The sequence below is a fragment of the Carassius auratus genome, chromosome 45, assembly GCF_003368295.1.
Source record: "Carassius auratus strain Wakin chromosome 45, ASM336829v1, whole genome shotgun sequence".
NCBI lineage: Eukaryota > Metazoa > Chordata > Actinopteri > Cypriniformes > Cyprinidae > Carassius > Carassius auratus.
Window position 1 is genome coordinate 15,756,430 of NC_039287.1, and position 118,209 is coordinate 15,874,638.

The 118,209-nt window shown below is 37.4% G+C and overlaps 5 protein-coding genes and 1 non-coding gene across 12 annotated transcripts; 4 read left to right on the forward strand and 2 right to left on the reverse strand.

Annotated features, from left to right (window-relative positions):
- Positions 1 to 10,568: 10,568 nt before the first annotated feature.
- Positions 10,569 to 17,692, forward strand: LOC113063412 (SNW domain-containing protein 1). 3 transcript variants are annotated; one of them, XM_026233776.1, is made up of 14 exons: positions 10,569 to 10,658; positions 11,003 to 11,156; positions 11,952 to 12,113; positions 12,218 to 12,313; positions 12,814 to 12,920; positions 13,482 to 13,586; positions 13,674 to 13,743; positions 13,875 to 13,940; positions 14,048 to 14,164; positions 15,563 to 15,704; positions 16,026 to 16,128; positions 16,466 to 16,583; positions 16,904 to 17,067; positions 17,280 to 17,692. In XM_026233776.1, exons 1-14 carry the CDS (start codon positions 10,645 to 10,647, stop codon positions 17,470 to 17,472), a joined length of 1,611 nt encoding a protein of 536 aa, XP_026089561.1. In that variant the 5' UTR covers positions 10,569 to 10,644; the 3' UTR covers positions 17,473 to 17,692. The 3 variants fall into 3 exon arrangements, with proteins under 3 accessions (XP_026089561.1, XP_026089562.1, XP_026089563.1); XM_026233777.1 differs by lacking the exon at positions 10,569 to 10,658 and adding an exon at positions 11,313 to 11,459 and having other exon boundaries at positions 11,016 to 11,156; XM_026233778.1 differs by lacking the exons at positions 10,569 to 10,658; positions 11,003 to 11,156 and adding an exon at positions 11,176 to 11,459.
- A 5,845-nt stretch (positions 17,693 to 23,537) lies between these two features.
- LOC113063413 (serine palmitoyltransferase 2-like) lies at positions 23,538 to 44,636 on the forward strand. Its single transcript, XM_026233779.1, has 12 exons — positions 23,538 to 23,798; positions 27,995 to 28,177; positions 28,526 to 28,680; positions 29,454 to 29,602; positions 30,012 to 30,136; positions 31,385 to 31,478; positions 31,801 to 31,906; positions 32,276 to 32,495; positions 32,805 to 32,931; positions 38,803 to 38,938; positions 39,101 to 39,230; positions 42,291 to 44,636. The coding sequence occupies exons 1-12, from the start codon at positions 23,652 to 23,654 to the stop codon at positions 42,405 to 42,407; spliced, it is 1,689 nt and encodes a 562-aa protein (XP_026089564.1). The 5' UTR covers positions 23,538 to 23,651; the 3' UTR covers positions 42,408 to 44,636.
- Positions 44,637 to 46,005: 1,369 nt separating this feature from the next.
- Positions 46,006 to 57,104, forward strand: LOC113063414 (isthmin-2-like). 2 transcript variants are annotated; one of them, XM_026233781.1, is made up of 6 exons: positions 46,006 to 46,550; positions 51,563 to 51,748; positions 52,219 to 52,519; positions 55,032 to 55,169; positions 55,254 to 55,322; positions 55,990 to 57,104. In XM_026233781.1, the coding sequence occupies exons 1-6, from the start codon at positions 46,428 to 46,430 to the stop codon at positions 56,505 to 56,507; spliced, it is 1,335 nt and encodes a 444-aa protein (XP_026089566.1). In that variant the 5' UTR covers positions 46,006 to 46,427; the 3' UTR covers positions 56,508 to 57,104. The 2 variants fall into 2 exon arrangements, with proteins under 2 accessions (XP_026089566.1, XP_026089567.1); XM_026233782.1 differs by having other exon boundaries at positions 46,007 to 46,550; positions 51,566 to 51,748.
- Positions 57,105 to 68,967: 11,863 nt separating this feature from the next.
- trnat-ugu (transfer RNA threonine (anticodon UGU)) lies at positions 68,968 to 69,040 on the reverse strand. The gene has a single exon. It is a non-coding gene; the product is annotated as a tRNA-Thr (tRNA).
- Positions 69,041 to 70,529: 1,489 nt separating this feature from the next.
- LOC113063415 (coiled-coil domain-containing protein 85C-B-like) lies at positions 70,530 to 107,653 on the forward strand. 3 transcript variants are annotated; one of them, XM_026233783.1, is made up of 7 exons: positions 70,530 to 71,783; positions 91,064 to 91,143; positions 95,631 to 95,669; positions 98,822 to 98,923; positions 101,858 to 101,950; positions 103,595 to 103,693; positions 104,904 to 107,653. In XM_026233783.1, exons 1-7 carry the CDS (start codon positions 71,084 to 71,086, stop codon positions 105,024 to 105,026), a joined length of 1,236 nt encoding a protein of 411 aa, XP_026089568.1. In that variant the 5' UTR covers positions 70,530 to 71,083; the 3' UTR covers positions 105,027 to 107,653. The 3 variants fall into 3 exon arrangements, with proteins under 3 accessions (XP_026089568.1, XP_026089569.1, XP_026089570.1); XM_026233784.1 differs by having other exon boundaries at positions 104,921 to 107,653; XM_026233785.1 differs by lacking the exon at positions 95,631 to 95,669.
- A 949-nt stretch (positions 107,654 to 108,602) lies between these two features.
- On the reverse strand, positions 108,603 to 115,045 carry LOC113063416 (cyclin-K). Of its 2 annotated transcripts, none has more exons than XM_026233787.1 (11): positions 114,895 to 115,045; positions 113,262 to 113,550; positions 113,072 to 113,153; positions 112,493 to 112,624; positions 112,300 to 112,405; positions 112,135 to 112,192; positions 111,198 to 111,367; positions 110,895 to 111,097; positions 110,403 to 110,436; positions 110,227 to 110,295; positions 108,603 to 110,081 (listed from the first exon to the last, which is right to left on the reverse strand). In XM_026233787.1, exons 2-11 carry the CDS (start codon positions 113,462 to 113,464, stop codon positions 109,510 to 109,512), a joined length of 1,629 nt encoding a protein of 542 aa, XP_026089572.1. In that variant the 5' UTR covers positions 113,465 to 113,550; positions 114,895 to 115,045; the 3' UTR covers positions 108,603 to 109,509. The 2 variants fall into 2 exon arrangements, with proteins under 2 accessions (XP_026089572.1, XP_026089571.1); XM_026233786.1 differs by having other exon boundaries at positions 108,603 to 110,096.
- Between the last annotated feature and the right edge of the window lie 3,164 nt (positions 115,046 to 118,209).

A 118,209-nucleotide genomic window follows, 5' to 3' on the forward strand; every position in this document is an offset into this window, starting at 1 on the left:
AATTCACAAAGTAACATAACAGGAAGCGTGAATCTTCAGGAGGGGTTCATAGCCAAAATAACAAACAAAAGAGGAACTAACTAAGACCTGATTAAACATTAACTTACCTAACAAAACCAAAACCCAAAACAAAATACATCAGTCTCTCCTTTACTCCCTAGCTGTCCAAAAACAGGAGAAAACAAGGGATCATAAAACAAATGGCAACCTCCTCCCTACGGCTTCCAAAACAAACAAAGAAATTACATTAAAGCAAACATAAGAACAAAGAACTCTCACTCGAACAGCAACCGCTTAGCAGCTACCATCAGGGCAACCAGTGCGATGAATGTCTGGGGCAGGAGACGGCGGGCAGAATGGCAGTGGCCAATACCGTGGAGCTCTACAACGCGCATACACAGCGAGCTCACAACGCCGAACCAACCACGTCATCCGACAACCCACATGTCGCATGACCGACGCCCCGTCCTCAGTGCCATCCTCCTCAGCTTTTAAGCATGCTCCATCCTCCACATAATCACCTGCAGCTGCATCCAATTAACACTGCGTAGAGGGAAGAGATAAAGAGAGAGAGGAGGGAAACTACACAACAAATATCACCACAACAAAGACAGATAATAACAATTAAGTCCATAGGACGTAACACCCCCACCCTTAACTACAAAACCCGATTTGTAGTAAAGACAAAGGTAGCAAGCCATGCAGTTTTCAATAGGCCATCTAACTATCGTCGGTATAAACCCGGGACAATGCATCGGCTACAATATTCTCTGTACCTTTCTTATAACGGATGTCTAAATTAAACTCTTGCAAAAAGAGTGCCCATCTCATAAGGCGTTGGTTAGTGTTAGACATACGAGCTAAAAATATCAGAGGGTTGTGGTCTGTGTACACCACTATGTGATCACCGGAGCTTAGATACACTTCAAAATGCTGAATAGCCAACAATAGAGCTAGAGCCTCTTTCTCTATGGTGCTATAATTCCTTTGACACCTGTTGAACTTCTTCGAGAAATAGCTCACTGGATGTTCGATCCCAGCATCATCAGCTTGTATCAGCACCGCGCCAGCACCATTAGCACTCGCATCCACCTGCAGACTAAAAGAAACAGCAAAATTCGGAGCCTGGAGAACTGGAGCATTGCATAACAGATCCTTAGCAGAGCAAAAAGCGGTTTCACAGGTTTCATTCCACACAAATTTACGTTCCGTGCTCAGCAAGTCAGTAAGAGGTGCAACTACCGAGGCAAAATTCCGACAGAAACCTCGGTAGTACCCAGTCATTCCCAAGAAACGCCGCAAATCGCGTTTATTAATAGGTGAAGGGAATTTCACAATGGCTTCAATCTTAGCCTGAACCGGTTTAACCTGACCTTGTCCGACCAATTTACCAAGGTAAGTCACTACTGCCTTAGCAAATTCACATTTACTGAGGTTAAGTGTCAAAGATGCTTTAGCCAATCGCTCCATAACTGAACCAAGGGTGCTTAAATGGTCTTCCCATGTCAGACTATATATTACCACGTCATCTAAATAGACTTCGCAGTTTTGCACATCTGACAACACAAGATGCATCAACCTTTGGAATGTGGCAGGTGCATTACGCATCCCGAAAGCCATGACCGTGTACTGCATGAATGCGTCAGGTGTAACAAACGCAGAAATTTCAGAAGCGCGTGCTGTTAATGGCACCTGCCAATATCCTTTTAAAAGGTCGAGTTTAGTGACATAGCGTGATGAACCCACACGATCAACACAGTCCTCCATCCTAGGGAGAGGAAAAGAATCAGCCTTAGTAACCTCATTTATTCTGCGAAAATCCGTGCAGAATCGAAACGAGCCATCAGACTTTGGCACAAGTAGACAGGGAGAGCTCCACGGACTCTGACTGGGTACAGCAAAACCGTTACTCACTAGATACTTGACTTCATCTTTCATTGCTTGACGTTTATGTGGATTAACTCGATATGGGTGCTGTTTGATCGGCGTACTCTGACCCACTTCAATATCATGCATTAACACATTTGTCTGCGAAGGAACATCACCAAACAATGTAGAATACTTGTGAATCAGTTCAATAACATCACGCTGATTCTTAGACAAATACGAAAGGTGGGATGGCAAGGTGGCTAAGATAGAAGAATTCGAAAACCTCCCACAAGATGCTTGAGCATCCTTGCCAGTCACCTCACCTGTCTCTAGTGCACCAATGAGAGATGGTTCAACAACATTCGTAGTATTCACAATTCCAGCAGAAGGGTTGACTTCAGGCACATCTCTGGCAACATATGCTTTTAACATATTCACATGACAAACTCTACTTTTGCGTCGTCGATCTGGAGTTAAAACTGCGTAGTTAGTATCGCTCAGTTTTTTTCTAGATTTTATATGGACCAGCAAAACGAGCATGCATGGGAGAATTAGGCACAGGCAGAAGGGCAAGCACAGAGTCACCTGCCTGAAAGTCACGAACAACACTTGTTCTATCGTGTCTACACTTCATCTTAATTTGACTCTCAGCAAGATGCTGTTTAGCAACTTCCCAAACACCATGAAGTTGTTCACGAAACGTACTAACATATTCAAGGATCGGTACACGAGGAAGATCTTTAGCAAGAAACTGTTCACTTAACAATTTCAAGGGTCCACGAACAGTGTGTCCAAACACAAGTTCGGCTGGACTAAATCCCAAGGATTCTTGTTTGGTACTCCTTATTGCAAACATTAGCAAAGGTAGTCCATCCACCCACTCTTTATTCGTTTCAACGCAATAAGTGCGCAACATTGATTTTAGCGTCTGATGAAAACGCTCGAGCGCACCTTGCGATTCAGGGTGATACGCACTCGACATCTGATGTTCCACCTGTAATTCATCTACCAGCTGTTCAAACAAACGTGAAGTGAAATTTGTTCCCTGGTCGGTCTGAATTACTCTAGGTAACCCGAACAGAGAGCAAAACTTTACCAGCTCCTTAACCACCACTTTCGCTTTTATAGAGCGCAATGGCACAGCCTCGGGGTAGCGGGTGGCTGCGCACATTATAGTAAGAACGTACTGATGACCAGACTTAGCCTTTGGCAAGGGGCCAACACAATCCAAAATAAGTCTCTTAAACGGCTCCCCTATGACAGGAATAGGTTTGAGTGGCGCATGCGGAATCACTTGATTAGGTTTGCCCACAAGTTGACAAATATGACAAGACCGAACGAACGCAGACACGGAAGACTTCAAACTTGGCCAGAAAAAATATCTAGCAATGCGGTCATAAGTTTTTGTAACACCAAGGTGACCTGAACAAATATGTTCATGAGCTAGCTTCATAATTTGCAAACGATAACCAGTAGGAAGAACAATCTGATATACACGATCACTTCCTGGGGTTGACGGCTTCCACCAGCGCATCAACACATCTTCATCCCAAAAGTAACCCACCAAAGCATCTGAAGCTCGAGTTCTATCAACAGCCGCACTGATGCATTTAAGCAGAGTTGAATCAGATTTTTGCGCAGCGATTAACTGTTCCCTTCCCACTTTTAAGGAGGTTTCGTTTGCGCTGGAATTCCCATCACACGGTAATGGTTGGGGTTTAACAAGCAATTTACATTCTGCGGCCTCAGGCAGTGCAGCTAAAAAGGAACTTGACAGATCCACTACATCGTCAAATTTCTTTTGAGCACGTGTTACAGCACATGCCGAGAAAACAGTGGAGAATTGTGACAGAGCAGCTACCTGCTCCCTAACATCAGGCTTCGCTGACACAATCGGGAATGGAAAAACTTTAGCTCCAGCCAAATCATTACCCAAGATCATACTCACGCCCTCCACAGGTAACTGTGGCTGCACACCAATGTTAACAGGACCCGAAATGAGGTCAGATTTTAAATGGACTACATGCAACGGCACAGGAGTACAGCCCATCTCAATACCTCGGATGAGTACATCATCGTCTGTATATGACGCACTCGAAAAAGGCAGTGCACTCTCCAATATCAGTGACTGTGCAGACCCTGTATCTCGCAGCATGACTATAGGCCTTGCCTCAGAATCATCCGAAAGCGAAACTAAACAAGTTTGCAAAAATGATTCAAACACATTAGGGCTAGAATGCGGTGGCTCTCCAGACACAGAAATAAATGCTACCCCTTTAGACTTACTAGCTTTTTGCTGCCAGGCTTTACAATTTGTGATAAGATGGCTAGGATCAAGGCAATAAAAACAAGCTCTTTTTTTGTCAGGACGTTTTAATGTATTTGCTTCATCGTCAGCCCTAACAAAATTACCCCTTGACATCCTTTTCTCTCTCCCTACATCCGCAATGAAGGGTGCTGTATGAGCACGCATAACCGGGAATACAGTCTTATGAGTGAGCACGAATTCATCTGCATGTATTGCTGCATCAGCAAGTTTAAATACTCTCTGCTCGTTCAAATGTACCACAATACTTTCGGGCAGACAGCTCTTAAAATCTTCGAGTAAGATCAACTCTTGCAAACCCTCAAGAGTCGTAATCTTAGTAGAAGCGCACCATTTCTCGAATAACACTCTCTTCTCACGCGCAAACTCCACAAAGGTTTGCTTGGCTGCTTTTGAACATGCCCTGAATCTCTGTCGATACGCCTCCGGTACCAACTCGTAAGCACGTAATACAGCCACTTTCACAACATCATAATTCAGTGAATCCTCAATTGGCAGGGCTGCAAAAACCTCTTGCGCTTTGCCAACGAGATTACACTGCAATAATAATGCCCACATCTCTCTAGGCCATTTCAAGTTAACCGCAACACGTTCGAAGGCCACGAAGTACGAATCGACCTCAGTCTCACGGAATGGCGGAACGAGTTTAACATACCTACTAATATCAAAGTCGGGTTGATCCATCTCAGAGCTACCGGAAGCCAGCAGCCTGGAGCGTGGTGACGGAACTGGTCTCTTACACATCTGAGCTTCCAGGTCCAATTTACGCAGCTTAACATCTCGATCAGCTGTTATCTCCAACTCTTTCAGTCGAAGCAGTTGCGTTTCATATTCCTGTTTCTTTAACTCAAGATCTAACTCTCTTAAGCGAACAGTTACCATTGGATCTACTTGAGAAGGCTTTTTACCATTCCCCGAAAATACATCGTCAAATACCTCTCCACCAGTCTCTGCCTCCGAACCTCCAGCTATGGAACGTTCAGGCAAAATACCATTCTCCACTAACTTAGCGTACAACTCCTCCTTAACAACCTGCTTCCTTCCCGCTTTAGAAACAGTTATATTAAAGAAATCTGCTATCTGTATCAGGTCTACTTTCCTACACAGTTCAAATTCTCCTAATGTGGGCGAAAGAGTGAACTTAACTAAATCGAAATCCATCCTAAACCGTATGAACTTCCTCCCCTATCCAAAAGATCAAAACAGCCAAGCAAAAAGGCTTTAACGACAGATAACGATTCAAACAAATAACCATAACAAATCACCATGAACAACAAGCCCTCAATTGCTATGGTGTCACAGCCATAGGAATTACTACAAAAAGACGAGCGAACGGCCAAACAAACACCAAATGTTATAATAACCAGACGAAGTACCAATTATCAAAACGGCTGGACGAGCCCCCAATTGTCACGTCCTCCCCCCAGTCTAGGGTCGGGGATTCCGGACAAAGTTAAAATAAAGAATTTAGACTAAGCCCGCCCCTCTCCTGTCCCAGCTGACACAAACACAACGGAGCGAGAGTATAGTCAAGAGAAAAAGTTTTTAATTCACAAAGTAACATAACAGGAAGCGTGAATCTTCAGGAGGGGTTCATAGCCAAAATAACAAACAAAAGAGGAACTAACTAAGACCTGATTAAACATTAACTTACCTAACAAAACCAAAACCCAAAACAAAATACATCAGTCTCTCCTTTACTCCCTAGCTGTCCAAAAACAGGAGAAAACAAGGGATCATAAAACAAATGGCAACCTCCTCCCTACGGCTTCCAAAACAAACAAAGAAATTACATTAAAGCAAACATAAGAACAAAGAACTCTCACTCGAACAGCAACCGCTTAGCAGCTACCATCAGGGCAACCAGTGCGATGAATGTCTGGGGCAGGAGACGGCGGGCAGAATGGCAGTGGCCAATACCGTGGAGCTCTACAACGCGCATACACAGCGAGCTCACAACGCCGAACCAACCACGTCATCCGACAACCCACATGTCGCATGACCGACGCCCCGTCCTCAGTGCCATCCTCCTCAGCTTTTAAGCATGCTCCATCCTCCACATAATCACCTGCAGCTGCATCCAATTAACACTGCGTAGAGGGAAGAGATAAAGAGAGAGAGGAGGGAAACTACACAACAAATATCACCACAACAAAGACAGATAATAACAATTAAGTCCATAGGACGTAACAAGTTCTATAATTCTCTCTCTCTCTCTCTCTCTCTCTCTCTCTCTCTCTCTCTATATATATATATATATATATAATGTTTGTAACACCTATTGGCAAATTTCAGTTTCCAACTCACCAACATTCCTTTGTCTTTGGATTGTGGGGGAAACTTGAACACCCATAGGAAACCCACACCAATATTGTTAGAACATGCAACCTTGAAGGAACTATCTCCATTTGAAACCTATGACTTTCTTGAGCTGTCCTTTCTAAGTCAGGTCTGAAATAGGGCAGGCTACAGACAGAGAAGAAATTAGATACACAAGATCTATAATAGCGGGTCAACCCAAGAAGAATTGCTGCTTTTTCATGTATGGTTTGTGAAATCCCAAACTACTTTCTATTTGGTTTAATTAATCTACAGCCAATTGGAAACCCCACCTACAAAAACACAATAGTCTGGTCTGCAGTAAGTGTAGGCTACATTTAGTGTCAGTCTACAGACTTGCAGAATTGGCTTCATCCTTCCTCAATAAGGAATTTATGGATTCCACATTCTCTCTATAAATGAACTGCCTCTACCAAAAAGTTGAAATCTTTAAGCTTTATAGCACTATTAGCAGAGTGGACATGGTGAACTGGCTTTGAGCATTTTAAGCATCTGGTGTCTCGTCCTGCATTATCAACAATCAATGTCTGGAAGATTCACTTTGCAAAGGGATCTCAGTAGTGTCTCCAACACAAACATAAATGCCAATAAAGAGACAGGAATCTGCTTTTCCTTTTATCATGCCATGGTTGCCACACAATTCCTATTTCTGACTGTGTGATATTGAGAGAGGAGATGACCTGACTGACTGAACTTCCTATTTCTAATGCAGAATTGTCCCCAGAAATTATACAGCTTCTCCAAAACAGATACTTGCTTAAATATTGTATGTAGATCAGTATTAAAAGTTGTTTGCTAATTGTCTCTGAAAGTTGTCCCATAAGGAACCAATGACTTGATTTTGTCAAAGTTTATCAGTGTAATTCCATCAAATAAGTATAATATATATAGTAGTCAGACTTGCTTTTTGATGTAAATGAATGTGCCTGAAGAAAGTTTGCATAAATGTAATGTGCAACACAAACATCATTAAAGCAAAGAAAGCAAAGTCCCAGCTGAATTGTGTCAAGCATGAATGATACTGTTGAACAAGGCTTGATCATCTGTGCATTCAGTCATGCTGTTTTACTCAGTCCAACCTGTTGTAGACACACTGCTTTTGTAAATGCTTACATGAGTTTTATCCATGACAGTTTATGTTTTAGATACTTATATATAACAAGTCAAAGTGGACTAGGCTTTGTTCCAATAATTCAATTCAAGTTTTCAATTCAAGTTTACTTGTATAGCGCTTTTTACGATACAAGTCATTGAAAAGCAACTTTCCAAAAAATTATGTTTCTACAATATTTAGTAGTACTTAACAGTGGTGACTGTCAGTTTATGTGCATATGTAAAATTAATACAAGACGTAGTCAACAAGATGATTAACACTATTAACAGCAATTATTATATGATGCAATCACACTTAGCAATATTTGGTAGTTCTGTATATTGTTTCAGGGTTAACATCCTCTGCTGTTTGTCAGTCTGCTGTTCTTTTTCCATTCTGCTGGGATTTTCTGACACAATTTTCCACCAATAGCAGGAGAATGAGGAAGCAGAAATGTATCAAGAACCAAAGAAATAGTAATGGGGTGTCCGATTTGTGAGCTCTGAAAGAAGTGATCGAATCAGTACATTGCAAAAAGTAATTTAGTCTCCCTATCAATGACTATACTTATCGGGTTTGGGCTAGTTTAATTTAGTTTGCTCACCTGTCAGACTTTACTGTTGGATCTATTTTCATGGTACTGGAGCAATGCTGACTGATGAGCAGAGGGATTGAAATCACTATGATTAGCATTATGATATTCTGTTAGATACAATTACTGTCTGTTTCAATACTCTGTTGGTGTGCAATAAACATTTACAAATGATCCAAAGTGTTGGAATAAGTGAAGAACTGAGGGCAACTACTGTGGGTAGTTTTAAATGGAAACTGACATTTGGCGTGGCTGGAGGAGTCCCTTGCGGCCATATTGCTGAGATAATTGTAACTGTCTTCTTTGGTTAATCTGCCTCATTGCCCAGAGCAGGGTGTAATACAAGGTGTAGGAGTCCAACACATCAGTATTCAGGATACACACAACTCAGAACCCCTGTAAATTAACACTCAATCTGTCATCTGCAACCGGTGAAATATCCGGGAAGGCTAATGCAGACGGATGGGAAAGAGCCATTAGCTGAGGAAGTGATGTATTAACACAACACTGCTTATGTCTCTAAACTGCTTTATAGCCATAGCAATGTTCTTTTATGTGAAACAAAACACCACTTTTCACAAAACATAAATGCATTTAGCAATAAAATGTTGCCATTCTGTCGCCAAACCTAGATTTAAGTATAATGCTGTTAGTAGGCACCATTGTTTTCAAACTTTTGGCTTGATAAAGGAAAGTTTAAAGGTCAGACATGGACAAATCTTTAGTTAAAGAGACATGGTGAGGACATTACTTTTCGACTTTCGCCACAAATTCTCCTGTTCTCAGGACCCAGGTTTAACATTTGGAAAATTGGGAAAAGCACACCCCCACGTCACACATCCCTTTGTCATGAATATACCTTTGATATACTAACAAAATTATAGAATCGTTTTCTCTGTGCTTTTTCCACGATACGTTTTTGCTACTCTAATTATGTATGGTAATGTAGTTATTGCTTTTTTTCACATTTCATATTTACATTGTCGAAATTAATTACAGATGTGAAAACAAGTAGATGCTGTTTTAAATGGAAAGTAATCACTGGCCTGAAATTAAGCAAGTTGTTTAGACCTGGTTTAATCAATAGTCTTTAAATTGTTTGCCGGAGTAATTAGATCGCCGTGGTCTTCATTGGAGTCTTTGTCATGAATTCTCAATGACAGTGTCCCCACAATAAGATGTCACACCAATTATTAATTTCACAGACAGAAATGGATGACTGACAGAAGGACGAACATGATGTGACAGATGTGATTGTTGAAGTTGATGGTTTGCACAGATACAATGTCTGTTCGCTCGTTTGTTTCTTATGCCATACTCTTATCATGACATTTTTTATAGGAGTAAAGTTGGGGTGGTGTGACTTAGTATTTAAATAGCTGTGCTGAAAAAAAGTTGTATGGTATAATAAATAGCTATGCTCTTCTTAAATTTGTTGTTTCATTTAAATATAAGCATTTGTTAGATTTAGGCAGACTAAGCAGTTTTGTGGTTATTTGATCTAATGTTGTGTCTGTTGAAAATAGCTATCTTTGAAAATTTTTAATTTTGAAGTGTTCATTTGAAATCAGGGTAAGGTGCCCTCCCATTTTGCACAGAAGGCATGAGTGGCATGTTGTTGCTAGTGTTATTATTTTTTATGTATAATGTGGGATTATTATTTTTTTTTAAATCCATGAGTTAGATGCACATTTCAAACATCTTCATGATATATATACTGAAATCGTTTAATTTTAATTAATAATATTGCTATTATGACATGTCTTCAGTTAAAATATGGGCAATTAAATATTTACATATTCATATACTTTAAATTATTAAATAAATTTACCATCGAGATCATTATCTCTTTATCTGGGATTCTGCCTTGTCTGTCATCATTTATTCAATTAACTAAATTGTCAAAATACAATTTAAGTAGAATAGTTGATTTAATATTTTATATTAATGACACTTTAAAAATATATAAATATTTATAAAAATGATATCAACAGTCACATACATTATTTCATTGTTTACCCTATGGGCTTCTTGTTATAATTTGCATCCCTTAATAACACATTGGTTGACTCATCATCATCCTGACAAACATAGCATGTTATTCTATTTTTAAGAAGAAAATATATTATACTAACAAGAGTACATATAAAATTACAACAATATGTAGCATGTATCTAAATGTTTCAATTTGGATTAAAATAAGATGAACATTGTAGAGGGGCATTTTTGACCAATCTACCATATATAATCGCTACATTTATTTTTATAACAATTACATATGGTATTTAATACGCATATATAAATACTCTTTTAATGCAACTTTTTTAAATGAATTGTCTATGGAAGTTTCCTTCTCTTCTCCAAACATCGCGAGACGGTATTTCAGTGGCGTGACGTCAGAACCCACCCACAGAAACAGTGAACATGTCGCTGGCGAGGTAAGTGGCACTGGATCTTTTTTATTATTTTATGTTTACACGTTTGGATTAAAGTTAAATAATAAACGATTTTTTGGCCACTTATTTTTGTTGTCCATTAGCTGAGTTGTGTTATTTGGTGCGTTAAGGCCTGCGGTGTTGTGCTCTTTGTATCACAGTGATGCTAAAAAGCTAATGCTACGTAAACAGCTATTTTTTTATTTATTTTTTTTATTATACAATCTTTGAGGTAATAGGTAATGTTACCTCTTGTACGTTGTTACGTTAAGGAGACGTTTGTTGTAACGTTAGCCTTTGTATTTTCTCTCTCTCTCTTTTATCACCTGCTTTTCCCCATCTTGTAGTTTTCTCCCTGCGCCCACCCAACTGTCCCAGGACCAGCTGGAGGCAGAGGAGAGGTCTCGTGTTCAGAGGTCCCAGTCCACTGCTTTGGTCTCCACCCGCAGAGAACCTCCTCCTTACGGGTTCAGAAAATCATGGGTCCCCCGAGCGTTAGAGGTACTGCCCAAGACATATGTATATAATATATATTAGACAAACATACCATGTGCTGTCGAAATACTTGCTTCTGGTAGGCTGGAAGATGTGCATTTAAAATACAATGCACAGGTAGTTCCAGTCAGTTTAATCTCATTCCACATTTATTCCACACAGATCACAAACACACAGACGTTTGTGTCAACACTCCCCTGTCATTTTTTATCATTAAATTAGCATCGATACTCCTTTCTGAGCAACAAGTTGGTAACATCGTTATTTTTGAAGTTTTTAAACTTGCAGAGAAGTGCTGCATGGATGCAGGTAATTAACACACACACATTCTCTCTCTCTCTCTCTGATTCATTTTGATTACTTTAAATAAATGTAATCATACTGCACTTCTTCGTGTCTTGAGTTAAGTGTGCAAAATTCTTTATCTAGCGAACTAAAGTGACTGGTATTGTATTCGGCGGTTCTTTGCCTCCCGTGTTGTGCGTTCTAATGCACGCCTAGCTGTTTTAAATGTGAGTGCAGTTTAAAAACTAAAGTTGGAAAAAACCGAGTGAAATAAACAAATTCCTCTTTCCATTCACAAATTTCTGTGGCTTTCAGCTGTTGTTAAGTTTCCTGCCCTTCTCATTTTTTAAACATTAGAAACTAATAAATAATACAAGATAAATACTGAGACCATTGAAACGTATATTCACAGAAAATTGTGAAAAAAGTGGCTGGTGGCTAGGTGTTAGTTTCCTCCTCTGATGAAATCATACTGTACATTGTTTTGCTAATCTTATGTTTGGCATTGTTTTAAAGGACTTTGGAGATGGAGGAGCTTTTCCAGAGATCCATGTGGCCCAGTTTCCTCTAGAAATGGGTAGGAAGAAAAGGACCTCCAATGCTTTGGCAGTGCAAGTGGATGCAGAGGGCAAGATCAAATATGATGCCATTGCTAGACAAGGTCAAAGCAAAGACAAGGTGCCTTATCATCTTGTGTCATTGAATCATTCCTGTTTTCAGTAGCTCACAGTTGAAGTGGATGTGATGTCTTATTTTTAATTTTTTTTTTTTTTTTTTTACAGGTCATTTTCAGTAAATACACAGACATGCTTCCTAAGGAAGTGCTGAACGAAGATGATCCTGAGCTGCAGAAGCCAGATGAAGAGGCTGTACAAGAGGTGAGGTCACTAAAGAACAAAAAATATATTAAAATAGTGGCTTTCTCTGCTTTTCAGCGGTAGCTGACAAATAAAATAATGAAATGGGATTTTCTTGTCTGATGTTAAAAACATTATTGCTACTATTCTGCCATGCAACTGGCGAAAGGCCGTAACTTTTTTTGGGCCGAAAATGAGTGATCAATATTTTTGGGACATTCAAAGACCTCCTTTATCATGTGGATAAGTAACGTGAGTCATTTTCTTTATTTCAATAGTAACTTTCAAAAGCCCAGGAGGACCTAAGGCAGTGACGGCGTAGTATGATCATACATAAAATCACTAGTAACAGCTCGCAGTTAAATCCATATCCTAGCTTTTCATATAAACTGTTCAAATCCATGACAATGAACATCATCGGAGAGGTTTAATCTACAAGCATTCTAAACATTATTCCTACTTGCTCGTCAAGCCAGCATGATCAAACTGTCCTTTTTTTTTTTTCTTCCCTGTTGCTGTAGCTCACAGAAAAGACCAGAGCAGCTCTGCAGAAACAGGTCTCGCAGAAAATTGCAGCCGCCATGCCTGTACGTGCTGCAGACAAACAGGCCCCAGCACAATATATCAGGTAAGAGCAGTTCCACTGATGAATGCTCTGTCATTTGGAGTATACATAAATGTGCTGGGATCACTAAAGTCAAAAGTATATTAAGAGTACGATGTTCATTACAACAGTAGATTCATTAATTAAATTCCCTCATTTAAAATATATATATATAATTAAAAAGTGCAGCTTGTGCATGAATTATTCGGTACAAGCCAGTTTATTGTTTGTGCTTTAAAGCTGTCTAAATCACCCTTTATAAGGCTGGAATAGTGGCCCCCTTGTGCTTCCATTTGAATAGCATTACTGTAAAAATTTTTGCTTTAAATACACTGAAATGTGAGTCAGTTATTTTCTAAAGTAATAGAGATGATGCCACTGATGCTGTATCGAACCTGAAATATTTCTTTAAAGCCAATCAGTGATTTTTCTGTGTAGTTGTCTTTGCATTGTGAGATGTTGACAGCATTTTGTATTTGAGTTTAAGTTCACAAAATGTTTTTAACTGTGTGGATATATATATATATATATATATATATATATAATATAATTTTTTTTTTCTTATTTATTTATTTATTTTTTAAGGTACACGCCTTCACAGCAAGGACTTGCATTTAACTCTGGAGCAAAACAGAGAGTCATCCGTATGGTGGAAATGCAGAAGGATCCAATGGAACCTCCGCGATTCAAGTATGTGGCCTTAATCTGAGATTTAAGTGAGAGTGAGTGCACTGTGTGGGGAAACTCACAAGAAACACAGTGATTGTTTTCTAACAGAATCAATAAGAAAATTCCTCGTGGACCTCCATCTCCTCCTGCTCCAGTCATGCACTCTCCAAGCAGAAAGGTAGGAGTCCAGCTTCCGACAACTATTGATCTCAACATCGATAGGCATCGGCTTTGTTTACACACAGAAACCTGTCTGGAGAAATAAAAGATTTACCTCAAAGTGTCCATGTTTTTTTGTTTTTTTTATAGATGACTGTGAAAGAACAGCAGGAGTGGAAGATTCCACCTTGTATTTCCAACTGGAAGAACGCAAAGGTATCGCTGAGCCTCCATCAATTATTCATCTTTTTATTGTTGGTTAAAAATATTGACCGTGAATACATCTGGGTTGCTTTCACACACCTCTCATTGTTTCTTCTCAGGGTTATACCATTCCACTGGACAAGCGTTTGGCTGCTGACGGACGAGGACTTCAAACTGTCCACATCAATGAGAACTTTGCCAAGCTGGCCGAGGCTTTGTACATTGCAGACAGAAAGGTAGACAACATTCCCTTAACACAGAGTCCCACACTGCTAAGATTCCTGACTTTGAGGAAGTTGAGAAATCTTCAGGACTTCGTTAAACATTACAGAACAGTTTCTCAGGCTGATTGCTGGAACTGTCGGCTATGGGAAAAATCCATACCGATTGTTTTTGTAGTTTGTGTCCGTTGCCTGAGAAGCTCTGCTGTCTTTATACAGTGCCTCTAGAGGTGAAATTAATGACGCCTTGTGCAGTTTATTTTGACACGTGACACTGTGTGCTGCACAGAGGCAGGACACTTAAGATGCGAGTTTAAAACAGACAGTGAAATGTGTGTATACAGTACACTATAGTGCATGCTTTCAAATCATTAAGTAATTAATTTGTTGACTAGATGCTGCATTAGTTGTGAAAGACTAATTGGACTTAATTTGACATCAAGGCTGAGAGGACGCATCAAAACACAAAACTGTGTTACCTAAACACCGGTCACACCCAAATATTTGATGTCACAATTGTTACCTATTTCCATTAGTTTATATTTATCAATTTAATGCATTTGTAATCTATCGAAGTTGCATGTTTAAAGCTAGTGATGTGAGAAAGCACACCAGTACGTTCATGCAGCCGACAGAAATCCTGCTGCTCCACAGAGCACCACTCGCATAGTTTTCCATTATTGGGCATTTTTAGGCCAAACGTTTCTGTGGCTCTAATAAAGTCTGTTTCATATAGACTGCTCCAGTACAGATCGCACTTTCTTTTTCTGTTCTGCTCTAAACTTCAGGCTCATAGACAACATTCCTGTTGTGAATGTTTGGTGATTAAATAAGCTGTTCTGGACCGTCCGGTGTGTGATACCTGTGAGTTATATGAAATAACACTTAATTTGTAAGATTCCATTTGTAACATTAGCTAAGATTAATATAAGCTGTAGAAGTATTGTTCCTTGATAGACTGTTAATATCAATACCAATACATCTGTTGGTATTATTGTATATTATTATTGGTAATAACGTTACATTGGTAATACTAGTGTGCCTGTAGCTCAACTGGTAGAGCACTGTGCTAGCAAACAAGCAAGCACAAGGTTAGGGGTTCGATTCCCCGGGAACACATGATATGTAAAAATTGATAGCCTGAATGTACTGTAAGTCGCTTTGGATAAAAGCGTCTGCTAAATGCATAAATTTAATTTTAATTTAATTTAATCTGTTAACATTAGTTAATGAAGTATGAACTAACATTAAATGATCAATTTATAATTAATATTTCACATTAATATTTTTATTCTATTTAAAAAGCATGTCTTTTTGTTTGTTTGTTTGTGTTTTGAATAAAGATCAGCACTATTTAGTTTTCATCCAGTATCTATTTTGAGAAACAAACCATTGGTTGTGTGACGTGTACAGGCCAGAGAGGCTGTGGAAATGAGAGCTCAAGTGGAAAAGAAGATGGCCCAGAAAGAGAAAGAAAAGAAAGAGGAGAAGCTGAGAGAGTTGGCTAAAATGGCCAGGGACAGGAGAGCTGGTATCAAAGCCCACGGTGACAAAGGTAAAAAAAAAAAAAAAAAAAAAAACCCCAAAGAAATGCACACACCATCACTGATTGTCTAGTTTAGTGGCAGTGTCATACAATGAGAATTGAGAATGCCTCTTGAATTTTATTTGGTTTTAAAGTTTAAGTAGCATAAATTGTAATGAATTTAAAATTAGTTATTCAGTATGAATGTATGGGATATTTTCTTATACATTTAAAATTTATATAAATATTTTCGAATTCAAAAGGAAGAGAATTTGACCCCAAACCTGGTTTTGACTGAACCTTGTGTCAGGTTCTCATCAGCGTGCTGTCACATCTGTGTCTTTGCTTCAGGTGGTGAGGACACAGAAGTCCGGGAGCGTGACGAGATCCGTCACGAGAGGAGGAAAGAGAGGCAGCACGACAGGAACATCTCCAGAGCCGCCCCTGATAAGAGGCACATGCAATTTTTACACTTTTGCCGTGAATCATTCATGTTCCGGTAGAACTGGTGCACGCATTGCACTTAACCTACATGATTTAGTGTTATCTTCTGTCCTCTGGTCTCACACAAATCCCACAGCTTTTTAAATAAGACACCTTTTAGTGAAGCAAACTGACGCCTACTTTAAGCATGCTACTTATCGCTTGAAACATTCATGCTTTTCCCTCAAAAGATGTTCGTGTGAGAATTTTCCGTTTGAGACTTGTGTACTGTAGCGTGACTAGTGTGGCTGTATGTATAAGGTGTTAATGTGAGTTGAACTGATGTCTGTGTATTTCGGTCTGTCCAGGTCGAAGTTACAGAGAGATCAGGACAGGGACGTGAGTGAGCTCATTGCCCTGGGTCAGCCGAACCCCCGTACCTCCAGTGAGGCTCAGTATGATCAGAGACTCTTCAATCAGAACAAGGTAATTAACCCTTGACCTTTGCTGATCCAGGTTACTGATTTCAGGTCAGTAACTAGATCCTTATGGGAAGCTGCTTCACCACAAAATATTGTATTTTGGTTCTATTTGAAATACATTGCGGTGCTTGTCTTATGCCACACAGATAAAATTGTGGTCGAATGATGATCAAAATATGATTTTTAGACTTGGGAATTTTGTTCCATAATATTCAGACTATAACGTGTTACAAAATGTAAGTCCAGTAATTGCAAAAGGCTGTTAGATGCATATTTTATAGCTGTCAGTTTGGTGTATTTTCTCACTCTTTGTCTGTTTTTCAGGGGATGGACAGTGGTTTTGCTGGTGGAGAGGATGAGATATATAATGTGTACGATCAGCCCTTCAGAAGTGGCAGAGACATGGCACAAAATATTTACAGGCCCAGTAAAAATGCGGATAAGGACATGTATGGAGACAACCTGGACACACTCATGCAAAGCAGCAGGTATGGAGACACCTGGACTCAAGTTTTGCATGAATATAAAAAAAAAAAAATACAACAGATCAGAGAGAAAAAATGTCAGATCAATTTTTTTTTTTTTTTTATAATTTAATATTTTGGTTTCTTGACTGAAGATTGGTTCTATTTGTCTGGTATTTATTCTTTAACTATTACTTCTGGTGCACACAATTTAACCATGTCCCTTCTCTCTCCAGGTTTGTTCCTGATCGGGAGTTCTCCGGTGCTGACCACGGCCCCCGCCGGGATGGACCTGTGCAGTTTGAGGAGGATCCTTTCGGTCTGGATAAGTTCTTGGAGGAAGCCAAACAGCACGGAGGCTCCAAAAGGGCGTCCACTAGTGGGCGCTCCAAGGACTACGATCATGAGAAGAAACGCAGGAAGGAGTGAGACATCTCTGCCCACGGCTGCAGGGTCAAATCCTAATTTACTTTAGCTGTGAAGTGAATGATGAAATGTTTGTAATATTGTATCTCATCCTTTTTCTTTTTTTTTATCATCCTCTTATTTAAATGTTTTTTTTTTTCCACTCATGTTTTCTTCAATTCAAAAGTGTGAACTTAAACCTATTGTACTGCAAACCCCAACCTAATAAATTACTTGAAGAGGATTGCATTGAATGTGATAAATTGTTTATGGCGGGTGAGACATTTGTCTAAAGTAATCTCTTAACAGTTCTCCAACTGATTTGGCGCAGGGTGAAATTAATTTGAAATGACTCTCTCTCCATTAGTCGTATAAAGTACACATCGATTTCATCTGCAGAGTCGGCTGTTTACACCCTAGAGTAAATTAAGCCTTTCGATGTACCTGTACATCGCTTGAGTTTGTTCAAAGGAGGAAAGATTACTATTGTTTAGTTCGTTTTAGAGCTATATAGAGAATGCATAGCATCTGTTTGTTGGCTCTCTATTAATATATGTTAAATAATTATTTCTGGCCCCTAGAATGTTTTCAATATACAAAAAAAAGAGAGACAGAGAGAGAAATGGAAAGGAAATAATACCTTTTATAAGCTATTTATTTAATTTCTTTCTGATTTTGGAAAGGTTAAACCATGAAAAAAGTTTTGGTGTAAAAATCTCCTTGAAATGTATAAAGTTTGATCAGGATCATGATTGCAGTTGTAGTAAGTAGTAAAAATTGCCCCCTAATATATCTGAAACTGCGTTTTCTCTTCATAATATTGAATGATTTTGTTTATAACTGTATCATTATGCAGTGCTGAATGTGAATCCCAGGGATGCAAGAAACTCTCCAGGAGTCATGATGCCAATTAACTCAAAGATGTCTTTCTAAAGGATCTTTTATTTCGCTGTGTTACACATTGTATATGTCCAATGTAGAAGTTGCTGATAAGATTTAGGTTTCTTAATTGAAACATACCATCCTTGAGTAATTTCAAGAGATTTTCAATGGCTATTTTGTATATATTTTTTCTTTCTTTTGAATAATTTCTTGAAAAATGAGCCCAATTTACATAATGATTAAATGAATTTGGCCCCAATTAATTTAAAGGACCAATAAATAACAGCAACTTCTCTGCTCCAAAAACTGTTCTGAGGTTTATGTGTTGCTTATAGGAATGTCTGTCCCATTTATTACCTTTGATTACTATTAATATATCAATGGAAATTTAGCAACCACCAGTTCCACAGTTAGAATAATATCACTTAAACCCTGCTGTATAAACCATTAAGTTAGTAGTAGTATCTACCAATAAGAGCTCAGTTCAAACTTTTACAAACTTACAAAGATTTTCCTTGTGCTCAGATCCTGAAAGTAGTAATGTGCTTCTAAAATGTATTATTATTTTTTTGGGGTGGAAATATAACAGTGACATGTTTTCATGAGATTTATTCAAAAGTTTTATTTCTACTCAAATTTTCTCTTTAAGAAGCTCATTCGAATCCAGTGAAGAACAGATATGCTTAATACAGCAAGACCAAATTAGTTTTTTTACAGCCCCACACTCATTATCATAGTATCCTTTCTCGTCTTGTTTCTCATTTCAATTCAACATTGTCCAGGTTTTTTTTTTTTTTTTTTTTGGTGTATTTAATTCTTCACGACAGCCAGATAATGAGTCCTCACTCTTCTGTTGTTTGTATTTCTAAATACATAGAGCAAGAAAAATGAGTTTCTCATTGACGACAGCCTAAGGAAATTGGTTCTTTTGCTAGCTTTTGTATGGTTTGAAGAACAAACAACCAACACATTGTTTCGTGTCATAATGGAAACTTTGGAAAGCAAAAGCTGAGACTGATAGGTTCTTATCTGCTGTCTGGAGGAACAACCAGCAATATTCAGGCTGGTTGTTTCAGCCCATTGAGCAAAAAGCTTTTTGTTCTTTTAGAGCAGAGACCATAACAGCCTTCAAATGGCATTCAGCTACATGTCTGGAGCTCCAGAGTGCTTCAGAAAAGAAAGTATGGTTGTGTCAGTCAAACAGAGTCCGCTTTCAAATTAACCAGTAAATAGTAATTTATATGTTTACTAAGAAAACTTTACTTGCAAGAATATTCCTGGTTTTAAAAATGCAATTCTTTTAAAACACACTTGTCCAATTTTTAAAATAGGATATAATCACAGGAGAATCACACCCCAGGGGGTGAAAACTTTTTTAATTTGAAGATGAAGGTAAATTCTACTTAATTTGTTTTACAGGAAACGTCCAAGTATCTTCTGTTGCTTCCGAAGGGCAGTGTTAAATGGAAAAAATACATATATTTCTACAAAATAAAAATAGAAATTGGCCATCTTCATCGTGTTCAAAAGTTTTCATCCCCCTACTTTCTAATGATCATGTTTGCTTCTGGAGATTCAGTGAATTATTGAACCTTTTTGAATACTTGTGTTTGAGTCCCTCAATTGTCCTTACACACACACACACACACACACACACACATACATGCATACATACAATATTTTATGTGAATAATAAAAAAATTAATAAAGCAATTTATTCCATTTAATTTCTGCTTTAAATTCCAGTTCAATTTACAGTTTTGTTTGATAAGTCAGGAGTTGAATTGCAATACATTAATTTATTTCTGAATGGCACACAAGGATGTCCCTGAAGGACACAAGACAATCTTCTTGTAGAACTGCTGGTAGTGTTTATAGCCTGAAGCTCTGCAGTGTTTCAAGGAAAGGAATGAGAGGGTATTGAAAGAGTAGCCTTAAAGGAGGAGTGTTCATTAGCGGAGACAACTATTAGGTTGGTTTCTTTGAAATGTGTAAACAACACTGCCAAAAAATATCAGAATATTAATTCAACTGGAAACTTCATTCAGTCATTCAGAAGAACAGAGAATGTTTAATTTGCATGCAAGAATGAAAAGTTGAGGTTTATGACATGAGAATCCTCAGGTCTGAGAAAAATGACATAATGAGGTTGCATATAAAGGGCTGATGGTAGGGAGATACATCTTCACTCGACAGGTGGTGCACTGACAATTGCTTCACTATACTATACCTACATCATGACGATGTCAAACTATGATAATGTAATCTGAGAATGTGTGACAGTGATGAAAAACAATGCAGAGGTTAATTTAATATTTTTCCCTTAGATCTAGTATGTACTAACTTGGCATGCTCTAAATGACTTTGTGCTGTTGGAATGTGGCCTTAGAGTACTTCCTTCACTTTATAGCCAATTGTTTTTAAAATATAACGTGTTTCTTATCGTCAAGTCATCTGAGAGTTAGCGTGTGAATGTTTATGAAACAGGAAACAAACCCCAATGAGCATTACATTCTTATGGAGCCACAGGAGCCTCACCTTGGAACTTACTGGAAGGAAAAGACGGTTGTTTTGGATGCTATACAAAAGTATTTTATAGTATTTAAGAATACTTTATATGAATAATGAGGTATGAATAGGGTATTTTTTGTTTTGTTTTGATTTTTGTCGCCAAAAATCCCATTGTCTTTGGAGTGAGAACTAATGTTAGAAAAGCTATCACCGGTATCTAACATAAAATTAATAAAGCATGAGAAGTATCCACTTAAAACACACCAAAAGTTTGTCTTTAATTTTTGGGAAATACATTTGGTTAATAACTAAAAACCAACTTTTGGTGCTAAAGCTAGACTGAGGAGGTCTGTATACATGAAGAAAGCTGTCAGCATTCCCATTCATCTCAATGGAAGTTCATTTCCCTGCTGGTGTAAGATGTGTTTGACGTAGAAATTATGTGATCTTGCCCAGAATTCTGCATACACGTGTTTATGAGTCATGCCACCCAAGTCATAAAAGTGAGTAAGACTAATCAATGAACAGGAAAGTATGTCATAGCAATACTGATTGCTTGATGGCACCATGAGAATACAAAGTCCAAAGCCTTTCGCTTGCAACACTCATGAGCAATGCAATCAAGGGCAGTAGACAGAAAAAAAAAAAAATTTTAAATGGCAATTAAGAAGACTGTTTTTATGGTTTATGGTTATGGCCTTCACCAGTAGGGCTAAAAGGTCCATGCTAACTAGCCAAACTCAAACCCCATGACCTACCTTCTACAGATTTACAGCATGGAATGTTTTATATCATTTTTTTATTTATGCAGTACTTATTATGGCAGACATCTTGGATTTACCGGTATCTAACATAAAATTAATAAAGCATGAGAAGTATCCACTTAAAACACACCAAAGGTCTGTCTTTAATTTTTGAGAAATACATTTGGTTAATAACTAAAAACCAACGTTTGGTGCTAAAGCTAGACTGAGGAGGTCTGTATACATGAAGAAAGCTGTCAGCATTCCCATTCATCTCAATGGCAGTTCATTTCCCTGTTGGTGTAAGATGTGTTTGACGTAGAAATTATGTGATCTTGCCCAGAATTCTGCATACACTTGTTTATGAGCCATGCCACCCAAGTCATAAAAGTGAGCAAGACTAATCAATGAACAGGAAAGTATGTCATAGCAATGCTGATTGCTTGATGGCACCATGAGAAAACAAAGTCCAAAGCCTTTCGCTTGCAACACTCATGAGAAATTCAATCAAGGGCAGTAGACGGGAAAAAAAAAAATTTTAAATGGCAATTAAGAAGACTGTTTTTATGGTTTATGGTTATGGCCTTCACCAGTAGGTCCATGCTAAAGGTCCATGCTAACTAGCCAAACTCAAACCCCATGACCTACCTTCTACAGATTTACAGCAAGGAATGTTTTATATCATTTTTTATTTATGCAGTACTTATTATGGCAGACATCTTGGATTTATACTGAAGCAGAATTAAGAAATTATTTCTCTTGCAGATGCCACTGTAGAAATTTGCTCATATTACACATTTAAGCTAAGCTTTTTTAAATAAATAAATAAATGCATAGTATACACTGCTCACGACATCCCAGACAACAGTATTTTAATGATTCATAAAATATAAATTACTGTCTGACAAGCTGAGATTTCGGTATGAGGGACATTTCACTAAATGGAAATTACATCAGCTTTTGTAACTTTTAAAAATTAAACTTAATTTTGTATATTTTTTCAATACTGTATCTAAAAACACATTTTTCACTCTTTGAAATGTCCATTGGTCAATCTCAGGCACCTTTTTAATTAAGTTTTAAAGTAGGGGATGGATACATTTTCTCAGTCCTGTTACCAATAATCAAGTTTCTTTTAAAAAGCATGTTTAAAAAAGTCAAGTTATTCCTTTGTCTTACATTCACGTAAGTGTTTAGAATATCTTAAATAAATGGTTGGTAAAATGTTTGAATTAGTTATATTTGTCACAAAAAGTTCACTAAACAAGCACACATGAATATAAGGTGACTGTATATTAACATTGTTTGTTGTTTGCTTGTGCAACTAATAGAGCATTTGAACCCAGAAACTGCCCAGAAAGTAAACAGTAAATAGTAATATTCATCCAGTCATGTGATCTCAATATGGCAGCCCCCAAATGAGACAACTCACTCCACATAAGTTAAAACAGGTTGTTAATGGGTGCTCTCTTAAATCTGCCAGCAATTTGACTTGTTTTTATCCTTTAACCTACAGCAGTGATTTTATTAATATATATATATATATATATATATATATATATATATATATATATATATATATATATATAAAATTTTAAGGTTTTGTTTACTGCTAGAATATAATGCCTTTCTTTCACTGAAAACACAGAAAAATATATATTTGAGATTTTAGCTTTCCAGGTTTTGTACCTAATTTGTAAAAAGTACAGATGTGCTATGTCTAGCATGAAACTCACATTACATGGAGGAAGATATTTAACGTATAGGTCAGAGTTTCCATTACTCATCAAATAAAAAGCGCACCATGTCACGTACATACAGAAGGTGGGGTGGTCCACGCCCTAAAGGATTGCGTGGGTTAATAACGTCACGTGTTGATAAACGTGGATGATAAGCCACGCCCATACGGCGCTGCTCATTGGCTGTGAGTTCGTGTAGAGGGCGCGGTCTGTCCTGTAATCTAGGAGTGAGCGTAGTTTTGTCATTCGACGGTTTGGGAGGGTACGGAAAATCTAGAGAGAATACACAAATTGAAACCGGAGATCCAGCACACAACGCCGGCCTGCCATGACGCAAAACTCCGCTAGCAAGCTACTGAATGGAGACACCTTACACCGGGCGAAACAAGACAAGAAAGCGGGCGGAAATGGGTTCGTGAAGAACCACTGCTTGTTCCAGCAGCAGCAGAAGCGATACCGCCGCCCGGCGGAGAAGGTGAGGCCGCCTCCTGCGCTTTATACGCCCGGAAAGTGTACACACAGGGGCCGCTTAAGCTGTAGAGTTAAATTATAATAGAAGTATTTCAGTTTCGTACTGGTATTACATTGCGAGTTTGATTTCGGAAAGGACCGTTCATCTTGTTTATATTCGTGTGTAGGGAGGGGGATTGGGTGTGTATCATGGTTTCAGTATTTCATGTGTTCAAACATTGGACCGTTATATATAGCATCTTCGACATATAATTTAAATTTACGAACGGCTATTTAATGGCTTTCAGTTAATTTAAAAAATATATATTATAGACATTATTTATTAAAAATGGTCTTGCCTTTTGACATAGTTGACATTTATTTATTTATGTGTTTGTTTTACTCAGCTGCAATTGAATTATGATGGTAGAAATATGAATGATATGATGATATTAGAATTTGAGTTCATATCATGATTGACAGAATGATGCTAACTGAAGATGCAACATTTAACACCACTGCTGGAGAGCATTTGTCTAATTTTGGCACAAGCATTATAGTTATTGATATATAACCCTTGTGACAACAAGCCCATAATGGTCTCTTTATTAAAATGCCCCTTCATTTGTGACTAAATGTACTATATAGCAAATTTACTATAGCCTAAAGTGCCCTATTGCTTTTGCTTAACAGCTAGGGTACTAAATCCTATAAAATAATAATAATAATAATAATAAAGGGACAGAATATAGTTAATTAATAAATTATTAACCGAATTTGTTAAATGTCATCCTTCTGCTAAGAGAAACAGTCCCTAACTTGCGAACTGAGGCTTGTGTTTATTCTCTGTGGGTGTTGTGCATGTCTGGTGAACAGCTGTTTCATGTGGCATTGGTGACAAGAATTGTGCCATTTCAATGGTGTCAAAAATATGCATATCATAAAGACCTCATTTCAAGCCAAATAACTATTGTGAAAATATATTTTCACAATAGTGTCAAATAAAAATTACTCCTATTGCAATATAAGATTTTGGTCATATCGCCCACATATCAAATGTAAATAATTACTGATCCGTTAAACATTAATGTTTGTTCATGACTTCATAATAAAAGTTGAGGTTTTAATATAGTGCCCACTTTTAATCCTCAATGTCAAAAAAAGCATCAGCAGCCCGTGACATTGAGATGAATGGTTATGGGATCAAATGAATTGTTTGGGCTTAGCGTTTTAGTTGTCTCTGTTTGTATTGACACAAGCATGGAAAATAACAGTGCCGTGTTCTGTCATGTAACTGGAGAGTACGCTTTGTTCTTTGCAACCTGAGGACGTTTGCCCAGAGCCCTTCTGAGCTCCATTGGAGCAACAAGAACATGGGTGTGTTGTCAAGCTAGTTTTTCTTGTCCTAGCTCCTTATTATCAAAATGGACATTTGGTTTAGGTGTGCAGCAATTATAGGTTTATTTAAAATGTAAAGGTTACCTTAAATCTAACACGCTAAATGTACAAGCACAAATGCAAACCATGAAAATAGTTATTTGCCAGTATGTTGATTTATTAATACAATATATAGTATAACGTAGATATTTTCATTTCAGTAGAAATTTTTGTAAAAAGATTTTGTGTAAAAAATTATCCAAAATCAATATTTGTGCAATTACATGGCCAGTATTCAAAACTATCGCCTTAAGTCAGATTCACAACGGTTAATTTATAATAATGTTTTCTAATTTGAGTGGTTCGGGTAGGTTTTCGCGGGAAATTCGACCATGGCACTACCTCATTACGTCGAGTCTGTAAACATAAAGAAGTTGTCCGCATGTGAGGATCCTGCAGGTGGTGGATTGTTTAATTATAGCCTATTCCCACAACAGCTGGATTACATTAATTCAAAAATTATAAATGTTAAATAAATTATAAATGTTAACAACATCGATGTTGTTAACATTTATAATTTTTGAATAAAGTATAATAATAATTTGCAGGTCTTGATGTGATATGAGCTAACTGATCGTTCGATTAAATCACCATCGGTAGCGAGATTTATTGTAATGTTTTTTTCCTCAGTTGGTCAGAACAAAGCTTGGCAGACTTATTTACGTGTAGGCCTGTCGCGATAGTCGATAAATCAATTAATCGCATGATTAAAAAAAAAAAAGCTCGATAATATTTTCGGCCGCAACATTTTTTTTCGCAGTTGCACTCTTGAGGCGTCTGTCGTTGCGATATCAGTTACAACAAGGACATGATTTCCACCACCAAAAAACCCTTGCTGTAACTCTGCTACAAGTTTTATTTACAAAGAAAAGTAAAACACTGATTGGAAGCTGATTGGTTGGTTCTTGTCGCATGACCTGGTGAGCTTGCGTCATTCTGAAAAGCTGAGATGTTTTTAACTAGATGTGGAGCGGATGGTCCTTGAAAAAACGAGTTCCATTATGAGCGTGCATACTGCATTTGAAATAACAAACTTGAGCACAAAAAAGACGTGATATGTGAACGGCCCCTTCATCGATCAAAATGTTTACTTTAGGTTAATGGTTAAACGGTCAATATGAGCATCCCTAACTAGCCGTTAATGCGCCTCTAACCGGCTTTACTGACGAGATGCGCATAACTCTAAGAACGACAATATTATCGTTTATCGCGATTTTTGGGAGAATTTATCATCCAGCAAAATTTGTTATTGTGACAGGCCATTTACGTGTTCAAATGGCAATATATGGTGAAAATTTTTATTTAGGTCATATATTCCAAGACGTAGGCTAGAATCTGTGATTAATAAATACATTGAATATCCACACTAGTGCGGTGACTGATAGCTATACATTCACTTCACAACAGATTCATCAGCACTGGATCACAACCCACGCTTGGAATATAATTACGCATGGAACTGCAATTCCAGGTTTTCAAACATAGATGGCTTCTAAGAGGACAGACTGCAGCTTTGTTTTGTTTTTTTGAGAATCAGGTTGAACAATTTCAGTTTCAGTTAATCGATTCAAAACTGATTTTGAATAATTTGTTTTTCTCAAAAATGGGTTTCGTCATTTACTAAAATGCTTTGGTAAAATGTATTTTTATTTAAATATTGCTGTTAATTACCATATATTGTCATTTAATATTTGTTTATATATTTTTTTATTTTATATTAAAAAAAATGAAAAAAAAGATTTGAGTGTACGTATTCCCAAATGTGTACAATTTCCATTCCCAAATCAGAATAGAAAAGATCTGTTAGTAGAAAAGACACTAAGGAGAAAAAATACAAAACATTTTTGGACCACTCTTGCCTATTTTCTAAATATAGCCTTTTTCTGTGAGAAAAAAAAAAAAAAAGTGCATTAACATAGGGATATACCGGTCTAATGTATATCATCTAAATATCTTATTGACATCCCTACTGTAAGGAGTTTTAGTATTTTGAGTTAATATTTCCAGTCTTTATTAAAAGAAGGTTTGTCTGCCTTGTTTCAGGAAGGAATTATGACTGAGTTAGAAACTGAACAAATATAAGATTTTCCTGTATTTAGCAATGGGGGTTTCCCGCAAAGTCTTTCACACTTAGTTCTGCCACAAACTGTGTTAACCCTGACTTAACTGAGCTTTACGTAAGAAGGCTGATTCAGGGATCTGCAACAGTGGGATCAAGCCATTCCTTACCGGAAGGGCAGATTATAGAGTGGATGCAGCTGAGAGAAGCACGAGTTTGATCACATGCTGCTGTTAAGCAGTGTGAGTATGAAGGCAAACTCTGCTTCAGTTGCTTGACTGGAGTAGTAAATGAAATTCTGCTCTTCTGAACATCTCTGGTGTCTGTAACCTCATGTTTAAAGCTGTGAGCAGTTTCAGTCCCAACTACAGTTTTACATTTTCCATAGAGAATGTGAGTATGGCTTGCTGGCTACCAGTGTATTGTTATGCAGTTGATAAAATGTTCAGGGTGGTGTTAGATAGTTGCTTTTGGCCCAACTTAAAAGAGCCCATCCCTAAACTTCATAATTATTCTAGTCCCTATATTCTTTCAGTGCTCCACCTGTACTGAGATGATTTGTCTTTAATCTAGTTTGGACAAAATCATTCTACTGTTATCTGTTTTTTATAAGACTAACTGTACAATTTTTTTTTTTTATGCTGTTGACGTTTGCTTTGGTTTTGTTTATGAGGTGCATACATTTTTCAATGTGGATTCTCTTCATATATTTCTTTCCCTCACAGAGCCATCATGCTTCACTTTATAAAAAACCATTTGTGGAGTCGTTTGAGGAGACGCCTCTGCTGGTTGCCGTCCTCACCTACATGGGCTATGGCATCCTTACCATTTTTGGCTATCTGCGAGATTTCCTGAGGGACTGGAAGTTTGAGAAGTGTCATCTGGCCAGAGAGAGGGAAGAACAGAAGGTACGGTTATAACGTATTTGTTGTGCTTGCCTCACTTTCATTTAATGCTGCCCGATGTAATGTATTTCAGTTTTCATATAATCTTCAAGACAATAATCTTTGGTCCGTGTGAATTGAATGCTTTAAACTTTAAACTCGTGATTTCAGCTATTAGCAGCTCTACAGAAGATAGCCGGTGTGTTTTTTAGCTCGAGTCAGTTTAATGTTGATTCAGTCAGTCAGGGGTCAGTTCTCCTCTAGCAAATGGGCAAACACGGAGTGGTTTATTATTCCAGGCTGCATCACAGCAAGTCATATTTGTGCATTGATGTTATTCAAATGTAATTTTATTATATGTTCTGTTCCCAGGATTTTGTTCCACTGTACCAGGACTTTGAGAACTTCTACACCAGGAATCTGTACATGAGGATCAGAGACAACTGGAACAGGCCCATTCGCAGCGTCCCTGGAGCCAAGATGGACCTTGTGGAGCGGGCCACACCTGACTACAACTGGACCTTTGAGTGAGTGATACGTTGCCATATCCAGATATCTGTTTTGACTGATATCCCAACTAATCAACAGGGTTTTGTCTCATACTCAAACCCTGTTAACAGAAAGCCTGATATCCAAACTAGTCAGCAACTTATTTTTCCATCAGTCCAAGAGACAGGGAAAATTAGAAACTGAAATTAATTACAGGATGGTATTTTCAAATATAAGTACAATGCAGAAACATGCATATAGACACACTAAGTGAATTGTATCAAATAATAATTTAAAAGTACATAGTATTTAAGGACAAGTCTGAAAATGATATAAAGTGATTCAAATGAGTATACAAACTACCTGTCAGAAGTTTGGATTTTTTAATTATAAGATAATATATTTTTAATTATAATATGGCTACTGAAAACAGAAAGTGATTTTAGATTGCAATAATAATTTTATTTTATTTAAGGCGTCCTTGTTACATGTTACAATTACTTACTGTTATAATAACAGTTAATTATGAATAATTAAATGCAAGTTACCCTAAACCAATCCCAAATCCTAACCCTAACCTTATAGTAAGTATATGTAGTTAATTAATATCACTCAGTACTTGTATAATTATATTGTAACAAGGACACCTTAAAAGGTTCAAAAACCTTAAAACAAATTTACTATTCCAAACTTTTTAGAGGCTGTATATTCTCTTTTTTTGAAGGTAATGCATGTCATTTTTATTAGTATTATTATTTTTGAGATTCTCAGGTTATTCCTTGTTTATTTTTTCCATTGCTCTTTCTTGCAGACACACAGGAAAGGTTCTGAAAGATGTTATCAATATGGGCTCGTATAACTACCTAGGCTTTGCTGAGAATACCGGCACATGTGCTGATGCTGCCTCTGAGTGTACTGTGAAATACGGCATGGGGGTGTGCAGCACCAGGCAAGAGCTAGGTAATAAATACTCACTCTCTCAGGCTTTACAGCCACTACTTCTCATATGACACTTTTGGGGTAGGTTTTAATAGATTTTAAAGGACCATATATTTGGTCCTCATAAGTCCTCTTCTAAAATTAATCAAAATTTTGACCTTATGATAATTTTCCACCCTCTCACTGACACATAGAAGAATATTTATTCATATATTCAGTTCTTATTGAGTCATTCATCCCATCAGGTGAGGATTTGCTTTTATGGTAGAAAAGAAATGTGCTTCACTATGCAAAACTTATTTCTTATCTAATTTTTATCATTGTGTCCCTGGAGTGGGATGTTTACATAAAGGCAACACAAAAAGGAGGAAACAGGTCTTTTATGATACCAATCTGGTTTTACATCATAAAGATATTTGCTCTCTTGCAGGAAACCTTGACAAGCATGAAGAGCTGGAGAAGCTGACGGCCAGGTTTTTAGGGGTGGAGTCATCCATGGTCTTTGGAATGGGCTTCGCTACAAATTCCATGAATATTCCTGCGCTCATGGGAAAAGTACGTTGTTTTACTATGAACAAAAACATTAAGTCAAATGGAATGCTAAGAATTTCCTTTCTAAATCAAAGCCAAGTAAAGTGGCAAAGAAAATTGTGGATCGGGAGTTCTGTTTTTGTTCTTTTATGGAAATACTTCCAATGATCATAGATTTCTTTGGCTCACACAGCAAATTTGTCATAACTCAGTCACATAACATGTTATTGAAAGCACACACCTAAGAATGTATGCACACATTCCTGTTTTCATTCACAACAGATTTGATTACTTTTGAGGAATCTCAACTTTTCCCCCACAAACAGAATTAAATACTGTTTCCCTACCTTGAAATCCTGGTAAAATCAGGGCAAAAGATGCTTTAATGGTCGTTGAAGTAGAGGTCGACCGATTGATCGGTTTTGCCAATTAATCGGCACCGATAATTGATTGCTGGAACTATGGACTATCTGCAAAAATCCATGCCGATAGTTTTCTGCGTTGCGTCCATTGCTGGAGTGGCTGAGAAGCTCCACTGTCATTAGACAGAACAAGATTGGCCTCTAGAGGCAGCACTGACACCACATGCTGTTTGCTTTGATACGTGACACTGCTCACTGCACAGAGCGGAGACTTCAAATGTGGATTTAGTATACTATAGTGCATGTTTTCATATCATACCTACGTCATTACTTTAACAAGATGTTGAATTAGTGGAGAAAGATCAGCAGTTTGCTTTCAAGGCTGAGAGGACACAAACATTAGTATAACCTCAAGCAGTTAAAAGAATGTAATCAAAACATGTCTTCCCCCTAATTATCATCATCACCCCATCCCTTAATCGCCAGCCTTCACCAGGCTCCCGACAGGAGAGGGTGTGTGGAAGAGGAGGGGCGCAGAAACTGGCAGGTCTGGTGGCATGTGACCACCAGACTCCGCCCCCTTCCTGAATACTGCCCTTCCTTCACAATTCCCCGTCACAGTGAGGACACCAAATGTCTGTCGTTGGCCACACTGACCCAAATGTTTAATGTCCTGATTGTCACCATCTATTTGCATTCGTTTATATTCAGCTGGTGGTCACATCTCAATGCATTTGTTAGCCAGAGAAGCTGCAGATTTACAGCTGTGATGTAAGAAAGCAAACTGACATGTTTTGACATTTGAAATCTTGCTTTTGTATCGTTTCAACTCTTTAGTTAACAGGTTTAGTAATATTTTATATGCATTCTCGATTTTCATTAAATTAACCTACGAGTGTATTTCTCTTAGGGCTGTCTGATCTTAAGTGATGAGCTCAATCATGCGTCTCTGGTTCTGGGTGCCCGTCTCTCTGGCGCTACCATCCGTGTATATAAACACAACAGTAAGTTCATGCTCCACAGTGAAAAGAAAAATGCTCACAACCAGTTAGATAATATTTGATGGTTAATATACAGGATTGTGGACCAATGGGAGTTCACAGTGTGTGGCTCAGACATAGAAACTCCCTCATTACTGAACGCCACTTGTTTGCTGAATATATCGTGTGTGTGATCAATGTAACTGAATTGGTATTTCGCCACAAAAATGTAATGTATGTGAACCTCAGAGATATCTTAGGCCATACTTTTTAAAACCTGCTCACTAAGAACAGCATTCGTGAAAACATAGTAAGATGCCTGCTCATTTCTAACCCTTACTCTCAGATATGCAGAGTCTGGAGAAGTTGCTTCGGGATGCTCTCATACACGGCCAACCTAGAACCCACCGGCCCTGGAAGAAGATCCTCATCCTCGTTGAGGGAATTTACAGGTATAGCATCCATCTTTATCTTCCTTCTTCACTCTGTATACTTGTCTTTTCAGACTTGAGCAGAAACCTGATGTGTTTTGTGCAAAGCATATGCAAATGGAGGCTGGTTTGCATACCCTTTTTCTGGCTTGGATGAAGGTCATTTCATTCTTTATGACATTATCCATAAAGTGGCAATAATAATAATAATAATAATAATAATAATAATAATAATAATAATAATAGCATGTTTTTCACATGTACATGCATTGTAATGCCAGAGTAGGATAGGATGTAGGATTTATTTAACATTTTCAAATAAAAATGGAAAAGCAATATCAAGTCCTTTATGGGAATGCATTAATAGTACACCTGCATTCTTCTTTTTAGCATGGAGGGCTCAATCGTGCGACTTCCTGAGATCATTGCCCTAAAGAAGAAATACAAAGCCTACCTGTACCTGGATGAGGCCCACAGCATAGGGGCACTAGGACCAAGAGGCAGAGGTGTAGTGGACTACTTTGGCCTGGATCCATGTGATGTTGACATCATGATGGGCACTTTCACCAAGAGCTTTGGTGCAGCTGGAGGATACATCGGAGGAAAGAAGGTTTGCAATCAATTCTGCAGTCAATGGCGTATTACATTATATTACTACACACACAAACAATCAATAATCAAACATGCTGGTTCGAGTCTGGACTGCAGCCTGTCATTTCCAACTCTCTCCCCTAATTCCAGTATGTAATAATAATAATATAGTGACTCCTCCAAAAAATGTGCTTCTCAATATTACATATGCTTATAATTCAGAATTGCAGTATATATTTTTCTTAAGTAGCAATTCTTATGTAATATTTTTGATGCATAATTTTGTTTGAATGAATGAATGAATTATATTTATTTATCTATTTTAAAGGAGCTGGTTGATTACCTCCGCTTACATTCTCACAGTGCAGTTTATGCTACCTCAATGTCCCCGCCCATCACCCAGCAGATTATCACTTCAATGAAGTGCATCATGGGAGAGGATGGCACCACATTAGGTGAGTTTAGAATTTTAATCTGGATCAGTTCTAATAAAGATTACTTGGGTGGAATAATATTTGGGTGAATTTTATTCGAAATATTATTTGTATCCAATATCCAATACAGTAGTAATATACACTGCCTGACCAAAAAAAAAAAAATCATAATTTGGATTTAAATTAGCAAATACTGAATTTTCTAGGATTGCATCATTATTGCATTGATTAATATGTTTCATATGTTTCTGGCATGTTATATGTTTGGCAACAATTATTTTAACCCAAACTTATGCATTGTTTAGCTAGAACAAGATCCTAGGCAAAAATATATAAATGGATCGAAATAAATGTTGTGAAGTTACATAACTTTGTCAAAAAAATGCCACAATGAAAGCATAATATTATTAAATCTAATGGCAGTCCAATAAAATATTAGAGTGTGTGACTTTGTTTTGGTAAGGCAGTGTAACGTCTTCTCCAGCACATCCCAAAGACTTTCAGTAGCGTTAAGGTCAGGACTATGTAAATTAAATATTTACATTTATTGAAATTCATTTTAATTACATAGGCCTCTATTACATTTAATTACATTCTAATATTATGTATTATTATATAATGATGACTTTATTTTCTACATTTTTGCTTGCATCAAACTTGTGTCTTTCCACAAAAATAGAATATTTAATATACCAATAAATTAGACCTACATCATTTTTTACTGCATTTCATCTTATATCTTCCTTACAAAAAAACACAAACATGCACATTGTTAAAAAACACAAATTCAGTTATTGCTTGTACTATATTTTGCAGTAATATTTTTTTTCTCGCAAATGTGAGCTGTTGACAATGCAGTACGGTGTTTTGGAGCAAAAATGTTTGTGGTTATGCAAGAACTTTTATCCTTTTTGTGAACAGTGGTTGAGTCCGCAAGGTGTTTTAATTTTCATTCAGTCAACTGACATTCGCATGTCAATGTTTTCAATAGTAGTACTATAATTACTGTATTTTCCAGACTATAGGTCACACTTTTTTTCATAAGTATGGCTGGTCCTGCGTCTTATAGTCAGGTGCAACTTATTTATCAAAATTAATTTGACATGAACCAAGAGAAATGAACCAAGAGATAACATTACCGTCTCCAGCCGCGAGAGGGCGCTCTATGCTGCTCCGTGCTCCTGTAGCCTACCACTGAGCAGCATAGAGCGCCCTTTCGTGGCTGTAGACGGTAATGATATCTCTTGGTTCTTAAATCTAAATAAATGCGACTTATAGTCCAGTGCGACTTGTGTTTTTTTCCTCATCATGAAGTATTTTTGGACTGATGCGACTTATACTCAGGTGCGAGTCCGAAAAATACGGTATCAACGTTACACCACGTAAAACACTACATAGATATAGGTATGTTGACTGATAATACTATAACATTGCACTAAATGGATCGCGGGTATGGTACAGCGAAATCTACGCACTTTGAATTTGATCCCAGCATGATGAGGTCAGTGAGGTAACAAAGGTTCGTTTTCACAGGTCACGTGACAGTCTCATTTCAAGCAGTGCTCCGAAACACTGTTTCAAAGCATTAGTGTGTCAAAAACTCGAAACGTGTGTCGACACTAGGGGTCAATCTACCCATCCCTACATAGTATATAAAGGTCTTAAAGTAGACATTGTCATAATTCATCAACTCGAGCTAATAAGAAATCACTTGGAATAAATGTGTGCTATTCATTGATTGAGAATCACTTGGAAGCAAGTCTGAACTAAGCACTGTTGAGCCTGTTGGACCAGTCTATTGCTGCATCCCAAAACTGAAAAATTTGGAGGACGCATTCCAAGATGGGGAGGCATCAAGGCACGTCAGAATTCAATGTTAGCTTCAGTTCCTGTCTCCTGAGATGCCTTCACCTGGCTGATTTTTGAAGGCAGCATAGATGTATCCTTCACTGTCTTTGATATCCCACAATCCTGTGCGTTCCATTCTGTGACAGTTAAGCTTAAAAATAAAGATGGCACCTGAAAGTTGCGGTCGGTGGTCAGTTTGTGTGTAAATGTATGTTTTTGATCAACGTTTTCCACTTTTTATGTCATTTCTATCGTCGTCAATTATTTCTTACTTAATCGATTCAAGATTCAAGATTTTTATTCATCACATACACAATTATATATAGCATATATAACCAGCAGTGAAATGTGAGTAGAATGGTTTCATTATTTTGGCCAGTGAAAAAAAAAAGTGGATTAAAAATAATAAAAGCAAAAATGTTTCTCCATACCTGGGCGGCCGTTAATATCCCTGGGTGGCTCGCCCAAGTAAAGTATGTGTGGGAAGCGCTTACATTGGTATGTCATCAGACATTGTTGTTCGAGAAATAAAAAGCTACGCATTGCATCAGTTAGGGTTAAAAGAATTGATTGCATGCCAGAAACATATTATTCACGGCAATTGCATTTCTGTCCTTAGACTCTTTAGTATTGCTTATTTAAATCCAGAGGGCGACTTCTTATTTTTGGCCAGGCAGTGTAGTAATACTGTATTTGTACATAAAAAATTGTGTAATGTTAAAAAGAGCCACAAGATGGAAGCAATTCGTAGATTACGGTTGTTAAATGACAAATTGTGGTTATTTAATTATAATATAACAAATATTGCATATTGTAAGCTGTACTTTGACTTCCATACTGTTCACCTTTGTATATTACACAAAACTTTGACCTGGCATGCAGGTGGAAGCTTGTGAACAAAACACTTGTTGAGGCCAAATATATACTCCTCACAAGTATGCAAATTGACATAAAAGTGCTTGGCCAACGCATTGCAAGCACTCATCACGAATTCTGTAGTGGTAACAAACTTCTGTAACCATCCAGTGTCTGCGCTATTAAACGTGATGTCGTTATTCATTAAACTAGATCTAATCCGTTCCACCATCTGAAAGAAAAGATTATAGAAATCATTGCATATGTTGCGTATTGAACTTTGTTCTGATATATTTGGAGATGCAGTTGAATCTGAGATCAAGCATTTGTGTCGGTGTACTCAAATTCCTTGAACTGCAAGAATATTCCCAGTGTTGAAAAGTGTTAATTATCAGCAGTTACACAATCTCTGAGTTTGTTTGGGAAAAGTAAACTCGATGACTCAGCGATTGGTTACACATACCGTTTCACCCCTGATTGATTTAGCAGGGCGTTCACTTGGAAAACCACATCTATATTCCAGACACACACGCACAATGCATCTGGAAACTCTTCGAGCCCTTCTGAGCCTTTAGAGTGAGAAACGAAGGCCGTAAGTTACTCTCTGTAGGATAACGGATGCTGACGGACCTTGAAGATGTAATGAGCTCCTTCACCATTAGGCTCTCAAATGTATAAGAGAGGATTTATGCTATATTTATGTTATAGAAACGTCTCAACTTGAGCTGATTTCTGTAGCTTAACTTTTAGAGCAAAGCACTAGAAACACCAAAGTCATGGGATCAATTCCCAGGGAACACAAATACAAGATAAAATGTTTAAGTTTGAATATAACCTTTTCTTTGCAGCACGTTAATAAAAAATATTGATGCTTATTCTTCTTCATCGTTATTATACAAATATGCTAATTAGTTATCAGTGGCTTGGCACGGGGCATTCTGTATGGCTGATGTATCCGTTTAATTTAACTTTAATTTTAGGCTACATGTTTTAAATAATTTTATATTTAACATTTGTTTATGTCCAGGCATTTAGTGTTAAACTGTTGGTCTTTAAAATAAACCGCAGACCTTGGGGCTAATAGCGATGTATGACTGATGTGTCCGAATATATATGAACTAGCCATTTAAAATATTTTATAATTAACATTTTATTTTATCAGTATGTTTGAAAGTATATTATTTAGATTATTGAAAATATCGTGTATCGGCGATCTCACAGGCTGGCAATATGACAATATGAAAAATGACAAAATCGCACTAGTTTGGACGCCATATTGAATTTAACAAAGATAATTCTGTGAGGGATAGACATATTTTTACATCTCATGCACTGCATAAATGTCCTAGATCACATATTTTATAGAATCCCAACTTTCCAAAGTGTTTTGGAGTTTCTGTCTGCTAAAAGTTAAGTTTTTTTCCAAAAGATGTTTCACCACCTGAACGATTGGTATGTTGTTAAACAACGGTACAATACATTACATGCATTGTGCTTTTTCCATCAAAACCTTGTTTTCATAAATTAGCACTACCCTGACTAAGGTCTATTGGTTCTCTTAGCAGCATGAAACAACATTTTATTTATTCAAATTGTGAATATGATTATTTATACCCAGAAAGGAAGCAAATAGGGCTTAATAGAGGTCCGTCACTGTTCAGCGCAAGTTCACAGAGTTTTACACTCTCATGAAAAACTGTTGTAATTAACCGATACATTTTTTGTGCCCCTGATTCAATAAAATTGAGTATCTGCTGATACCGAGTCCTGATTTGATACTTTTATATTTCCAATGTTTGTTGCACAATTCAATTACATTAAAGTTATTAAAATCAATGCAATGTTTACGAAGTTGTGCAGAGAGTAAAAGAAATATATGTGTGAGTGTATTCTAAACATTGTAAACAAACTGGTCACAATTATTAATATGGGACTACTGATATAAACTTATTTTATTTTATACTGTATGTACAATAAGCAGAATATTTGCAAAATAGAGGGGAAAAGTAAGCAATACATTTACTTTACTCACTGGTTCTCACACACATACATTTTTGAACAACTTCTTTTCCTTTTAATGGCGGTTTAAAGGTGCATACCGCCTCCTACTGCAAGACACCATCATGACAGCTGATGTGAAATGAGGATCAGGCTTAGGAGAGCAAAGACCAACCAGTTAAAAAATGCTTGATCGATCCGGATCGTTGAGATTTGCTTGGGGCATCCCAAAGCAGCCTACTACACTGAATTGTAACTTTCTTATTTACATCTTGTCTACACTTTGTTGTTTGACTCTGTCATGAAAGTGGCTGAACAAATCCGTTTTGAGCAGATTTCTTCCGCACACAGATTGAGTTAAGCATCTTTGGCTGTGGGTCAACACTACAAAAACACATTGTAAATAGTCGTCTTTGTTATGGGAGTAAATCTAATGCTGTAATCACCACTTTTCATTATTAGGCAATCACAATATTTTTTCCCATCAATTGCACAACCCTAGTTGCACAGTTAATGCGCAACACTAGAAGAACTTCCTAGTACACGCACAATGTAGTAACATTAGACGTGGCAAACCTGTTCATGATATCACTGCACAGCAACCACAGAGAACAACAATAAAAGAAATCATAATTGTGTTTTCAGATGTCAGAGAAAAAACGCTTCTTGAACATGAAAGGCAGGACTTGATTTTGTACATGAGGAATTGATCGGACTGGGGATTGGGGCCCAAACTCAGAATTTATTTACCTTTATTTCTTTATTCATATAGCTCTAGAATACAGATTGTTTCAAGGAAAAAATTATTCAGTGATTCAAACATAATTCAGTTCTGCTGTAAAGTGGCTCTATAAAGACAATAGATATCTGAGGTCAATTGCTGTGATGGTTTCATCTGAGTGATAGGATGCTTAAGGGCAGGGACTTTTTTTTTCCAAGGCTGAGCACTTTGAAATGTAACAGCATACTTCTCTTTATTAACAAGCAGCACAATTTGAGATATGATTCATGTCCATACAATAAACCGTGTGGGATGCATTTTTGTTAACTTATTTGAAGTATGAGCAATAGTAAGCATTAAGCCAAGCAAAAACCATTAATGAATAAATAGCAAGGACACACTGTTTTGGAAAGGGTAATAAGCTGGTTTGCAGGGCTGACTGTGATTTTCATATTTTGTCTTTTATGCAGGTCAGGAAAGACTCCGTCAGCTGTCAGAAAACACAACCTATTTTCGCAAGAGATTACATGAGATGGGCTTTATCATCTATGGGAACAATGACTCCCCTGTTGTACCCTTGATGCTCTACATGCCAGCTAAAATCGGGTCAGTCTCACTCACAGTTTAACTGAATCATGACTATTCTATTTGATGATATGCTCACCAGACGATTTTTTTAGTTTGATGATGATTTAAAAAATAACGACTTGATTTAGCAGACTTTTGATTGTTTTGATGAATGTATTTATTCTGTATTCTGTTGTTTAGAGCATTTGGGCGGGAGATGCTGAAGAGGAACATTGGGACAGTGGTGGTTGGGTTCCCTGCTACACCCATCATTGAGTCCCGAGCTCGTTTCTGTGTTTCTGCCGCCCACACAAGAGAGATGCTCGACACCGTACGTATCACATGAACACTAGTAAAATAATCATTGCAGAAAAAAAATTGACGACAAATTTATTTTATTATTTATTTTTGTCTTATATTTTGATTTTGGGGTAAATTAGTACTCCGTACAGAAGCCCATTTCCGCTGCTGAATAAAAAAAGATTTTAAAAGGTAATTGGGACTTTTCATCTCACAATTCAGATTATTTTTTTTATTTTTTTTTTGGTTCACAATTGTAACTTTTTTTTTATGAATTGTGGGAAGTCGCAATTGCATGTTATGAAGTCAGAATTGTGAGATATAAACATGCAGTTGCGGGTTATAAAGTCTAAATATTAACTTGCAATTAAAAAAATAAAAAAATCTTGCAATTGTGAGTTTACATCTCACAGTTCTGACTTTTTCTCAGACCTTCCAGATACAAAGTCGCAATTGTATGTTATAAAGTCAGGATTATGAGATAAACTTGCAATTGCTAGTTATAAAGTTTGTATCCGACAAATCTGACTTTTTTTTCCTCCAGATTGTAAGATATAAACTTACACTTGCGAGTTATCAAGTCCAATTCTGAGGAAAAAAAGACCGTTTCCTTACAATTGCGAGATAATATCACACAGTTCTGACTTTACATCTCTGAATTCTGACTTTGTCACTTGCCATTGCGAGTTTTTTATCATGTAATAAAAAAAAAGACAGAATTCTGAAATAAAAATTTGCGATTTACCTTTTTTTTTAAATGTTTTTATTAAGTGGCGGAAACATGCTTCCATATCTCTGAGATGTTTCATGAGCTTCACCAATACGTCTATTTGTGTATTAGGCAAAAGGTGCAAAGGAGAGGTAAAATATAAAAACCAATCGTTAACATATTTTTTAAACTTCCAAACTAGTTCTAAACTTTACCTAATTACCTCTTGTGGGTACCTTTATGCAACATCTGACCTCACAGTGAATGTTTCCAAACCACAAGAAGCAGCAGAGACAAAAATCTGTGTTCCTACACAGTTATTCATCCATGAATCTCTGACTTACCTCAAAGTCAACTAGAGTACATGAACATTAAAGGAATAATTCATTCCAAAAAATAAGCATCCTGTCATCCTTTAGCAGTTACTTAACACCATGTTCTACCTAGAGATCGACCGATATGGGTTTTTCTATAGCCGATGCCGATGTTTAGAGTTCAGGGTCAGCCGATGGCCGATATGTGCTGCCGATTTTTAGGGCTGATATCTTGAAGTTTTGCCCTTCATTTGCATGCTAAAATGTCACACTAATAATAAGTGGATGCACAACATTTCTAAACTTATCATCATTTATTGAGCACTGACTTGAACCATCTCTCGAATCTTAATTTTGTGCACTGCACGGTATTAAAATAAAAAATCTATCCAAAGTTAACCAAACAAAATCAATAAACTTACCAAGTATTAAATATATAAAACAGGTTTTATATATATATATATATATATATATATATATATATATATATATATATATATATATATATATATATATATATATATATATACACACACACACACACACACACACACACAAGTAAATCATTTACATAAAAGTTTTAGAGCATTTATCAAGTAGATTTTTTCAAGTTTGTTGAAACATAAATGTAAACTTAAATATACATTTAAATAAATACAATTTTAGAAATAAAAATCAATTAAATTGAAAAATATAAAAAATAAATATATAAAAAATAAATAATAGTAGTGCTGCAAACACACTAGCAACCAGCAACATTTGTGTTTGGTATAAATGACACAGAACATCTAAAGTGCATTCTAATTTCAAAATTACATCCCAGTCTGTTCATTATTAAAATAAAGTACAGTCAACCAAACATTTAAAAGGTTACACTGGTCAGTTTAAAGAGACCGTGGCTGTTATGCCAAGGAGGTTTTTGCTCATGTGAAGAGATGATCTTTTCCGTCTACATTAAATAAATAAAATATATTATAGTTTAACATTCAGATACATTGCGAATATGGAAACATTTGGATATGTTTAGAAGAAGCCAAAATGCGCGGGCCGTTCACTTTTTTTTTTTTTCATATATCAATCCACGGGTCACGTGTGTGTCGAACCGAAGATATTGATCCGAACGGATCACGGATCATCATTGATCCGTTGCACAACCATCCGTTGTCATTTGAAAACACTGCAGTTGCGTTTTAAAATACAACAACGAGCACCACGAAACCATTTAAAGAGACTCATTCAGCGGTCTCCTTGACGAGAAACAGTCAACAAAATAAAATAATCTCCAACGTATGGCGCGCTCTCTTCATTTTATCAAATAATCATAATCACATCTATTCATTTTACAGTCCTGCTACTAGCATTTTATTAAGACTAAAACCCCTTTAATTCGGGTGAGAAAGCTTTTTTTCCAAGTGGCTTTTGCACATAATAATAATGCCGCTGCAGACGCATTTTGCAGCATTAAGGTTATTAATTGATCATTAATTTAAACGACAATCGATCATGGAAATTATCGAATATTGACATCCCTAAATAGAAACGAGTTGGATGGAAACCTGGTTATTGTCTGCATCAAACCATGCTTCCGAACAAATGTCATTCACCGTTCTGGGCAGCTCCAGCACAGCTGTCTCTCCAAGCACTGTGCTGTATTTGAGCGGCGGAGTAACGTCAGAGACAGTTTACTTTGGTAACGTCACGCTGCAGTGTTTGTTAGAGCTGCCAACTTCTCCACCCCATTTAGAGTGAAATTCTCTGACTACCTTTATCTCCCAGGACTGTTGTTGAATCTTCCAAAAGTTTTGGCTTTGGGTGCTTCACATGAGGCAGCAGCAGCGCACCAATAACATGGGGCTGCCCGCCGACGTGCCTGACTTTAAATCGGCGCTACTAAACACGGATATCGGCCGATGCCGATATATAAAAAAAAAAGACAAATATCGGCCCGATATATCGGCCGAGCGATATATCGGTCGACCTCTAGTTCTACCAAACGCACCATATTATTCCTCAACCAAACCTTTATTCAAGTGTTAATAACCCCTGTGTTTCTTCTTGACTCTTTCAGGCTTTAAATGCCATCAGTGAAGTTGGAGATCTACTCCAGCTGAAATACTCCAGAAAAAACAGACATGGGAGTGAAGGAACTGACTGTTTTTCATTCCTGGAGAGCCACCAGGACTAGCACTTTCTCACGATGGACTGATTGTGTCTTTCTTCCACACCAGAGCGATTTATGTCATACTAAAGCATCATTTTCATGTTGATTCATTTCAGCGGAGACACATTGAAGCCCACCAACTGACCAAATTTCAAGTCTTACCTTTGGGTTAAGTGAGCAATATTCATTTCACTGTGCAATATCAACCGTAGTAAAGACTCCACATCACTGTGTTCAGCATCAGAAATGACACAGGATAAAAGTTAATGCCGTAGTGTTAGGGCTAATTTATCCTTCTACACAGTCTGAAACAAATGAGTACACAAAATTATTTTCTGATATTTTATACAAATATGATGTGTTTCTGTCTTGTTTTCTATTAAAATGTTAAATAAGATGAATTTACTCAGGGTTAAGTTTAGATAATAGTCTTTTTACACCATTTGCAAACAAAGTTTATAATAAATTTAGTACAATTTAGTAAGATTTATGCTTAAAACAAAAAGAAAAGAAAAAAAATACACCAATGGAGGACAATAAACTTAATTCAATATATATATATACATATTGTCTGAGAAGTCTTATTATATTATATTTTTACTGTCAAACCAGTAAAACTTTAAGCCAAATTTAAGAATATTTAGATTTTTAATACAAAACAAGACAGAAATCCTGATTAAGAATATGATTTTTTTTTTAAGTATACAAAAAATAGTGACACCCACCCCCCGGCATTTATATAAATAAATCTACTTATGAAGGACCGAAATTATTATAAACAGTTAATAAGAATGTGACTTCATATCCATATATCTAAAAATATATTGACATGTATTTATTAATGTACATTGCAGTGTGTCTGCATTTAACATATCACATACTAGCTTTGCGTAGGTCCACAAATCTTCAAATGTCAAATGTCTTTGTATTTATTTTTTTCACAATGCAAATATCACCAAGTTGGTAAATTAGCGATGTCTTCACTGGTCCAAAAGGAATATTAACAACATTCTGTTTTTGTTTCATCGGAACATTCTAGTATGGAAAATTCTGATGATGTTTCCTGTATTTTGATTTGAGTTGTGGTACTTTCCACAAATAGGATACAGTTTGGTGTCCTTTTTTATTTTTATTTAGTTTAGTAAGCACTAGAGAAACAAAGCCCATTAATTAACCCATACATCTCCAAACATTATTTGGACAATTTTTCGTTTAATTTAAGATTTATTGATGAATAGAAAAAAATTACAATCACATAAATCCTGGGTCTGTTAAACTGTATGTACACATGTCCCACATTTTGGTAATGAAATTTAAAAAAACGAAAAACCTCATAAACATAACCTTCAGAAAATGTCAACTAAATGTTATATTTTATGCACTCACCATCTGTTTAAAATGCACTTTTTACTCAGAATTTCAGGACTTCATGTGTACTCTATTTTTGGAAGGTGCCTTTATGTCTTGAATGTCTGTTACTTGATGAAAGTTTGCATATCTCACAACTAGGCATGTTATCTACACTTATTTAACTTTCGATGTCTTAGACAGGGCATTTCACAAAGGCAGAAATCTTTCAGAGAGCCAACTGAAATAGACTGACATAGTTCATTCATCGTTTCATTCTCTGTCTGCTGTTAACAGACAGCAGGGGGAAATGTTTGTTGCCTTTTGTATTGTTATATAGTTGCTTTTGATTTGCTCCTTTTAAGAGAAATCTCTTTTGTTTTTTGAATTTGTGTTCTTCTATCAAAAGTGCTAAATACGGGTCACTGATATATGATATGAAATGAGCTCTTGTTTGTATGTATGATGATGTGGCTCACGAATGCCTGTCGGATGTACATTTATTTTCCTCAATTTTTTTTTTTTCTCCATTCCCTGTTGTGTTTTTTGAGTCTTGTTCTTAATCGGAAAGGCAGCTCTGAATATGTCTCTGAAAGCAGATATATGTAAGTGGGACTATATGAACTTTGAGCTACTAATGACTGTTAAGAGATGCAGATATGACGTCGGCACACTGGCTTTACGCAGCCTGTATAAATGCAAGTAATGCCACAGAGCTGCATTTGACTGAAACCAAAGGGCATTCCACAGTTTTTGTTTGTTTGTTTCTTATATATTTTGAGTTGCATTTTTCATCAGATATGCATACTCTAACACATTTGTCACACTCCTCCATGCAAGAAACTGAAATTCACTGAATGTGACTGATCATTTGTTTCTGAAGATAATTAAATAACTTCTATTGAATATTGTTTTCTCCAGAATCCTGGTCATTGTAATCATCAAATCTCAAATCTTGCTCTTACGGTCTGTTTTTATAAATAAAGACCAATATTTTACTCAATAGTCATATTCAGACTGTACAGCATTTGTGTAAGGTATAATGTATATTCAGTGAAAAGTTTCAAGTTTAGTTAAATGTATTTCACCTAAATAAATTCCACCTACTTTAGTTGAAAAACTTAAGTTCAGCTGCTGCCTTAAATGTTTGAGTATAATCAAATTGGCAAGTTAAGTCATTTTGAATTAAATTATATTAAACTGCATATAACATTTTTAGAAATGAAAGTTGAAATTTGTTAAATTATTTTAATGAGTCAAAGTAATGGAAAAGAAATTGTACCGTGACTAAAAGGTGATAGTCAGTTTCACCCAAAAATGAATTTTGTCATAATTTACTCACCCTCATGTTGTTCCAAACCCGTACGACCTTCGTTCATCTTCGAAACACAAATTAAGATATCGTTGATGAAATCCGAGAGCTGTCTGACCCTGTATAGACTGCAAGAGAACCACCACATTTAAGTCCCAGAAAAGTAGCAAGGAAATAGTTAAATCCAAGTGACATCAGTGGTTCAATTATATTTTTATGAAGCTACGAGAAAAAAATTTTTGCCCGCAAAGAAAACAAAAATAACAACAACGTAATGGTACTCTTGTGAATGGTGGCGGACACTGACAAGGAGGGAATTGTTGAATAAAGTTTCCTTTCTGGCCCTGGGAACATTTCAGTTCCATTGTTGACCCCATTTGGGGTCAGAAAGCTCTTGGATTTCATCAAAAATATCTTAATTTGTGTTTAGAATATGAACAAAGGTCGAATAGGTTTGGAACGCCATGAGGATGATTAATTAATGACAGAATTTTCATTTTGGGGTGAACTAACCCTTTAATATAATTTTTACAGTGTGTGAAGAATGATATGAAGGATGAAACCAGAACAATTAAAAAACTGCCTGAATGTTATATGCACTATAGAAACAATAAATATGTCACATATTTATGGCTGATTCATACTGGACCTTGATATTAATTATTTAAAAATGCTCTTACAGCTGTGAAATTTTGTGAATTTCTTAAAATTTCAGTTCATTCAAATTGTATTTTCTTAAATTCAAGAGTTAACCATCCAGCATCCTCTTCGCCAGCTTGATTGAAGTTCAATTTAAACTTAGGAAATGAACTGGAATTAAAACAACTGAAAGTGAATTGAGTTCTGAATGGCACAAACACTCACCTGAGCGGAAATGATCCTCACACACCTGTCAGATGAATCAGCATCATTGGCTCTGGAAATTATTCTCCATCAGAGATCAGACCATCCTGCTGGTGTATCACTGCTGTGCACACAGCTCTACAGCTCAAGTGTACTTGTGATATCCGAGATGCCCACATCTACAGCATTAACGTGTAGGTAATGATTCAGTGCTCTGCCATCTTACAGAAGAAGTGGAGATAAGGTTTTGTAATAGCTGGATGAGGATGCACTGGAAGAGCAGCACGTGAGTGAGGTCAGCAGTAACGTTAGCTACTTAAACTGAGAGCCGATCAGTCCACATGGACAAACTCTGTGAAGAAGAGACTCAGCAAGTCGTTTCAAGTCACATACCTGTGCTAGTTTTAATGAAGTTTGGATGGAGATGAAGAGCAGTGCACTGAAGATCTTCGCCAAGAGGAAAATCCACAGAGCTTCCTAAACAACTATTGCTCATTTAATAAATTAGTAGTATTTAGTGGGCAGACACGCAATTGTGCAAAATGCTTACAGCGCGTAACAGTTTCTGGGGACTTTTAACAGTGCTGCTCGCTGTCTGGACAGAGCGCGCGACAGGCGTCCCTGTGAGGCGTCACGAGAGATCCAGACACGCGGACTCCACCGAGGTGAGTACAAGTGGATCGAGATATCCTTGATCTTATGTTGCTGTTGTTTTCATTCACTAATTTGATTTCACAGGGATTGATTAAAAAACACACTTTTATAATTAATTTATTTAATTAGTGCTGTGTGGGTCAATTTTATTGCTTTGCCTCTGCGTCCGACCCATATTTCAGCCTTTAAATAGCATGTGATGTTAAATAACACAAAATAATATAGTATGTGAGTATCATTTTGAACTGAGTATTGTTAGTATTAGTAGAATTGTTACGTAATTTCCAAACAATTTGTACTAGATTGTGTGAATATGTGGTTGCACTTTGTTTTAAGGTGTCCTTGTTACAGTGTAATTATATATATACTTACTTGTGAAATATTAATTAACTACAGCAATACTTAGTAGGTTAGGGTTAGAAATTGGGTTTGGCTTAGGGTTACTTTCAAGTAATTCTGCATAATTAATTGTTTTTATAATAGCAAGTACGTGTGTGTCACATGTGTAAGAAGGACACCTTAAAATAAAATGTTGAATATGTTATTATGTCTATACATTATTTATGTATTTGGATACAACATGCTGTATAACCATAGAGTGACAAATGCATCAGGCCATTTTATTTAAAACTTTTTTGTTTGTTTGTTTGTTTACTAATTTACACTACATATTTCCAAATGCAATACATGAGGCTGATAAAATAATTTGTGGAACTGACTCTTGAAGAAACTGCACCATGGGACATAACAGTTATTCTGAAAGACCCAAAAGCACAAATAGTGCAGGTTGTATTCATTTCAAGTCTTTAAGCATCAATAATGAACATTGTGTCACTTAAGCTAAATGAATATAATTTAAAATGTGCTGAGGATACATGTCTTCAGAAAAGTAAGAGTCTGAGGTAACATAGTTGACAGTGTTAGAGATAATGCTGCTAATAAAAGTGATCTTGAAGGAATTAGAATTGAATGCTTATATTTCTATATCCAGTTTTTTAATTTATTAATTAATAAGTTGTTTGCCACAAAATGGTAAGAGGTTGACCATTTAAAATGTGCCCTATGCTTTTGCCTTTTGGAATGAGTGCTCATTTGCCATGCTGTTGTATAAATGTGTAAGATGTCATGAATATTTTATTTAAAATAACAAATTATCTTAATACATAACCACCCCATAGCATCTTGCTTCGTTAACATGACTGAAACGAGTGACCCCAATAGATTCAAATCTCTAACCCTGTTTTTATTATTTCACCATGCAAAGGGGTCCAGAATGGAGAGAGGCCTACAGTAGAGCAATGCAATATGAGGCCTTACATAATACTGGTCAAAAAACACTTAGTGTTTTCACTCTCTCTCACGGGTCATAGTTCAGCTCCTAAATTATTTTTTTAGCCCCTCTTCTGTGTTAATGTGGAATTTCCTGCAGTCTGGTCTCCTTGATGCTATGTTTGTGCACAAGGGGGCCATGTCTAACCTCTCAAAGAAAGGTCCTTCTACTCAGCTTTGTATAACTAATGTCAGGTATTGGTAAGGGAGGAACTCAGGTGCAGACAGGGATTCTCAAACAAAGGGTTTATTACAAAAAGGGGAAACAAAAACCCACGAGGGGGAAAACACGGAGCAAGGTAAAGACTAAATAACTAAAACAGGACTGGACTGACAAGATAAACAAGGACTCTAAATACTAACTATAAACAAACGCTCACGGTAATACAAACACTTCTTAAGGAACAATCACAGAGTGGAACAATCACAATCACGGGTACAGGTACAGATCTCAATGACAATGAACCGACGCAAGACAGAGCACACTAGGAGATCTAAATAGGGGTACTAATCAAGACGCGACAGGTGTTACAGATAGGACAATCAAGACACGACTAGGTTAACAAGGGGGGCGGGGCAAGGGAACGAGACAACACAAGCACATGGCCCAAAGACAAGGCCATGCGCTTGTACACAAAACATGGGTCTGTCATGATCCTGCCTCAAGACTAGGAAAAATCAAGGACACGAGGGCAGAATCATGACAGAACCCCTCCCTTAAGGAGCGGCTTCCAGACGCTCCTCAAGGGAACATCAAACACGGGACACGACTGACATGACAGACTGGGACACAGACACAAACCAACAGGACATGACAAATAACAACAATGGCAAACATGAATACACAACAGCAGGGTTGGGGTGACAAATCAAAAAAAACAAACAGGGAAGGGGAGGAGGCGGGAGTACAAAGTTCATGGGGGACAGACCAGGGTGGGTGGGAGGGGTAGGGATCTTAGAAGGACAGGACGAAGGCTGACGACGGGGGGTACGGGCAGGTCTGGGTGGTGAGGGGCGGGGAGGGGTCTCGGGACAACTGACAGGGGACATGATAGGAGCAGACAAGGGACGCGGGGCAACACTTACGGGACGCGGGGCAAGACTTACGGGACGCGGGGAGACGACAGCTGGACACGGGGAGACAACATCTACTGGACACGGGACATCTACGGGACACGGGGCAACATCTACTGGACACGGGGGGACAACAGGACACGGGACATCTATGGGACACGGGGCCACATCAACAGGATACATGACTTCATCAGCAGGACACGGGGCAACACTCACGGGACACGGGGAGACGACATCTACGGGACACGGGGAGACGACATCAGGACACTCGGGATTTCTGGGGACAGGGTCTGAGGACAAGACAGGACTGACGGGGACTTCTAGGATACGGACAAGACTAGACAAATAATCAGAAAAGGCTTTAGCCGCTAAGACAATTGGCATCTCCTTACGAGATGAGATACACTGAACTAAAGTCTTTGCTGCAGAGTCGGCCGCGGCACTCTCCTGCGCTCTCACGACTGCCGACTTGCATACTGCCCTCTTCTTTGCCGGCTCGGGCACGCCAGCGCTCACCGCTGCTGGCTCGGACACGCTCACCGCTGCTGGCACGGGCACGCCAGCGCTCTCCGCTGCTGGCACGGGCACGCCAGCGCTCTCCGCTGCTGGCACGGGCACGCCAGCGCTCTCCGCTGCTGGCACGGGCACGCCAGCGCTCTCCGCTGCTGGCACGGGCACGCCAGCGCTCTCCGCTGCTGGCACGGGCACGCCAGCGCTCTCCGCTGCTGGCACGGGCACGCCAGCGCTCTCCGCTGCTGGCACGGGCACGCCAGCGCTCTCCGCTGCTGGCACGGGCACGCCAGCGCTCTCCGCTGCTGGCACGGGAGGAGACAGGGTCACAGGACCGGCAGGCCCCCTCTTCCTCCTCTTCCTCCTTGGGCGCGGTGCAGAGGCCACAGCTGGGTCAGAGGCGGGTTGGGGGAGTTTGGTCTCGGGCAGGGCAGTCTCGGACGCCGAAGACTCAGAAGTTGACTCCCATGAAAACCGTCTCACTCGTTTCATGGGGAGACTGCTGGCTGAGGAGGGCACCTCAGGACTCTGGGAGGGGCTTGCCTGACCCCCCAGGGTTGCCACGGCCAGGACACGACCCTCCGGGATCGCCGGCAGCTGGGTAGGTGGGGACCTCTGGGGCTCCTCCTCTCGCCCGCTCGCTCCGGAACGACCTCCCCTGGTCCCCCGGAACACCACAAGGCGAGAGCCCTCAAAACAATCTCGCTGGCTGGCTGATGCCATCCAGCATTGCCTCCTGTCTGCTGAGTTCCTTGGTGGTCGGTTCATTCTGTCAGGTATTGGTAAGGGAGGAACTCAGGTGCAGACAGGGATTCTCAAACAAAGGGTTTATTACAAAAAGGGGAAACAAAAACCCACGAGGGGGAAAACACGGAGCAAGGTAAAGACTAAATAACTAAAACAGGACTGGACTGACAAGATAAACAAGGACTCTAAATACTAACTATAAACAAACGCTCACGGTAATACAAACACTTCTTAAGGAACAATCACAGAGTGGAACAATCACAATCACGGGTACAGGTACAGATCTCAATGACAATGAACCGACGCAAGACAGAGCACACTAGGAGATCTAAATAGGGGTACTAATCAAGACGCGACAGGTGTTACAGATAGGACAATCAAGACACGACTAGGTTAACAAGGGGGGCGGGGCAAGGGAACGAGACAACACAAGCACATGGCCCAAAGACAAGGCCATGCGCTTGTACACAAAACATGGGTCTGTCATGATCCTGCCTCAAGACTAGGAAAAATCAAGGACACGAGGGCAGAATCATGACAACTAAATGTCTCTTTTGTTTTTACATCTGGGGCAGGGGTCATCAAGGGGAAAGAGAACTAAGAGGGGTCTTAGATTATTGTTTTTCTTCACTGGTTTGGTCCTGAGACTTTGATATTGGAGGTCACTTAAATCTAGGCTGCACTGCATGCTGCTTTCCCAAATGTCCCAACATAAAGTGTGTGTGCTGATTGTGTCCATGTGTCTCACCAATAAGCTCAGTAAGGGCTGTGTGTGTGACGTATGGTCTTTTGCCTGCTAAGGCTTTGTTCCGGATTCTAGAATTCATGCCATATTTGTGTGATGGTTAGAAAGCCCAGTGGCAGGACAAGCCACATTCCACAGGGAGGAAAGGCAATTTTACAGTAAATTCACAATAGAAAGAAAGACAAGAAATGGCCTCTTGGAGACAAAGGATGGGAGGATGGGAGGAAATTAAACTCGCTCTGTTAATTTATGTTAAGAGTCTTTAATGAGTGACAGCATCTAGTCTTTCAGCCCCTCTTGTTGAGACCTCCGGGGAAGAAAAGACTTACGACATCTCTGATTCACCACTGCATTCATGCAATATGTAACCAATTGTTAACAATGTTCAGCTGCTGAAAAAAACATTTATTCAGCAGTATGGAATGCTTTTTGAAGTTATTTAATAGTGGCATACATGAGATGCAGCACAAAAGCTAACGATGCAGTTGTTCCAAAATGTTCCAATAGAGTGGTGCAGGTATGATGTCAGAAGTCAGAAGACTAATTCGCTGCTGGTTCCGTTTGTTTTGTCATTAGACACATCTAATGAGAGACACTGACCATAATCTCCTGCACCAGCAGAACCAAATCCAGAATAATTTGGCAGACCTACATCCCCACCAACACAGGTGGCTTCAGCATCGCTCAACGGGTGTCCTACCACAGCCTGAGCCCGAGGAAGAATCAAAACCCTTTGTCCTAGACCTCAAAACCTTTCCAGATCTTGCAAATGCAGACGCTGGCTCCCAAAACCCAAACATTCAGGTGAGCACATGCAAGAGCACACATCTCAAGTTAGTAGCCATCTCTGTGAAATGCTTTGTGATGTGATGGTAGTGAGTTCCTCTTCCAATGCCTTTGATGATTGAGTGGGAAGTCCTAATATGCCAGTCCGGATATAATAAGCCATTACCGTTTGTCTCTACTCTGAGGCTAATGTCAAATCCTGTGTAATCCAAAAAGTCAGCATCCATAGTGAGTCATCACTCCTGATTGGATGTAATTAAGTGTAATAAGTAATCTGATTTTGAGATGAAGAGGAAGTAATGTTGCTTGATTTGATATTGAGGCTGAGCTACTGACTGTTCTCTAGACTTACTAATAGAATAATTAGAATGGTTTGTCTTCAGTGCCTTTATTAGCTGTGTGTTTTTTAAGTTCTTAAAATAACACCCAATGTTCCCTATTATAATTCAGTGATTTAGTCCCTGTGTACTTTGCATCTTTGGTTATAGGTGACCATCGAGGTGTTGAATGACCCACCCATGGAAGTGGACACGGACCTGATTAAAGAAAGGAGTAATGACTGGCCTACATCTTCTCCCTCCTCTACTGTAGAATGGCATGGTGGGAAGAAGCTTTTCTGGCCTTTATTTTGGGGCTATGCAGATGTAGATTCAGGTGAGGATGGTACCGGCCAAGCAGGGGAGGAAGAGGATGATTATGCACTGGAGTTTGACCGTGGGGAGCCCCTTCCTAGTGTGCTTGGCAAAACAGGTGGCAACTGGGAAAATCCATGGACCCAACACCATTATGGTGAGCAGTTTGTTTATTAGCCAGTTCTACAGGTCTTGAGAATTTAGAAGTAATAGTATGTGAACTTTCAAGCTATGTAATTAAAAAAAGCTTTGGAATGGAGAAAGCTGTCTTCAAGCAAGTTCAGAATTTGCAGAACTGCCATGTATCCATATATTAAAACTATTAATAGAAAAAGTTGGTTTCCAGCTGATGGAATGGGAGAATTCAAGAATGCTGCTTTGGCAGCAGTCAGATGAAGGCAATTTGTAGGGTTGTTTAAGGGAAAGGGAGATGAAGATATTGGGGAGTAAGGGTAGAGCGAGCTGTTTCACAGCATTGATTCAGACTAGCCAGCGGCAGGGTATTTGTGAGCGCCGGACCTTTGATGTAGACACTGGTTTCACTCGGCGGAGAAGACCGCTGTTTGAAGATGAGCCCAATCCGCTCACTAATGGCAGCGTGAGTATGTTCTCTTGAGCAAATAAGCCTGTGCTTGTGTTTAATTAGAGCATAGATTGGGAACACAGAGTGAGAGGGGTCATCCGGTTACTTTTTATGTCCCGCGGGTTGGACCCCAGACCCTGCCTCCCCCCACTACCCCCTCCATCCCAGAGCGGCTGGCTCTTTCAAGCTTGTTCAAGAATCCTAGGCTTTTCAAGGCCATGCATAACATTACGCCTCTGTTGCTTTTTTGTTTTTCTCTCCAGGCCATGTCTGTGTCATGGTGGGAATTGCATACTTTGCGTTGTAGCTGTGCAGTCTTGTTTCACTGGGGACAAGGATGAAATGGAATGGGGGTTTAATTAGAGTGATGGTGGAAGACACAATGACTGAGTGCTAAATTTAGAGATTAATGGCGTTTTTTCCATTGTGTGGTATGACTCGGCTCAGTACGGCTCAGCACAATATGGTTTAGTACTGAATTAGTACTATTACTATTAATCTTATTTTTGACATAATTTCTCTTTTCTATCTCATGTCCTGAAATGTATACAGGTATATATATATATATATATACACACACACACACACACATACAGACAACCCAAATTCCAGAAAATTTAGGACGTTTTGTAAAATGCAATAAAATTAAAACATTTAGTCTGTTCATTCTCTTTAAAATGTATTTAATTGACATTGAGGCATATATTGGAATTGTGCAGAGACATATACTGCCATCAAGATGACATCTTTCATTGCAAGTCCATCGTTATTAGATCAATGCCAGGTCTCATTCTTCGTGTGCTACAACAGCATGACACACAGAGGGAATGTGCTAGAAATGGAAAAAAAAATATATTATTAAAGTTCTGATCGTAGGTTCAAGAGGAGCCTAAACATTCAGTCCTGTCAGTCATCGTTACAAGCTTTTATAAGCAGCAGCAGTCATTATGCTGTCCTAGGGACAGTTATTCCGGCGTCCCTCCACCTCCCCATCTCCTCCTTTATTTCTGTCATTCTCCCTCTATGTAGTTCCACACAAGGTGGGTTGAACTCAGAGCTCAAGCCTAGGGTTGAGCCTCTGTCGATGACAGCAAGCCAAGTTCGTTTACCATAAACTATTAAGGCTGGATGGACAGGCGAACTTGTGAAATTGTAAAAATAGCACAACAAAAATGGTCTAATCAAGAACTGGTCCTCTGCTATAAGACAAGCCCTGTGGCTTTTATGGATTTCACAGTTTGGCAGTTCTACAAAGCCAGCAAGAGCAGACACTGAGCCTTTGTCTCCTTTTCATCTTTAACTATAGTCTGTCTGTAATCAGGGCACCATCACTGTGTGTGCAATATCACTGGCTCCCCACCCAGATTCAGGTTAAATATTTAAACATGCTAGTCTGTAATCAATACTCTATATTACAGAAGTCAGAAGAAGACATCTGTTGTCTTTGTTTAATCCATTATCTGCAGTTTGTTTTTAGTAAAGAGAGTTTTGAAATCTCTCAAATGCTAAAAGCTAATCAGCCTTTAGAAGTCTTTTTAAATTCTTTATTGAATTGTTTTTTTTTTAGCGGCTATAAGCCCTAGCAAAAGCTTACTCTTGCAGCTTACCCTTGCATTCTTGTGCAAAAGTTACAGCCAAGAGTGCTAGCATGCTATTGCAAAGGATTTCCTGGGATGGTGTCTTTGAGTGATGAGTGGTTGTTAATATGTTTCTATGCATTTTCTGGGTTTATTCTTCAGACATTACTGCTGTGATTGCTCACAAGTCATTAGTGTAAACAGAGTCTAAAACATTTAAGAATCGAATCACTGAAACCCCATATGTGGGGTAGTCAGAAACAAAATAATAGGGTGTGTGTCTTAACAACACAAGAGGTCAAAGGAAATGCATTTGAAACACATGCTATGATGCTAATACCAAGTGTGAATAGTAATGTTCGTATATCTCAGATGGCCACTTGTGAGCGGACCACTGAAAACTATTCAAGGTTAGGGGTTTTGTTTAAAACCTAAACCTAGCAATAGGGAGGCGTGCCTTAGACATAATCACAAATAAATGTTATAACTAATAATTATTTTGTTGTTAGGAGAGAAAGAGGAACAATGGGGCACGTGGAGTCCCTGTACTGTCACGTGTGGCCATGGCAACCAGACTCGATCACGTTCATGTGGAGATTTCTGCATCTCCACCGAATCCCAAAGCTGTGACCGTATGCCATGCCCAGGTTACTTAAGTACTCAAAAATGTCTTCTTTTTTTTCTAAACCATTTTATGTGAAATTAAGTAACAGTGATTTTTTTCCCCACAGATGATTGGAACAGTGTGGCTCATGTCTTTCCATTTGAGATGGAAAATGGCACAGAACCCTTTGGCACTAGTAAGTGTTTTAAACTTTTTGTTAAAGCTGTCGATATTCAGTTCAGATAATCATGAATAACAAATTGAAAAAAAAATAAAATGAAATAGTTATAATGTCCCAAATGAAAACAAAAGCATTCAGACACTGACTGTCAGATGTTAGTGAAACACTCGTGGAGTTGCTGAACTGACTCTAAACAGCCACAAGAAATCTCCTCGACACCAGTTGATTAACAATAGCAGTGTATTCTGCTTGTAGGTGATATTTCATGCATGTTTTCGAACCCTTATGATAATGAAATCGGAGCATACCAGGATGGCAAGTGACATGATTTTTGTTAAATGTTCCCTTTGGATTAGATTTATAATTTTAAGAAGCTCTTGCACCGTGATCATGAAAAAAACAGAACTGCATTACGTGGTTGCGACGTAAAATCAGATGAATGTGTTAACTGTGTTAAATAAACTGTATCAGACCTATCCAATTATTTGTATTAGTTAATGCTTTTTGCAACGTAGTCTATATGATCTATACCCAAAACAATGTTTGAAAATTTGAACAAATATATGAATTCTTATTTTCTAATGCATCAATCTATCGCGCTATTTTTAAAGCCCTACTGGGCAAACGTCACTCTGTTATCGTTGATCACGTGTAATCTGTTTGGGTTTGGTTGTTCTTGCAGATGTTGACAGCTGCGATAAGTGGTTGAATTGTACGAGTGAGTTTCTCCAGCGTTACCTGCAGCAGGTGTTGACTGAATTACCCAGCTGTCCGTGCACCTATCCTTCAGAAGCCTTCAACAATATAGTCAGTCTGCTGGATGCAGGACATGGTCGGATCTTCCAGTGGAGGGATGCTAGTGCGCCAAAAGAGCGTCTGGATATCTACAAACCCTCGGCACGCTTTTGCTTGCGTTCTGGCCTCTCAAGAGATGGCACCACCCTGGCTGCCCAGCATTGTTGCTACGATGACAACAAGCATCTTATTACAAGGGGCAGGGGTGCAGGTACCCCCAACCTAATCAGCACAGAGTTCTCTCCAGAACTGCATTTTAAGGTGGATGTATTGCCTTGGATACTATGCAAAGGAGACTGGAGCAGGTTTCATGCCGTCCGCCCACCCAATAATGGCCTGCATTGCACAGAGAATCCCCAGCAGGACATTTTCATGAACGAATTGGAGGAGGCCAGAGAATATTAAATCACCAAATGACTGTCCCTCCTCTTACACACCGTCCTGCTGTGGTGCTTTACCCAATTCAAATATGCCAGCTAGCCACATGCTACTCCTATGTTGTGGGACACTGTGTTCGCAAAGCATTGCATTTCTTATGTTTGAAACATTGTGGAAATTTAAGAAATGTTTAAAAATTTATTATAATCCATCTGTTGATAATCTTTGTCATGACATGTCAATCTTGTAACCCTTGTATTTGTGTAAATGACCAATACAGCATTTTGTTGTTGTTGTTGTTGCTGCTGCAGTCACATACAGTGGGGTACAACAGTCTGACACCACGACTGAAAATGTTTGTCAAATTTAATACATATTTATTATAAGCTATAATTTATCAGCATAGCTATTTTAATGAAAAGTTGTATTTAAAAAAAATGAATTTCGTGAATTTCATTCATGAGTGTCTCCCTTTTGCTTGATGGACCGCAGAACTCAACATTTGTGCAAAAACGGAGGATAATGTTATCTGGCATGATATGAGAATATTCCAAAGAGCATCTTATGTGCTTCAATCCGAAAATGGTCAATATAATTTGATATTTGAACATTTTATTTATTATTTGTTTTAATATTAACATTTAATCATCATTGATTTTGAGTCCCGTATATTCAATGTGGTCTCTGACCTTTGGACCCCACTGTATTTACTCTGATATCAGTGCTGTCTAATGTAAAATCTGGATCCTGAAGCAAAATGAGTTAAAAAGTCTGCTTTAGACTTACGGGGATGTTTGAGAGCCAATGGACACACTTCATTGCCAACTCAGGGTAAACATAACAATGTTCATTTAGTTCTTTATTAGTGTCAGAATCTCAGAAAGGGAAAGAACTGACAGACGTATAAAGAGAATATTATAATGAGTATATTGTTCTAATGTGGTACCTTATATAATGTTTTGTACGATTTTGTTATTTAGTTGTTCTGCGACTGTGCATTTGCTGTGTTGTTATTGCTGTTGCTTTTCATTTGTTGTTTGGGAACTGTTGCAAGGGATACTTAATATTGCTCCATACTGAAATATGGCTCTTAAGAGTACGCAGACTGCGTATGCACATGCTACGGCTGGCACTTTATTTAATGCATTTATCGAAAATATATTTGCATGATGAAGCATTGTTATCCGTGTTTCTGGTGTTTGTGTTGTGAAGGGATTGCTTCGTGTGGTCGCTGTCACATTAATGGCAAGAAGAGTATTTCTGTGTTGGCATGTGTTGTAAAGTATTTATTGTGTTTTCATCGTACATTTGCGGACGCTTTGAAATGATCATCTATTCAGATGGTGCACTACCCAGAGTCCTCCAGGACACACTGACCTAAAAAGGGAAATCAAACATCTCTTTAACAACAAAACAAGTTAATGTCTGCTGTTCATTATCATGTATACTTTATAATGATTTTGCATGTTGCAAAAAAAAAAAAATTCTTGTTTCTTTCAATAAAATGCATGCGTCAGAGTTAACATCTGGATTAACTGATGCTAAGCAATAACACTCGTGTATACTTTTTTGGCACTTCAATGCAAATACCTGTCATTCATTTATATGAACAACCATCAATACCCATAGATCAGTGAGAGACTCATGAGAGCTGTTGCCTTTGATAACTCAGTTTTAACTAGAAACATCCAGCAACTGGAAACTCATCTCTCCTGGCTATCTGCTTTTTTGGAAAATCTGTTTTAAGTTAGAAAATCTAAGTTGTCCCTGTCATTTCAAACTACAAACTACAAAACTATGTTTGACTACATCAATCCAAATCAGAGATGCTACTAGTTAAAGTTATTCTCAACATAATCGCTTGAAAGTTTCTGTTATATATTAATGTATATCCAAGCATCAGACCTTTTCAGACTTTTCACCAATGACAATCTGTCATATTTGTCACATATTGTTTTATTATTTGTCTTATATTGTCACAATCAACACTACAATATAGCAAGATCTAAATCCTGAAGATCACTCTTATCATTGTTTTATTTTGTCATCGCCCCAGCTCTAAAACATGCTAACTGGTTAAGCTAAGGCCTTATAGGCATTTATATATGTAAAGCTGCTTTGAAATGCTACACAAATTAATTTGAGTTACGGTTTCTATACCACTAACTGATTTACATCCAAGTATTCTCCTCAGCATTCAGATAGATAAATAGATAGATAGATAGATAGATAGATAGATAGATAGATAGATAGATAGATAGATAGATAGATAGATAGATAGATAGATAGATAGATAGATAGATAGATAGACAGTTATGTCATGAATACAGAATAACACAAAATGCACCAGTATTTCAAATCAACATCCGAGGTTTGGGCTCTCCAGCAGGCACCCTGCCAGTATTTGGTGACCTCTCTCATGGCTACAGGAATCTAAAATTTCCTCTGTTCGTGTGGCCGAAGAGCGTCTTCAGTACTCCCATGCTGCCTGCCACCCACCGAGACCACAAATCTAAGAGATACAGGCCACACATGCTAAAAACCCTCTAGCGTTCATGAGTTTTTCTTTTCAATTACCCGGTTGCCTGAAGCCCGAGAACTGTGGTGATCTTTTCTAACACAAATCTTGTGGTTTAGAATTAATCTAACCAAAGATTTAAATCCAATCCATTCTTTCAGTTCACACCAGTACATCAATAACTGTTTAATTTTGATCTTTGCTGCTGATGACATGTGAAGTGTTAATTAAATGCCAAACTGACTAAACATTAGGCTGCAAGTCAAGAGTTGGCACCGAATGATCAATGCACAGAATCATGTGACAAAACAAGAAAGGCAGCAGTCTCAATGGGAGCAGGACAAACAAAAATGCATATGGTTAAGAACTTAACAAATATTTGTAATTAAAACTGAGACTGTTATGAAAGAATAACATTTTATTACAAGTAGCCTACTGGGGCCTGTACCATGAAGCTGGATTAGGTGGCTAGCCAGCTAAGTTTCAGCTTAGTTTCCGCCAACCCTGGGTTTTAGGTACTATGAAAGTAGCTCGGCTTTAATCTGTGTTTGTTGCCATGGTATCTTACACTGCATGGCTAACCTGCTCCAGGGCAGGTTATGTTCTGGGTTAGAGATCTCAAACTGAAGGTGAACCAATCAAATGTGAGAGAAGTGACACATGTCTGACACAAAGTAACTCCAGTTTATCTTGCTCCAAATTAAAGGTAAAAAACAAAACAAAAAAAACATGGAAGTCCGGCTTTAATGATAATAACTGAGTCATTTTATGATTTATATAATTATTGTGAATTCATATTATTATTTATCTCTTACACACAAGCAATTTTAGTTTAACAGTTATTATAAATTATTTTAAATAAATATTAATGAATACAGATCATGTAATATAAATAAGCTGTAGTATCAAAAGATTGCACTATTTTAAAAACTACAAAGCTGAATTTACATGTTCAAGTCTCTATCACTATATATTTTCAAATATATAAACTAAGTTAACAAGTTCCACTTGTGACTAAACTGATGGAGCAAGATCATTTATTTTATTAGTCCTCCTTCATTTTCCATATGACATTTAAATGTGTCATATTCTTCAATCTCTTAACCTTTAGCAAAACCTTTAACCTTCAGTTTTGAATCTAGCTGGGTCTCTCGCGAGAAGTAAATCAAACTTGCTTTGTGTTGCAAGGCTCGTGATTGGCTGTTTGCCAGTGATGTCACACATTCATGTGCACGCGCACTACAAACTCAGGATCAAAGCCTGAATTGACAAAGAAAGTTGATGAACAGCATCATGGTACCAACAAAGCCAGATTGGAGAGGTTTGGTTTTGTCAACTGAAAACTAATCCTGTAACTCTGAATTTGTTCAGCTACCATCATGGTACAGGCCCCTGGTATATTGACAGTACAACAATAGCCTTTCACATCTGTTGAATATATATATATGTTTATATTATTTTATTACTTTTTATTGTATTTTAGAACACTTTTTTATTTCTCATCTTATCAATTTTTTATCTTCTATATTTTGCGGTTTTGTTTGTTTTCCAATGCACAGACATTTACAGTATTAAAACATAAGTGATAAAAAGTTTGAAATACAGCACATACACAGGCTACAGTTAGTAAGGTCATCAGGCGCGACACGTGACTTGGCACAAGAAGATTAACACTGCCCTCTATCGTCCATTTCTTCAGTGGTAAAAACAAAACACTTTTCTATAAACTCTTCAGAATATTTCATTTATAATTTGTATAGATATTTGTCTTATTTTGATTTGTTTTACTTGACTAATGTCTTGTTGATTTGAACTTGCACCTAGTTAGTGTTACGTAACTGATAAATCACATATTGCATAGATCTCTCTCTCTCTCTCACTCACACACACACACACACACACACACTTGTGACCATGTTCGTGTTTTTAAGGGCAGAAAAATATGGCCCTGTCTATAGGCTGAACAGTTTTCATTATGTTGTGATCAAGGTCCATTGTCCTGAGGCTACAAAAGTAAATATTTAATTTCATTACTGTTCGCAATCAGAAAACTCAAAATCTAATGAATAAAATTCTCTGCCCTGTAATTGTAGACAATCCTGATGTCACCTAAGTAAACCAAAGATCCCTTCATACAAACGCCTCTTTAACTTGTTTGGAAAACAGTAAGCTTTAATTTAATAATTCCTTACATTTTATATAGAGCTTTTCTAGGCACTCAAAGCCCTTTACATAGTCAGGGGGTATCTCCTCATCCACCACCAGTGTGAAGCATCCACCTGGATCAGGCCACCACATTATGATTGACAGAGTAATCAGTTGTATTTAAAGGGGTTTTTAAAAATCTGTTTATCATGAAATGAAGCAAACAATGATATGTTGTGCTATTCATGGGTTTATGCTCATTTTACAAAGCAATATGCCTATAGTTAGGATTTATTAGGATTTTTGTAGATGTTTGTAGAAATGAACAAAGTAGATCCAACAATTTCAATTTTTTTGCCTGCCTCTTACATAAATATTATACAGGCTGCTTATATAGTAGGGTGGTCAATCATTTAAAATGTGAATTTCAATGTCTGACCTGCAAATTTGTATTACAACATGTAGACATGTGACCAAAAGCAAGAACAATATGTCAGTCCCGAACAACTAAGCTAAATTAAAAGAACACAAACTTTCATTCTCCAGGTTTGTATTAATGCTGGAAGGTAGATTAGATCATATCAAGAGCATTCAAATCAATTTAGCCTGCTCAAACTCTAGTGCAACTACGACTTAATGCACATTGTTTTTGGTTTAATGCTGCTTAAATGCATTTGCATGTTTTATGGGATTTGTTTTATCCAGTGTTGTGAAAGTCTGAATCAATCTTCTCAGGTTCCTTGTAAATGGCTTAGTGACGGCTATGGACCATGATGGTACAGGCAGCGTTGCATCATGGATCCTCCTCTGAATTACTGAAATGAGATAGAGATGCACCTCAGCTGATGTTGTCTTATCCGTCAGATACTTACGAAGCTTGATGGGCACTTTCAACGAGATGATGGTGTCAGACTCTGTTCCATGTCTTGTGGTGTGTTTTCCTGCCCCACATGCTCCATGTTGATGATTATGGCCGTATTTGTTTCTTCCTGTTCCTTTTTAGTTCTATCAGTTCCAGCTGTGTATAATTAATTAATTAAGGTTCAATGTTTTTTTCTGAGACCTCTTCAATTGGCTCAAACAGAGCTTTAGACAGTCCTTCCAAGACAACAGTCAGATCCCAAGCCAGGACCCTAGAGCAGCTTGCAGGCTTCAGCCGCAACACACCAGAGGAAACGAGCCAATAGCAAGTTTCTTCCCAATGATTGACCACCCAAATGGCATGTTAGGCAACTATAGCCACCACGTACAACTTTAAGGTGGAGGGAGATAATCCTGCAGAGGATCGCTACTGCAGAAACTCCAGCACTGAACCAACCAGGCTGTTAACTGGGTCCTGCTGTCGATTGCCACACCAAATAGTTAACAGAGCCCACTTCAAGGTGTACGGTTTCCTTTTGGTGGGAGATCTTGAATGGAGTATGGTCTCAACAACCTCAGTTGAGAGACTGGATTATATGAGTTGTGCCCCTCAGAGGACACACCCATAGCTTAACATCGTTTTAATCATACACTAGATTTAATTATATCGCATGGAATCGATCTTACTACTATAGATATTGTACCTCAAAGTGCTGATATTAAAGACCATTTCCTTGTATCGTGCATGCTGCGTGTAACTGATATTAACTATATGTCGCAGCGATACCGTCTGGGCAGAACTATTGTTCCAGCTACCAAAGAAAGATTCGCAAATAACCTGCCTGATCTATCTCAACTGCTATTTGTACCCAAAAATACACATGAATTAGACCAAATTACTGACAACATGGGCACTATTTTCTCTAATACATAAGAAGCTGTTGCCCCCATCAAATTGGAAAAGGTTAGAGAAAAACGTACTGTACCATGGTATAACAGTAATACTCACTCTCTCAAGAAAGTAACTTGTAGTCTTGAACGCAAATGGAGAAAAACTAACTTAGAAGTTTTTAGAATTGCATGGAAAAACAGTATGTCCAGCTATAGACAGGCTCTAAAAACTGCTAGGGCAGAGCATATACACAAACTCATTGAAAATAACCAAAACAATCCAAGGTTTTTATTTAGCACAGTGGCTAAGTTAACAAATTACCAGACGCCACCTGATTCAAATATTCCACCAACGTTTAATAGTAATGACTTTATGAATTTTTTCACTGATAAAATAGATAACATTAGAAATACAATAGCGAATGTAGATTCTACAGCGTCTAACACTTCAGTTTCATCCATCGCACCCAAAGATAAACTGCAGTGCTTTACAACCATAGGACAGGAAGAGCAAAATAAACTTATCACTGTATCTAAACCAACAACATGTTTATTAGATCCTGTACCCACTAAATTACTGAAAGAGCTGTTACCTGTAGCCGAAGAACCGCTTCTCAATATCATTAACTCGTCGTTATCTTTAGGTCACGTCCCAAAACCATTCAAGCTGGCGGTTATCAAGCCTCTTATTAAGAAACCAAAACTAGATCCTAGTGTACTGGCAAATTATAGGCCTATTTCAAATCTTCCATTTATGTCTAAAATTTTAGAAAAAGTTGTGTCTGCTCAATTGAGCACCTTCCTGCATAAAAATGATCTGTATGAAGAATTTCAGTCAGGTTTTAGGCCCCACCATAGCACAGAAACTGCACTTGTTAAAATTATAAATGACCTGCTCCTTGCGTCAGACCAAGGCTGCATCTCATTTCTAGTCTTACTTGATCTTAGTGCTGCGTTCGACACCATAGATCATGACATACTCATAGATCGATTACAAAACTATACAGGTATTCAAGGGCAGGCTCTAAGATGGTTTAGATCCTACCTGTTCATTTTGTTTACTTACAGTAAATGGGGTGTCATCTCATTTATCATCAGTAAAATATGGAGTGCCAAAAGGATCCGTCCTAGGTCCCCTTCTATTTTCAATATATATGTTGCCCCTTGGTAATATTATTAGAAAATACGGAATTAGCTTCCACTGTTATGCTGATGATACTCAGCTATATATCTCAACAAGACCAGATGAAACTTCCCAATTATCTAAGCTAACAGAGTGTGTTAAAAATGTAAAAGATTGCATGACAAATAATTTTCTCCAATTAAATTCGGATAAGACAGAGATATTAATTATTGGACCAAAAAACACTACAAAGGAACTTGTAGATTACAATCTGCAACTAGACGGATGTACTGTTACTTCCTCTACAGTCAGAAATCTGGGTGTTATATTAGACAGCAATTTGTCTTTTGAAAATCATATTTCCAATGTTACAAAAACTGCATTCTTCCTTCTTAGAAACATTGCCAAGCTACGAAACATGTTACCTGTTTCTGAAGCAGAAAAGCTAGTTCATGCATTCATGACCTCTAGACTGGACTATTGTAATGCACTTCTAGGTGGTTGTCCTGCTTCGTCAATAAACAAGCTACAGGTAGTCCAAAATGCAGCAGCTAGAGTCCTTACCAGGTCAAGAAAATATGATCATATTACCCCAATTTTACAGACTCTGCACTGGCTACCTATTAAGTTCCGTATCAATTACAAATTATCATTACTTACCTATAAGGCCCTAAATGGTTTAGCTCCAACCTAACTAGCCTTCTACCACGCTACAACCCATCACGCACCCTAAGGTCACAAAACACACATACGGTAGTTCCTAGGATAGCAAAGTCCACTAAAGGAGATAGAGCTTTCTCACATTTGGCTCCCAAACTCTGGAATAGCCTTCCTGATAATGTTCGGGGTTCAGACACACACTCTCTGTTTAAATGTAGATTAAAAACACATCTCTTTTGCCAAGCATACAAATAATGTATCTTTTAAATTGTGAGTGCAAGTTGCATCAAATGTGCATTTTTATTCATTAGCTTGGGTTAAACTAATTTTACTTTGTTGGATCAGCAGCTATGCTAATGATGTCTGTATTTTGTTTCTATGTTTCGGTAACTAGGATTTACACAAGCTCCAGTCTGGATCCAGAACACCTGAGAAGAGATGATGCTGACCCTCAGATGACCCCAGATGATGCTAACCCTGAATCAACAAACAGAACTAACAATTATTGCTAAATGTGTGACTGCATCATATAATAACTATTAATTACTAATATTGATAGTTCATCGTCTAGCTGACTATGTCTTGTATTATTATTATTTTTTATTTTTTCTAAAATCCTGTCAAATGTGCACAAACTACTAGCTACTACTAAATATTGTATAAACATGATTTTCTGTAAAGTTGCTTTGTAACGATTTGTATTGTAAAAAGCGCTATACAAATAAACTTGAATTGAATTGAATAGCTTCCATAACTCTGGGCAAGGATGAAGGATTGAGCCCTCTGCAAGAGACAGAAGCTCCCTCTTGACCGGAATCTCCCATAGTGCCACCAGGTCCTAGAATGACACTTGGCCCAACCAGAATTGGGCTACTAGTAGCAGACAAACCCCGTGCTAGTGGACTCTCTTCAGAACTCCTGGGAGAAAACAAAATCAGAGGAAATGTGTACAGACACAGCCTTATATACTTATGAGCCCACAGGATGATCTGGTGTGCTACCTTGCAAAGTGGTCACGGCTGCAGATCTCCCCAACTGTTGAAATATGAAACCACCGATCTGTTGTCTGTGTAAACAAGTGCATTATGGCCTCTAAGGTCTGGGAGAAAGTGTTTCAATGCTTGATTGCTCCTCAGCCAGTGAGGGATGCGTCCATCGTAAGCGTTACATATTGACGAGGAGTTCCCAACACAGGACCTCAGGACAAGAACCAAGGTTTCTTCCACATGATTAAGGCATGAAGGCATTGCCATGTGACTGTAATTTTGCGAAGTGGATTGCCCCTCTGGGAAAACCCCTTGGTCCTGAGCCACCACTGCAAGTCTCTCATGTACAGAGTCCAAAAGATATCACATTGGATACCGCTGCCATCAAACCCAACAGTCTCTGAACCTGTTTTACAGTGTTTGACTGGCCTAGATTCACTCTGTTGATGGCTGCCTGCATTGTCGTCCAATCCCAAACCACTCCATGATAAATGGGCCTTTGTACTGGAGAGGCGTTCAGAATTAACCCAAGCTCTTTCATATGGGTGAGGACAACATCTTGATGCAGAGCCGCCATCTGTTTTGACTGAGCTAATGTCAACGAATTGTCTATATAGTTTAATATGTGAATGCTCTGGAATCAAAGATGAGCGAGTGCAGCATCCAGGCATTTGGTGAAAGTGTGGGGTTACAGTGCTAGGTCCAACAGAAGAACTCAATTAAAGTCACCTTTATTTATATAGCATTTTTTATACAATACAGACTGTGTCACAGCAGCTTTACAGTGTTAAACAGGAAAAACGTGTGCTGATAATGATAGAAAACAATGAAAAGCAGTCAGTTTATCAGTTAAAGTCCGTTTATTGTTCATTCAGTGATATCATCGTCCAGCTCAGCTCAGTTAAGTTCTGTTAAAATAATGAACAATATTGCTAGACATGAAGTGTCCACAACTAAGCAAGCCAAAGACGACAGTGGCAAGGAAGCAAAACATTGGTGACATCCATTGGTGACAGAAATAGAGAAAAAAAATCAAGCTCAGTCGGATGGCCAGTTCTGCTCTGGCCAGATGAAACTAGCATAGTATGGCTTAATTCCAGATTATTCTAGGATATTCTACGTACTGGAAACTCTATGATTGGTGGATCTCACATCAGGTCACTGTGGGTTGTAATACACAAAACTGGTTCATTAAAGTGACTAGTTAATGGAGTTTTGTTTGTTCCATTCCCAAAATCAGCTTGTAATCTTGGAAAATTAAAACATTGAATATGATTTGTCAATTACTATGCTTTCATTTCATACTTCAATGATTCTGTGTTTTAAACGTTAAATAAAAGTCTGTAGCTTCTAGATAAATCTTATTTATATGGGCAGTTTTCATTATCAGCAGATCCAGTTTAGGCGATCACATGGAGTTTTATCCCAGATAGTTTGGGTCTAGATCAGGCTCACATGTGGGCCATAAGCACATAAGCGCCAATGAATCTCGTCATTTATGGACCATGAAAGGATTTGCCCAAAAGTTGAGCTGTAATGACTGTAAACCCCACCGTATACATTGAATACTATTCCCTACCGCGCATTGAAGACATGTTTGCTTCATTAGCAGGAGGACAGTGTTTTAGTAAATAAGACTTATCTCATGCTTATATTCAGATGAGGGTTGAGGAAGAGTCCAAAGCAGATTCTTGTAATTTCACCTCAGAAAGGTTCATTCCAATATAATTGTCTTCCATTTGGGAACACTTTAGCACCAGCCATGTTCCAGAGAACTATGGACCACATATTACAAGGCCTACCAAATGTCCATTGTTACCTTGATGACATTCTGGTATCTAGGCGGACCGAACACCTGTAAAACCTGAATGCAGTTCTTAGATTTCTGAAGCAGTTCGGCTTATTACATGATGAAAAAGTAAATGCAACTTATTCAAGGACTCATTAGAGTACCTGGGTTACATAATTGATGCTGAAGGCTAACACAAGTTGCCTGATAAAGTAAGACCAATTTTTGATGCTCCAACACCATCAAATGTCGTTTCTGGGCCTGTTAAATTATGAAAGATTTATACACAATTTGGCAACCATAGTGAATCCCTTAAATGCATTGCTCTGTAAAGGAACACGCTAGAAGTGGTCTGTCGAGTGCGACACAGCATTCAAAAAGACAAAGGAACAACTTAATGAGATAACGTGGTTATTGTGAAACGACTCTGGGTCTGGAGTCGGGGTGGCTTAATGCTGCTGCACATTCATTTCACCACCATCCATTTTTGCTGTTTCATTCCTCCCCTAGACCAATCAGGAAAATGTAACATTGACAATATGTAATATGACGATATAATAGAAAAACGTATCTTACCATTTCATGGGGTCTTCAAATCTAACTTGTTGTGATCAAAATTAATTAAACAAATAATGGATAATAGTTTATAAACAAATAATGGAAACTAATACATGTGTAAATACTGTTTTTCTACTGTATAGTAATGAAGTATTTGATTTCGGATGCAACCATACTGTTTATATATTAAGGTTGTCAATTAATTAAAAAATAAAACTTAATTAATTACATGATACTGATTAATTAATTGATTTAAACACTTGCAGCATTAGGTGGTTTTCCAAATCCTTGTTATGGGAAGAAATTAAAATGTCGATTAACACTTGTTAATGTGTAGACATGTAATCCATAGCCGTATATTAATGACATATATATATATATTAACCTCAGCAAACTGCTTCAGAGATTTGAGTTCAGTTTGGTTCCTGGACAGCCTTTCGACATTAAAGACACAGGAATTCTATGGCTTAAGTGCGGAGTGACCTTCTACATTAAACAATGCTCATAATACATGTTAAAACACTTGTTTTCTGACAACTCTGCTGCATACATCACCTTGAAACATTAGCCTGAGCATAAAAGTATTAAAAGTATTAAACTACTGGTTAATTGAATTCAGTTTTAGTCCTTCATTATGGTGATTTAAGGTTTTTGTTTAAATACATTGTGTAGATTATATAAATATGAACATTATATAAGCAGGCTTACTGGCCACATATATATAAAAATGTCAAAATCCTGAAACATATACTGTTAATCTGATTTTAAAATGGTTTTATATTACACGCTATATGCTGCTTAACCAAAGAGATTAAACACAATGATTAAAATATAAAAGTTGTTTTTGTGGCCTTTTGCTCTTAACGTAGTGTTTCTTATTAGGTGTAACTGTAAAAAAATGTTTTTTACGAAGGTGCAAAGATACTATGAACATGTCTAAATAAAAACCATCCCGTAGGCCCCAGCGAGGATCGAACTCGCGACCCCTGGTTTACAAGACCAGTGCTCTAACCACTGAGCTATGGAGCCAGTCACGGTAAATTTGACAAATAAAATGGTTTTTAACCATTAATATAAAAAGATGTCATGATTGGTGTGCGTACAATTGTTAGCACTTTTTATGCGTTATGTGCCAGAAAAGAATGATTACGTTCCCAAAAAAAGAATGAAACTTTCGTTGTATACTTTTCTTATAGATAAAATATAAGAATTAATTTAGATCAGGGCTAAAAATTAAGGTATTCAAGTAAAATATTAAAAAGGAAAAGATTTTATGTACCAGCCAACCCAAATTATTTTTTTACGGATTGTTAGTCGATGTTTTCGTCGCCACGCATAGCCAATAAGCAATACCCGGATGGATTTTTTTGTCCACTAGAGGGCGATGTTCACCAACAAAATTCTTCATTATCCCGTTCTGCAGTAGTATAAAGTATTTTTGTTAAACCACGTCAAACTCAGCTCCTTGATGGCCACTGTCCTGAAGAGTGTTGTTCCAACCAGCTCCAAAACACCTGCCTGTTCTAGTAATCCTGAAGACTTATTGTTGTTGTTGTTGTTGATTTTATTATTATTATTATTATTATTATTATTATTATTATTATGGTTTTAAATACATTTTAACAATTACTCAAACATTAAGGTTTGCAGTCCTGCAAAGTTTCACTCCATTTCACACAAAACACATTTTGAGAGAAAATAGAAGCATGAGATTGGACCCAAACATAGGTGATTATTTATTATTGATTATTATTTTAACAACCTACAAATTAATTAATTGATACAGTTTTTTTTTCTCAGTGTAAATCTGCAGTTAATATTAAAATGTCAATTTATTTAATTATTTGATTAGAATTTTATTTTATGTTAATTTTACTTTCCAGTTGTATTCTAGGTTAAATGGTCTCAGATGTCCGGTATGAAACACATATTATGTTTTTTTTTTTTTAATGATGTGAAAAACAACACAAACAAAAGTCAGATTCTTTATTGTACCGAAATCCTATTGATAAGTCACTTGTATAATAATTTGGAACCCAGTGTTTGTATTTTTCCTTGTAATCAAATCATGACATTTTTCAATTTTTTGTGAAAAAGTTGTAGTTCTTGGATTTGTTTTGAATGTAAAATATCTCTGGTAGCCATCTGCCCCTCTCTTACTTTATATTATAACCAATAGGTTGGTCTTTAAAAATTAGTTGACTTTCCATGGTTTACTCTTTCTGCTCACTTAAAAATAAATGTAAAAATGGATGGATGAATGCTGTGTAATTTGCGTGGGAAACAATAGATTTGCCAGAATTTTAAGATTCCGACAAATAACCGTTCAACACTCAAATAAAAAAAAATGTGAAAAAGTAATTATGATTAAAAAATAATAATAATTTAATTGTAATCGAAACAGATATTATAATCTATTTAAAAATGAAATAGAATTAAATCCAGTCAGAGTGTTTGTGGGAATGAGGTGCTGTCTCTTTAAGAGGGCAGATCCTGCAGTTTGCCTCTCATCTCTGAACCTGCTCAGATCAGATCCGCTTCGGATCATTTCACTCCTGTCCAGAGGAACCGGACCCGAGACCCTGAACACTGACACGCGTGGGGAGTTATACTGCAAACCCCTTCTGATCTTCTGATCTTTGGAGCTTTCGCTCAATTTTAACGTGAACGCAGATATGTTTTTAATGAAGGCGGTGTTTGTGGTTGTTATTTTTTGAAATATTGCTCCTGAAACCTGTAAGATCACGCGCGTCTAAAGATTGATTTTTCTTGAGAAAAACATCGATTCATTTACAACGATGCTCGTGGATTTTTATGTCACGAATATTTTAGGATATATAAATCCAGGCATGACCGCGAAGTTATCGGTAAGAGAGCCGTTAATAATAAAGGTGAATGTTTGAAAATTAATTTGTCAGCAATACATATCAGTTTATGGATAGTCTTCCATTTTAAAATGATTCCCGTAAATACTTACACAGTCTATACATGAATCAGTTTTTGAATGCGTTTTTACATTGCGATTGATTATAGTACTATGTTAGATCTGTGTTAACCCTAAGACTGAGAATCATGATGGCAAAACATTGTCCTAATGATGACCTAAGTAAGATCTCTGATGATGAACTGGTCAGATGGAGCAAAGAGGACTTGATCAAGAGACTGAGAAGGACTGACAGTGAGAAAATGAACGTAATGCTGGAACATGGGAACATGATGAAGGACATCAACCGCAGGCTGCAGGTGCACCTCCATGAGATCCGTAATCTAAAGGAGATCAACCAAAAACTGCAGGATGATAACCAGGAGCTCAGGGAGCTCTGCTGCTTTCTCGATGATGATCGGCAGAAAGGTAAGAAGCTATCTCGGGAATGGCAGAGGTTTGGGAGGCATACGGCCAGCTCCGTGATGAAAGAGGTGAGCAGCTATCAGCAGAAGCTCAAGGAGCTGGAAGGCAACCAGGAAAACGTCCTCCGGGAGAATGCAGAACTAAAGGAGATCATTCTCATGTTGGATGAAGACCGGACTGGAGCAGGATCTAGGAGCTCTATAGACAGCCAGTCTAGTCTGAGCAACCTGAATGGAGGTTCGAGCAATGTCCGAGATGTTGGCGATGGGAGCAGTACCTCCAGCGGTGGAAGTGCTGGCAGCCCAGACCATCATCATAATCACATACACAAGACTGTAGAAACCAAAATTGGCACCATACGACGATCAATGGATGATCTCTCTGCTCCACATCATCACAGGAGCAATCCCAATGGACTCAGTGGTGAGTATAGATGACCGTTTTTGCTGCAATTATTGTATAAAACTCCAGTGAAATCAAAATTGGAGTTTTGTGGCTCAATGCATTTTGTTAAGTTTTAAGGTCATGCATATGTTAGGACGCTCTTAAAAAGTTGACACAATTTATTTGTATCAGAAATACACCTTTAAAGAGAGAGTTCACCAAGATGGCAAAAAAAATGCTTCTGTGTACGAAACCATGTAATGAGGTAACATGCACAATTATATTAATAAAACACCCAATAATTAAGTGAAACGTGGGTGTTTTCAATGTTTACAACTTAAAAAAAATTTATAAGCTAGTCTTAAACAACTTTATTTTTCACGTAAACCTTGAGAAACCATAAAAACTTTATTTTCGCCCCTTCATTCAAGTGCTTGTTTGACTTACTTGTATCAGCAGCTCATCAGCAACTGTAGCGTTGAAAGAGCTCATAGGATCATATACCAGTATCTTGTGACTGTCGAACACATCTGAAAGTGATTTTTGATTGAGTAACTTGTAGGTCTGTGAAGCTTGAGCTACTGTTTCGGGCGGTTCAGTCCGATTTGGTGAACTGGTTCATTCAGTTTACTAAAATAAACCAGTTCAGAAGAATGGTTTGCTAATGGACATCACTCCAGACCGTTTACCTGAGGCTATGGATTACAGGCAATAATGTTGTAAATAATGTAATTTTTATTGCTCAGACCGACCGTTTAGCTTCATAACACTTGAATCATCAGGAGCCGCAGGTATTAATTTTGTATGGCCTGATTTGGCTTTTAAAGTGACAGTAGCAGTTGGCTTTTTGTGGCATTTTATTAATCACCAAGTTTTCATGGTTTCAGCTAAATTAAATCTGCTTTACGTTTGGGTGAACTTTCCCGGAAGTCTTTGTCTTCCAGGAAAACAAACCAAAAATAGCCTGCTGATTACTCATCTTTCACTAATGGGCATGTGCAGTTATTATTAAGCAACTAGAGTTCTGATGATGCAGTAAATGAAGACACCGTGCCACCATATTGGGATTCCCAAACGTTTGACAGACTTAAGTAGAGGTCATTTGAGTTGAATGTGTGTAAGTTAAAACATTACTCACTGTTTTAATTGGAAATATGTAAACGGAGAAACAGAACTTGTCGTGCCATTTCACAGGGTTTTTAAAAGTATTGCTCATCAATCTACTTATCATTTATATATTTGAGATTAAATGTTTAAGCTGTTTTAAGATGCTCCTGTGAAACTACAGTTATAACACTTCAACATTGAAATGGAAGACTTGATTTCAAAGAGTTATTTAGTTAATGCTAAGATTATAAGGGTAATAATTTTCTTATGCTTTCGTATCAAGTTCTGTACATGAGCAAACTTGCAAAGCTTGGGTAAACTATGTAAAATGTAAATGATTATATTAATTGTATATACTTAACAGGTAACAGTAGGAGTTTTAAGTCTTACAGTATTACTGAAGATGTAGCTAATTACCCCAGTTTTAATTACCTACACCTCCTCAGATCAATAATACAACAGTACTGCATGTCAGTGTGGCCTTAAATGAAGGTCCCATGTTAATTGCTTTTACAAGTAAATCGTGAATATGGATTTTTGACTTGCTGGTGGACTTCGTTTCTCGTGCAGTGGGAGGGCATATAAAAGGAAACCAGTATATTTGCTCTATTCAAGCCCTAAACACCCACATGAGCTGACTGTTTGATAACTGTAATGAAATGACATGTTAAGCCTGGCTTTAGCCGCACTTCAGCAGCACCAGGATTTCAGATGAGAGGACAATATTCTCCCTGTCTCTCAGGCTCTCAGACAACTGAAGATGCTTCCTGATGGGTTGGATAGCTTCTCTCTCTCTCTCTCTCTCTCTATCTCTCTCTCTCTCTCTATATATATATATGGCAATTGACAATCAATTTGAGAGCTTGTAATATATAAAGAGTGGCCTTAAACAGTGTTTAAAAAATCAGTGATTGTTTCACAGTGTATCATTAAGGTCTCAAGTCTGCTGTCTTATGAAGACTCTTAAGTCACATTTCACCCCAAAATCAAAATATAATGTAATGCAGAGAAGCGCTCTTGCTCGGTACAGTGAAGTGAATTGTTTTGTTAATTTTGTGGTTAATTATCTTGAGTCCTATGGGACACGGTAACACACGGCCCTCTCACAATATATTGCTTTACAGATCTGTTGCTTTTGCCGCTCAGAAATTGACGCAATCATGCAGCACGTATCAGAAGATCTGCGCTCAGGCGCGGTGAGCACTAACACTCACTGATCTATAGGCTATATAACTGTACCGCGCTGTTGCCCACCTCTTCCAACTGAGCCAGGGACTGCTAAATTAAACGATCACACTAGTAAAACGAACCAGGCTTTGGGGGTCAAACATGCTCCAGCACGGTTAAGATTCCCTAGTGTCAGCACACCCTAATAATTCTCCTGCACCCACACACGAGTCTCTACCCGCCCCTCAAGTGTTGTCCCGCGCCGCACTCTGCTGCGATGGGTCCCGCGGTCATGCAGGTCTCTACTCGGAAGTTGCTTGTTATGATCGAGGCTCTGGACTCTGAGCATAACTTGTTTTTCTATAACAAACTATAAAATGTTTTCTATAAAAACGTTAATTTCCTGGCACTGACAAATAGCTTGTTTAATATTTAATTTAATTATATTAATGTTACACACACACTAATACGAAATTTAATGTCAAAGCAATTTTCACGGCTAATAGCACATTAAATTAAATGTGAAATAGTATTTTCTTGTAAAACATGATACAAAAATCTCAACCCAAAGAAAAAAACAACAAAATGATAGATGGATGGATGGATGGTTGGGATGGGGTGGGTAGGTGGTTCCAAACAGGGGGAAAACATATTGAGGTTAAATACAGAATCCTCACAGCATTTTCTTCACCAGTTTGATCAGAATCACCACTTGTGCACTTATGAACATGGTGATCTACTTTGATCTTAAATAGGCCTGTCACTTTACCATAGGGTGTTACTACACAGAGCCGTTGTTAACTGAGAAGATGTGCCAATAAACGCTTAAAATGAAGTGGATTTGCGCATCTTCTCTATTAACAATGGCTCTGTGTAGAAACAGCTGCTCTATGTGAAATCACGCACCTGATGGAATTAACCGCTGATTAGATAACCGGCTTTACTGACGAGATGCGCATAACGATCGTGATCGGAGCACCCCTACTTTACCAGCTTGTCTGATCAATAAAATAAGTTTTATCATGGTTCAATCCCCTGGGGTCAATATGTGTGGCCTGTAGTCAAAATGTGTTGCAGTGTCATTTAATTAGAACGTCAGATTGAGCACATAGATGTTTGGAGTATGTGTCTTCATTCCACAGGGATTCTTCAGACATTCTAACAGCCGTAGGAAGATGATAAGTGAGCAAGGTGGGACCTGTGGAGGTATTTGTGGGAGACATTGGCTAGTAAGGCCAGAGAGTGGATGGGTTGGAGAGTGTGTGACTATGAGGTCCCATGCTCTCTTTCCTCCTTAAGGGCTCTCATCAATCAGTTGAGCCGTTGGCCATCCCAATGCACAGATGGTGCAGCAGTAATCATCAGAGACAGGTTCATGTTTCATCACAGTGTTAAATCCCAAACTGTGTTGCACAAATGCTTACAACTCTTTGGTTTCAAGAGTTGAAGCCTTTACACAGACAGGATGTATTACTACATTACTAGTATATTCTTACAATGATTTCTGTGGGCTATACATATATGAAATGATCTACATTTTGATTGTAATTCAGATTTCAAAAGTAAAACAAGATTCAACAGGTGTTCTATTGATCTTCATATATATAAACCGTATTTTATATGGTTTTAAATCCCCATCTCTTGCTCATACGTTGTACAGCAATGTGAATTGTGTCAGTCAACATGGACTTTTTGTCAGTTAGTAAATCTTTAAATAATATAGTGCTCAATTTTTTATTCTAAAATCCAGTTTACATGTAATATTTTTGAACCATGGAGTCAAAAGTAAATAGTAAAATAGGTAAGTGGTTAACTTTTTGTTTTGAAACAGTCCCCAAACATGAATATTTGAACCCATTGTTTTGTTTAAAACATAATTTCTAACCTTACATAAGGAATACAAACACCAAAGAAGTTTATGCACTTGACAAATTAGTTGTAGGAATTACATTTTATGAATAAAATAGGAACTGTGAATGGAACAATTACTAAGAAAAAAAAATTCTACTGAGTTTATTTTGATGTTTGTGCTCAATGGCACGAAAACATGCCTAAAATGCCAACAATTGTACCATAATTATAGTTTCCATCAAAATATCAGTTATTTGGGTTTCTGTTGCTCTTTTAGCCTCGCATCAGCTGATTCTCAGCAGATCACCTCTACTTATAGGAATATGGCATTCCTATATAAGCTCTAGTCAGTATTATGCAGCAGCTTTTCCACTTGCTCAGGAGCAAATTACCCTCCTCCATCCCTAGCTCCTCCTTTCGCACAGTCAGGACTTGTCTTTTTACTCCATTTACTTAAATAATGTATACATTTAAATATCATTAAATATATTAATGATATTTGCCTTGTTCTGTTTATCCTAGGGGGATATTATTGCTGCTCTCCCTGCTCTCCCTGCTCATTGGAAATAATTGCATACTATAGTATTTTGTACTGAACCCATACCGTACTGGAAACAAGGCTTATCTCTCAGTGGCGTATGTTGCTCTTGCCTTGAGATACCTCATGAGGGATGTTTTATCTTGTCTCGGGGAGTAGTAAAATCACTGAGCCCAGTGTAAGAATGAGAGCAGTTACCCAATAATGGTCAAAGTGAACCTGTTAAACTAGCTCAGCCGGTTCTTCACGACTCAATAATTTGCCAAGCCCGCAGATTGCGTCTTTGTGTGATGATGCTGTTTAACATTCATTCTTTTCTATTATTTTAAAGAGCTATCCATTTCTGTTCCTAGAAAGCCACAGTACTGAGGATTTTAGGTTCAACTGTAATTAAACACACTTGATCCGGCTTATCATGGTCTTCTGAATCACTAGAAACTTCCCATATTGCATTGCCCTATAACTTAACAGAGTTCTTTAGTAAGATTTGTTCCTTTCCTTAAATATATTCTACAAGTTTAAAGGGTGTTTCACTCTGGTGACCAGCGTAGGAAGTGTTGCTCTTTTAAAAATTGCATTTCCTGTATGCATAATGATGAATCACTTGCTATTCTTAAACAAACCATCCTATGTGTTCTGTCAGCATGTAGGACATTAGTGAATCCATGGAAGATTAAAAGGGCAAAAAAATTCAACATGAGACCATTTTCTACACTTTTTGTGTGCTTGTTTGGCCCAGGAGAGATTTGGTGCATAGACACCCTCAGCTGGCTTTAGTCAGACAGAAAGCAGCCTGTCACGAATTCCCACATTCCTTATTAAAACAATAGTCAGTCCTTTCTAAAAAAAAAAAAAAGAGAGAGAGAGAGAGAGATGAATAAGGCTCATACATTGAACCACACATGAGACAATACAAATGAGATAGAGAATTTGCTCTCTTAATGAATGGAAAGTTGTATGTCTGTAAATGTTCTGTGTGAAACTCTTAAGGTGGACAGCTGTTTTTGAGTGAGCAAAACTGAGCATTGAGTTCTCTGTCATCAGTTCATGTAGTCCACGCGTATGGTCCCCCAAGTTGACGCTTCAATAACCTGTGTCTCAAAGAAATGATGTTTCATAATTTAAGAAGTTAGAAATATTCTTACTGTTCTTGTATAAACTTGCACAAAAAGCAAAAACCTTATTACGGGTAACACCAGGAGGCAGGGCTTTGGAATTTGCGATCTTGGTATCATGATTTACAAGAAAAGGTGTTTGTCTGTTTTGCTTACATCTTTACACCTTTCGCTTTCCAAGACTAAAACAGAAACTTTAAACCTTCTCTGGTTTAAGAAGTGATCTTTTCAAATCAAAATATAACGGACTATTTTAAATTGAATTTGAAAAATCCCCCGCCATCATCTCAGAGTTTACTTTTTTTGCGTGTTTAATGAAATCTGAATTCTGTTGAACTGTGCTGCGCCTCTGCAGCTCGTGTCGTACGGAGAAGAACAGACACTTTCAGCTTACAACTGTAGCATCCGTTGTCCAACTGAACTAAATTGTTTCAGGGTTTTTTTCTATAGAAAAGCTCAATTACAGTGGGGGCGGTACCATGGTATGCAAGTAAAGTAATCGGCGTACGGCCAAACACTGGGTAATACCAGTAACACCAACTACCGCAGCAAGCCTAAACTGGAGTTGAATACATTCCTGTTGTGTTTTTGAATCGTCAACTTTGAGTGATCCATAAACCTGTATTATATGAGCTCAGAGAGATGGCAGAGTAAATAAATGAACCAATTGTTTTTGAACACATGAACTTATCCTCCTCTCTTGTCCATAAAATAAATGTGTCTAATCACTGGTCAGGTGAATCCAAATCCAGCCTTATTTTTCTTATTCTGAAGACCAACTTAGCCATTCAGGCTACTCACCTATTGATTGCGAAAATATAAAGTTTATAGATTTACATTTCCCTATTTTTTAGCACGTCCACAAGCAGTATTTGACTTGAGCTTGTAGAGCCATTTGTTGCATTAATCTAAGCTTTGTCCAAGTGGGAATGCATTGATTATCTGTTTATTTATTGCTGCCTTATGAAATGCTGTGTAATTCAGTTGTTAATGAAGTAACCAGGTGGCACAATGGCAGGGCACTAGCTGCTCCAAACAGCACAATCAGCGTTCCCATTCTGTTGACGCAAACTGACCTTCATATTTTGACACTTAACTTAAGTGTCCCCAATGTCATCAGAGGTTAATTTGGAGGGAGATTTTTTGAGCGTCAGCTGTTTCTGCAATCTGCCAGGAGAGCGTATTCTCTACACAGATTCACAGAGTGTGTCTTTCATTCATTCACCTTTGACGTTTTGTCCCAGTGTCCCAGATGCTATTCTGATGACTTTGTCCAATTTGTGCCATGCAATTTCTGGACCTTTTTTCCTAACATCTGTATTATTTTCTGCTAGAAAATATTGTCATTAACTTCAATTAGTGTTATTTTGATGTTATTTACATTATGATATGTTATCTTGTATTTATGTTTTTGATGGAAATAAGAATGCTTTTACAAGTGCTCACAGTGTTTTTTGGTGAATGCAATACTTTCGTTCGAGAATGTAAAGTTTCTTGGGGGAATCAGAAACGGCTAAAGTACACACATCTTAAGTACAGATATTAGTGTTTAAAAATACTCTGGAAAAAGTTGATGTACAGATTACTAGCCATTACTGCCACCTGTTTTAGTGTCACATGGGTAATGGGATATTACATCATATAAAGACCTTAATACAAAATAACTTAAATTTGTAATTTTGTTAGCTAATTAATTATCCAGGCTGAACAACCGTATGTCATCAACTGGACTGGGACAAAATTTCCCTCATCCATGCCGTCCCATACACCCACAACAAATTCTAAAACCGTGGAAAACACAATTTTTGGTGTAGCCATTGCATAAAAAAAGGATAAAATAATTAGGTTGGGCCGTTGTAAAATAACTATATTTTCTTGCTTATTAATTGCCTAATGTCAAAATTAGTACAGCATTTACTACACTATGACAATTTATTATAGAAAAATCCTAATATTGAACATGTTACTGCATTATCATAAGTCATTTTTTCCCTAGTGAAAATTAACTATGATTTTATTTTAGTAAAAGTATAGTAACCATAATTGTATAGTAGAATGATTACCATTTGTATAAAAATAGTTTTACTACAAATTCCATGATTTGTTGTTACCTAAGTAAGTATGGTCATGGCTAATTTTCCTAAAGATTGTCTGCCCTAGCTCCTTCTAAACGTATTATAAAACAGTGTGAATATTTGTCAGCTAAATTACTACTGTAACTTTAAAACAGATAATAATGATGTCCTTTAGCATACTGTGTTATGAGTGATGTAATGTGGTGCCACTGCTAACTGTTGCTAGCGGTTAAATTGGGTGGGGGTACTATGGATGTGAGGCCATTTGTGCATTTAGAGAGAAAGAGAGGACTCTTCTGCTGATTAAAACTAAAGTAATAAGCTTGTTTTGAAAATGTAAGTAGTAGAAAGTACAGTTCCCTTTCGATACTTGAATGAATGAATACAATGAATGAATACACTCATACTGCGTATGGGGAAAAGCTCCTTTTTTCCTCGATACTGAAGCCTTTTTTCAATAACGCAGTGCAACTGCACTGCCATTGGTTTAATCTGTAAACTTTTTTAAACCAATGACAGCGCTGCGGCGATGGAGCGCGCCAAAGCCCACCAGAATGGGCGGGGCGAATGGCTATATAAGCAGGCAATCGCCAGAGGAAATCAGATCTTACTCCTTCAGCGACGACTTCACTTCGCTCGATCTTTGCTGAACGCCTTCTGCCTGGGAAAACCCCACGTTGAGGCTGCACTCACTGAGACTTCAAAGCGCCGTTGTTATGGCGAACACAATAAATATTTCACATTTTCAAAAAGAGAGCAGTTTTCCTCTTCCACACTCTTCAGTGTTCAGGCCCCTAATCAGCGCCTGCCATCCGACACTATAACATTGTATAGTTGAAGCTATCGCTCTGTTACTCCTCTGTGGGCCTTAAGTGCCCCATAGGAGTAAGAGCCCACTTTTCTAAAGGGATGGCCTCTTCATGGGCCTGGTCTAGTGGTGTCTCTATCAAGGACATCTGTAAGGCGGCCAGCTGGTCCTCGCCGTCCTCTTTTGTCAGATTCTATAACTTGGATATCCCGACCTTGCATGCTCGGGTTCTTTCGGTTTGATACGACGGCCTCTAGCAGACTCCGTCATCATACCACCTTCAGGGAGCTAGCTCCCTCTTAGCAGTGTAGCATCAAGGGTACGATGGCTCCGGCCCTCTCACTTATCCTCTGGACCCCAGGGTGTTCAAGATAAGTCTTGTCGTTCCCTTCCGTGGCACGGCGCGGTTGAATTCGTTCCCCATACGCAGTATGAGTGAAGTATCGAAAGGGAACGTACTCGGTTACGAACGTAACCTCGGTTCCCTGAGATACAGAACGAGTACTGCGGTATATGCCGTGCCACGAGGCTGCGGGTTTAGTGTTGTCGCTTCAGTCGTATGACCTGATTTCCTCTGGCGATTACCTGCTTATATAGCCATTCGCCCCGCCCATTCTGGCAAGGCTTCAGTATCGAGGAAAAAAGGAGCTTTTCCCCATATGCAATACTCGTTCCGTATCTCAGGGAACCGAGGTTACGTTCGTAACAGAGTACGTTATTTTTATAAAAAAAAATTAAATAATGAGTGAATGTAAGAAGTTAGGCTAGTGAAGTAAAGTACTGAAACCAGAAAAATGTAAGTATTTGTACTTTGTTACTTCCCATCTCTGGGGAGAATGCAGTTCTTTTGTAAGAGAATGTGAAGATTATAATTTTCCTCTTATCTCTATTTCTTTCTTTTTTTCCTCACTCACCAAGTCCCCTTAGGGGCTCCATGCCTAAAATCTCCAAAATGGGATCTTCATATATCTTCTTGCTTTTGAAGAATTGTGGGTCTGTCTGTTCATGTTTGCTAGAAAGATCTGATCATCCGCAAGCCTGAATGCCCTGGGCATGTGTGCAGACAGGAAAACTTTCTGAGCTGGGTTAAAATCTCTGTTGGTGTCCCAGTGCTCTTGTGAGGATGAGATCAGAGCAGTGTGTGCCCTCACCAGTACAACAGTGCTCTTATTTAAGAAAATTATGGGATTATGGACTTTTGCATACTTTGGAAATTTGCAGCACGTTCTGGAAAACTGTGAAACTGCTGAATTGTTGAAAATTAATGCTCAGTTTGTGGCGGCAATTCGGCCATGATGCAGATAGTTTTTTTTTTTTTCTCTTACTCTGTACTTATATTTTCTGACCTCAGTGATTAAGCATCCTGCTTAGCAATAGGCCAAGTCAATATTTATAGTTTAGAAAAATGGATAAATTTCTTGTCATCATATTTTCTTGACCACTGCCTTGCTGTGGTTTTTGCTGTATTCAGTCTCCAGCAGTCTGTAGAGCTTACCTTAAAGCCAAATGGATATTCAAGAGAAGAACAGCATCTCTGAATGATTATGTTCTTAAGCTGTCTTAGACGGTTTGCTTCTGCTCTTAGGTGCTCTTAGCTTTTAGCCACGCAGCAACATCCCAGGAGCATTCCACACTTCAGGAGCTGTGAAACAGACAGACCTTTATACATCAGACAGAGCTATACTGTACATAAATCTATCCTTTCTTGTCTTTCAAGCAACATCCATATTAGCTTAGATGAAGCTGTTTATTTCAACTATTAACTGAATAATTTTATTTTGTCCTGTTTGCTATAAGGTTCAGTTAAAGTGCTTCTATTATGTCATCTTAAAGGCTCCTAATATTGTTTTGGGAGTCTCCTACAATAGGAGAACATGCATGCAAGGTCAAAAAATGCTTTAGTTTTCTCAAAATGTGCAATTAATATCATCTAATTTTCCAGTGATTCTTTCAAAGTATTTCCAAGAGTAAGTCTCTCTAAACCAGTCTTTTCCGTGAGCCTAAACTCTGAAGTGAAAATACATTTGATTTTACGAATTTACTTTCATAGCGTTGGACACAGCATCTTCTTGACATGAGGTTAAGCACACAAACAATCTACAGTGTTTGAGAGTCAATGAAAATACTGTGCCATCTTTAGATTTAATTAACTTTTTAACTAAAATGTAATTAATATATATATATATGTGTGTGTGTGTGTGTGTGTGTGTGTGTGTGTGTGTGTGTGTGTGTGTGTGTGTGTGTGTGCGCGCAAAAGATGGTAAAGTACAAGAGAACAATTAGAAATATCTGCAATCCCAAGAAGTCGTCAGTTTTTTTTTTTTTTTTTCATATACAGGTATATATATATATATATATATATATATATATATATATATATATATATATATATACATATATATATATAGCTTTAGTCAAGTAGCTTACAGACAGATTTGAGCAGATTAAGCTCTAGTTGCATTTCTGGAATAAAGCGAAGCCTTCCAGCATCAGTCTCCTGTTGCTAGGATACCATTTTTTGTGGTTTTGGAGAGTGTGCTATCCTCTCCTGTGGTATTGTCACTTTGCTATTTTCAAAGGAGGTCAAGGCTGGTTTCAAAAATGCCACCAGTCTCTCATTTACCAATGAATGAATAGAACAACAGTTGTCTTGTGAACAAACGTTCATTTCTCGCTAGAAATGAGAAAATTGATACAGAACAAAACTGCAGCACACGTCAGATGTATTTTCACAGAAACTGTCTTCACACCAGGGACATCGTCCCTGCTTTCCTGAAAACTACGAATGAGGATGTTATGTAACCCAGACTTATTGGGAAACTTGTGAATCCAGTGGAAGGTATCACTGGTCGATGAATCAGTCTGGGCTCTGCAAAACCTGTACTGAAGTGGTTTCCATCAGATAAAAGTCAGAGCTCGCCTGAGGTCTCCACACTGCAGTTTAATCTCTGGCTCCATCAGTGCCCAGTGGGACCAGGGAACATTCAGTAGTCAGTACAGGACACTGGTTTGATGGTAGGCACGAGCGAGACTGCATTCGAAAATGACCTCAGGTTTCTACGGGACCTCACAGATGGATCTTGAAATGTTACCTGGATCTGGTGTAGGAAAGAGCCAAGGACATGCACTTCTATGTTCCTTATGGAAAGACATGGCTTGGAGAGCGATGCTGGCATGGCTGTGGTTCATTAACATGTTGAAGTAAAATATATTTCCAGGGTCAGTTGCATAAATATGTGGGACAATAATAACAAGAAAACCTGACCATAGAAGCATAAACATAAGCACCATTAAATATACCCAAGCTAAGGCCATTTACTTGTTGTTTTGTGACATAGACTTGAATGCATTGTTTAAAGTTAAAAGTTTACGACTTCTAGCTCTTTGAAAATATTGTCGGATTGTGTGAAAGACGCTTCTAAATACTAGCTTAGAATTATATACAGATTTTTTTAAATAAAGTGCATATTCTTTGTATTTCTACCAATCAGTCATTGGTCTGGTATAGGAGGTTGATTGATTTTGACTCTCAGCAGCAGTTCCTCTACAAAATGCGAAATATTTACTTTTTTACTTCTTCCATTTGGGAATTTTTTCTTTCTCTCTTTCTTTCTCTAAATTTCTTTCATATACTGTACTACTCAGCCAAGTGAAATGAAAACAGTTGTAGAACTTGAATATTCCCCAGTTGCCTTGTTAAGTTTCTTATGGAGCATCTTCAGTCCACTGCAAGCAACCATACATTATACATAGGCACTTACAGCTGTTATATAAAAACACAGTAGACACAAAAATACTCTGAAATGTTTTTACAAAGAACAAGAATTTAAGAAAGAAATATTGGTACAAGCTCTCACATGTTGTTCTGACACCTTGAAGTCAAATTCCTCTGAGCTGTTTTTGTCTCATGTTTCTCCTTTTTCCTTGAGACTATAGGCATCTGCTTAGGCTGAGAAAGGAAGAAGGTCTTGTTCTCAATTTAAGAAAAGATTTAGAAATGTAGTCTAAATTTATGTATTCATTTATTTTCATGCCTTTAAATATGCCTGTTTGGTGTCCGGTGGTTGAAAATTGAATGTTTAATCAGCACATGATATGATTATGTCTATTCACACTTGAATGAGGTGGAGATCATCACAATGCATGATCATTTTCTAAAATTGCCATCCCATACTTTTTATTTTATTTTTATAGATGTATTAAACCTTCTGAAGCCATACAACAATTTTCAATAGACAAATGATTATTTTCATATTGCATTACTGGTAATGAAAGATATATTTATATATATATATTATTATATATACAACTTCCAGTAAATATATAATAAATTAGCAAACTCGCTGTCACTTTAAACTTGAAGATCAAGGTTCATGTCTCGTATGGAGTCTGTGGGTCTTTTTGACTTGCTGCATTATCAGGTCAATTTTTTTTTTCTTTTTTTTACGTCCAGTTTTTATAATTACTCTGTTCAATGAATGACAATGTCTGGTTGGTCAGCTAGTGATACACAATATGGCATCCAGGCCGATTCATCGACAAGGCTTGCAAAATGTCAAAATCCCTGGTAGCCCTTTGGGCAGGCACTCTTCAGATTTTGGTAGCCCTAAATGAAATCAACTAGACTAATATTTAGCTATTTTGAAGTTATTACTCGCAACACATTCTGACATTTACTGTATGTGAATTCTCTGTCAAATTAAACACAACTTATTATGTTGATGTTATAATTTGAAATAAAAAGGTATTCAATTGAAAAAACTCCTCTAAAAAAGCATTTTCACTTGAAACATTGGATTGTAATCATGACTTTTGCCAAAATAATCTTGGCTGTTCCAGTTATTGTTATTACTACTACTAAAAAATGGGAGCCATAGTGTCAAGAAATTAAACCAAATGACTGATTGAACCATATTAGTTACAATAGTAACAATAATTGTGTAAGATTATATATCTAAAGTAATTTTACTAATGTATGAAGCTTGTTCGACTGCTGATATCATAATATCTTGTCAAAGAGGAATCTCTTTGCCCTTGTTGATCTTGATGATCTTGGGATCTGGTAAAATATTAAATATTTGTAGGCACTGTGAAGTGTTCAGCTGTGCCTCTGAAGGCCTCCGATGATGTGATGTGTCTTCTGACGCCGAGGAAATGTTGGACCTCTTGCTGCGGTCTCATGTGCCCAACACTTACATGGTCATGGAGATAGTAGCCCTGAGGTTGGATCTTATTTTATGTTTCTACCACTATATTGTTGGAAGAAGTTTGATTATGGAATTTGAGAAACATTTAATGTCAACATCTAAAGTCTTCCAGTTCCACAAGGAAGACCATTGAAAAAAAATGATGTCCGGCCAAACAAATCAAACTCTTGTGTCAAACAGACTCTGCAAACCCCCCTGTGAGGTTCTGCAAGTTCAAAAAAGTAAAAACTTCTTTACCAACTGACTTTTTTGTCCAGTTGGGATGAGATGGCTTGCTCTTAGTTTGTATAATTTTCTCCAGCTTTGGTCCTCCTCCAGCTGATCTGTTGTGCCAGTGACCACACAAAGAAAATTGTATTTCTCAGGCAGCTATATTTTTATGCCATCTGGCGGATTAAAAATAAACATGTCATGTTACATTTAAAATGTACATTTTCCTTGACTTCAACACAAGGGAAAGAGAACAAGGGATTATATTTTCTGAAAGCACGGTTTAATTTAAAAGGTCTGAGAGCTCAAGTTTAACAGATCAGTGCAACAGTTTGAAGACTAGGTGTCACACATCTTACAGGTGAAGTGTCAGGTGTATTATTAATGCATTAATTAGTGGCAGTAAACGGATAGACCAAGTTAATGACTTTTCCGCTGGTCTGGACACAGAGCAGTGTTTTATAAGACAATTAAAATTCTTAAATATTATCAATTTGACTGCAGTGACACTACTGGATAAAAAAAGTCTTGAACTGAATTGAGCTGAATAATGACATCGTTGTCTTCTGAGCTGCCTTTAAAGTTGTTTAGTGATTGATTTGCAACAAATGTGCAAAATTAACCCTGTTATTGATATAAATTGAGTTAACGTTTAATAATGAAATTTGATCTGCTTTACAGGTAAAATTGAAGTTGAACCTGAAACTGTGTTTGTAACACTGAATGCATTGTTTGAATTCCTAGCACAACATGGCAACCAGAGGAGTGAGAGAAGTGGGATGGGTTTACCTGGTGAGGCCTGATGAATAGCAGGCGAGGGAGTGTTCGAAAAAAAAAAAACATTTCAGTATTTTTGTAGGTCATGCAGAAAGTAAACAGTAAAAAAAAAATGAATCGTCCATGAGCTGGTAATAATTTGAAATCGTAATCTGGTATAATTTAAAGTGATTTAAATCTGATGCGTTAAACTGGTGGTTGTTGTCTTCACCATCAGTGGAAGTGTGTAGACACAGTTTGAAGATGGCTGTAGGTTGTAGTAGTCTTTGTGGTGTTTTCAAGTTTAAAATTCATTATTTTAATTTTTTGGTCCTGTCAGTGTGAGGCGACACCACAGCCGGATGTCATTGCCGCTAGTTCATTGATGTTGGTTTTTGGTGTGTCTAGATCTTATGGCATTTTTCAACCGTTTTATCAGTTGTCAGCTGAAAATGGTTAGCTTGAACAGTGATAGCACAAGTCTTCTCAACAAGTAGCACAATTTGAATATTATGTACATTTTCCAGTATTAAAAAACTAGTTTGTCCATCTCCTTAATAGAGAAGTAGTGATAGCAAACAGTCTATACAACCTTGAACATGAACTCACTTTACAAACATGTCTCTATCTATCTATTTCTGTCTTTCACTAACATTCTTTGTTTTCTCCACTCGTCTGTTCTTACTTCCTCTATCCTCCGGTGAGACAAGAAAGGTCATGCAGGCTTTTAAACAAGATTTTTGTCTGACTTTCTTTTTAGCCAAGTTTGAATTGAGTCCCCCCTCCACCTCTTCCTCTGGCCTACAGATTCCCCCCTCTCTTTAATCGAAGTTTCATTGTCTGCCGTGCAGTAGTTTTCTTGCAGAATGAGGTCAGACTGTATGGAATGAATTATTGTAGGGACTGTTGTTTCTGCTTTGGACTTCCACATCTTGCAGCAGTTGATCCAGCAACTTAGTGCACACACCCATTTAAAGCTTTCGCTTGGGAGTTTTTTCCCCATTATAGTTTTTCCTTTCTGTTTCTCAAGACTCACAGCATTATTCGCACACACACACACACACACAGTTTTTGATTTTGTATTTAAAACACATGCTTGCACGCAGCGCCCAATGCATTGCAACAGATGTTCAAAGGAAACTGAAGGACAGTGTTTCTGTAGGCTCATCAGCCTGTTTCCAAGTCGGAATTCATCTCATTTCTCTCTGAACAAACCCTGCTGCGTTTGTAGGTTTTGGGTGGGACTGCTGGTGGAAGGGGCTTCTTTTGATGTCATGAAGACTTCTTAACACTTGCCCCCATGTGGCCTGTCCTGAAGATCCCCACGTGAGCCTTGTGCCGCAGTGGTGGCTGTAGAATTGGGTCATGGCATTGCTGATGCGATTGGACGCGACAAAGCGAGAGGGACAGACCCGCTGCTCCACCCCCACATGCTCATCCGCGTTGTGCTGCCACATAAAAAAAACATCCATGTCTGTTCACTGAAGTAATGTGAACAAATAACTGATCAGCACGTCAGATTTATTTGATCATTGTGCAGTGCTGTCTCTTGATACATTCAGAGCTGAGTCTCAAACTACAAAATGCTATAGTCCTACATTGTGGGCTAGAAAGCAATTACATATTGTTTTACCATATAAATTGCAAAACAATAAAGACTATGGATGTACACCACAAACACACCTATAAACGTACATTTTTGAGGTTTTACAAGGAGCTGAATGGTTTCAATAATGCCCAAAAGTTTAAGTCAAAATTACTAAATTCGTCACATTGCATATAAAGCATATATAAAAATACTGACATCAATTTGAATGCAACATGGTCCAACTTACAATCCATGAATGTGCAAAAGTAACTAGAAGAATAAAGTGCTCTAACCTCAAGCTATTTGTGCTGCAAACTAGTGTGTTTTAAAGTATGATAATAAAGTAAAATAATATGATAACAAACACCAGTTTATAATAAGAACAGGTAACTGGAAGTGAATGACAACAAAATATTAAGTCTTACTGTACGTTAAAAAGGTGGATATAACAGTAAAATTATATTTATGCACTGGCAAATGAACTATTTTATACATTAAAGTCTAAAACTGATCAAATAAAACCTGTTTAAAATGAAAAAAAATGTTTAAAATTCATTATTTAATGTTAGAAATGTATACAAAATCTTTTCTTTTTCAGTTTTGAATATTATTTGAGCAATCAAAAGCTCCCTGGAATGCTGGAAACTGAATTGTTTTGGGAAGTGGAGTCATATTTCTAGTAGCTGGTTCTGGTTGGAATGATTTTTGGAAGTGGGTGGATCTGTTCACTTGGACGCTGGTCCTGGGTTTTGTGTATCAGAGTTGATTCTTAATCGTCTTGGCCCATGCCCATCGTTCAGTCAGCCAGATGAAGTTAGATTAGAGTGTCTCTAGGGATTTGCAGCCGCCAGCACTGATGAGGGTTTTACTCAGACATGGCAGTGGGTTTATCTATTACGCTAATAACTAATGCTGCTCATATGTCTTTATTTCAGAGGAAATATGAACAACATTATTGTAAGGATTTCATTGTTGCTAAAAAAAAACATAAGAACATAAGTGCTTGGATTAAAGGTACAATTTGTAAGATATTTGCAGTAAAATATCCAAAAACCACTAGGCTAGTGTTATATATTTTGTTCAGCTGATTATTAACAATATCTATATCTAATAATATATAACAATGAAATTAATAATTGTATATCATGAGAAAATTCCCCTTCTAAAGAGTGACACGGGGCAGTGCAGTCGCCTGTCAGTGACGTTAGTTACCGCCTTTACTGATGTAGAAACAACATGACAACAATGTTGTGGACAAATGCAAGTAGCTTCGCGACAAACTTCAACTTGAAAGAGATGCCGATCTCGCTTGTGTTTTACTCGACAGGTGAGTTGTTTTGATTCGTATCTTTACAGAAAACGTATGCTATTATAACGATCAACAAGATTAGTATTATGGGGCATACACGCCAAACGCGGGGCATCGCATCTCTAGACCCGTGAGATCACGCGTCTGATCCATAGTCTGATCGCATCTTTGCATTGACTTTGTATGTAATCAAATCGCGCAAATCGTTGAACTCGCGTTTGCTATGTATGCCCAATTATTGTGTTTGAATGTACACGAGTGTATATATTTGTTGAAGAAGTGGTAATCGTTTTCATATCGTCTGATTGATGGCCGTCAGCAGTTGGGTAGAAGACAACAAATCCCATCATTCCACGCTCCTTCTTAGCGTCATCAAACCATGCGATTTTTATTGTTTCGGTAGTCTGCCCTCTAGTGGCAGGTCCTATAACCTGTACCTTTAACTGATTAAAATCTGCAAAAAGGGAGTTCAGTGCACGTAAACTTTTCTTGATTCATAAGGAACTCTTGGCTGCAAAGTTTCCCAGCTAACTCCTAGCACGTGTTTTTAATCTTTGGATGGCCAAATGAATAATAAAAAAAAAAAATTCAAAAGGATAAATCAAAGTATGTGCTGTATTTTATAGTCAACATTGTATGCGGTAGGAAACTCAAGAAGGTCGGAAAGCCAGGTGTCTCCGTTGGTCAGTGAGACCAAATATAAAATTGCAGTGTAATATATTGTACAAACAGGAAATATTTTATGGCAGTGTTAAGTCTGATCTGAGGGTCTGTTATGATGCTCCTAGTTGTTTCCATGAAACCAGTTCAAATGGTTGTTTTCAATTAATCTATTCAAAACTATAATTTAATGATTTGTTTGCTTCTTTACTCAAAAATGTTCCCGGAAAATCCTCTGTTTTTCAGTTATATGTGACAGTAAATACTGTTCTATATTTATATTCTGCAGTATAATATTTATCATTCACTTAAACTAGAGAATGTAATGTGGGATCTTATAATTCAATATTGTTTTGCATTATTCCTTGACTTTTGTTTCAGTCTTGCATGTTATGAAGTCTATGATGAGATGAGTTTTCCATGCATTCTTGGGCCGAACCTTAATGCCAGCCCAGAATTAAATTAGCAGGATTACTCACTGAGTCCAAAGTTACTGGCTTTCTACAGACCACAAATTATTCTTTTGCTCATTTGAATTCCTTGACAAAGAGACAGAGAAAATGAAATGATCTCAACTGTGTTATCAGAAGGGAAGATCATTTTAAGATTAAAGCACCATGGGATTAAATTAAAATCACATATGCATAAGAAATCAAGTAAACTGAATCAAATAAATCAGAACAATAGTATCACAGGCTGTATTCTCAAGACTTTAATTAAACAGAAATTTCCAGCAGTTTAAATCTCGTTCAGGGCTCTTTATTTTGTTCAGTAGAGTAAAAAATTAGTGTAGGGAATTAAACAACAAAAACAAATTTATTCTTTGACAACAGAAAATCACTAGATCTAATACTGAAGGTGTTTTATTTTATTTATTTTTTTTATTTTAGGATCCGAATTGATATTTTTCCTTTCTTTTGTCTTTCAGATGCATCCTCAAACTACATTCGCCAGCTGGAAACCAAGGTCCGGATTCTAGAGGACAATAACAACAAACTGCTGTCTCAAGTAAGGACTGACTTAAAGCTCCCATATTGTCAAAGTTGAAATCTCCAGGCTTTTTTCACGATAACTGAGGTCTAGGGGCTATTTAACCATCATGTAAATTTCAAAACCGTCAGTCCACATTAAAACGCACACAGCCTGCTTAAAGTAGCTGTGATTTTTCACGAAACGTTTGGGACTTCCATAAACCGTTGACATCTGAAGCACCGGCCACCGTCCCACTCTCCTTTTGTCAAACCCCCAGACAACATCGCATCTGTGCCATTACTGAGCATTGAGCAACTACAGCACTGAAACATGTCGAAAAGGTTAAATTTAACCACGAAACCAGATCGGCCGACCTGTAATGTTACATTCTCACTAAAAGGATGGACGATCTGACAGGATTGTGACTATGAGGTTTATCACATCTAATGTGTATAGTAATAGTCTATCTAGAACATCATGTTGAAGACAGTATTTTCTAGTGCTGTGACATCGGCTGACCCTAGTTACCTGTGGTTGGCCTGGCCATGCATCATTCAGAAAACAACAGGCCAATCAGAAGAGAGCCTCATGAATATTAATTAGATAGGCTAAAATCGACCTGTTCTTAGCAGACCTCCTGAGAAAGGAGCTGTAAAAATATAATGAGATGGTCGTTGGTAATTATATCGCAAACATATATTCTAAAGGACATCAAAACCTAAAATAGAACCTAAGAAAAGTGTACAATACTGGATCTTTAACAACATGTTTTCTTTCTTAAAGCATTTGGAAATATGAATAATCTAGACCTAGATTTGCCATTGGTGGCATTAGTGGTGGCAGTTTGAGGTTATGAAAGAGTCAGACGATATTTAATTCATTGTGGGTCAAACTGTGTTAAATTGGCACACAGCATCCCCTCCGGCAGGAAGTAGGAGCAGTTTACCATCACGCGGGGATTGTGCTGGCATCTCTGAGCATCTGTGTCCTCAATTTAACCTCCCTCGTGGAGAATGAGTTGGGTTTACCAACTGAAAGAGCATTTAAAGTTCACCTATTTATCCTGAAGGCACCACAATCAATCTGTCTATCATCAAATGTCACAAATGTATTCACCCACCATAGGACAGACATCTACAACAAACCACTTACTGTGAACCCATTACAGCCCACTCTCCTCTGCTCTTGAATAGGACTTATTTCACCTCCAGCTTGTGTAGATGTGTAGGTAGAAAAAAAGGTTCATACCTGTATTTGGAAACCTCAGAGCAATTACATTTCATAGCTTCACAGAGGTTCATATTTTAAAGCTCACTGCACTTACAGGTAAAAGGATAGTTTACCCAAAAATCTATAAATTAACTGTACTCAGACAAATAAGGCTAGGGCTGCCACTACAGTAATAATAAATATATATATATATATATATATATATATATATATATATATATATATATATATATATATATATATATATATATATATATATATATATATATATATACACACACACATACACACACACACACACACTGATTAAAAGTTATGAATCAATGAATTTACCAAAGCTTACCAAGGCTGCATTAACTTGATGATTACAAAAAAACAGGGAACAGTAATATGGTGAAAAATTATTACTGTTTTCTACTTTAAAATATTTCAAAATGTAATTTATTCCTGTGATGCAAGGAATGAAGGAATGAAGACCATTACTCCAGTCTTCAATGTAAAATAATATTTTAGAAATCATTCTAATATGCTGCTCAAGAAACTATTATTACTATTTATATACTATTTCTAACTATTATTTCCGAATTTTCGATATTGAAAAAAGTTGCGGAATATTTTTGAGAAAATACAGTACCTTTCAAAAGTTTAAGGTACAAAAATATAATAATTAATATTTTCATTCAGCAAGACTATATTGATCAAAAGTGAAAGTTTTTTTATAAAGAAATAACTGAGCATCAAATTAGAATTTGGGAAGGATCAAATGACCCTTTTCAGAATTAGCTAAAAAGTCAGCATTGCCATTACAGGAATAAAATATATTTAAATTGATATAATATTATGACAATATTACTTGTACAATATTTTTTTGTAACCGTGTTACTGCATTTTTGAACAAATAAACGCAACCTTGGTGAGCATGAGAGACTTCTTTCAGAAACATAAAAAATATGCATATACATTTCATTCTCTAATTTATTTTTGGTTTGAATAAAAGGGACGTCATTATTCTAAAACATGTTCTCTGATGTGCTTTGTCCACAATCCATTCAATGACATTGTGGTGCATAAGTGATGACTGCATTTTCATTTTTGGGTGATTTATTCTATCAGTCTCCAGTGAAAATGAAAAAACTACCTACAAAGCAGTTCATATGAAGGCCTTTGTAGGGAGCATTCACCACAGTATTCATAGAAACAAAGCCGAGAATCTTGGCAAGGCCACAGGCTTGAAAGAGTCCTTGAATCTGCAATAAATCTCTTTTAATCATATATCCTCCTCATTACGTTTTCATTACCAGCCCCTGTGAGTGTACTAGACGGTGGTACACTTAAATCGTTGCGCCTTTTCAAGCCATGTATATTTGAGTCTCTTTCTCTGAACATGTGGAACATAGTGCAAGGAGGGTCTGAAAGCATTTTAGCCCCAGGATGGAAAGCACTTTGTAAAGCTATGCTTAAAATGCAAGAGAGTTACTTTCTCCCTCTGGTCAAATAAGAGAAAACGGTTTGCGTCTCATCTCTGCAGTCCTCTGAGTATAAGTGAATTCACTTGAAGCATGATTAATTCAGACGAGAGCTCAATCCTTCAGAGAACGCTGTCCTGAGCGCACATGGACTGAGCTGAACTCCTGATTTCCCAGGATACCTACGCTAAGCTATTCCTGAAAGCATTTCAGATGTTTTGATAAATGACGCTTTGGTTTGCAGCTTACTTTAAACCCACATTACCCTGAGAATGAAAGGTTTGTTTTCATGGAACAGTCCAGAAAGTCGTGGCCTAATGGTTAGAGAGTTGGACTTATAACCCGAAAGGTTGTGAGTTCAAGTCCCGGGTCGGCAGGAATTGTAGGTGGGCAGTGAATGTACAGCTCTCCCTCCACCTTCAGGACCGCGACTGAGGTGCCCTTGAGCAAGGCAACGAACCCCCAACTGCTCCCTGGGCGCCGCAGCATAAATGGCTGCCCACTGCTGCGTGTGTGTGTGTGTGTGTGTGTGTGTGTGTGTGTGTGTGTGTGTGCACTTTGGATGGGTTAGATCCAGAGTACGAATTCCGAGTATGGGTCACCATACTTGGCTGTATGTCACGTCACTTTCCCAGAAAGTCTTGATTTTGCTGTCAAATGACGAATCATTCATGACCTGGTAGAAACTGATCACATGTTTTGTGTAATTTTTGCCTGATTGTGATAGATGTTGGAAATGCTTCAACTAATACAATGTGCACTGATTGTGCAGCAGTGCGTTTAAAAGGTAATTGTTGTTCTGTATTATTAGATATTAGGGAAGTCGTGGCCTAGTGGTTTGAGAGTTTGACTCCTAACGCTAGGGTTGTAGGTTCGTGTCTCAGGCCAGCAATACCACGACTGAGGTGCCCTTGAGCAAGTCACTGAACCCCCAACTGTTCTCTGGGCGCCGCAGCATAAATGGCTGCCCACTGCTCCGGGTGTGTGTTCACGGTGTGTGTGTGTGTGTATATATGTGTGTGTGTGTGTGCGCGCGCGTGTGTGTGTGTTCCCTGCTGTGTGTGTGCACATTGGATGGGTTAAATGCAGAGCACAAATTCTGAGTATGGGTCACCACACTTGGCTGAATGTCACGTCACTTTCCAGTATTTGCTTTGCCTTAATTATTTTGCCAATGGCTTTCATTGTGATTGGCAGTATTTGAAATTGAAAATGAAGGTTAGCTTCAAAATCGAACCAACACTGTACTTGTGTTGACACTTCGATTTTCACGCAGCCCAATAATAGGCTATTGTTTAGCATTGGAAATAAACAAAATAATTTTATTAAAGGGATAGTTCACCCAAAAATGAAAATGTACCCCTTGGTTCACTGACTTTTTTCTTTCAGACGAATAAAATCTGAGTTATTTTTAAATTTCTCCTGGTTTTTCCAAGTTTTATAATGGGGGTTGAGATTTTGAAGCCCAATAAAGAGCATCCATCTATCAAAAAAAATGGGCTCCACACTGCTCCGGGGGGATAACAACAGGTGTAATAATAATTTGGCCTGATTTTATTTTTATTTTCAATTCTACACTGAAAAAATAAGTTATATCTGTGATGATATTTCACAAAATTAAGACAATTGAAAGGATTGTATATTGTATTTCCATCTGGTGACATGAGATGACAATTTAATGTGGGATGTCCTGCAAAACCATGCATATGAAGTCCAAACATTATTATCTGTATAATTCATCTGGTTTTGATAGCCCTTGTGAAAAAACTATATGAACGTACTTGTATTTGTTTAATTGGTTTATGAAATGTCTTTTGTGTTCTCCAGCCCTGTAGCCGTTATAGCTTATCAAAGCTGTCCATGAAGGTAATTTTACCACACTTTTTCTCAGTGGTGGTGGAGCTCTATGTCCTCCTAGCTCTCTTCTTGCTTGTTTCTTATCTTTACATTCACATTCTTTGTGAATTCAAAAGCTGGTGTGTACAATGGCATGCTAGGCTAAGCGCTTGTGCTAACATGCTGGAATGTGCTCGGGGGCTTCTGGCGCATGAGCTCATATTCTTGTCCCTCTGTGTTGAAACGTCTTTCCGATCTTATCATTTATTCAAGCAGCACAGGTAGTGCAGTGTCAATTTTTCATGTCTGACAGACTGATGGATGTAAAGATGAATGTGAACATCTTTACATTTTTAATAAATGCCCACTTATCTATCTTGGGCATCATCCCATATCTTCTCTAAGAGAATGCACGTCTCTGTGTGTGTCTTGTTTAAATCCAGTTAAATTGCTTAAAACCATATTTGACTTTCCAGCAAAGTAAGGTTGTGCATATTTTCAAAGCTAATTAGATTTTGGGTTGTCTGAATGATGAGTTGACTAGTCGGTCATAAAGAAACCTTATAAGAAGTACTTTTCCGAAGGTACACTTTTGAATTATTTACCCCTAAGGGTATTAGTACCTTAAAAGTACATATTAGTACCGAAATGGTACATATTCGTTTATTTTGAAAAGATACCATCCTAGTGACAGCTTTTCTAGCTTGTTTTTACAGGTGTTTTACCTGTTTTTTTAATTGTCGCACTTAATTGCGCAGTGTTTTAGGTTTAACAGAAATGTTTGTGAAATTAATGGGTAATGACCTGGAAGATGATTACGAGTGCATTTAAAGTTTTCTCTCTCTCTCTCTCTCTCTTTCTCTCTAAGGCTACGTTAACAATGTAGTCAAAAATGGTAAAGTTTTTCCCTTACGTTTTTAAAATATGAAATATATGAATTGTATAAATAACATTATTAAATAATATTATTATACAATTTTTATAAATTACAACATTTTTGAAAACGGTTCACGCTTACACATTTCCGTGAAAATGGCCAAAAACGCTGTATTACGTATGCCAAGCCAGTAGTTGGCGCTGTCTCCTTGTTACTAAACAGTACCTTTAGGCAAGTGACTGTTATCTATTGGTTGTAATATTGGTGAAGTAAATCCACACTTTGCTGAGGAAGTGTTAGCAAACTCAGCAACAGTACCATGTACTCCGCCATTGTTCTGTATGTTTGTTTGCGCTTGCCTTTAAAATGTACATGTACTTTGAATGTCTACACACCTAACACATACTACTACACAAGCGCATGACGTCACCGTTTTCAAAGATTCCCATTTTGGGTGTTTACACGGAAACAATAACAGTGGTGTTTTCAAAAACGTGCTCTTTGAAACCCGTTTTAGAAAATAATGCGTTTTCAGAATTGTTGCAGAAGATCTGTTAAAAAAATAGTTTGAAATTTTAATATTGATCAGAGTTTGATTATATATAATTTTTTTTTTTTTTTTTATTAAAATACATATTTTAAGTTTTCCTGTGGCCCCCTTGAAAAATTTGCTGAGGCCCTCTAGTGGGCTCTGGGCCCCTGGTTGAGTCACTGCACTTGGAGGCCTGCAAATTATGTTTGTAAAATAATGTGTGTTAAAATACAATAATAAATGCAACTAAAGCATATCATGCAACTAAATGATTTTTGTCCCTCCAACACTGATATATTAAGTAGGACTGGTAAGCTCTTCAGGGCTTCGTTTTTCAAAAGCATCCTTAAAACTAGCAGTAACTCTGAACTAATGTGAACAAAGAACGCTTCTGTGCGCTGGCGTCCGATGACGTCACTTCCAAGGAGGCATGTTGTACACGCCCCTGTCCCTTGACTCCGCCCCCATGTCAAAACAGTGCCACTAAGAGAGACGTGCAGAAAAATGAAGAGCAAAGGGAAAACGGCATCGCAACCTCAAACTATACTGACACGCAAAATAAAAGCTGCGTTGCAAATAAATGTATAGATATGACCATGGACAATATGTATTGCAAAATCATTGCTTTCGCGCGGTTTCATTTTGTTTGCAAAACTTTTTTTTTTCTTCCAATTCTTTATTTTCTTTTGCAATTCTTTATTTTTGTTTGCAAAAAGCAAAATTATTTTCCTCAATATTTACATTTTTGTTTATAAAACTTTTTTTTGTTTTGCTAAACATATTTTTCTTTGTGTATATATACGGCATTATATTGACTCCATAGTTAACCATAACCTCGTGTAATATTTCTTAACTATGTGATGTAAATATGAGACAAAATTTCAAACAGTAATATCTTGAATTTTAGGGATATTCTCTAGGCTCCATCTCAGTAAGTTGTTGCTCTGTCTCATAGTAGTCATCAATCAACTGTATGAAATGGCAGATGATCCACATAGGTCTGGGGCAGGGCAAGTGCGTTAAATGCGTTAATAATTTTAATGCGTTATTTTTCTCCATAACTATTAATCGAATTAACACATTAAATTACCAGCCCTAATATTAAGTAAAATTAAAATAAAATGTGTGTGTGTGTGTGTGTGTGTGTTCATCATCAAAATATACAGAAAGTGCATACAAACAAAAGTATAACTTGTCTACACAAGTACATCAGTCCTGGTTCAAGGTGTCCTAAATACCATAGATGGCTGGTAGGTGATATAGTATGTTTAAGTTGCAGGCAGATGTGAAGTTCACTTCTTCCTTGCAGCCTCCTTAAACACAGTTTCTCTGCTAAAAGAGAGCGACAGAGTTATTTATAGGTCTATTTTATAGTAATCACATGCATTCAGGGAACATGAAGGCAAGACATTGAAAATGTCATAAGGATCACTGGTGATTAGAGTTGATGCCAGCTGGAGCCTGTGGGTTTCTCTATTATAGCAGCATGAAAAGATTCCTGCTTACTTTCTATGGACGGTTGCCATCTTAGAAACAGCCCCATGTAGTTATTTTGCATGAAGGTAATAGACACACAGCTCTGCTTGAGTGAGAAAAGATCAAAATCTCCAAATCTGTTTCAATAACGCTTTTTACGCTAGTCTAGCTAGCCAAGAGTTAGTCAAGACCCTGTTGAAAAAAACAGCATATGCTGGTTAGGTATGTTTGAAGCATAGAAGCTGGTTGATATTTAGTATGCACTGAGTCATAATGTCTCCCTTTCCCTCTTGGCAGTGTAATCCGGGAGACCTGCGAGCCCTGCGGAAGGGCATGACCCTCTACCACTCCGAATCACAGCTGTCTTCACTCCCCCAGAGACAGGACGCCCTAATGAATGTGAGCGATCCTCTTTCCAAGTCACAGTACATACAAATCAATCCAAGCATATTTTAGCACATTCATTTGTTCAGTATTTTTAATCATCTGAAATGTGCTGTAACTAATATTCCAAAGTGACGCAGTCCTAAATAATGCAATTAACCTCATATGAGAAAAATGTTCGCAAAGCGCACACATTTAAAATGAGAGAGAATGAACTACCACACATCCATAGTTTAGGTTTTGCTTTAAATAAATTGGTTTGAATTTTAAACAAATTGTAAATTTGTATTACCATTCATAATAAATGTTTTTTAAATGGATAGTATAATGTCAACAAAAAAAGTAGCAAAGATAGAATAAAAGAACATGTCCTGAGCGACTGGCTACTAAGGCTACATTTACATGACAACGATGTATTCAAAAACGAAAAAGTTTTTCCCTTGCATTTTTAAAAAGTTTCACGAATACATGACAGTGTTTTCAAAACGATTTGCATTTACACATATCCACAAAAATGGCCAAATACGCCAGTAGTTGGCGCTGTCACCCTGTTAGTAAACAGCACCTGTCAGTGACGCTTATATTTTGTTTATGATGCGTCTGTTGGTGAAGTAAACCCACACTTTGTTGAAGAAGTGTTAGCAAACTCTTGAGCAGCAGCAACAGTACCATGTACTCCGCCATTGTTGTGTATGTTTGTTCGCGCTTGCCTTTAAAATCGACACATACTGCACGTCTACATACCTAACACATACTACGAAATGCATGATGTCACTTTTTTCAAAGATTCCCATATTGAGAAACGACAACGGTGCAGTTTTCAAAAACGTGCACTTTGAAACCCGTTTGTAAAAATATGTAAACGTTTTTATTAGGCATGCACGATAATATCGGCACAACATCGGTATCGGCCGATAAAAGCTTAAAATGACCATCATCGGTATCGGCCAATATGAATATTTCTGCCGATGAGCCAAACCGATATTCTCCAAGTGAAATAATTGACCTGTTTTTCAGGTGTGAATGTCTGTCTACATTTGTAAAATAATACATTTATGGTAGAATCAGTACAGAAGAGATACATGGATTTCTCTTCAGTAAAATTAAAGTTTAAATATATCAGGCGAAAATGTTTATATATATTGGTATCGGCATCGGCCAAAATTATTTTGAAAATATCGGCATATCGAATATCGGCCAAAATCCAATATCGTGCATCCCTAGTTTTTATAACGTCTTCAGTCCCCAAAATGCTGTTTTTGTGTAAACGGATAGGCAAAGCAAGTAAAAAGTTTGTGTATGTAAATGGCCCCTCAGTCTAATCAGTTTGGCACTATTCAGCAACAATTTGGGAAAAAATGAAATCCTTGGTACGTCACATCTTTAATCTGGCGTACATTGCTATAGGCTTTTCCTGTATAGTACTGGAGGCACTTATCTTTGAAAACTTTTCCCTTTCATTTTCCCCTGAAAAATTACCAGGTCTACTGAAAATACGATGAATGAGTAAATGGAAAAGCAAATGCGCCTTTGAACATGTAGCCGTCAGCCTGTGCACGGGAAGTCTCGCCCCTGTCGGCTTCATGTTGCATGCTTGCTTGAAACAATCTTGCCATTGTCAGCTGAAAGTCTTTACAGCATTAATGCAGAGCTTTCTAACTCAATTCAAACTCAGCATCTCCTCTGAGAAACAGGTCAAGCTCCTTTTTATTCCATTTGACCTTTCATGTTTTATAGATCTTTGGTGTCACTTCTAAGCAGTGTGTGGACTGAACAAAGGCATAAGACATTCCCATTACACAGCATTGTTTTTTGTGTGAAATTAGCCAATGATTAATCAGGTACATAAAAAAACAATTGACAGACAGCTACTCTCAGCTGATTTTGTTTACTAATGGTTTAATTACTTTTCATAACAGTTGCAATTATTGTGTTCACATTTTATTTTTCATCAACAGTATGGTTTACTATAAAATTAATTATCTATTCGCCACGATGCATCTCTTTCATTCCGCCTTCATTATCAGAATAAAAAACAATTTCTCTCATTTTCAATTTTCCTGATGACGTCAACATTGAAAAGTACATAACATGTTTTTAGAAGCATGCTAATTTTATTCCACTGCAGTTTTGCTGTCTACGAATTGACAATAAATAGAGTGAGGATGACTTTCTTCAACCATTTCAAAGCAGGTTTCTGCACAGTGTTTCTATGGGAACCATCTCGAATTATGGAGAGCTCCTTCCAGAAGCTTTGATTGATAGGCTCTGTTATGAAAGATATAGAGGCGTATATTTAGATGCTTATTCGATCATAGGCACACAGCAAAACACACTAGTGTTTTTTAACTGGAGTGTTTTGTAGTCATCATCAGTATGAATGTATGTGGATCATGTCCGGCTCTCCTCAAGCACTATGAATGATTAAACACAACCAGGGTTTGTGTCCTCTACAGCTGTCTGGGCTGCTGTGTGCGATGCTGAGCTAAGATGAATGTTTTAAATGGGATGTGGTTTTCATTATAAATGATCCTCATATCTCCCTGTTGAGACAGATAATTAATGATGATGAATTATTCAATTAATCACCAATGAGAACAGGACTGCATGATGATAATGGAGATGTGCTGTAGCTGCTGTGTTCTTTGGTCCACAATGATCTATACCAGCTCAGCTAGTTCTCTTGTAGTTACTTTTTAAAAGCAGTTCAGTCTGCAGTCTTCTTGGCTTTTATGTACATGAGTGGGGAATTATCAAATTCTGCAAAACTGTTGGTTATGTTTACTTGTCTGTACTTCTGCTGGTCAACCATTTAAACCAAACTGTATTGTATTTGCATAGTAGTGTATACTTCCATTATACCGTATCCCAAAAAATAGTGTGTACCGTGGTGCTTTAACCAGGATGTGTGCCAGGATCAAACTGACCCGTGTGTGTTCTCTTCTCCAGGGGACTGGAAGGCTACAGACCAGTGAGTCCTCTCCTTCCACCGGGTTTGTCTCATCTGTACAGAGACCTGAAGCTGTGGTTCATGCCATGAAGGTACACTCGTTTTTCACACATTATCAAACCAATAGCATTTATTTAAAGATAGAAAATAGCTATGTAGACGTTTTTTATTCAAAACAGGTTTCAATTGATAAAACAGTAGGATATATTGTTCAAAATGAAGCGTTTGAACATATTCTGGTCAGATGTTATGAAATATGTTCATAGTCACTGACGGTGATGAACTATATCTGTGGTTTCTCTCCTAAGACACCTGTGTCAACTAATGAAATCTGAATTATGAAGTCAGGAAATTAATTCATAAATTCACTAAAAATCACCATGTTAGCAGTTAGTTATCATATCATTGATATAATAACTTCAAAAATTAAAGAAGCTCCAAAGTTATATTTGTATCTACAGTATACCACTTGGATATATTGATATCTAATGCAATGGTATTCAACCACTTTTATGTTTTAAATGTACTCCCTGTATATATAATACTAATATTAGGGGAGTAACGGTACGCAAAAATCACGGTTCGGTACGTACCTCGGTTTTAAAATCATGGTTCGGTTTATTTTCGGTACAGTAAGGGAAAGAAATGTGAACATTAAACTGAATTTGTTTACACTTTTTTTAAACCGTTTTTAATAAAATATATAATAAAAAAAGAATAAGAAATAAAATACTGCTGCAAAGTTCTCCACTAAATAAAATACTCTCAGTCTCAAACCAATATCATATAATAAAATACAATGAAAAATATAAATAAATAACTATGATTACAGTGCAGCATTACCAATCCCAGATTGTAGGCCTGCTCATATTTAAAAAATATATATAACTTTTCCAAAATGTAAAGTGCAGCAACAACAGTTTCAGTTTTTAGACCTGCTCAGATTTCGTTATATCATTGGCCCGATTGGGATTAAGAGCTAAGGTCTGTTTAAATGCTGATGGGAGCTGAATTTTAATTACGGTCATTTTATTCCTATTTGTAGTGATGTTCACACTCGAGTGATGCCTTTTGAAAACTTTAGAATCAGCTGCAGGGCGGGATTTGAGCTAAACGCAGAGACTTCTGCCACTTAATATGTTCGTTTGGAAACACAAAAATGTACATATGTTCTGCACACAAAATATTGCATTCGGTACACACATGCACCGTACCGAAATCCCTTTACCGAAACGGTCCAGTACGAATACACGAACCGTTACACCCTTAATATAAATATATATTTATATTAAGGGTGTAACGGTTCGTGTATTCGTACCGGACCGTTTCGGTACAGGGATTTCGATATTTATACTTTATGTATATATTCTCTCATCATTTTTGAAAGACTGCCTAACCAAAATTCAAGCTTCATAAAGTTAATAAAAAGAATTGTGAAAGTAATGCATATGAATCAAGCACTTTAATCCAAGTCGTCTGAAGAAGAGACACAATTGCTTTATATGATAACAGATTGAATTTACTAGAACATTAGAAAACTGGTGAAAATGCTGAAAATGATTCTTATTCAATACTGTTTTATCATTAGACAATATGTTATCAGCATATTGATTTAATGTTGAATGTCAAATAAAATGTTGAATGAAAATTAAGCTTTGTCCCTTGGTTTTCTTTTTCTTGAAATGACACGAACAGAATGCTGGCTTTAAAAAATGCTCTTGACCATATATTAACAGGTTCTGGAGGTCCATGATAATCTGGCCAAGCAGCTTCCAGAAGAAAGTGCAGAGGACCTGAATGAAAAAGAGAAAGCCATAGTGCGAGAGATGTGCAATGTGAGTGTTTTCTGGATTTTTGTGATAGGTCTCTCAGGCTTGCTAAAACATATCGTGTACGATCCAAATATCCAAATATCCATGCATTCAGTCGACCCTTTGCTAAGGCAGATAAAAATGCTTTACAATATCACACTTCATTTCCAGCCCATGATTAAAATCCCGCTGTTTGCAGAAATGTCCATTTATGGAACATTCTGTTAAGCTTCACTTTGAGAAGAAGTGTCAAATTGGGTGTAGTTTATGGAGGGGTCAGTGAATGGACAGGTTGGTACACCGAGCTCATAATAGTTTGATTTGTTTGTTGGGCCCCTCAGTGGAATGTGGGAATGAAGAAATCCAGCTCGGAGCACAATAACACCCTTGTCCTTCTCACCTGGATACTCCTGGCCTGTTTAACACCATTGTGAATAAGAGTTCTTTTTGGCTTTTTTTCCCCTTACATTCTATGGGTGATTGTGACATGATGCTAAATACGCCAAACAAATAGCTGACTTTATGTGAAAAAGGGACTATGTAAATAAACTAAAATTGGGATGCACTAAATTTAAATGTTTTACATTTTTTTCTAGGATTTCCTAAAGACGCACAGTGATAAATTAGCAATGAAAAGGCATGGAGAGTTATTTTTGTGGCTGACCATATTGCATATGCACCTGTTGCACATGAAGTTTCCCTTTCAAATGCAAAATGCATGGGAGGAGAGTATTTAAATATATCATGCAACATGACTTACTAAAGTTTGCACTAGTCAGTTTACTGGTATGCCATTATTTAATGCCCAAAAACAGCATAACCCATTCTGTGCTTGGCATGGCTGAGATAGTTGCACTGTTCTTGGTAGATTGCATTGGTCTTTCATTTGCACACTGTCAGTGGGTTCCACTCCCATCAGTGCTTTTATAGGATTGTGGTCTCACACTTAATTGGCCTATGTAGTAAATCTGGCCCTAAGACTTTAACACTTGCTAAATGATATCTTTAAATTCAAATCTCAAAATCATTATCCAACATTGTGATCTCTAAATTTACTTGTAAAATGATTTTAAATTCTTAAATGGGACAAAATATTATAGAACATACAGAATGAATTGATTCATTCTCAAGTATATATAAGCCTAGTTTACATAAAAAAGCCGAGTGTTGAAAATGACAACAGCCTGTAAGATGCAGGTTTTGCACTGGCATACAGCATGTATAAGTGGCACAGCTGTTTTTTTTGTTCAGGTGGTGTGGCGAAAGCTCGGGGACGTGGCAGGATCAAAGCCGTCCATCCGACAGCAGCTCTCTGGGAATCAGTTCAAAGGCCCTCTATAGCAGCTCTAACACATGAGGAACATCTCTCCTTCAGTTCAGCCACCATAAAGCTCCAGCAGGGCCCAACTGAGAAACTGCTCACAGCTACACAAACACTTCCGTCCACTACCATCATCCATGCCAAATACTTCGGTACCCAACTATTGACATTGATATTGGACCACTACACACCAGTTTACAGATTTAGTGAGTCGGTGAACATGTAAAGCAATAATCTGCATTGAAATAACATTGTTTGGCTACCCAGACAGCAACATAGTGTTGGCCCAGATCCGGCCCACATCTGGCCCGCATGAAATCCATGTGGGCCAGACCTGGGCCGAAACTGATTGCTGTCTGGGTATTGATTATATATTTTCTTTATTGCGGGAATGGATCTCATATTAATTTAGGCACCTTTGCTGAGACCTTTTACCAATTCTGGACTACTACTCCGTTGACAATTACTCTGCGGTCAATGTAGATTCAGAGAAGAAACACTAAAAGGACGGTGTCGTTTGGGACTGGACCCATGAAGTGTTTACGACTGGCAGCTACTCATGTTCAGTCAGCTTGCCTTTTGTTTATTACCTCATATTTTAGTTTTTACATAGCAGTGATGTCAGAAAACTCAATATTGTTTCCTTACACCCTTTTAGACAAAGTTAAGTCCATGTAACTGTTAACTGTGGTTTACTCCTTTCAGAGTCTCCGTGTTCTGGTATCCTTCCTACAAAAATGACTCTGAAAGACGTTGTAAAATATGTACAAAAGCTTTAAATCCCTTTATTATGTTGTCTTTTAAAAATCTTTTTACTTTTTCTAGTAGCTGTTTTTAATACGTACCAACTTAACAGTGTATGGGGTTTCTTAACAGCGCAACACTTTTTGAACAATGCAACTAAAGACATGAAAGCAGCTCAAAACATCCCTAATCTGATTGTTCCCTGTTCCCTGCATTACACAAAAGAATGGTGGTCACAAATGAAATTCAATGTTTTTGTATATTTACGATGTCAACATTTGAAACGGTGTGCTGTGCATGCTAGACAATCACAACTCTCAGGTCTTGGGAAATTATACATCATAACATGACAGAGAAGACTAATGCACTGGCAGAAATAATTGTGCTAGCCAGGCTCTCTGGTTCAACCCTAATGGGTGACCTACCAGTCTAAAACTCTTCAAGCCCCTTTCTCAAGATTCAAGGCAAGAACTAACATACAAGCAATCCTCTACATGAATGCAAGTTTCAAGTCAAGTCACCTTTAAACAAAATACATTGCGTCAAAGCAACTGAACAACATTCATTAGGAAAACAGCGTGTCGATAATGCAAAATGATAGTTAAAGGCAGTATGCAAAGCAGTAAAGCAGCTTTGTGTCTCAAAAAGTGGACAAATCCATTAATATGTCGTACCCCAACTTAATACTTCAGTCCATGAAAGAAAACTGCGCCTGTCAAGCAGCTTTATGAGCATTTCAGAGTTGTTGCAGGGGATTCTCTGTCACTGTCAGCTATTGCCATTTGTTTTGGATGAAAAATGATCACAAGCCCTCATGAAATCCATTGGAATGCCTGTGATTCTTCAAAACGTTATGCATATTTCCCACCACTTGCTTGTTTATTCATTATATATTTTGGCAAATTTAATCATGCTTTCAGTTAGCAATAAGAGTGTCGCACTTTCAGGACATTTAACAAATTGTATGTTTCAATTCCATACATTTTCCCTCAAAAGTCTGCAGGGCCTGCTATTCAGCAGGGAACTATTATCAAACATTAATCTGAAATAGTGATCAAGATCTGGATATAGCAAGTGATGTTCATCTAATTTAAATGCATGTCAGCAATAGTTTAATGTATGTATGAGTGTTTTTCCTGCTATTTTGTCAAATAAACTGCTGAGTTCAGACTGAGGCATGCTTAGAAATGAAAAACTGTGGCTTTGGTCAGAATGCAAAACTAGCATACTGATTATTGTGCAATATATGCTAAAGATAGGTATATAAAAGAGTACAGATATATTTACAACCATAGCATTGTCTTTTGAAAAAGTCAATAAATATTTCATATTAAAATAAATTGCATCTAATTCAGTTCGATCTTCATACTGACAATGGAGGGTCAAGCACACTGCCATACAATATTGTGAAATATGTTGTATACTGCAGTTTCTGATAATAGTATGTTAGTATGCTATTCCGAACATAGCCAAAAGATGTCATTGTAAATGGGTATAGGATAAAGAAAGAGTTTTAACATGAATAAATCAGAGGTGTTTCTCTAATAAGTAAGAGTGTATTTGATTGACTTGCCCACCTGTTACAAACAGAAGTTGTAGTTGTTTATGAAAGCAGTTGCAAGCAGATCCTGTACAGATAAAGTGCTGTTTCTCTTCGGAAGCGGTCTTAACACAAAGCCATGATTGTTTTAGGATGATTTGATTTGGCATGTGCTGCCTCTTTTGTGCATGGGGGTTTATTTGGACCCTATGCACCTACACCCCGTGTTGTTCATTGTGTAAAACCTCTGAGGTTTATCCTGTCTTCAGTGTTAATAAATGCAAGCATGTTTGCAGGAGACATTTTATGGTAAAGATGTAAAAAAAAAGTTGTACAAAGTGAACTAGACGATTTTGTCAATAAACAAACTATTACTTTATGTCGTCACATTTATTTATATAGCACTTTATACAGATTGTTTTAAAGCAGATTTACAGCAATTAGGCTAACAGAAGAAAATAACAAACTTGTTGCAAATGTACAAAATTAGTCAATAATGTAATGACTGCAATTTCAAGCAGATTCAAGTGTGCACCTGTTTTGAAAGATTTCGTAAAACATGATGTATCAAAAACTAGCTGTTAGCTTTTCGCTAATGTGAAATACCAACACTACTGTGATAGAGGACACTGTACACTTTGTTGTACAGTGTCTAGTAGGGCTGGGTAAAAAAATATTGATTTCTCGATTTTTTACGATTTTCATTTTACGAAAAAATATAAATTCTTAAATTATTCGAATGGAGTCTTAAATTGTAGCGTACATCCTATCCAATAAATCACAATAAGCTTTGTGCTGTATATGAAACATATATTAGTGCTGTCAAATGATTAAGTTTCGAATTATTAAGTAAACGTGTTTTCTGATAACCTATCCAAGTTAATAGAAAGCCTGACTGAACAACACTTTAAATTCAATAATAAATTAATCACGAACAGATCAGTAGTTAACACATTAATGCAAATATAAGAATAAAACTTAATCATTGATACATTTTAACTAAAGACCTGTTTATCATTACACAGTATAATGTAGTTTATTAATGCAATTCAACTTTTAATAAAGAATTCATTTTAGAAATGTATTATGGCTTATATTTCGGGAAACATGTTTTAATCTTTCCATCCAGAAGGCAACTTCGACAATATACCACAATATTCTCTTGTGAAACCATATCAATTTTAAACCTTGTGTATTTGAATGTTTTTATTATTATTATTATTAAAACACACTTATATTTGAATCTGGTTTTTTTTTTAAAGACAATTATTTTCTCTGATGATTGATAGCATGACAGTGATGCAATATAAACAAGACAATTCAGGAAATGCACAAGGGGGAAAAGACTTTTATTATCTGCCTAAAAAACAGCAACAGGTAAACACAAGGTGACTGAGCATAGCAAGTCCTTCTCTGATTAAATACTAACCCATCTAAGGCACATATACGGGAAACTGGAACTCACATGTCCAATCAATCAACAGAACTGATCTCAGGTCAGTCAAAGATGCCAGAAATGCTTCTGAATAAAAGGATGCTAAGGATGATTTGTGGGATATTTTCACCTATTGTTGCGATGAAAATAATATGAATTCTGCAACACACCAACTAGAAAGCAATGCCAAAGGTGAATGAATACATAAAACTGAAATAAGGTTCTCTAAAGAGAATACAGAATAAATCATATGTACAACCAAAAAAAGCATTATTAATTCACAGAAATGGGTTTGGAAGGGAAGTGGTGATGTGAATGAACTTAACGGGACAGTTTCCCCAAACAGAAAACCCTCATGCTATTCCAAACCTGTGGTTTTTATTTTATGAAGCTTCACATCATGTCAGATCTTTTCATAAAAAAACAACTCATAACCAGAAAAGGAAGTAACACCTACTACTTGAGATCTGAAACCATATAATAAAAAAGCTTTGTAAAAAGCTAAAAACATCTCTATAATACGACTTCAGAAAGTCATAGATCACAAATCGTATGGTTAGTTTTTTTAGATGTGTTTTTGGTCCTTTTTGTTTTTGCATACAGGTTAAGAACAACACGAGGAACAGTGAATATTTTTTTTCCAGTTTTTCATTTTGGGGTGAAATATCCCTTTAAACCCAGGCGGCTGAAATGTCTGTCCCTTCCTGTGAATCCTGCATCAGAATACATAGAAAGCTGATACAGACTGTATATTGTATCATGGGCCTAAACAAGATGTGAAGGACTGATTTAATCACCTCTCATCTCATCCATGCCCCTCTGTTCATTCCTGCCACAGGCGGCATGCCGTGGGGCGGCAGGGGCACCTGAGGTTGGCCGGGTGGAGGTGGGTACCCAGCGGGTGGTAAGCCCATTACAGGAGGGGGCACAGTGTGCCCTGGTGGCATACGCGGGGGCGGAGGGGGGTAGCTGGGGTTGTAGCCTGGAGGGGGGTAAGATGGGGTGGGCGGAGGCAGATTGGGAGGAGGGTAAGAGCTTGGGGGCGGAGGGCCTGGAGGCGGGGGGTTTGCATGTGAATAGACGTGCGGGTGGTACGGGAGCCCAAATGAAGGGGGCATGGGCGCGTAAGAGGGCGCTTCGGTCTTCATCATGGACTGCAGACTCTGAAATCCCTCGCCCGACATGTAGGAACTGGACGTGGACATTCCCATGATATAGCTGGAGGGAGGAGGGGGTGGGGGGCGGTGAGGTAGAGGGGGCGGGGCCCCGTGGGGCAGGGGAGGAGCCGGGCCCTGTGCTGGATCCATGTCAGCTGATGCGGCCGGTTCTGCTTCAGCGGGAGGAGCCGGGATCACAGACGGAGGCTTGCGGTCTGTGTGAGCAGACACTGTTACAGCATCAATTACTTATTATTATTATAGCAAGCATCATTGCATTACAAGTATATACACTACTGTTCAGAAGTTTAGGGTTGATCATTTATTTTGCTGCCCATTTTAAAACACAGAAAGCCTCACCTGGGGGCTGGGACACAGGAAGAGGGGGCATAGGACTCTCCAGGCGAGGAATCTTAGACCCAACCTGCTCTGTTTCAGACACAGAGAGATATTAGCACTTAATACAACAGGAAAATCAGAATCTCACGATCGGGATTCATTATTATGACACTATAAAAACGTCCAGAGTGATTTACCTGTTGGAGCTTTAGGTTCGTCTTTAGGAGAGACCTACAGGACAAAATAAAACATAAAAACCTCAGTTTTCTACTTCAAGAAACTGATTTTTTTTTTTTTTTTTTTTTACAGATCTACCATGAGTTCTGAGATTGTTCGATTGCACAGCTGTACAGTTATTTAAAAGCCACAATTTAAAGGAATATTTCATCCAAAAATTGAAAAGTTAAAATTAAAAAAAAAAAACATTTTTTGTTCCTAAAAAATAAATAAAAAAAGACATGCTTTGGTTTGTGTTCTGAAGATGTAAGGAAATCATACAGGTTTTGAACAATATAATCATGTGTAAATGATGACAGAATTTTTATTTTTGGGTAACCTATGCCTTTAATGGGAGTTCAACTTTAAAACATTAATTCAGTTTTAATAGCCAAATTCCCGGTCAAATAAAAACAAAACAAAGGTGACTTGAATAAATTTGGGTCACAGGTGAGTGTGAATGCTTTATTTACATGTTGTCGTTTCATCTTGGTGGTTGGGCTGGCCTGGGGGGAGTTTTTTTTGGCGGGAGGTTGAGCAGGTGGGTTCTGCCCCCCCGACTGGCCCGGCTGAGCAGCAGGAGGGGGCGGTGGTTTCTCTTTCTCCAGTATCTGAGGCTGCTGGGGTATCGGCTGCTTGCCCTGAGAGTACAAATCCAGAATCTGGTGGCAGATGTCTGAAGAGCGCAAGACAAGGGAAGAGATCATGAATGCTGGAAGACAGCAGTGTAATGTTAATGTTCCCATTCTTTTGATGAAGAGGTGTAGGTCTCTTACCCTCCAGCAGCTCCACCGGGACATCCTGCACAAACTGCTCCCACCAGCGGCGAGACGACTGCTTAGACGTCCACTCCTGAATGTCAAACTTACACAGGCGGCCGGCGAGGTACATGACTGCCACGGCTATGATCTCGGGCTCCCACTGAAGGGACAACATTGTGCAGAGGCTGGAAATACACACACAAACATAACACTGAAGTAATATGTTCAAAATTAACTGGTTTTAAATGAGATTAATAATTGGTCCATCACTGTTGTCCCTCAACGAGAAGAAGACATACAAATATATTTACCATTACTAGTCTATGAAGCTTCATGACTTATGAGGAATATTTCTTGCATTGATTGAGCCATCATGAGGAACAAAATCACAATGTCTCTTAATTGTATTTAATAATTTTAATTTGATCATTTTTACATTTTAGCATTTTAGCCAACGGTTTTACAGAGAGACAGAGACGCATCAGTATTATATTTAATATCAGAGATACTATTACAGTTACATATACTGAATATATATATATATATATATATATATATATATATATATATATATATATATATATATAAAAATTGAACTCGCACTTTCTGTTTTAATTTCAATTTTAGTTAAATGTCTTTATGGTCAAGGTTAACTAAATATTTTAGTACATCAAGTTAAACTAAATGAAAATTATCTCAATTAGCTGAATTTTTTTTTTAAATAATTGTAATTTATTTCAGTTAATGTTTATTTTTAAGTAAAACATTTTTTATAAGTTTAGTTTACTATAGTAACAATTATATGCATGGCTGGCAATAGCAGAACTTTTATATATATATATATATATATATATATATATATATATATATATATATATATATAAAAATAATAATAATAAAAATAAAGTATCAATGTTGGTAATCATTAATAAAAAAAATAATTCAATCAAACCTATCGTTGACAAAGGTCCATGCCATCTGCACAAGCTTCTGAACTTTGTTCTTGTCACCTGTAAAATTAAACATGACAGAGTAACATTTGGAAAGGAATCAACTTAATTGGACATTTCTTCAATTCAAAATGAAACTTAAAACTCGATCTTAAACCGAGTGATACCTTTGAGCTGTTTAGCGTAGCGCAGCAGAAACTGGTAGGGGTGCTCCACTTGTAAATCAAACTTGATTGTCTGAAGTAAAATTCTTTCCAGGACCATGACCTCTTCCTGTGGAGAGATTCGATGAAACACGGTCACGTTTATCGGCAGGATCGTCACTAGAAAGAGAGTTTGTGTGGTGAAAGGGTTGCAAACCTTCGGATCATCTCCAAACTGCGCAAACTGCACGTCATTGAGCAGACTGCGAGTCGTTTTAATGATGTCTTTACACTTCTTGGGGGTTTCTTCCACTTTACCAGCCAAGAAAAGACAACAAGCCCCAGTCACCTGTAGAAAGAAACGTAAATTAATTCATGCGATTAAATTTACAGTGTGCTGCATGCTAATGCAAGAAACATTTTCACATAGACACGCGTTTAATCAGTCCCTATTTTGCCCCTCCTGCCACAAAAGAAATGCTTTCTCATCATTCAAAAACTAGCGCTGTCAAACGATTAATCACGATACGATACGATACACACATGCATGTGTTTGTATTTTTATATGAATAATTATGTATGTATTATCATATATTATGAAAACACAAATTTATATTTTAGATGCGATTAATCGCAATTAATCGTTTAACAGCAATATAATAAAAATATTTTCCATGAAGGCCATCAAAATTACAAATGAGCCTATAAACACTGTAGGCCATTGAGCATTATATGGTAGGACGAAAAGAAAGCGCTATAAATGAAATCTGAGTTTTTAAGAGCGTGCTGCACTTACATATCTGGGAAACGGTTTGAAAGAGTGAAACATGTAAAAACGATGAAAGTATGTTATTCCAGTTGCCAGAGTGTCATAATGTCTTACAAATTGGTTAAGGAGAAGATCAAAATCCTGTCAATATTCATAAATCTGAACTGAAACTACACATGGCAAGTAATTAAATGGCATGGCAGTATTAAAAGGATACAGTCCCAGACGCGTTCCGACGTCAAAAATGAAGCGGGCTCCCTCTCGTCTGTACCGGGCCTCTATGGCTGGATCCATGCCATCGGACTGGGACGGGGTGTGGGCCAGATCCTTCTTGTCCCAGTACCAGCATGGCTTTGTGTGGTCCAGATTTGTGGCAAAACTTCCAGCAGCGGTGTTCGAGTTCTCCCTGCCGTCCTTCATTTGGGAGGAAGTGACCGCTGAAGCCAGTCTGGACTATCAGTCCGCCGTTGGACAGCAATAGTTGAGCAGGGGTGTACAGCAGAAGCCTGAGGAAATCAGCTAGTTAAATACCTGTTAACTTCACACATGCTACTGTTCAGAAAACATTATCAACTGGACTGTACTGACACTGAACTCAATTAAGCTGGATGCGGACACTACTGTCTTCATTAAAGCTGTTTACATTTAATAATTCATGAATTTTGCGACATTGATAATGTTATAGCATTGAACTGAATCAACACTGAACTCAGTTGAGCTGAATAATGACACTGCTTTCTTCCACAGAGCTGCTTTAAAGTTGAGATTGAAGTTTGAAACATTAATGCAGTTATTTTACCATTTATTAAAATCTGCATTGTATAAAGCACTACATAAATAAACGTGACTTGACACTTCCATTCCACATGACATTAACAGACATTAACACCCAACACAACTCTGGATTTCAATACTGATCACAAAAGTACCATGTATTACCTTTATTTTATTTCCTTTTTTTTTTTGGACCCTGTTATCAGTGATAATTTCAGATAATATTATGTGAAGGAAATTGTAGAAAATGCCATACCATGGTATAAGGCTGAGTGAGAAAAAAAATCTAATGAAAACATGTCTAGTACACATTAAGCATTTGCAAAAATCTTTTTATTTCCCCTCATTGTAACATTTATTAATTTTTTGACAGATAAGAACACTTCACAACCAAATTGTAATTTAAGTAAAGCTGCTGACCATTAAAATAATTTTGTTTCAATTCACATAATTATCAATAAATTTTCTGCTTGGGAACTTACGGATATAATCTTATTGGATTCACTAACGTTATATATATATATATATATATGAACAAAAAACAAGTAGCACGCTTTTTTTTCCAGGTAATAATTACTAAAAATGATTTTATTTTGTACAACTAAATTCTAAACTACATGAAAAAAGAATGCACAACAATCATTTCTATGGGCAGACATGCTCTTGACTGGTTTCATGAAATCCGAATGACCGTCTGATAACTAAATGTACCATTGTTAATGTCAGGTAAATAACAATTAATAACATCATATTCGAGACCGTTGATCTCGTGAGTGGTACAATATTTAAAGTTCTATTTAAAGTCTATGTGAATCATTTGTTTCGTAAGCTCATCAGCTACAGACCACACTGAATATCACATCTACCCGATGTCTCAGAGCGAGTATTATATTATGTATTATACGTATTTGTTTATCCAGTAAATGTGATGTTTATGCGAAAAGAACAGTTTGTTCTTTTATCCCTCGATACATTTTGACAGTGGGAGTAAAGCGCTTTCAAATCCGCTAATCAAAGATCCGATTGATTACTTATTCTGGATTTTATAAATATATGTAACTGCTCAGTAATCTTACCGGTATGGTATATGATTCGAATATGATTTCGACGAGTTCAGCAGTTGGATAAAATAGTAATCTTTGTCAGTCTTCACATTCACGACATGGAAGCGGCCATCTCCAGCGCGTCTTCTTCTGCTTCTTCTCAGCGACGCTTCTGCGTCAGTGAACCCATTACAGCCGCATTAGCGCCCCCCGCAGGCCTGGAGGACATACACGCCACTTGAACAGTAAAGTGTAAGAAATAATACCATCATCTAATATTTGCTAAATACTGCTTTCTGGAATGCATGCAGCATGTGATATAATTGTAATTACCAGTTTTATAAGGATGTACAGAAAACGCTTTTTATTGTAAATGTACCTTTGTTGTTATGTCTGATCAAGATACAATTCGAATCCTGATGTTTTTCAACCACGTTAAACTGTGCGCCCAGTTTCTACTGCATTCTGAAGTAAAAAATAAATAAATAAATAAATAATAATAATAATAATAATAATAATAATAATAATTGTTTATGATGCATGCAATAAAGGTTATAAATTTAATCAAAAGTTTAATCTAAAATCTTCTCACACTTTTTTTTCTGGTTCCCTAGATTTATCTTTTCACCTCAGAACCCATTTGTTCACAACTTGGCGTTCATATTGAAATCATTCTACTAAAATCCTTACATATTTTTGATGCACAAAGTAACAGTTTGTTGATAAATGTGATAATTATGCAATTAATCAATAAATTATATCTATTTTGATTTCTTTAGCTTTTTAGCAGGCAACTTGTTTAGCCAAATTATTATTGATTGTTTTGTTTTACTTCATACATTTACCTGAATATGAATTAAACTATGTTAAGTTCGAGGGAAAAGACTGATGATATGATTGCTGAGAGAGATACACGTCTGATTACACCTTTGACTGAAACTATTGTTGTATTTTATATTTCATCTGTTTTATCAGTTTTATTTGGCTTTGCCTTTTGGTACATTAAAAAATTTACCCAATAAATTCTTTTATTGATTCTAAAAACTCTAAAAAGAGCCTCAGCACACCATTGTCCTAATTGTACATATTTATGAAATGTTCCTAATTTATGTCAGACTGCACCTTACATGAGAATAATAAAAAAGATAGTTAAAGATGTTAATATCAAAATATCAAGAAGTCAAAGTTCGTATGGATAAAAGAGCTAAACGTACAGAAATCTGGGAACAGCCATTATGTTCTCTCTCTTTCTGCAGTTAAATACAATGGCCACTTATCTTATTATTATTGTCCATTTATCTGCTTGGTATTTAACCATATAATAAGCAGATATTACAAAATAATCTGTATTCATAATATTTTCGATTGTCTGGAAGAAGGCATGGTTCCTCAGTGTTTTGTGATTTGATTTAACCATTAAATTGGGTTGTAGAATAACTAATTTGTTGGGTTATTTGGTCAAAATATTGCGTTTACCATTCTGTCATTATCATTATTGTTGTTATTATTATCATTGCTGTTGCTACATAAATAGATAACAACATACAGCTCACAAATAAACCGAAAATGTTATTTATATTGCATTTGAAGTTGCAAACACTATTAAATTAAGTTATTGGATGCAATTGTGTTGATATTTACTGCATAATCACATTGTGGTTCAATTTACAAAAAGTTTCTATCAACTGCTTATAAAAGATGGTATCCCACAATAACAAAGGCTTGAAGCTACTATTAAATATTATAGAGACATTTAGTAGTAAACATTTAGAATAATCCATAGCTGCTGCTCCTCCTCCAAATACTGAATGATATTTGTTTCAACCTGTAAGCAGAATTTTGAAATGGTAAATATGTACATGTATAATAAGTCTGCCTTTATGCTGCATTGCATCCATATAGAGATTTCTGAGCAGCCTTAACTCAGCTCTGTAAAGACACCTTTACACTCCTCCTGTTTAATGATTTTGTTTAGCGTGTGTCCATGTGCTTGTCGGTACATATTTGAGAATATTACAACTTGTCATGGAAATACAGATGCAGGATTTCGAGTAATTATCCTGAGATCCAAGGCTCTCGTCTTGCAATATGCAAACCTTCACTGAGTCGCATGCCCTGTAGATCTCTGACACGTGGGTATAAACCTTAGTCCAGAGTGGTCTAAAAGGAAAACAACAATTGAAATCATACATTCTAACATTATTATCTGTCAACTGAGAAACAGTGACAGTGCATTTTTTAATGTTTTTAGTTTTTGTAAATGTTCCATTCCTATTACCATAATTATCTAACTGGTTTTAATAGAATTCAACAAAAATCACACTATGGAAAAAATATGACAATATCCATAAATTTCATATTGCATGTGTGATTTTTTAAAAAAATGCTTTGGAAATGGTATCTAACTTGAACTTTAGCCTCTTTTTGAGCACAGAGTGTGTGCTTTTTGGGGAAAAAAATCAAAAAGGTTTAACTGATCATATATATATATTAGTGCTGTCAATCGATTAAAAAAAATTAACTAATTAATCGCACAATTTTTTAAAATTAATCGCGATTAATCGCGATTAATCGCAATTAAAAGACTGAAACTTTTTGGATATGTAAATGTAAAATGTCAATAATTAATGTAAACTCAAGACAAAGAAACTATTTAAATTCAAAATATGATTGTTTATTGGAATTTTTGTTTAACTTGTAACACAGATTTTCTCATGTAAACAACATACCTGCAATAAACCATCAATATCCTCCAAATTAACTGTTGGCTTGAAAGCCATATTTATTACAGAAATAAAAACACAGGCATGTAAGTACCATTTGAATTTCAAAACAATCAATGCCAATAAAAAACAAAAATGATTTCCATGTTGAATTCTAAGTGGACTGCAAAAAAAATTCCAAAGTATAGTCATTGCCAGTGCTTTAAGTGGGCCAGTATGCACCCATACTCAGTACTGCCACTTCCAAATATAGCTCTTGAGCGTACCGCCACCTCTCCGTGCGCCCAGAACGTGCTTGTAGCGTACCGGTACGCTCATTTGGACATCTGTTTTAATAGAGGTTTTAATCTTTTACCTGCACTGCCGATTTTCAGAGCGCCCTTCACAATGCACTATTCCTAATTCATCCCACCCAGAGCAGTAACTACATTACCCATTCACCCTTAAGTTATACAAGTGAATAGCGCATGTGTCGCTTTTCCCACTGTTAAGTGTCAACAACTCAACGTGGCCGGAGAAGGTGTGTGAAACTCGTTGTGAGTTATACTAAAGCAAAATCTTGAGTATTTATTGTCTGATAAACATTAAAAACTGTCTGCGGAGGTTGAGTCGTCCTGCAGCCCCC

Coding starts and splice junctions, on each gene's coding strand:
- LOC113063416 (XM_026233786.1), bottom strand. CDS start 113,464: ATGAAGGACGGCAGGGAGAACTCGAACACCGCTGCTGGAAGTTTTGCC. Junction 111,098..111,197: donor CCCGGTGGAGCTGCTGGAGG/GTAAGAGACCTA, acceptor TGCGCTCTTCAG/ACATCTGCCACCAGATTCTG. Junction 110,437..110,894: donor CCAAGATGAAACGACAACAT/GTAAATAAAGCA, acceptor TTTGTCCTGTAG/GTCTCTCCTAAAGACGAACC.
- LOC113063412 (XM_026233776.1), top strand. Junction 11,157..11,951: donor GGGTCCCCCGAGCGTTAGAG/GTACTGCCCAAG, acceptor ATTGTTTTAAAG/GACTTTGGAGATGGAGGAGC. Junction 13,744..13,874: donor TGCACTCTCCAAGCAGAAAG/GTAGGAGTCCAG, acceptor TTTTTTTTATAG/ATGACTGTGAAAGAACAGCA.
- LOC113063415 (XM_026233783.1), top strand. CDS start 71,084: ATGATGGCAAAACATTGTCCTAATGATGACCTAAGTAAGATCTCTGAT. Junction 95,670..98,821: donor TATCAAAGCTGTCCATGAAG/GTAATTTTACCA, acceptor CCCTCTTGGCAG/TGTAATCCGGGAGACCTGCG. Junction 101,951..103,594: donor CTGTGGTTCATGCCATGAAG/GTACACTCGTTT, acceptor ATATATTAACAG/GTTCTGGAGGTCCATGATAA.
- LOC113063414 (XM_026233781.1), top strand. CDS start 46,428: ATGCTTACAGCGCGTAACAGTTTCTGGGGACTTTTAACAGTGCTGCTC. Junction 52,520..55,031: donor ATGGACCCAACACCATTATG/GTGAGCAGTTTG, acceptor TTTTGTTGTTAG/GAGAGAAAGAGGAACAATGG. Junction 55,323..55,989: donor CACAGAACCCTTTGGCACTA/GTAAGTGTTTTA, acceptor TTGTTCTTGCAG/ATGTTGACAGCTGCGATAAG.
- LOC113063413 (XM_026233779.1), top strand. CDS start 23,652: ATGACGCAAAACTCCGCTAGCAAGCTACTGAATGGAGACACCTTACAC. Junction 32,496..32,804: donor GATACATCGGAGGAAAGAAG/GTTTGCAATCAA, acceptor TCTATTTTAAAG/GAGCTGGTTGATTACCTCCG. Junction 32,932..38,802: donor AGAGGATGGCACCACATTAG/GTGAGTTTAGAA, acceptor TCTTTTATGCAG/GTCAGGAAAGACTCCGTCAG.